The sequence below is a fragment of the Manacus candei genome, unplaced genomic scaffold (genome assembly GCF_025592945.1).
Source record: "Manacus candei isolate 608988 ecotype Guabito, Panama unplaced genomic scaffold, ASM2559294v1 h1tg000014l, whole genome shotgun sequence".
NCBI lineage: Eukaryota > Metazoa > Chordata > Aves > Passeriformes > Pipridae > Manacus > Manacus candei.
Genome location: NW_026138062.1, coordinates 51656751 through 51775479, shown reverse-complemented (window position 1 = coordinate 51775479; position 118729 = coordinate 51656751). Strand labels below are relative to the sequence as shown.

At 41.6% G+C, this 118729-nt stretch overlaps 2 protein-coding genes across 4 annotated transcripts; both read right to left on the bottom strand.

The window, feature by feature from the left end:
• Positions 1 to 31472: 31472 nt before the first annotated feature.
• LRRC32 (leucine rich repeat containing 32) lies at positions 31473 to 50292 on the bottom strand. Of its 3 annotated transcripts, none has more exons than XM_051779906.1 (3): positions 50171 to 50292; positions 40539 to 40614; positions 31473 to 36012 (listed from the first exon to the last, which is right to left on the bottom strand). In XM_051779906.1, exons 2-3 carry the CDS (start codon positions 40608 to 40610, stop codon positions 34072 to 34074), a joined length of 2013 nt encoding a protein of 670 aa, XP_051635866.1. In that variant the 5' UTR covers positions 40611 to 40614; positions 50171 to 50292; the 3' UTR covers positions 31473 to 34071. The 3 variants fall into 3 exon arrangements, with proteins under 3 accessions (XP_051635866.1, XP_051635867.1, XP_051635868.1); XM_051779907.1 differs by lacking the exon at positions 50171 to 50292 and adding an exon at positions 47977 to 48327; XM_051779908.1 differs by lacking the exon at positions 50171 to 50292 and adding an exon at positions 47701 to 47947.
• A 15040-nt stretch (positions 50293 to 65332) lies between these two features.
• On the bottom strand, positions 65333 to 108071 carry GUCY2F (guanylate cyclase 2F, retinal). Its single transcript, XM_051779369.1, is given in 20 exon segments — positions 65333 to 65472; positions 68328 to 68412; positions 74469 to 74560; positions 75605 to 75699; positions 77093 to 77191; positions 82035 to 82209; positions 82293 to 82485; positions 82779 to 82942; positions 85244 to 85392; positions 87214 to 87363; positions 88733 to 88889; positions 89812 to 89988; positions 90978 to 91058; positions 92347 to 92481; positions 92975 to 93071; positions 97423 to 97507; positions 102166 to 102520; positions 104282 to 104577; positions 106294 to 106793; positions 108019 to 108071. Coding segments are annotated over 20 exon segments (3165 nt in total). The 3' UTR covers positions 65333 to 65445.
• Between the last annotated feature and the right edge of the window lie 10658 nt (positions 108072 to 118729).

Sequence of the window (118729 nt, the reverse complement as noted above, 5' to 3'; positions counted from 1 at the left end):
ATTCAGAATGGCACTAAAGGAAACTCCTAATCGTAATCTGGATTTCTTACTGCAGGCACTAACATTAAGCAAGGAATGGTGTTGGCTAGTTGTCTGTCATTTTCACCAGTTGTCAGGACAAGAATATCTCTAAGGAAAGGAATCTGTTAACATTATTTCATTTGTTCACTCATCCCTCTGTCTGTCTGCTTTCCCCCCTGATCCCTGCTCCCCCCATTAAACAACTTGTAAGTCTGTTGGTGAATTTTTAGTAAATATGAGTAAGAAGAAGTTTCAGAATTATCAAGGTATAGAATCACAAAATAATTTAGACAGAATAGGACCTCCTGACATTATGTGGTCCAATGTCTCCTTCTAAGCAGTCATGTTTTGAATGTCTTCAGGAATGGAGAGTCCACAGTGTCTCTGGACACCTGCTCCCATGCTTAACCATCCATGCTGTGAAGATTTTTTCCCTTATATCAGAATTTCCCATATTATAACTTGTGTCCATTTTCTCTTGCCCTTTCACTGTGCAATCTTGGGAAGAATCTGTCTCTTTTTTCTCTATAATCCCACTTTACATTGTGGAAGACTAAAATTTTGTCCCCACAAACCTTTGTTTCTCTAGGCTGAATTAAATGAGACTGTCTTTTTCTGTAGGTTTGTTACAGTCTCTGAACATCCCAGTGACCTTCCACTGGACTCCCTCTGGTCCATCAACGCCTTTCTTGCACTGGAGAGCTAAATCTGGATGCAGAACTTCATCTGCTAAATAGAGGGGAAGAATCAATTTCCTTGATGTGTTGGCTAAAATATTGGTAATACTACCAAGGAAACTAAATAATCTATGGTAATTGGGCACTGCATTCACACTCTTAATAAGGAAATGGAAAAAAAAAAGCCAACCTGAAACAAAATAAGGTAGCCAATCAACAGCAATGTGTAACTGCAGCCTCAGGGATGTAACAGGCAATTTCACTTCCCATTTGTCTTCCTCAGCTAAACAGATGATGAATGGAAAGAGGAAGCTGAGTATAATGCAGGAATAATTAGGAACATGAAAGAGTGCTAGGGGTACTGAAAAAGATACTGGGCAATGCAGAGTGGGCCCAAAGTTATTTCAGCAGTAAGGGGTACGAGATGGAAATGAGGGATATATGGTAACATGGTGTACAAATAGATGTGTGCCTGTTGAAAGCCAGATTCTATCCATTTCACTTTTCATGATATAATACATTCCTGCAACTGTGTAGCTAATGATTCAGTCATATGGGAATTTTTTCCATCAGCATGGAGGCACTAAACTACTCATTCTTAACCAGCTTACGTACCCATCTTTCCCAAAAGCTTTCTGATGACCAAATTGGGACAGAAACAAAACTGCCCTGGATGCTGCTGGAGTGACAGTCTTTTCCAACTGCATTGGTAGTGAGAAATATTGCATAAAGCTTCCTGGAATGACCTGAGTTTATAGTGCCAATGCTTGAGTGGCAGGTGGTTGTTGTGCAAACAGGGCGGTCACATATCAAAGGAAGCTGCTTGCATTAGTTGTAATGATGTCAGAAGACAGTTAAGAATACATCATGGACCTGTTTGTATTTGCAGCTTTGAAGTGCCTCGACCCCATCTCTTGCTATAAACAGGTACGAAGTTACAGTCAAAAAGAAAGTAAAGAGGGAGAAGGAAACAGCAAGCAATTCCAGGGTCCTGGTACAAATTGCTCAGGAAGCTCACTTTTTATTTAAGTGCAGTGTGCTTTTAGCATGAACATAAGAGGGCTTTGTTGTTTGATAATGGAACAGAAAAAGATAAACAGACACAGAAAAGAAAAAGACAAAGCATTTGAAAAACTGAAATCTTAGAAGACATTATGTTCAGATCAATTGAAAAGTACACATTTCTCTGGGAAAAAAATCTATTGAACTCATTACTTTAGTGAAAATACTGATTTCAGGGGATCTCTTGGTATTGTAGCAATTTTTTGATAAAAACACATCACTACCGTGTCAGGGATAGCTCTTAAGATCCCAGTACAAGGGGAAAATTATTCCAGTTATCTTTTGTAGGAGGGAAAAAGAAGAAGCTTTCAATTGTATGATTAAGAAGCTAGGAGCTAGAGGGGATTAATCATCTAGAAGCATGAAGATTGGCATTTAACGTGGAGAGACAATGAACCTCACACTGAGCAGTGCTTACAAGAAAGACACACCAAAGGTACCTTAATCCTGGAAGTCATAAACAACTCATCTGTGGACCTTAAGGTGTTTCTGCTTTGTACTGGCATAAGGAGAGATGTGTCTGAATATCACAGTTTAGCTAAAAATTTAATGAAATGAGGAACAGTTAATTTTCTTTCAAATAAAGTTGAATTTGCCAATCCATTTTATCATATTAGATGCACCTGCCCTCTTCTTCTCTTTCCTTTGGGCACACACACTCGGCAAGGCAATGTGAAGTTTTTCAGCCAAAACTTATCCCACTCACTTTCTGTGAGCATTTCAGTGTTTATCACGTACACTGCTCTAACAACAGAGCTTTCCATGAGGTTGTGACTAATCCACATCCAATATCCCAATTAGGTTGTGTAGATCATCTCAAATATCCCTACACAATCCCAAAATGCCTAGTATAGCTGTATGTGCAGAATCTAGACACTTATTTTAGTCACAAATTAGAAAATAAAACCATCAAAGAATATCCATTTGAGGTGTAGAATTCTGCATAGCCTGAATGTGGAGTTGAGACGTTCGAATTCTTGGTCAATACTGATCTGAGTCATGCCTGTTTCCCTTTTTGTCAAAAGGAAGTTCAGTACAAATAGGAGCAGTTTTTAGCAGAGAAGCCTTGGACTTTCCAGATGAGTGAGTAACATATAATTACTTGTTTCTGTTCTATGGCTCCACTTCATATTTGCATAACACTGCATTGCAAGGACTGTGAGTACTTTCTAAGGCATGACTTCACCTGAGATGACGTGCAAACAATCCACCACACCCCACACACCACAATCCGTGTTCCATTGCCTGATGTCTTTATCTAACACAGGTAGATGTTTGAGCAGAGCCCCAGCTCTCGTTTCACTTAGGCAAACACCCTTAGCAACAGTTCCAGCCTAATTACTACCTGTGATTTTCTCAGAAATCGATATCTGAGATATGTTCCTGAAACACATTTATCAAATGCACTGTGAGAAAACATTTTGTTTTAAAAAGCCAACATATCTCTGAATAGTGTTGCGTATGTCTTGGAGTTTACATGTTTTGGATGAATTTGCCGACACAGACTTCTACTCTTCCAACGCATATCATTATCTGCAAGGTTTGCAAGTGAAAGTATTTCTTAGAATGTTTGGTGGCAACAGCAAGTTCATGGTGTGTTTGGTAGAGCATGCTATATCATTTCATGTTGAATGGATGGAATATTTTTCTGATATTACTCATTTTCTGTAATACTAAAGATCGGGTAATATTAAACATTGTAACACTGTTATATTGAGAACAGCAAGCCACACACTAATCAGTCCCTGAAAGGTCTTTGTTACAGATGGACTGACAGTAAATTGACTAGTATGCTGTCAACATCAACTTTAGTGAACATATTTTAGCCCATGATAAATTAAGAATTGCAACCTCATATGTCATGAAACACTTGAAATATCAACCATTTTTCTTTATCTATAAAGTGTAATATATACAGACATCCTTGAAAAAAAACTGCTGTGTCTGAATGATGAATATACGAGGGTGTAGACATAGCAAGGCAGGGCAAGGGAAAAAAAAGTTTAAAAAAGATTAGTAAAGATAATCAAAACTATCATCAGTCTTTCTTCAGAAACAACAGAAATAGGAAGTCTGCCAGAGAATCCACAGAGCCACGTAACAAGAAGAATAGAAGATGAGGTCAAGAAGAGTGCGGGAGCAGTGCAAACAATCAGTATTGTTACTTATTGTTTTAGTTAATCTAAGCAGTATTAAATATTACTGTATTTAAATTAACCACTTGATATAAAAATTTCATTTATCATAAAATAAAATGCCCAACAATCTATGGACAAGGCATTTTTTATGTAGCAATTATGTTGCTGACATTTTGAATTAGCTCAAAATCCTGAAAAAAATGCCATATTGATTCCACTCTGAGATTTGGTTGTTACAGACCTTTGCCATAAGAAACCATGAACATTTACTTCACCTTATCAAAAAGGACAAAAATATGTGTCAGTTAGCCATTTAAAGGGTAAAAATAATTTTTCCTTCAGCAGAAAAATTTTCTTGTTGTCACTATTTTTCTTGTTCCTTTATTCTTATTGTTCTGCTACTTTAGGGAGACATAGGCTGACTGACACCCTGGGCTTTAAAACAGTCAGAAAGTAACTGAGTTAAAATAAAGAAACATACTTGAGAACTTCCTTTTTGAAATGTTATCATCTCAAATTTTGAATTTTATTACAAAGAAAATAGAATCAGTTCACTTCAGATTCAGATTCTGAATAACCTCCCAGTCCCTGTGGCTAAAAGAGTTCATTTGGGTTTCATATCTTTTTGTTTTCTGATGACAGCAATACTCAAGCCTCCACACTAGCTCATTTAAAAACCTCCCATTTTACCCTTTTGTAAACATCCACACTCTGACAGTCAAAGCATTAGTTTGCAATCATAGGAAAGTGAGATTGATATCCCCAAAATATTGCTGCTTTTCCTTCTCTAAAACAATCCAATTTGGGGTCCCTCACTTCTAGAAAGTCATTGAGGTGCTGGAGAATGTCCAGAGAAGGACAACAAAGCTGGTGAAGGATCTAGAGGGTAAGATCTATGAGGAAGGGCTGAAAGAGCTGAGTTGTTTAGCCTGGAGAAAAGGAGGCTGAGGGGAGACCTTCTCACTCTCTACAGCTGCCTGAAAGGAGGTTATAGGAAGGTGGAAGTTGGCCTCTTGCAGGCAACAAGTGACATAACAAGAGGAAATGGCCTCAAGTTGTGCCACAGAAGATTCAGATTGGACATCAGGAGGAATTTCTTCATGGAAAAGGTTGTTAAACATTGGAATGAACTGCCCATGGAGGTGATGGAGTCACCATCCCTGGAGGTGTTCAAGAACTGACTTAACATGTCAGTTAGTGCCATGGTCTAGTTGATAAAGTGGTGATCAGTCAAAAGTTGGACTCGATAATCTCAGAGGTCTTTTCTAACCTTAATGATTGTATCATCCTTGTCAATATACATTTCACAAGATCAGCTCAGGTTGAAGCTGTAATTGGTCCATGAGACAGGAAAAAGTCCTACTGCTCACTCTATAGCATCAGCTAGAATTGAGTTGGAACAAGCACCTATGAGCAACTATTCCCCAGCTGCATGGTCCAATGAAACAGAAAGACAAGGGGACTCCTACATGCAGGTAGCCAGGCATCTTGGCCATGAAACTTCAAACCATAAACACTACAAAGACCAGATGATTTCATGGATAACCTGAGAACTAATTAACATAGTCTTATGTTCTGCCAGTTAGTTGTTCAGGAGAGTCGGTAGTTCAAAGACAGAAGAGATCTTGTATGGGGTGATGTGATTCCTCTTTGTATGTTAAGACCTCATTCTCTCTGCCTTTTGAACAATGCATGAGTAATAGCTCCAAGACAGGCCTCGCAACTCCAAGATTTCTATGTAGTTCAAAACATTTTTCAGGTGTGTTATTTCATCTGACAAAAGCTTATAGGCTTTCTTCCTGGTGATAGGAAACAACTGCCACGTGCAGCTTCAGGCCATGCACCTGCTGTGCTACCTACTGTAATTTTGCAAGGGGCAGCACTCAATGAACTAATCTATAAGCAACAGGATTCTGGAGAAGCCTTTAAGAGTGACTCAGTCAGCATAAACAAGCCTTTTGTATTCCTCCCCATTTTGTCTGAAGAGCCAGTTATTCTTCCAGTGACCAGGGTTCAAAGTCTCTGCAGATCAAATCACTTTGTGTGGTCATCTCTGTTTCCCACCAGTAAGATCACATGGCAGGTCATTCCTTTAAGGAATTTGCATTTTCTAAGAGAACCATTTTAGATGCTACAAAGCCCTGACAGTTGTTGATGTCATTTGGGATCATGGGAGTGCTCTGCGTGTCTGTGTAGATCTATGTGGTGTGTATGTCTATCTGTGGGGTGACTGTGCATGTGCCTACTGGGAATAACATGGTCAGTCTTGCTGCTGGTTGCATATAGGAACAAGGAGCTGCAGCATTTTCACCTCTATTGGGCTGACAAATTCAGCCCTCCCTAAGAATCCTTTGCACTCTGTCCTTTATAAGACACATTTAAGGACTCAAGTACAAGCAGAGGGCTATCTGCTATCTGATTAGGGAAGACATTTCAGTAGAAAGCATGTTGAAGACATGAACAGAGCTTAAAAGCATGTTACATTATTTGAGAACTACTTCTTGGCAAACTCGTTATTCAGGTCTTTTCCCAAGATGAAAAAAAAAAAATGAGCAGAAGCACCAGTGTCCCAGTCTCTCTCTATTCACAGTGAAAATCTTGGAAATTTATTAGCACTCCTAACTACTGAGTTCCTAAAAATAAGGCCATAATGCAAAAAAAGTCTGATAAATTAGCAAATAAATGCTTTGAAATATAGTTTGTGTTTAGCGTTCCTAGAGATCCTCACACGTAATGCGTGACTGAACATAGGGAGTCCTTACACTGAAAACCATGTATGTCTCTGGAAGCAGCATATTGCAAAGTAGGGGCTTTACATTTTTGTAGCTGAGAAACACCTCAGATCTGTTGCAGCAACAGCTAGAATAAGAGAATAAGTCTAGATGTGGCCCAAACCTACATTTTATTGTATGTATCTTTACTTTTAGCATATTTAATCTTATAAACAAGACCCAAACCCTTCACCTAGGTTAGTAATTGCTCTAATTTTCTGTGTGTCTGAATCTGACAGGAACAAATTATCTTTCTCTCAAAGCAGTGAATACAGTTTGATCAATGCTAAAAGCAAATGCTTTCTGGCAAAAATTTTAGCAAATTTGAATATCCTGAAAACTGGGCTATGTCACCTTCCAGTCTCCAGCCAGTCTTCTTTGGCACTGGTGCTACAGTACAAGGACTGTGTTTCTACATGCTCCTGTCAATGCCAGATGTATTTTCACTGTAATGCTGGATTACACTGCTGTGTTGCAGCCTTCTGACCCTTGTTCAGGCTCTGTAGGAGGTAATAAAAATGGCAGTTCCTGAGGGAACACAAGAACAAGTCCAGTCACATAGCTCAGGACTCTTCTGCACAGAAGGGAAGGAGGCCCTCCAACCACAGTCCAAAGCAGAGCTGGTTTGGAGATGATGCTGCAGCCATGAAATCTTCACCTGGCTCTCTCAGACCAGGCTGAACCACACTTAAAAGGTGTGCAGGACTAGTATTATTATGATCTGGGAATGATTACCCAGTAATTAATCAGCAATCATGCACAGCTCTTTAAAGGATGTCCCCAGCCATCCTGGGACTGTCAGGAATTGGGAGTGGTGGCCATGGGTGTGGTGCAAGATGCAAAGACAGGCTTAGCTTCCCTTGGCAGGCCATTTCACTGTGCCACCAAAACTAGGGCTCTGTCACTTAATCATCATCAACAAGAAAACAGACAACCTCTAGTTAGGGTCCCAACACAGAAGTGCCTACAGCTGAGATTTGTTGCTGGTCCTCACCTCCATTTGCAGCCCCTTCACAGCCCCACCAAACCGAGACAGACTTTTCTCTAATGCTTAACTATCACCATTGCCAGAGCCCAGCACAAAAATGGAGAGCACACAGCTAGGTTTATCACACACTATAGGCAAGGGCCAAAAAGTATTGCTGCCAGTCACCTTCATTTAGCAGACCGTATCAAAGCCCCACTAACACTGAGACTCTCATTATGCACCACTGGCTAGCCCTGGCTGGCACTAGTGCACAGTAACAAAATATAAACCCAGCAGATGTGCCTTTCACAGAGAAGTGACCTGCACTGAAAGGTGTTGCTGGCCAGGAACTTACATTGGCAGCCTATTTCCCAGTCCCACCCAAACCAGAGCTCTGTCTTTAACATCTAATCATCATAATCACCTGAGCCTGTTGAAAGGCTACAAAGGGAAGGTGAAGTACCTAATCATAACATGATACTCTCTAACTCACCCCAAGTGCAGATCCAAAACTGGAAATATCTGGTAAGTGCTCTGACACAAAATGTGACAGGACAAAAAGCTGTTGCTAGCCTTATCCTTCCCCATGTAGCCTTTTCACAGCGTATCCAGAAGGATATATGAACTTGCTCAGCCAGCTAAATGTACCATCATACTCTCTTACTCTATCAGAGATAGACCTCCAACAACGAAAACACTCATCAAGTGCTCCCACACAAAAGGTGACAGGACAGAAAACTTTCACAGACAGCTTTCTGCTGTAGGCTTTTAACAGCACCATCAGTATTGGGGCTATATGCTTGCCTTTCATGAAAGTTACCATGATATTCTCTCACAATAGCAAGATCTCAGTTCCAAAATTGAAAATGTCCAGTATCTATTCTGATGCAAAAGGAAATGGGACAAAAAACTGTTGCTGGTGTTCACTTTCCCCATAATCTTTCAATAAGTCCACCAGCAATGGGACTATGCATATGTCCAGCCAAGTAAATATACCATGACAAACTAATACCAAGCACAGCTCTGAAATTGAAAAGGTGCAGCAACTGTTTTCACACAAAAGGCAACAGAGAGCTGTTGCTTGACTCTATGTTCCCCCTGTTGCACATTTGCCTAGTCAACTAAATGTACCATCACACACTCTATCTACATCAAATATACTCAAAAATTGAAAATATTCAGTGACCGCTGCAAAACAATATGTGACAGATCAGAAATTTGCTGGCCTTTACCTTACTACTGTAACCTTTCTTTCCCTGTGCAGCCTGAAAACTGCAGCACCAGTACTGGGGCTATGTGCTTGCCTTCACAACTGAAGTGTACGATCACATTTTTTCGCTGTTTCACACAGCTGCAGGCTGAGATCACCTGAGATCTTAGTCTGTGTTGGTAGTGCAGTTTACCAAGATGCACACCCACAGCGCTGGTAGTGCAGTTTACAGGCTGCAATAAGAAAATGAAAGCCAGCAACAGCTTTCTTACCTGGAACCTTTTGTGTAGGAGCAATCGATGAATTTTTTCAGTTTGAAAGTTTGGTTGCTGGCTATTAAAAAAATAGGGTTTTAAGTGAGAAAGAAAAGTCATAGCCCCAGCGTTGCTGGTGTAGTTTATAGCCTGCATGAGGAAAGAAAGAGCAAGCAACAGCTTTCTAGCCTGGCACTTTTTGTGTGGGAGTAGGCACTGGACGTTTTCAATTTGAGAGTTGGAATCTGGCACGAGTAAATAATGTGATGGTACATTTATATGGAAAGGAAAGCACATAGCTCTAGTGTGCAATTGATCGGCTGCAAGGGAAATGTGAATGCCAGCAACAGCTTTCAATCCTGGCATCCTTTTGGTGGAAGCAGTTGATGGACATTTTCAGTTTTTAGCGGGGTTCCGTAGAAAGAATGTGATTGTAATGTTAGATGGGAAGGAAAATGCATAGCCTGGGTATTGGTGGGACAGTTTATAGGCTCCAATGAGAAAGTGAAGGGCAGCAACAACTTTGTGTCTTGGCACCTTTTGTGCAGGAGCAATGCCTGACACTTTCACTTTTTAAACTGAGCTCTGACTAGAGTAAAAGAATATGATAGTACATTTAAGGGGGAAGGAAGGAGCCCAGCCCCAGTGTTGGTGGATCAGTTTATAGGTGGTACAGGGAAAGAAAATGTGAGCAACAGCTTTCTGTACTGGCATCTTTTGTGCTGGAGCAGTCCCTAGATGTTTTCAATTTTTGAGCTGGAATGTGCTGAGAGTAAATAACACGATGGTACATTTAGGTGGGAAGGAAAGCACGTAGTCCTAGTGTTGGTAGAGCAGTTTATAGGCTGCAATGGAAAAGTGAAGGTCAGAACTGCTTTCTGTCTGGATATTTTCTGTGGGAGCAGTGTCAGATGTTTTCAGTTTTGAAGCTGCCCACGTGGTCGGAGAACATCAGGGTACATGTAGTTTGTTAGGCAAGTGCCTTGCCCCATCTAGTGGTTATGTTGAATGGCGACAAGGGTACGGTAAACCCCAGCAAGAACTTTCGGTCATGAAAGTCTCGTGGGAGTAGTCGCTGTACGTTTTGGAAGCTGCCGTAAGTAAAAAATGTGATGGCACATCTAGGTGGGAAGCAAACCACATATCGTCAGTGTTTGTGTTGCAAAGGCTTCAAGGGGAAAGTGAACACCAGTGACAGCTTTCAGGCTGGCTCGTTTTGTGTAGTTGCATTTTTTGAACATAATAGCAACAAAGGCAGTAGTGACACCAAGAACACCTGAGAAAGCCAGGGTTTCCATTTGTACCCCAGCAGCTACTATGCCAGCTAGGACATGACAGTCAGCTGCACAAGAAAGATGCCTGCTTCTGCGCTGTCATCTACTGAGTGTCCTAGGATGTCACCAAAGCTGCAGATCACTGATTTCTGCTCCTTCACAATAGCAACAGAGACACCAGTGACACCAAGATCACCCGCCAAAGCCAGGAGTTCCATTCCTATTCAAGCAGCTACCATGCTAGCTAGGACATCACAGGCAGCTGTAACAAGTAGGATGCCTGTTATGACAGGATTCTGCCCTCTCATTTATTCAGTTCCTATGACATCACCAAAACTGCAGATCTCTGCTTCCTGCTCCCATATAACAGCAACAGAGATGCCAGTTAAATCAGAAACATCTGCCAAATCTGGGATTTCCATTCATACCCAAGCAGCTACTACGCCAACTAAGACATAGGAGGCAGCTGTACAAGACTGTGGCCTGCTTCTGCCCTGCCATCTACCAAATCAACTATGACATCACCAAAACAGCAGATCCCTGTTTCCTGCTCCTGCATAATAGAAACAGAGCCACCAGTTAGACCACTAACACCTGCCAAAGCTGGGATTTTCGTTCATACCCAAGTGGCTACACTTCCGTCTGAACATCACTATTGGGGGTGGTCATGTGCAGGTCTAGGGGTTGAACTCAATGATCTGGGTCCCTTCCAACCCAGCATATTCTGTGATCCTGGGATTCTGTGAATCTGTCATCACTAGCAGCTGTACAAGCCAGGAGTCAGGTTCTGCCCTGTCTTCAGCTGCCTATGACATTACCAAATCATCAGTCACCAGTCAGATGGTGAGGCAAGCAGCGTCAGCAGTGACATCAGTGGTGCCTACAGTAATTTCTGGGATTTGAGCACTAGACTGAGCCGAGCAGGAGGTTTTCAGAGTCAGGGAAACCTGAGTAAGAGCCAAGAGACCTGCTAGGAACCAGCAGCTCTTGTGAACGAGGCTGACGTGGGGAAGGCATTGCCAAAGGCTACTGCAGGAAATATAAATGGCTTCAGGGAGTGGGACTGACCAGGAGCATTGCAAATGGGTTGGGTAAACAGGACTTGTTGCGTCAGCAGGGCATGGTGTGCCACTTTGCATGACAGTTTGCGAGAAAGGGTGTATAGGGAGGGCACAGTCACCCTACTGATCCAGAGCACAGTTGGTGTTCGTTGCCCTCTCAGGAGGAGCCCAGGTATGGGGCTTGACAGGAAGACGTGTCCTCAGCACTCACCAGAAAAGATACGATGACACAGACAGAGGTCATGCAAAAACATGCAGCCATCCAGTTCTCAGGCTGTAGGGAGTGCCAGAGCCTGGCAGTGGTATAGGATGGCAGTAGAGGTGACAACTGTGTTAGGTGTGACCAAGTGAGTTCAGGATCCTTGGGGTAATGAGGAGGGTGAGAAGCAAGCTCCCTTCCCTGGACTTCAGGAGAGCAAAGTTTGTTTTCTTCAAGCCAACCATGTCCTGGGCTGCATCAAAATCAGCATGGCCAGCAGATTTATGGAAGTGATTCTTCTCTTCTACTCCACTCTTGTGAGACCCCACTTGGAGTGTTGTGTCCAGCTCTGGGGCCCCCAACACAAGAAAGGCATTGACCTGCTGGAGAAAGTCCACAGGAGGCAACTAAGATGATCACAGGGCTTGAACTCCTCCCCTACAAAGATAGGCTGAGAGAGCTGGGGCTGTTCATCCTAGAGAAGAGAAGGCACCAGGGAGACCTTATAGCACCTTCCAGTATGTAAAAAGAAGGCTGAAAAGGGATTTTTCACAAGGGCAAATACTGATAGGAAAAGGGTGAATGATCTTAAGCTGAAGGTGAGTAGGTTGAGGTCAGATTACCTTCACCACCTACCCTAAAGCTTCCCACTGAAGCTATTTGGCAAATTATGCCAAAATTTGGGATAAGTTCAGAGATGAACAAAATAATTTGTCTGGTGCTTAAAATTATGGATAATATTAGTTTCCCCACTTCAGTTCTCCAGTGTTGCTGCTTCTTGAGAGAGATAGTGTTGAGATAGAAGAAAGATTTATCTTTTAAGGGTTTACAGGACCTTTCCCCAAACCTACAGCAAGATTAGTGCAGCTAAAATGGAAATACACTCCTCATCCTCTGTACAAGCCCTCCTATCACTTTCACCCCCGTGAAAAGTGGGTTTGAAGAAAGATGGTTCAGAGATTTGACAGCACATCTCTGCTGACCTTTACCAAAATGCTGCTTGCTGTTGAACTGCCACCACTGTGCCTGTTCCTGCCCTCAGTCTACCTCGGCTGTGCCATGAAATGGTTGTGTCAAAGTGGACTTGTGCTCTTGCAAAGTAAGATGTGCACAAGCCAAGTACCAGAACTAAGCTGAGTACCTGCAACTTCTTAACCACCCACCTGATTATATATAACTGTTTGCCTAAGGGCTTTCTTTTACTTTTTGACCCCCATGCTGATAATATTTGTACACATATTTATGTATACAAATGTCTGATGTCAATTAGCCCAGTCTGATAAATGAAGCATAGAACATACGTAAACGTTTGCAGGAAGGAAGTTTTGATCCTGTTTATATCTTCCATATCTCTAAAGGAAAATAATCTGTTGTCTGTAAATACAGTCTTTATGAAAATCCCTTCTTGTCAAGTAATTTTGCTATTGTCACATCATTGCTGCTGCTGTTGTGGCTCATGAGGACTGCCGGAGGACACTGTCTGAGGGCTTGAGCTAGCCAGTCCTAGGTAGAATTCATTCCACAACCTTTAAAGGTGGGTCAAAAATGTCCAGAGTGAGGAAGAAGAGTCCAGAGTTCTAACTTTTGTGACATTTGAATCAAAAGTCTTGCCCCTACAGACAGCAGAATGCTACCACTGGCATTTGGCTTTGAGCTTGTTAGATAAATATATATCAAGTTGCCAACTTGTAGGATAAAGTTAATATGTCATCAAATGTAGCAATGAGGTGGAATAGGAGTTATATTTCTTTGAAACTATGTCAGAGTGTAGATTGTTGTTCCTAGAAATGGTTGGCATTTGTAATTCAAAAGGTACCAGGTGCCTGAAACTGTGCAAGTGGTCACCCATTTTCAGATGAGACTGATCTATCCCATCCCTGCTCCTGTTGGAGAGGCCCATTTAGCATAATACTGTGAAGGACAAAGGCAGAAGTATGCTGTATTAACTCCTAATTTGGCATTTTGATGAATGGGTGGTCAGGGTTTTAACTCCTTTTTCATGCACACAGGAAGAAATCTTTGCCTTCTTTGAAGACTAATTCTATGAATTGCTTTGACTATTAGGTACTGCACTCATTTATCCTTTCAAATTCATTGTAACAATGTGGTAGAAGGTGATCTCCAGTTGATTTTTAAATTCATGCTACCTTGAAATTCAAATATATTTGCTTTCATCCCACTAGTTTTTAACTATTGCTTGTCAAAGCCAGACCATATCCTTACTTCTACAAATTTTCATTTTCATGGAGGGCATACATGAAATTTATCTTCTGATGCAGTTTGAAGAAGCCCACTCTGATTTATAATCACATAAGATTCTGGACAATGTGCAATTTTCAGTTCTATACTATCATCCTCAAACCTTCTGCCTACTCAGTGCTAATCATATGCTTGCTTAAACATCTGGTGTCTAGACAACCAGAAAGTGTACTGAAATATAAACTGTGATGTTGCTTTTCAGCTTCTCACTTGTTATCACTCAATAGCAGATATCAGAGAAATTTTACTTCTAATAAACATTGTATGCATTGCAATGGTTTCAGAGATGTATCTCCTTTACTAGAAAGTAGGAGATACCCAGTTATACCATCAACTCTGCAAATACTTGAGACTAAATTGCACACTAGATTGCATTCTATTTGAACCATATTGGTGGGATTTGCCAGAATAAATAGAGACATATGTGATGTTAATGTTTGTGTCTGAGCTCACTTTTTTGCCACTGGACAGAAAAAGGCACTTTTAGAGACTGATTGCAGAGGGCTGTGATCCAGCAATGGGTCTTTATTCCATATAATATTAAAGAGATGCAGGTTGAGAATCACACAGAATCACAGAATATGAGTGGGACCCACATGGATCATCGAGTCCAACCCTTAGGCCTGCATAGGATCATCCCAGGAGTCGCACCATGTGTTCAAGAGTATCGTCCAAACACTTCTGGAACTCTGTGAGGCTTGGTGCTGTGACCACTTCCCTGGGGAGTCCGTTTTGGCACCCAACCACCCTCTGGGTGAAGAACCCTTTTCTAATATCCAACCTAAACCTCCCCTGATGCAACTTCAGGCCATTCCCTCGGGTTCTGTCACTGGTCACCCCAGAGAAGAGATCAGTGCCTGTCCCTCTTCTTCCCCCCACAATGAAGTTTTAACTACGATGAGATCTCCCCTGTCTCCTCTTCTCCAGGCTGAACAGACCAAGTGACTTCAGCCACTCCTCATACTGCTTCCCCTCAATGCCCTTCGCCATCTCCATTGCCCTTCTTTGGATGCTCTCTAATAGCTTAATATCTTTCTTATGTTGTGGTGCCCAAAACTGCACAAAATATTCAAGGTGAAGCCGCTTCAGTGCAGAGCAGAGCGGGACAATCCTCTCTCTCGATTGGCTGGTGACACTTTGCTTGATGCCCCCCAAGGACAGGGTTGGCCCTCCTCGCTGCCAGGGCACTGCTGACTCATATTCAACTTGCTGTTGACCAGGACCCTCAGGTGACTTCTCACGGCACTGCTTTCCAGCTCCTCGTTCCTCAGTCTGTACGAACTTCAGGGTTGACCCAACCCAGGTGCAGAATCCGACACTTCTCCTTGTTGAACTTCACATGGTTGGTGATTGCCCAGTCCTCTAATTTGTCAAGGTCTCTCTGCAGGGCCTCCCTACCTTCAAGGGAGCTAACAGCTCCTCCCAGGGTCTGGAAGAAGTCACCTGAGTCCCCATTCAGTCTCCTAGGTTGGATCAGGCGCTCCTGGAACTTCCGCTGGAAGATTTTGTCTGAGCTGCTACTAATAAAAGGGAAAGACCAGGTGCTGTGTTGACTTCAGTAGAAAGGACACACAGTGATGGCTTAATCCCGCACTAACTGATGATTGGTTGGATCTGACACTTTATTTCACTTTGTGGAAAGTTATGTACCTGATTTAAACTGCTCTTCTACTATTGGCCATGGAGAGGGAAAAGAATCTGAAGAACACCCTTTCTGCCTGAAAATATGGAATATCATTTCTTGATGATGTGACTCTGCTGGAGGTGCCCCTGTCTCTCTCTCTTGGTTGTAGATCAACACCTCAAATTAGCTGCCCAGCTTTAAGCATGGTGGAGTGAGATGGGATTAATCTGACCATCATTAGACCAGGACTCAGAGCTCAGATCTGAAAAAAGATTTTAATAAGGTGTCCCTGAAGATCTTCAGATTACAGACCTAACTGCTGCAAGGTTGTTTTTCTTTTGTTGTGGTTTTTTTTTGTTTTGTTTTGTTTTGGTTTTGTTTTTTTGTTATTGTTTTTGTTGGTTTTTGGTTGTTTTTTTTTTTTTTTTTTTTTAAGTAGCCTCTACCAAAATAATGACTTCAAACACATTTCTGAAAAATGTGAGCCCATACAGCTTAGATGGAAGAGATTAGCTCTATATAAGAAAAATACCTGCCAGTGACAATCTGCGATCAGAGCTCCTTAATGATTATTTTGATTCAAAAGTGACATAAAAATTCCTGCATGGTGAAACCAAATGGGAAGAGCTAAATGATAGAATGTCATTAGTCTTCTCTCTTACCTGCTATTATTATTTTTCAATCAGGGTCTGATGGACAAAAAGCATGTCAAAAATTCAGCACTCCACTGCGATGACAATAGGAAGAGCTTTTCTGTCATTTGCAGTGGACATTAGGATATTTTCTCAACTCTCAGGATTATAGGTGCTGCTACTGTCATATCACAACTTTAATGGGCACTTAAAGGGACTACTTGGGTAAGCTGAATTAGAAAATCCTTTTGAATTTTGGTTACATCACTACCTATGCAAAGGGCATAAGAAAGTAAATATTGTGGAAAGGAATAAGAAGACAACCATTACGTAAATAAGGAAATTACTCAAGTGTCTAAAACAGGATTTCAGATGACCATTTGTTAAACATTACATTATTGCACAATTTTTATATATCATTAACAGTCTCTCTTTGTAATCTGCATATTTTTATAATATAAGATTCCTTTGCTGATAGTCCATTTTATTGTGCTTGGTGATATTTCTAATTACTAGTGTCAGTGCATCATTACTTTTGCTGGTATTGCACTCATTAATAATCTATGAAGTTTTTTCCTTTTTCATGTTTTGCCCAGCTCAACACATCATGAAACAGGCAACACTTTGCTGTAATGGGAAGTATAATTTTGACAACCAAAATAATTTTCCCAAAAACTGTTTTCTAATACTTTCACATTTTCTGCTGAAGCCCAAACATATGTTTGTAATATGTAATATGTTTGTCTCTCTTGGTATCAGAACACTGTCTATATGTTCCAGAAACTCTGAGACTGAATATATTCTCCAGTATTAATGGTGCAATGATCTATACTGTATCCTTTTAAGACTAACTGTTAGCACTTTACATGTCCTCAATTAGTTGTATTTAAGCTTGTATGAGTCTGAGATCTCCTTCATATCTCAGGTAATGCTTTAGAAGTAAATGAGATATTTCAGGCGTAAAATGTCACATCTTGAGAATGGAACACCGGAACTAGAATGCAATAAATCTGAATTCATTCAGGAAAATGTCAAAGACATATCTACTAGGAGTCAAAGCAGAACAAACATTTCCAAGTACAGATAATAAGTCAAAGAGAAATTATTATAAGGAACAATCAGTAAGGTTTTTGCATTGTTTATAAGAAAACAAATCCAAATACAATGTTTTGGGTATCTCCTATATAAAAGAATCACAAACCAATTTTGGAAGCACAGTTCAGTCTTTGAAATATGGATCAAAGTAGTCTGCACCAAGGAGGTGTTTCTCTGTTTATGTTACTTGAAGGCATCTGCTTTATACTTCATCGAGACTACTGCAAAATTGTTTTCAGCTATAAATTTAGAGTGACCTTTTTTTTTCCTCTCTCAGAAAATGGAAGATGTAAGTGTCATCTTGCTAGCAAACAAATAATTCCTTGGTCTGGCTAAGACTGTGTGTGCTACTCTGAAGGGTGACTGTCTCTCTCTAGAATAGAACTGGTGGAACTATGGTTGGTGAAAATTAATCCTATCATACACATTGCTGGTTCAATTGCCAAACTGGAAATTAAACAGGTAAGTTACATCAAATTGAAATGAAATTTTAAAGCCATTTTCTCTTGGGGTGTTTAAATAAAACAGTTGGGTTGAGCTGCAAAATTTGACATATTTAGATCAAAAATCAACAGAAACAAAGGCAAGGATTGTGTGTCATTCATGAAACACAAGATTAGGAACAGCTCTATGTCAATCCCAGGGAAAAAGAATATCCCTGGAATAGAGAACAATGATTCAAATTCCTTCAAGCCACTTTTAGTGAAGGGATCCCCATTTCGAAGTTTTGGGTGTGTACTCAGTGCTAAGTGCCATTCACTGTGCTGAGTTGGATGGAGGACCCAGGCAGCATCCCAACCTCTTCCCCGTCGGATAATCATGGTTAGGAGGTTCATGCATTTCATACCTCTGGAATGTAACTACAGCTCCAAGTTTTGCTTTATTTATTTGGTTTCTCCTTCAAAAAACTTTCCTTCAGGAGTCTTCTCCTTCTCCTGCTGTGCACAGCAGTCTGGGTTTATGCTTGGAGATGAGACATGAGCATTGAGATGCTGTGTCTGCTTTCCTGTACCATTCTTTGACACGGGATCTGAATCCCTGGACCAGGCAGCCCCATGACAGCACCTCCATCAGTAGCATCAGGGAAACTGTCACATGTGTCATCTACAGTCATCAGTGATATCATCAGCTTTATGCTGGTTCCCTATGGCTATTCATGCAAATTTTCATGTTGAGATTTGGTAGGACATACAGCCCAGGTGCAGTCATGATTTTGGGTCAGCCTGATGTGTGTTTTTAGAGAAAAAGGAAATAAGATCTCCTCAGCCTTGTTAGAGCTGACTGTCTGTACACTGAGGTTCCTCAAGTTTGCAATGGTGTGTGATCAAAGCTCCATTCCACTTCCTCTTGTCCCAACTGAGAAGGATAATGCACAATGACCTTTCCCTTGATTTTGTTGAATGACACATATGTGAAGCAACATAAGTGGTTCTGGGATCATGCTGACATGTAGGGTTGAGGTAAGTCAGTAGAGCTGATGACTGAGGCTGTTATTTCTCCTCATTTCCATGGTAACCTCTCACAAACTGATGATATTTTACCCATATGCAAATGGTCAACAAAGGCCATATGCAACACAATTGTATATGATGTCATGTTCAAAAACCTCCTATACAATACCACAATTGTCCCACTAAAAACTACCTTCTGCAGTTTGAGTTCAGGATGATAAGCTTTTGAAGTCTTTTGAAACTGTATTTTTCTATCTCACACGGAATGGGAGGTATCTACCTGTTTTCTCTGGTCCCCATAACAGCTTGTCAACACACTGGAAGGAAGGGATATCATCTAAAGGGACTGGACAGACTCACTGTGTGAGCCTCATGAAGTTCAACAGGGCCACATACGAGGTCTTGCACCTGGATTGGGCAATCCTAAGCACAAATACAGGCTGTGGAGAATGGATTGAGAGCAGCCCTGAGGAGAAGGACTTGGCTGCACTGATGAACAAGAAGCTTGATATGACCCAGCAGTGTGTGCTGGCAGCCCAGAAATCCAACTATGTCCTGAGCTACATCAAAAGCAGTGTGGCCAGAAGGTGGAGAGAGGGGATTCTGTCCCTCTACTCTGCTCTTGTGAAACCCTACCTGGAGTGCTGCATCCAGCTCTGGGGCCCCTAACATAAGAATGTCAACCTGCTGGAGCAATCCAGAGGATGGCATTAAAATGCTCAGAGTGCTGGAGCATCTCTGCTATGGAAACAGGCTGAGAGAGCTGGAAGAAGGAAAGGCTTTGGGGAGACCTTAGAGCCCCTTCCAGTACCTAAAGGGGCTACAAGAGAGCTGGAGAGGAATTTTGGACAAGGGCACAGAGTGATAGGACAAGGGGCTTCAAACTGACAGAGGGCAGGTTTAGACTAGATATTAGGAAGAAATTCTTCTCTATGAAGGTGGAGAGGCGCTGGCACAGGTTGCCCAGAGAAACTGTGGCTTCTCCATCCCTGGAAGTGTTCAAGTTGAGGTTGGATGGCGCTTTGAGCAACCTGGTATAGTGGAAGGTGTTGAAACTAGATGATCTTTAAGGTTCCTTTCAACCCAAACCATTCTATGATATATTTTCATGCCATATCAGCATGAATGGTTTAGGAGATCATAAGTACTGTGTGTATACAAGCACTGTTCTTCCCCTTTCTGCATGAACAGTGTCCTATTGTCTGGTTTTAATTTGTAGTTCCCTTTGTGCTCCTTTAGCTTCCTCAATGGGTTCTCAAATTTCCTGTCTAACTTGGCAGTGGTGCCCTGGCTGGACTCTTGCCACCCTCTGTTTGGATACACAACCAGAACCCCCAGTGGCCCTTTTATGGTTATCCCTTTAATTAACCTTATTGTGAAGAGCAGCTCTCCAACAAACAGAACCTTTTATACTGAGGATGTAAGGTAATTGTTAGTTATATGTATTGGTTAGTCTTTAGGGTATTTATTTCTCTAATGTTAATTCTAGATTTGTTTATTTCTACTAGGCTGGATAAAGCTGCCAGTTTTCAGAAATTGAAGCTCTGAAAAAAGTACAAGCAATGCAAACCATACAGGGATACAAGCAAGCAGCTGTGAGTCACAGCTTCTACATTCAGTTTCCACCTACACTGCTACACTCAATTAACTCCTCCAAGGCTCGTTTTCAATACTTTACAAGAGCCCACTAATTGTATAGGAGCATGGTGGTTTGGGCAACCTTAGAAGAAAGGGGCTTAGCTATTCAATCAGAGACCGTTAATTTAAATACTGTAAATCAGTGAATAATGGTAACTAGTTGGCTGTGATTTCCATTCTTACTTGGCTATGACAGCTACTTTTTCTCCTTCAGACCTCTGCCCTCCCATCAATACAACTTAAGTGAACTGTGATTCAAGCCAGAATTTATGAGAAAAATTAATAACACAGATCCTGCTCTTCAGTGAGAGCCACCCACCTGAACAGGGAGTGAGGACACAGCCAGAGGGAAGCTATGCCAGAAGGAAGGCTGTTTGTTTTACCTTGCAATCACTGCCAATGATTGGGTAGAGAAAAAATGGTGACAACAGAAAAGAAGTGAAAAAACTGTCCTGCCCTCTGTGTCCACATGCACCCCAATCTGCTCAGACTGTCTCTGCACTAGCTGGTGCTTTAGAAGTAGAGGATGAAAACCTAAAAGTACCCCAGGAAAAGGGGATCTACTACCTTGCATGACCTCTGCCTGCACCCTGGCTGTTTTTCTTACGCCCATTTGGGTATTTTCCAAGCCACCTCAATAGGGACAATTCTCCCATTATGAGAAAAATGTAATATTTGCCTTGTTAAATTGACTATCAGTTCTGCAGCTGATAATCAGGGAATGGCTTATCTGTTAATCATTCCAGTCAGGAGTGGGCAGCCAGAGACTCTGCATGAGTAACATTGATGGATCAGCCAAAAAAACCCTCCCATGGGCTCCTGTATGGCCCCTCTACACCTCTCCCAGCCTATCTCCCCTCTCCAGGACACAGTGAGCAAAGGGCTGTGATCTGCTCCCAGAGAGGGCTTAAGTCTGTCCCATCTACCTCTTTGGTTCACTGGAGTGTAACCATAATATTGCAGAGACAATGCAAAGCCTGGCAAGGTCTGGGCCACTCTTCCTCACTGGGAAGAAATGGACTGCACCCACTGCAGTCCTTAGGCTGCAAAACTAGCTCCATCCTTACTTGCTACTTCACAGGCACTAAACGCAGTTCTTTGGGGCATTTCTATGCTGCAAGTGCCACAGCTTTCTCCAGGACCCTAAAGGGAAATGAGCTGCTTGTGTTAACTAATCATGCATGATATATAGCAAGTACTCATACCCCACATCCTAGCTGCCCATTGGTCCGGCTACCCTGGATTTCTGATGTTAGCAACAGTCTTTGGACCATTCCCCAAATCAGATGTTGTGAGACATGCTAGTACATTGCACTGCCCTTTCATGGATAGCTTTCATTGGATAAGAGCAGCACTAAGCATCAGAGCAACCTATCCGACTGCTGAGTCATTGCTGCCAGCCCAAGTGGACCAAGGGATTGGATAGCAGCAGTTTTATTATCAGTCTTCATAATTTAATAAAGTGGAATACTGTAGGACAGCTACCTCACCTCCTGGATCTCCAACCTTTGATTTCACTTTGGGATTGTCGATGTAGAGAGACATGGTAGGGCGTGAGCCAACTTATCTGGGGCTGTGCCCACGAAAGCTCCTTGGTGGAAGCTGTGAGCTCAAGCACATGAATCTGTGGAGATCCCAAGCAGAGCTGGAATGAGGCCAACCAGCTGAGTGCTAGGGTGGAGGAAATATACGGCTGCCTGCACCCATCCATGTTGATGTACCCTTGTGGAGGTCAAGGATGGAGCTGCTGGTAAGGACTGTCCAATGCCTTTCCCCAGAAGCATTTTCCCTGTCACAGGACTTGTCTAGAGCAACTCTCCTCAAGGGTCTGTTTCCTTAATGGAGGAATGTACTCATAGCCTGATATAATGTTGAGTTATAAAGACATGATTTATGATACTTGTTACTGCAAGAAAGGAAAACAGTAGCACCAAGTAGCGCTGGTATGGGGAGAGCTTGATTTATTCCCTACCACTGTATCCAAAAGCACCCTAGAAAGGCAGCAAGTCTGCTGCTGAGATCCCTGGGCTCTCCTTCCCTGTCTTACCATGAGAAACTGCTCTTCAATGTTATCTAAGTGTTGCTAAATAACAGAAAGGTGATCCCTCTCACAACATCCTAGGGTCCAGATCCCTCTTGGGAGCCACACCCGGGTTTTCCTAATCCAAGGGAAGGAGGAAGGCAGCAATCTGGATTGAAGAACAATACAGGGAAGTCTCATTCAATGGAGCTTTGGCCAAGTAGCAGATTGTTGGTCTGGCTACTAACCTGAAAGCCTCAAGTTTAGCTTCTAACCCAGGGGGATCTGGAGAGATGGGGAATGGCTGTTGCAAGGAAATTCAGTAAAGATGCCTTGAGGTTAGTGCAGAGCCCCTGCTTTGTGCACAAATTAGTCCTTGGACAATGCAAAACGTATCTGGTTGCAAATATGGTGTGTGAGTTACCAACACACACTGCAGGAGGAGAACTGTGTGCAAGTAGATATTTACTGCATAAGGAAGCTCCAAATGGAGTCACCCTCTATAGTTACTCTGTGTGCTTGGATGCACTTATTTAGGTACTCCCATCTGTGAAAGGAGTCAGGCTGTGCTTGTCTTCAACCATTTTTGGTTGAGTTTAACTGGAAGATCTTCAGACATATTTTGATACACAGGTAACAGTGCAGTCCTGATCCCTGCAGGACTCTCTGCAGGACTGTAAAGTGGACAAGTTCTCACTTCAGGAATGAAAAAAAGTGTTCTTCTTTCCCTACTTAGGTTCAAAGAGTGTATTGATTTATAAATGAATTAAATTAAGGTTCTGATTAAAAATCTGGCTTAAACTTTCCAAATTTATAAGTGATCAATTACTGCTTTGAAGTCTTCTGCATGTGCTATGGATAACACACTAATGACATGTTGGATGAAAAAAATATTTTCAGCTCTTCTTGGTGATCCAGACCCCTTCATTGTAGAAATCAACATATATATAACATTTTTTTCCCCATGAAGATTTGATCTTCCACCTTTTCAATAGAACTACAGTGGGGTTTTTATGCCTATACTATGAGCAGTCAAGACTATACACCATTTTCCCTTAGTCTGCATCCTATTTTTGAGAATAGCTGCATTTTTTTCAAATTTCAGCCCCCAATTCATATTTTCCTTCAAACTTTGGAGCACAGACTTGACTGATATACTATAATATTTTGATGCATTGAAATGACTCTTTCTATTACAGCAGATTATTTTTCTAGTTAGTAATATTATTTCTAAAAATTTAAATGTTCTAGAAATAATAAACAAGCAAGAGAGGCCTTACGTCTTGATGAAATATGGGTGCCTAAATACCCTTGACATAATCTCCAGTACATTCAAACATGATACATTTCAAAAGCTTAGTTTGGGGTCAAACTTTGTTGAGGTTATGTCCTGTTTGGACAGACAGCTTGAAACAGATGGCAGGAATCCAGTGAAGAACAGAGGGAGGGGTCAATGGTCAGGATGGAGTAAACAGAACAGCTGGGGAAGAAAAAGCAAGAAATGCATTAAAAGAACGAATATTTTGTACAAAACCTCACTGGCTTTCACCCAGGTTATTCTCTGAGCATAGTCCAAAAAATTGCTGGATACATTGAACCTGCTGAGCATCACCTATTGTCATCACCAATCCCATAAATGTTGGTAGAGTAAAATGTCCGTAGAGCAAAAAGGTGAACACCAGTGGAGCTTGCCTTTGCTGGTGTGAATGAAACTATCCTGCCAAAGGGTTGCTTCCAAGCAGGAACCTGGTTATGCTGGTTTAATTGTTCTGTGACAACTTTTATTCATGGAACGTGAGGGATTCAGGCACTCAGGTTGATCCGAAAACCACTCGGGATAATTAGAGTCAACTCAGAAGTCCTGAATAATTAGCGTTTCAACATGTGTAAGTCCAAACTGATGGGAAAGCATCCACTCCCTTCCCCATGCATAAAGCCTCTTCAAGTGACTTTTGAAGTCACTCAAGAAGTGACTTTTCTGTGTTCTGTGGGTTCCAAATTGATCCAAACAGATATTTATATCTATGTCACCAGTGAGACTGTAAAAATCCACCCAACATTTGACTTATATTTTCTATGTGTTTCTTCCTTCTTCTCTGCTGATTCAGAATTTCCCTTTCTGTTTATATGCTTTAATTCTCCCCCTTCTACTGTGAAACAACTGTCATAACCTTTTTGCAAAGGTCCGATTTTTCACACCTTTCCCAGCTGCTGCTAGATCTACTCTCAATTCTCTCACAGTGTCTGGCTGGAAAACTTTGCTAGGTTTTGTAACCTCATTCTTGAGACCAGGGGTCTTGAGAAGCCCATCTGGGAGCTCTGCAAAGCAAGACAGAACAAGGTAGATAGGACCAGTTGCCACAGAGTTGTGTCCCAATAAATTACCTCTAGTCAGGATGTTATGTTAATGATACTCGAAATAGTCTTATTCTGTCCCATTTGTCAAGTAAAACATGAGGATGGTTTAAACTACTTCACAAGCAAGGAGAGGTGTAGAGAGCTGTGAGGGCTTGGCTGGTGAACAGATTGTAACTTGACCTCATTCATTTACAGCTGAGACATCTTCAAAAACAGCACTGGTTTAACCAGAAAAATAATTGCCATACCTTTCCAATGCAGATAACACATTGTGGCTTTATTTCTGAGTTGTAGGATGTCTGCAACAGTGCAGTGTAAAAGCAAGAGAGGTTTGGAGTTATGTATGGAAAACTTAGCTACATCTTAAGTATGTCTTTTAGGCCATTATTACTTGAATAAACCTTTTTTTATTATTATTTTTGGAGGAGGAAAGATAGGGAGATCTGCTCAATTTCATCCAAATACAGCAAGATATTTCCTTGAGATAAGACTTTATTCCCATAAAAACTCTTGCACAAGACCAAAATCCCAACAGGCAAGTTGTGAAATAAGAAGTGGGAAGAAAAAAACACCATTTGGTCAATGAGATGCTGAAAGCATTGCTCCACAGACAGCGGTAAGTGATTTGTTTAACCATGCATCACACAGGAACTCTGCTAGGAAACACCTGAGAATACTTTGTGTGGCTGAATCCAGAGGTCTGCTGAACAGTAGTAGGAAGTACACGATGCAAACCAAACGAAGTGAAACATTCTGTAGTGCACAAACGTGATATCATTGCACTGTTATTGCATCTACTTGGAAGCCTCCTCATGAGCAGTCTAAGGAAGCAGGAGGCTGGAAAAACAATTACACTGTGGGAAAAGAAGACAACATGGCATTGGATGTGCACAGGCAGAGTTGTGCAAAATTTTCCTTATTGAAAGCTGGTCTTGATTTCTGGTTTTGATTACTGTTTTAAGAGGGTAAGCTGACATTAGACTTTAGATATCAGATCTAACATATCAATCAGTTAAAGCAAAGCACTTGGTGCATCTGTTTCAAACTAAATCTGACTTCTTACCCAACAGTGAGTTTGACTGAATACCCACAAACCGGTGTTCAGTTGCCTTTGAGATACCCTGGGGTATGCAGCCTGGCCTCCAGCTGATAGCCAAGAATAGCTCTGTCCTGTAAAATGGTTTGGTCATTAGGCATGGAGTTATTATGGCAGCTCCATTTCCAGCTACACTTTCTACAGAGCTTTTCCAGCAGTGATGCTTTGGCAATGTTAACCCACTTAGATGTGGTACAGGGATGCTCAGCATTAGAGTCCTGTGGGGCTTACACAGACATAAATGGTTTTATGCTGTTTGTGGTATTTCTGAATATGCCAATGAGCAGACTGTGAAATTCATCGATAATTTCAACATTAAACATAGTCCTCTGCAGACTTTATGCACCAGATGGAAGAATCAGCAACTGAACAAGGACTATAAAGATTTATATTCTGGACTTAAATATCTGGAGTGGTAATTAAAGCACCCAAATCCTTCCCTGGGTCTTCACTTCACTGGGCATCTTTCTCTCTAAACAGGAGAGGAACTCGATTTCTTGGTGATAGGTCCGGTTCAGCAATGCAATAACTTGCCTGATGTCTGTGGTGAAACACCAGGGACTGATTAGAGGAAACATATGGTCATGAATCACATGTGTAAGGTAAAAAACATATGCTAAGGTCTGTTACAAAGAGCTTTTTCCAAGAGTAAACAACAATTAGTGAAGCTGAAAGTTTGTGACTCTTTAATTTACAACTCTTGCCAGAATTTTTTGTAGCAACATTTTAAAGTGAAAGACAGTGGGGTCATAAAACTTATAAATACAAAAAAAATCACAAATTACAATATAAGTACTCATGATGGAAGGAATTTTTAACAATAAGAAGCATTTTCAATGAAAATCTTACCTGATAGGTAAGATTTGAAAAGGTTACTACAATTGTTTTAATTTATGTTCTTCCTTTGTCCCAGAACTAATTGAAGTGAAAAATATTACAAGGTTTATATAGTTTCAACAGCCTAATATTTTGGTTTTACTTTGTTTTGGTTTATTTTGCTTTGTTTTGTTTTAGTGACGACTGGGAGGGATGTTATTTAGCATTGGCTGATTGAAATATTTCTTCATCTTCTCTAGAACAAAGATGGTAAAAGCAGACTGAATGTTGCAATGGTTACTTTTTTATTATTATTTTATTGATAATGTCCTTGCTGCAGTAGGAATATCTGAATTCAAGTTGAATCTCTGTCCTTACAAAGGACTCATTTCCCAAATACACATTTTCCAGAATTTTCATGGAAAATTTTGAAAAGAATAATTATATTTTGAGCTATAAAAAGAAAAAAAATTAAAAAGGAAAAAATACAGAAAAAGTATGTAAACTCAAACTTCCATAATCTGACTAGTTCTGCCCCCATATGACATCATCACCCACTTTTGCCATCTCTCTGGACACTTCCACCGTCAAATCTCTTCCACAGCTTCAGTACAGGCGGTAGACAGCATTTACAAGCTCAGTTTCTCTGCTACTCTATTCCTCACCTAAGTTCATGACCCATTTTTGTTTTGCAAATATTGGAGAATAATTCAAATTGTGAGGAGCATCTGAAGAGCTCCAGTGCAGCTCCCTGATCAAAGCAGGGTCAGCTTCAGTGTCAGAATTTCTCTGGGCCTTGCCCTGACGAGTTTTGAAAGTCTCTAAGGATTTTTCAGAGTTTGGCCTCCCTCATTATGAAGAATTTTTTCCATATGTTTAATGTGAACATCTGCAGTTGTAACTCTCAGGGGTTGTAAACTGTGCTCGAACTGAATACTCTCTCCTCCCGGGACGAGTTGATGCTGTCTTCCTTGTAACTGCCCATCCAGTATTGACAAAAGATTTTCCTCTAAGACTTCTTCTCCAGGCTGAATAAGCCTAGTTTTCTCCATCTCTTTCTCAGATATCAAATGCTCCATCCCCCTGATCATCTGAGTGGCCTCTGCTGGATTCAGTCCAGTTTGTCAGTCTCTCTATTGCACTGTGAGACCCAACAGCCTGACACACTAATCAGATGTGGTATTAGATGGACCAAATACAGGGGAGTAACAGCATTTCTTGACTTTCTAACTAAGCATTTGAAAATACAGCTCAGTATGTAGCTGTATTTCATTGTCACTAGGGCATGATGATGACTCATGGACAACTTGTCCATTCAGACCCTCAGATCATCTGCAAAGCTAATTTCCAGTCATCTTGTCCCTAGACTGGAGTGTCATATGAGCTTGTTCCATCCAAGGTGCAAGTCTTTGCTGAACATCATGAAGCTTCTCTGGTCTTGCCTCCAGGATCCTGGACTCCTTTCTCCCCTCCACTTTCTGGGAAAGTCGGGAACAGTAGAGAGGAATCTCCTCTGTAGTCACCTCCCAGAATGTTTCTTATAAAGTATACTGCTTATGAACTGGAAAATCATAGAATGACAGAATGTTTTGGGTCAGAATGGATCCTAAGATCACCTAGTTCCAACCCTCATACCATAGGCAGGGATGCCACCCACTAGATCAGATTCCTCAAAGCCCCATCCAACCTGGCTTCCATAGACGGGGCATCCTCAGCTTCTCAGCAAGCTGTGCCAGTGCCTCACCATCCTCACAGTTAAGAATTTGTTCCTAACATCTAAATCTACTCTCTTTTAGCTTAAAACTGTTCCCTCTTGTTCTGTCGTTATCTGACTGTTTTAAAAGCTGCTCTATTCTTTTATAAACCCCCTTTAAGTACTGAAAGGCATCAATGACATGTCTCCCAAACATGCGTCTTTGATGCAATGACCGCCAGAAATGGGCAGGAGGAGAAAATCTGTGGAACTATCTTGGCTTTGCAATGCAGCAGATCTGCCATGAACTATAGCTTAGGAGAAAAGTGATTCTCTCAGTGTTGCAGGCCTTTTCCCTTATATTTGCCAAAATTTTGTTTGGTATCATGTTGAGTCACCCTCTAAATGTCTTTGCTTCTGAAAGGATGTTGCACAGTCTGACAGACACTCCTCACAGAATTCTTCTGTGCTTATACAGTCTCTTTTTCCTCTTCAGATTTACCCCATTTCCTTGTTTACTTTATACTTCTGTTTGTCAGCCCTGTGAGCTGGTGTCCTCCTCTGTTTACATGCATCACATACTTGCAAGCAGCATGTTGCCTAACCAAGCTTTTCCCATCCCTCTTTTTTGAATGGTCTTCCATTTCCAGTTACACTTCTCAGTTACCCATCATGAAGACCTGAATTGTACTAAACCCCTCTTCTCTACTCCATTTTGCTTTCATCTTTCACTGCTTTTATCATCCTTCATTTCTACTTCTATATTATCTATCTCCTCGGCTCTCTTCTCACTTTTCAAGAGAGGAGGTGAAACTTCACAGATCTTCTCTAAACTCTTGGGGAGAGGTGGGAAAGTACCTACTACTGTCTGTTCCTCTGGAGTATTTTTAGCTTTTCAATTCTCAGAGTGAATTACACCAACGCTTTGTTTTCTCTTTTTCCCATCACTCACTCTGAGCACTCTGATGGCTCTCAAGTCCTCTCATCCCCCATTCCTCTTTTTTCTTGGCAAAATCTATTTGGACCCTCACTAACCCAGGATCTGTAAGACCAAAATCCGATCTGGCTGCATAGTTACAGCGCTCACAGGAAGCTGCAGACCCTACACCTAATTTTTGTTTGTTCCTTATGGCTAATTTTCCTTTGTCACTCAAATTATACCACAACAATAGTTGGGTGGGGGAGTGAGAGTGGAGAGATATTTAAGTTGGGTTAATATGGTCCTTCTGAGGGTAGACTACAGGGCTGAGGAGCTGTTGGTGGTAGCTTTGCTGTTTTTCAGCTCTTCAGATGCTCAAAACAACTCTGGAGGAGCAGAAGCTGTCATTAGAAAGCTGCAAGTGAAATAATTATATATACATCTGGACAAACAGCTTTTTTTCTGAGGCTTGTATAAGACATATCACAGAGCCTTGGTTTTGAGAGGAAATGGACCCAATTTTCTGGAAAATGAGACTTTTTTTCAGGGTTGGTGAGATGCAGGCTGCAAATTTAGACATCTGAAATCAATCACGGATCACTTTTGAAAATCTTGATCAAAATGATCACAGGGACAGGCATGAAATAGGAATCCACAGGCACCAGCAGCACAGGCTGTTTGTTATTACAGATGATCATTTAGCACAGGTTGTTCTAATTCAGGTCAAACAAAGCTAGTCCTGAAGTGATGTATTTCTTAGACTAGCCTGCGTGCATCTGTGCCTTTGCACATGTGTGCACAAACAGAATTGGTAATTGTTTATAGAAAATAATATGGCCAGAGGATACCTTGCTGTGCCAAGTGGGACCTGTTTTTCTTTCTCATGGAGATACAGGGGATTCAGGTTGTGATTTCAGTTTGTTTCTCCTCAGAAAAGTAAAGGAGTACTGAATGGCATGGAGAACAGATAGGAGCAGGAAAGCAAATGCTTTGAGCTCCCAAAATATTTGAAAGCCCTTGCTTGTGTTGCATACTAACCCACTGTGGGTAGTTCAGGGCTGAGCAGGGGACCTGCAGAGAGATCTGTAGCCAGAGGCTCTGATACTCTAGTATGGTATTGTCTTGGCTTCACAGGAAAAAAAAAACAATACCTCTGGAAACTGAGATTTGATTTTCCATGGGTGGTCAATATGAGTCCTGACTTGCTGAACTTTCAGGGCCTCTCTCTGTTTCTAGAATTTCTAGCATTTCTAGTTTTTCCAGTACTTAGCTCTTCCTGATCCCACTGCAGAGGATTGTTTTGGGGAAAAAAACACAGCAAACCATGATAGTAAATATTTGAGGGAGATCTAGTGCTGTTCAGTATGAAGAAAATAAGGTTTTGGGGAGACCTCATTGCAGCTTTCCAGTACCTGAGGGGGGCATATAAGAAGGAGGGAGAGAGACTTTTTATATGGGCAGATAATGACAGGACAAGCGGGAAGAGTTTTGAACTGAAAGAGTACATCATTTAGATTAGATGTTATGAAGAAATTCTTTACTCAGAGGGTGGTGAAACACTGGAACAGGTTGTCTGGAGAAGCTGTGGATGCCCTACCCTGGAAGAGTTCAAGGCCAAGTTGGAAGGGAATTTGAGCAACTTGATATAGTGGAAGGTGTCTCTGTCCATGGCACAAGTAGCTGGAACTAGATGATCTTTAAGGTCCCTTTCCATTCTCTAATTCCATGATTTTATTGTCCTGTCCTATGCAAACACCTGCAGAGAGGAAGGCATTTGTTGCATGCAGCAATTTAAAAAAAAATGCACTGGCTGCATAAATCCCAAACACTTTATTACATATCCCAGAATCCCAGAAGGATATCCTTGGTTTAGCAGTATGAGCTCTTTTTGCATCAACAGAGTCTGTTGCAAGGACTTTATGAAAAAGTAATGACTGAGGGTGTAAAATTTTTATTGCAGAACTACAGTCAAAACAGCCTACATTGTGCCTACTATCCTGGTTTTGGCTGGGATAGAGTTAATTTTTTTCTTCATTAAACCATTACACCAACCTATTAGGAAAATGGGGCTGACTGGCAGAAAGACGTGTAATGTGTGACTAAAGGCTGTGTTTGATGCAGGATCAGATACTTTGGTGTTTGGGCTTTTTGCAGACACAGTAACAAACGGAAAAGGCAAGACTGCGGCTGTCATCTGCATACCCCTATTCTGAGGATTAATACCATGTAGAGGTCACATTTCTACCCGTTTTTCCTCTCTATTTTATCCATATTTTCTTTCCCTTGTGCTCCTCACCCCATCCAAAATAATAGAATTAGATGGAGCAGGGTCATGTCACTTCTTGGTTTATTATGCTGCTAACAGAGAAACACAAACAAGCCGTGCTGCATTTTGCTCCTGAGACTTATTCTTAAGAAAACTGTTTCTGCTCCCAAGGAAGTCTAATTAGTCCCAGATGTTTAGTAATAACAAGCATTTCCTATTGGGAGACCCAAACAAAAGTAGTGTTAAAACCATTAATTAAATGGGTTTGGCTCTGTCATCGGATATTTAACTAATTCCAACTTGATGCTAATCAAGCTAACTGGCTCTCAGAAGGAGATATAAGTTTGCCATGCTCGACACAAAAGCTGTGAACTCAGTGTATGGCAAATCAGCCCACATTTGGGCACACAGCTCAGCTTGCCTTCACACACACACAAAGGAAAAGCTCATTAACTTCAACATCAGGCTTCCCTGCAGCCACTGCTTGTGCAAACATTTTCCTACAAGAATAAGGTCTTTAGCCAATGATTAGCATGGGCTTTTGTAGATGTTTTATCAGGCCCCACTGCTGCTGATTGTTTGTGCAAATTTGTAGAATCTCAGAATCACAGAATGATTTGGGTTGGAAGGCACTTTCAAGACCACCTAGTTCCAACCCCCTTGCCATGGGCAGGGACACCTTCCACGTCACTCAAAGCCCCATCCAACCTGCCCTTGAACACTTCCAGGGATAGGGCTGCCACAACTTCTCTGGAAAATCTGTTCCAAACTTTTGCCTACATCTTCAGTAGATCTTGTTCTCCACTGGTCATACTCTGAGATATGGAGCAGCTGCCCCTGCTCCAGGACCAGGAGGTAAAAGGTGAAGTCTGAATACCATAGAAAAATATAAAGGCTTTTCTTTTATTCTATGGAGCATTCCAAGCTGATGGTTTAATATATTCACAACCCTGTGCTTTTTATTAAGTTCAAAGATATTTTTTTATTGTACAAAATTCCACAGTGAAAATCACCAGCCAGTTTCTTACATAAATGCTTTAAAAAAGAATTATACACCTTTTTGTAGTGTGTTAATTTTGACATTCACTAGCTGGAAAAAATAGGTATGGAGCAGCAATTTGGCTCCGAGTTATTTACTTGGACAGGTTTCAGTTTGACCCCTATTACTCTTGTATGTTTTAATGTACATTTACCGGCATTAAAAGAAAACCTGACACAGTTCCTTTCAAAACCATTGAACCCTGTTAGCAGGTCAGTCTCCCCCTCTTGTTGAGCTTTTCTTAACTTCAAAATGGTTAATTTTCTGTCATGGTTTAGAACACAAGGTATGTCAGTGTCAACTTTTAGCAACAGAACACGTTAGCCACCTTAAACCCATCATAGAATGAGGATCTATGTAACTTTTCTTGCAACCCATCCTATCTCTTTAGGGAGAGACAGTGGACATCTGATCTGAATAATATCTCAGGACTAGGTTCCCTGTGTATCATTTCACAATGATATTTTTAAAGTATCTTTTTGTAGACTAAATCCTGTGACCTTTAAAAATAGATATATTATTCTTCTGCATTGAAATGCAACTGTATGTAGTGAATTCCCAACAGTTTTCCTCAGAAATAAAAAAATTTCAGTCCAATGATAGCTGGTTAAAATTCATCTCCAAGATTTTTCTTTTAAAAAAATGTTCACCCTGGAGATTAATTTCTTCACATTAAACCCAGTTAAATATGCATTGCACATGAGGGGTAAATTTCTCCTCTTTTAGTTGAGCTGTGGACCTGTGAGCTTCTGAGCAGATCTGGGTAATGTATAGTGCAGTTGTTTCTTGCTTGAGACTTCTACATCACTCATGGGTAATAAGTTCCAGGACTAATTGACCTCATATATTTCTCATGTCTTGCCCTTGTGACTGGAGCAACATCCTAACAAACATTTTCTAGATTTTCTAGATGGCAGCCACGAGCACAACAGACACGAACTGTAATTTCCTTTTTTTTTTTTTTTAGCTAAATTCTCATTGTTTTGGAACTCCTGGGAAATTTGCAACCAACTTCAAGGAGTGAAGATTGTGTTTTGACCCACTCTGGTATATTTTGGTATGATTTCAGTCTAAGAAGTCTTAGGACCTAACCACTTAGGAAAAACCAATGCTCAGACCAGACCAAATCAAAACATCTGATGGAGGCACATAACTTTGAGAAGCGGTTTCCTACGTGGCTGATGTAATCAATGAGCTCTGAGCTTAGTGGAAAGTCTCAGGTCTCAAGACCTTAGAGGGCTTTTTCTTTTGGTCTGGTTTAAATTACACATCCCTCAAAACAACAGCAGTGCTTTACACTGGTCTCCTCTACCACTGTATGAACTTGTTAAGCAGATCTGCATGTGAATGAAACAAGTGCAAAACATGGCAAATTCTCCTTCTGGTCCCTGGAACCCAGACCACTACAGGGGCACTTCAAAAACATCTTAAAATCCACAGTTAAAAATCAAAGATGAGAGTTTCACCCTTTATTTATACACACTGCCAGTGTAGCACCCGATTTCTTCAATTTTCAAGGCATTTTGTGTTTCTATGCTTTAAACTGATGGCTGAAGTTTTGCCTTCGGAAGCAAAAAAATGAACCTGCACCGATGATAATCACAGATAAAACCAACACAAATGTTAATATAATAAGGATGTTGATTTTCTTCAGATCCTCTTTTTCACAGTCTTCTGATCTGATGTTCCAAATGTACATTTCTTCCTGATACCCGAAGTTCTGAGTGTACTGGCACGTTAAATGCTCCACGTTGGAGATCTGGACATTTTTGTTCTGTATCATTGATGAAAGCCAGATGTTTCCACAGCAGTCAAGTGGGTTCCCAGTGAGATATAAGTTTTTAAGTGAATTTTCTAATGCTAAAATGTTGCTGTTCTGTAATGTACTGAACTTATTGTTCCGTAGGTCCAGAACTTCCAGTGGAGAGTCACTACCCCACTTAGGCAGCCAGTTCAACTGATTTTCAGAGAGGTTTAAATGTTTAAGGTGACTAAAACAAGGCAAGTCAATATTTAAATCCATCAAGCTATTGCCATGTAAATACAAATATTCCAGTGACTTTTCCAGTCCTGACAGTGCTTTAAGTTCTATTTTCAGTCCAGGGTTCATGGTGAGATCTAAGACAACTAGAGAAGTCTTGTAGAAGCTGTGTGCTGGTAGGGTGTTCAGCATGTTGTCAGCTAGGTACAAGTACTGAAGAGTAGGAGAATCAACAAATGATACACAACCACTTTCCTCTCCAGCAAGTCTTTGCTTAGCTAATCCGGAGTACATGCTGCAAAGGTTGATGTTGTTGCTTTGTAGATTAAGCAGTCTGAGTCTAGGAAGACTAGAGAAGATGTCAAATTGCAGAGTCTGAAGATGGTTATTCTGAATATAAAGCTCCTTCAGATTGGACAACACACCAGCATCAAGGAGAAGGTTCTGCAAAGCATTGTAGCTCAAGTCAAGGACAGTTAGGGACATTAATGCATTGTCACAAGTTACTAAAAATGCTTGGAGACAGTTTTTACTGAGATTAAGGGTGTGAAGGGACAACATTGATTCAAAGAATTTATCTGGAATGGATTTGATTTCATTATAACTTAAGTCTAAATATACAAGCTGGGATAAATAAGGAGAACTTATGTTTCTACTTTGCTTCTGATCAAGAAGACGGAAAGAACCATCTAGCCACTCATTTTCCATGTAATCCTTTTTATTATGAGGGGATTCAGCAGTGAGTTGGATTAAATTATTTGATAAATTCAGAGTTACCAGTTTATTTACCTGAGGAAAGACTGGGAAGTGAAGCAATTTGTTTTCACTCAGATCCAGACATCTTAAGCTATATTCATCATCTGACTTTGTGATGTGGAAGGTCTCAATGCTATTCCTGCTAAGGTCAAGTATCTCCAGCTGCCTGAGGTTGAAATCGGAGATGCAAGTAATTGAATTTGTGGAGAGATTGAGTTTGGAAAGGTTCACTAGAGTCTCAAAAGCACCTTCTTCTATTTCCATGATGATATTACTCTGAAGATCTATCTCCACAAGACTGGGAGATCCCTGAAACATCTTGTGTGATACCATTACAATACTGTTGTCTGCCAAGGAAAGATACTGCAGTGTTGGAGCTTGTTTAATGAAATACTCAGCCATCCCATTGTACAGACTGTTGTGCGACAAGTCCATTATTTCCACCTTGGGTAAAAGTCCAATTCCCTCTGTTCCATTCTGAGCAAGCTCATATAAGTGATTCTTGGCTAAATTTATTTCCAGCAAGCTCGTCATGTGTGCAAACACTCCAGGCGTGATGAAGCTTATCTGGTTAGAGCTTAAATCCAGACACTGGAGGGAAGTGTAAAATGATAATGGCATTTCAGGGATGCTTTGAATCAGATTTCCAGACAGATCTATTTTGTTTACATTTAGATGGAGCTCATGAGGGATTTGGTGGAGGTCTTTGTTGTGGCAAAATGCCTGTGAGTTTGCCTGCCAGAAAAAGAGAGAAGAGGGGCTGTCACACAACAAATGAAAAACATGGTTGCATTAAATACAAGGAAAATAACATTCAGCATCCAGGCAGATCTTTCTTCTGAAACACTGATCACACCACTTTCTCTGAGCACTCAGACAGCAAGAACAACAATCCTAACACTTCTTTGCAGCTAACAGCACTCATTTCATTTTAAAGACATTTCTGACTTACAACAGTAGCATTTTGTCTGCATGTGATACCTACTAAATGTTCTCCTTCTTGTACCTTTATCCTGGATTCATTTTAATAGTCCCAAGTGAAGAAGTTTTGCCCTTTTTTTCATTGCAATCAAGCACTATTTATTCATTTTAGTTCTGATGTTTAATTTTCTTACTTTTCTCACTGTATCGGATTTTTCGAACTCTACTTGAAATATTAAGTACTACTTAGAAGAGCTTCACTCTGTTGGCAGCATGGGTCCCAAAGCAAAGAAGTGGAAAAACATAAAAGGATGCTATAGCCTAAACCCTGTCTCCCCTTCATATTCACATCCTCAGATATTTGATCATATCTTCCTTTAGCCATGGCTTAGTTAAGCGATGCATCTTTAACCAAATCGGTCATTCAACAACTGAAGTATTTCTGATGAAAATCTCTAAACTCTTCTGCTTTTACTATCCATGTTTACCCTTTTCCTAAGGCTCCAGTTTCCTTCTTCTTGCATGGGGAGCACACCTTGTGAAACCAGCCATACAAGACACCCGTGATACAATATGGAAAAGACAAATTATGTAAAGCCAGCTTTTGAGAGGGAAAAAGCTGTGATGTGCAGTGAGGGTCACGTCTTTTCAGGCCAATTCTCAGCAGCAGATATATGAAAAAAACAAGCATCAAAGTCAAATTTATCTTCCAGATGCAAGTCTGTTTAATTGCAGCTAGGATTGAGTCTGTGCCCAGATCAAAGTTTAGAGTGTATGTTCATCAGCAAGATCAGAAACATGAACATGACCATCCTTGCATAAATGTCAAGCTATATTTTGTTATTAAGGAGAACATACAGCAGTGTGAGGAAGTGAAATGTGAAAGGCTTAAGCAGCATTTAATTCACTGGAGGAAAACTCTTGTTATGAATATATTTGCGTGTCTGGGGCATACAGTGTTCGTGAAAAGATCAGAAAAGAAAGAAGTAAAGAAAGAAATCTGTTGAATCTTAACTTCAGTGGAGAAGCAGAATCAGATTCCATGACACAATGCTTTTCAGACATTAAAGAAACATTTAAAGTAAAAAATATTAAACCTCTTCTGTTTCATGTGAACTTTGAGGTGAATTAAGTGGCAGATCTGTTTAGGAGAAGTGGGGCACTAGTCAATGTTTTGTGAATCTCTTTTGCATCATCTGAATTTTAGAGACCACACAAAAATATGCCAGAGAAGCGTTAAGTGCTTATTCAAACTCTAGATATATACAGACTGCTCCGATTCCTTCATGTGATATATCTTTTCCCAAAGATCCCAAGTAATTGACTATTGAACCCTGAACAACTTTCTTTTTTTCCCCTCCAAGTCACTTAAATCTCACCCAGATGAAAATATTAGGAAAAAAAGAAGGAAATCTTCTGGCTTCTCCCTGAAATTATTTCTTTACTGCAAAGTCCCCATAGAATTGCTCATTTTGAGCTAAAATATGCCCTGAGTTGGCTTAGCTCCAAGGCACAAGAAGGAAGCCTCTTCTTGTTTGGTTTGTTGAAGAGGGAGAAGCCAGAAGGATACAAAAATACAGAGTGAGAAAGCAGCAGGTGCTTCACAGCCTAAGGCAGATGCCAGGTTTCTTCCCACACTTTGAGCCAGATCTCAACAAGTGTTAAACCCCCTCCACTCCTTGTGGGCAATGAGCATCTTAGCAAAGTCCTGATCCAACTCCTGTTGATGCCAGTTGGCAGGTTTTCACTGAAGTTGATGGGTGAGTAGTCAGTCCCAGATCACCAAGTATCTTGCAGGATTTGGCCTTTAATTTGCATCCATGGAACCTTCCCAGTAATAAAAGAGACTGATCAAATCTGTACCTCCCACTGTCTGTTATTTGTTCTTACATTTCCCCTCCCATTATGTTTTTTAAAGTTTCATTCCTTTTCACTGACTATCTTCATCCTCACCAAATTTCTTATCTTTTGCACCATCTTTTTTCCCCTGAGGCTCAAACAGCATGAATGTCATTCTCATCAGCAGTAGAAAGAAAAATGAAGTACATCTCAGTGGATTGGAGCAAACAGCATCTGTTTGATGTATCTCTCCTCCTCTCACCTCTTAGCCCAATGGGTTGGCAGCCTGAGACTGGAAAAGTCTCAGGCTTTTTTTTCGTCATGTTCTGACTTCATCATCTTTGCCACTGCTGTCATCAGTTTATTCCACATCCATTGGCAAGAAGTACTGCAGGGTGAGGAGCACTTGACCCCTTCAGTGTCTGGTCCCATTCATGTGCTGGCAAAAAATGACCCAACAGTTCAAAAGCTGAGCATCATTTGGATTCTGACTCCAATTCTTCACTGCTCAGCACTGTGTGGAAGTTGTCATTCACCTTAGTAAGAGCCCTACAAAAAAGTGGCTGGATCCAAGCCTTCACTTGTGTTCTATGTTATCAACTTATGAACATGTGAACCAAAGAATTTGGGCCGGAGCCACTTGGCAATGACCTGCACTTGAATGTTGTCCATGACTGTTCTCAGAAGAACTCCCCAGCTACACAATCAAACCTTAGCAGTTTGCCCACGTACCCCACATCAGCTGACCTATAATAACCAGATATGCACATATTCTTGCATCACCTCAATGCAAGGTAAAATAGAATTCCCTAAAATCCTCTCCCTTCTATAAATTATTTCAAAGCTTATCCTTTGCCAGTTAACACGAAATAGCAGAAACATCTTTCTTTGGGAAGTGAACATGATCTAGTTGAAGCCTGTGGAAGGCAACATGAGTTAGGAAGAAGCTCCTGACATTTAAGCTATGCCTTGTTGTCTTGCAATAAGTAGATGTACCATAACTGGTACAATCAGTGCATGTCAGTCCTGTGGGGGGGTAGGAAGTGTTCAATTCCTCTTTTAGGACTCTAGTTCAATGACAGGAGCACCAGTTTCTGATTCATCCCTCTTCCAGGAGACTTGGGATGAAAGTTTCCATTTCTGAGTTTTTGCTATTCTCAAGTGTCATCACAGGGAAGGTATCAAGTAGAACAGTAAGGCTGTGACAAAAAATGATAATGCAGGACTTCAACGGACCATCAGTTAATCCAGTAGCTCCCTCTTTCTTTGTGTTTGGATTTACACCCACCTTCCATTGGACCAAACATCGTCTGAAGGAAGACAATCAGAAAGGACATTAGCAATGCTGAGCTGTTAATTTATATCAGATGAGCATCCCAGACCTTGACTGCAATGTGTTTTCTGTCAGAGCTAAATTTATCCCAGTTTAGCTGCACACAGCCCTGGATTGTTGGCTTGATGAAAGCAAAGGAGTGGCGGAAACAAGCATGTTTTTACTCCTCAGCAGTCAGCCTGGTCTGTGACCCATCAAGAAATGAGAGGGGATGAATCTGCTTGGGTTATTGCACATCTTGCCCAGCCTTCATATGACTATGATACATGGGACCCGAGCTGACATGTTGACAGTGGCTTCATCAGTCTTCCTTCTCCAGCCAATGAGCTGAGCTGCCCAGACACCTTCCCAAGATCTTTTTATATATACTAGGTCTTAATTCCTTTGGAATTCAGGAAATGCAGCAAAACATCAGGGTGGACAGGAATGGAATGAGTCCCATAAGGGAGTTGTGTACAGCTAGCAAATAATTTTTTTCCCTATTTTGGAAATTCTTGAGGATTTGTGCTGAACAGCTTCAATGTTCAGGAAAAAAAAGTTATTCTTAAATGGCCTGTTACAATCAGAAGCACTTTGATAGGGAAGGGAGAAAGTTCCACTTTGAATAACATTCATAGGACTGTTCCAGGTGCTCACAAAAATTCAAGGAACAAATTTTGTACTAGGTCAAGAGGCTTTGTCACTTCATTTCCCTCCAGCAGAAGTCAGGTACAACTTCCCTGGCAGCAATGCTGTGTCAGGACAGAGGAGGTCAGTCTCCCTGTTATTACAAAAGGGCTGGTATAGATGCATTTCACAGAAGATACTTTATTTAAAGCACAAAGAACATGGGTTTGATATAAAGGAGTTGATTTTAGGTCTAAGTTCTTTCTCTGTCTCAGTCACAGAATCCCTGTCTGGTCTTGGGGAAATCAGGTCAGATTTCTTTTAGCCAGCTCCCCCTTAGAGAAAAACAGAGATAGTCACCCTTCTGCCAACCTCACCCACTCCACCTCTCTTATGTGCTGTCCCTACAACAAGGACACAGCCCAAATCCCATCTCTGCCATCATGGAGAGTCTGGTCCTGGGGGATTCCCATTTTCAGAGATTATAGCTGTTTGTACAATGCCTGTAACAAGGCAGTCTCAGCCTCATTCAGGATTTCAAGGGGCCTGAGTAAAGCCTTACCATTTCACAGGATGTCCCTTCTGCGGTTCTTGTATTCACCACTGCCAGTAAGAAGATGATGTACAGTCTCATGGTTCTGCAGGTAAAATTAATTACTGTTAGATTTCAACTGGGACACAGTGGTCAACACATGTGAAAGCTGGCACCAGATCATCATCAAGTATGGAGATGGACAAGCAGTGCAATAAATCAACTCATCTCTGAGTTTAATGATTTACCTCTGTAGCCTTGCATTCCTTCGAGTCTGGTGGGAAAAGAGATTTATATGAGCACTTGAAAGGAAGGTCCAAGGCATTTAATGGGTTTGCCCCAGTGTGATTTCAACTGCTGCCTAGATGATACTCAGGCCACCCAATGAAGTCCAGATGCTCATGCTGGGCAGTGTGTCTGGCATCATGGAGAAGGACAACCACTCAGGACTGAGTTACCCACACTCTCCCCATAGAGGCAGCTCAGGTGCTTTCCACTAGGCTAAAGTTTTGGGGTTCTGAGTTTTGGGGTTTTTGAAGTTCTGAGTGAACAGGCAACTCTCAGAAACAACTACCATTGGGAACAGTTTCCACTTCTATCCACAACATTTTCTACTCATCTAGTCCCAGGGTGCCAAAGAGCTTTTACATGTTCATCCTTGTTGAGTTAGTACAAGCAGCTTAAAGAATGGACTGAAAACTTTTTGTCCAAATTTTAGTTTTCTAACATTTTTTACTAGTTTTTTACACATCTCAGGTCAGGACAGGCTTTTAAATGCACCTGAAAGGAGATCATAGAATAATTTGGGTTAGAAGGGACCTTTAAAGGTCATCTAGTCCAACCCCTCTGCCATGGGCAGGCACAGATGCCTTACAAAGAGACAAATATGAAATAGAATGCATTTGTGTGAATCAACAGATTCATCAGAGTTTAACTGTCTGGAAAACACTACAGGAAAGAGCATAGAAATAACTGCAAAAGGAGCAAAAAACCACTGGGAGGCCTGTCACTGGGCAATGGGAGAAAAATACAACCAAAGACAAAGGAAAGCATTCCTCCTCCAAACAGCTTGTTTCTAGACAGACACTAATGAGGTCTCTTGCTGTGGTCAGCACTGATGTGAGCTCAGGACATCACTTCTTTATGTCAGCCTGTCGCAAACATGCAGACTCTGCCTGTATTTGTACGGCTTCTTGCTGACAGATCTGAGCTGGTCTTGCCCACATGCAGAGCCAGTGAGACACACACCCTTTCACAACTGGAAGCCATGCAGCACTGCTTAGCTAGCACCGCTCTTAAGCTGTCCCAGGAACAAGCCTGGATCCGGCAAGCTCCAAACACACACCAATCCCATGTACATGAGCCAGAAAAGTCCTGCATCAACGGACTGTTACTCAGTGGCTTCTATCTGGAGAGCATCAGGAGGCTGGAAACAAAAGAGATAGGATCATTCCTGGCTGGTGTAAATCCCTCTGCTTAGTCACTTTTTGAGGGAAGCAGTGGATGGCCATGGTCTTTCACAGCAATGGCAGTTGCTGAACAGTACTGCCAACAGGTTCATGATGGGAACCTGCCCACTCCTCCTCTTCCCTGCCAGAGAATAGAGTTGTGTACTAGGAATAGAGAAAGTGGATAGGATTAGACCACAGCTACTCTATTTTCAGACCGTAAACTCCTTTCATTTCACAAGAACAACCAGTGATGGATGATAAACTGGGACCCCAAGGTGAAAGAATTTGGAGTTTGTCTTTGGTTGTCAGTAGTGTTATCAGAAGTGTGCTCCTCCACTCTAAAACAACACCAATGATGTAAATTCTTGACCTTTTAATTAATGTTTGCAAAATACACTGAAATCATCCTGTGGAAGGAGGAATTGCTGATGCCACTACTCATACTGTCTCTGTCTCCCCCCTCTGTTCCTCATTCCCCATGTTTAGAGGAGTGGATGCCTCCTAAAGAATAGAAAATTAGTTTTGTCATTAGAGTATTAGTTTGCTGGGATGGAGAGAAAAGACAAACATACCACTGCTTACAAGGCTTTACTAAGAGCCCTCAAACGGAAAAGCTTTCTGTTTAGATGCAGTGAATTAAGCTGAGGATATTACCCACAACAGGACACCACCCTGCTGGACAACATGTGACCCACACACTCTGCAATGTCTTCCCTTGTCACACCATCAGTAAAAAAAAAAATAAAAAAATCATCCCTTTGCTTCTTAAATAGTAAACCTGACACATTCGAGGATCTTAACATGCTTTGAAATTTTCTGCATTTCAAGTTTATAAAGCAACTGGGGAATTGATGTATTTAAACACAAAAATCTGATGTAATGGCTTGCTGTGTAAGACAGATCTGCAGTAAGCAAGGATGCTGTCTCTCAAGGTGTTTCTAAGGTGACTGTCACACCCTGAAGCACTAGGACATGGTGGTCTCTTCCAACATGAGACCACATGGACTCTGACCAGAGTAAGGTAAGCCACTCCTCATAGAGTCATTTAGGTTGGAAAAACCCTGTAAGATCATCAGGTCCGACCATTAACCCAGCATGGCCAAGACCCCCACTACACCATGTCCCCAAGTGCCACATCTACACATCTTTTAAGGCTATTTCCCCCTGAGCTGTCATGATACACCCCAAGATCCTTGAACATGAAGATTCCCTTCCCAGGGTTGTTTTCAGTTCTCTGTCCAGCTGAGGAGCTTTTCCTGATTAGCTTTTCTCCGGACAACATTTAAACCTTCCTCAGTAACACCTAGTGTGACACAGCACTGCGTCCCCCTCCTGTCTACCTTCTGGGCAGGTCTGAACAGCCCCCTGCCCTTCCCCCAGTGTGGAGTTCAGGGCTCACAGGGCCTGCATTACCCTGGTGTCAGAGAGCATCACCACTAAGCCCTGCCTGCTGGCACTGATGTCTGTAACCACAGCTTACAAAAACATTATGGGAGCAGCAGTAGCAACAGCTCAACCTAAAGGAGCTTTTACTGCTCTGAAGCTTTCTCAGACTTGAAGCAGCTTCTTGCTCAGTGTCACTTTGCTCCCACTGGCAGTTGTGATAAAAATCCCAGCATACCTGAGAGCAAGACTGAACTCTGAAACCTATTGAGTGTCACTGCTTTCCATCACAGTACTTCAAAATCACCCATCCCCAGCTGAAAAATATAAGTGGGATCAGTGAACATCATCCCCAAGGAGTCTTATTAAGTGTCAAACAATTTAATGTCTGGAAAAAGCATGGTACGCAAACCACGTCAGCATGTCCGCTTAACAAATGGAGGGCAAAGGCAGAGAAGAACATTCATTTGCCTCAAGACACATTTGAAACCATGGAATAACTAGGGTTTAATCCCAGTTTTCCCATTTCCCATTCCCGAACAATACTTGTCTCCATCCCTACTACAATAATAACCTTGAAACTACTTTATAGATGTTGCTTGCAGCTAATAACAGCAGCACGTTCCAAATTTCTCCCACAGGTAATTTTTGTTACTGCTTAGGCAATTAACACAGATGTCTTCCTGTGCCAAGGAGAGTTAAATACAAGAGAACACACAAAACACAAAACAAACTCCCCAGGGTCTGATCCTTTTCCACACAAGACTTTTAACTGCCAAGTTAGAACCCTCAGGGCTAAAAAGATGGAATATTTCACATTTACCTTGTTTCAAGGTTTTCTTGCATCCTCAAACACCACTTACTATCTCTTTAAAAACCATATCCGGATCTTCAAAATGGATTCAGTCCTGGCACCAATGGAATTGTTCTTCAGCTTCTCAGGATGCCAAGACACTCACTCATAAGTTCAGAACAGAGGCATTTTTAGTGAAATAACCTTAATTGGAACAGTGTCTGTTTTAATTATGCTGCTTGTCTTTCTCCACACTCCTCTCTGAATAGAGTTGCCTGCTGTGCAACATCCTGAAGCCCTTCCTTGGGACAGGAGTTGAGAAATGGGGAGATTTTTGCCAGAGGAACTGCCACGGCTGGGACATGGGTTTGGCAGGGGAATAAGTGACTTATTATTGCCACTGCCACTGTCTGTCTGCATGTATGAGGCACGGCAACATGTTTACTTTAGGGTTTTGTGTCTATGAGTTACATTCCTGGGGGCATTGTGGCCTCCTGAACCTAAATCTCTCTCTGCATCTTCAGGGAAACTACACTTGAGCATTAAAAGTTTAAAATTCATGGCTGATAAAGCCCAGAATTCAGAAACCTGTCCCGGACTAAAGAACTCTTTTTCTGTTCAGAGATGGGCTCTTAGCATCTTGTTTGCTTTGCAATGCACTCTGAAATGAGAGGCATAAATCATAGAATCATAAAATCACAGAATAGTTTGGGTTAAAAGATCATCTGGTTCCAACCCATCTGCCATGGACAGGGAGACCTTCCTCTAGACCAGGCTGCTGGTTTAGTTATGAAGATGTTATGAAAAAAACAACAGGTTAGGTCATGATTATGTGCAATGGACAGAAAAATCCTGTCCTCGTTAGAACAGCTGGGACCAGTTCATCACTGTGCGGATGTAACCCAAACTGTGTATTCTACACCCTCCATGTCATTTCCCAGAAACTGTTAACAATAGACCATTTGCAGCAGCTGCTCAGAGCACATCTGACCCCTCTGGCTACAAGCTGGGTGTTAAGAGGCCTGTGAGATAGGAGGATGTTCTTGTTCTCATACTCACGACTCACAGTCACTCATCGGGGAACTGCCTGCCCGGGGGGAGGTACTGGGCATTCCTGCCTGAACCTGAGGGTATATAATCTTGGGGTCTTGGGACTTCTGGTACCACTTATGAGATCCAGAGGAAGACCAGAACCTCGACTGGACTGCAACCATCACTCACACCAACAGGTTTTTCCTCTCCTTTTACTTTTGGACTCTAGGGATCATGTGGGGCTCAACACGGAGGCCAACAAACACCATTCTGTTTGTGCCCCAGGGCGCTGGGTTATACATCTGGGTTTTGTGGGCTAAAACCAATTGTTCATCTGAATAATTGTATTTATTATATTATTTTTACTAAATTGTAATTCTGACTTACAATCTCTTTTGAGTTGGGTTCATTTCTCCTACTGGTTTACCCTTAAACCGGCACAAATCCACATTAAGTTTTCAGGAGAACAGCCTGCCAGTGGGATTATCACAACCCCAGACTGGTTGTCCTTGACTGGGCTCTCATCAGACTAATTTTGATCACCTTCCCCCAAGTACTCTGTGTCTTGAGCTTCCCTAGATTGCAGATGGCTGCAGTGCTGTTTTTCACTTGATCCCTTTGGCATGCTTCCTGAAGTTAAGCTCTCTGTCTGCAATTCCCTTGGGATAAGCAGAAAACTCTTGTCAAAGTTGGGGACAGGCGTCCAGAGGTTTAAATTCCTTCTGGATGCTCTATGTTTAGACTTTGCCTTGTCAGCAGTGTGCAATAGCACTTAACATGCACAGACACTTTCACAAGAAAAACCACAATTATTTGAGGCCTTCAAGAGAAAAAAAAAAGAATTAAATGGGATATTTTTATTTGGAGTACTAATATGCCTGAAATGAAGAGCAGCGAGTAACTGGGATGATTGTAACTTCACATTTTCTACACATGGATGTTCAGAGAACTTTGGGAAGTTTGGATTTGCAGGGATAAAAATAGTAGAGGCTTTGTTGGTTGCACTTTTTAATAAGCCAGTTCTGTTCCTCAAGCTGTTTTACCGAGTGGCCAAGCAGCTGTGCCAGCTGAACTGTGAAGAAGAGCCTGGACAGAAACAAATGCCAAAGCAGGAGGGAAGGGCATGCACTGATTCTGCTGTTCAGGACTTTCCTTCATTAAAATCACAGCCTTAGAGGACACCAGCCGCACTGGGAAAAATCAGTGTTGTCCTTACCACCTTTGTCTGTTTCTAAAGGGGATCAGACAGAAACCAGTTTCAAAGACCCTGAAGCATTTGGCTGATTTCCAACTTTCACTATTTTTGTGCTTTGGGCTACCCAGCAGTTTACACCTTGAAGTGATGTTGAAATATTAGCATGGTATGGGCTTGGTAAGCCATATCTGCAAAGCAAGTGTCACCTTCAAACAGACTGGGTCATAGAATCACAGAATCCTAGAATGGCTTGAGTTGGAAGGGATCTTGAAGATCATCTAGTTCCAATCTCTCTGCCATTGGTAAGGACAACTTCCACTAGACCAGGCTGCTCAGAGCCGCAGCCAGCCAGTCTCGTCTCCATCTGGCAGAGTGGAGAATCAAGCTCTTTTGTGCACAGAATAGCTAGGCTCTCCCATTCCACTGATGTCAAAGGGTTTGCACCTGTGACTGTGTGAAATCAGGCCCTTCCTGATTTTTCAGTGGTCTCCTTAGCAGTCATTGCCTGCTTGGTTTCTGTCAATATCAGCTGAATTACATCCTATGCCACATGAAGCCAATGGCACCTCTTTAGACATATGTCTCCTCTCCTCCAAACCCTCTTCCCAGCGTGGCCCAGAGCAAGAAGGAAAAGCAAATCCCAGCCACTGACTCTCACCAGCTGGACTGTAATTTGCTGCAGCTTCCTAATGGTTTCAGAGAAACAAAAATATATCTTGATTATTGTGTCTTGAACCTCCAGAACTTTTAGGGTTTGTCCATCCATAACACTGCTGTTTTCTAAGGCACTGCTTCTGGGTTGAGTCAGAAACCCAGACTCAACCTGGGTCCTGTGTTGAGCCATATGAACCAAACTCTTCAGAGAAAAGTTTACATCAGTGTTGCGCTCCAGATTTTAAGCTATAAGCTGCCCAGAGTTGATACATTTCATTTAAGATTTTTAAAAAGCCTTTCGGTTTGTTATAACCTCGAATTTGCATCCAGAGAAAGAATCACACACTTTTCTCTAAGAGAAAGTATTTCAATGTACTGAGAATAATAAGATTTTTTGGCAAACAGTTTTTAAGGAGTAAAATACAACCAAGAAAAAGCATTGCATTAAAACACCCAGCACAAAACCCCATTCCACTGAATCAATATACCAGCTTTAGTAAAACACAATTAATTGGTTTTAAGTTACTCACAAGAAAAGGAAAAGAGTAAAAGAAGAAAACAGATTTAAAGGGTAAAGAAAGAGAGAAGAAAGAGAGAAGGAGACAGAGAAAAGGAAAAACGGTTGCCGACAGGATTCGATGATTTGCATGGTGCAGGTTGCAGGAGAAAAGAGAGAGCTCATACAGAGTCTCAGTTTAGTTTTCCCTCCCAGGCCTTCCAGTGCCTTCCAGTGTCTTCCAGGCCAGAGTAAGGAGTGCCAATCACAGGCTCCAGAGGCATGGGGTGTGTGTGTGGGTGTGTGTGTGTGGGCTACCAGGCAGGTCTGCCTTGACTGACAGCTCAGCTGCATGGCCTTCAGCCCTGCCATGTGCTTTCCATGGGCTCAGCCGTGTTGGCCACAGGCCTTCCAGCTCTGCCATGTGCTCCCAGCAGGCCTGATGTGCAGGCCTTACCACGTACCTGTGGGTCTAGGCCCAGTCCTTACACACACACACACAGAGTGAGTTGGTTCCGACTCATATCAATAATTCAGCGAGATTCGGATCCAGTATCTCACAATCAGTTAAGTAAAAAAACCAAGCTTTTGCCTCAGAAAGTGGGTCTGAACTGCAAGCGCAGAAGTAATATGAGTCTTGCTCCCTTTCAGCTGGAATAGCTCCCTGGTGATTGGTCCCACCAGGGAGCTGGAGACTTCTATATTAACCCTATTAAAAAAAGTAGATAGCTGATGTCATCCTCAGCCACAGCTTTTGAGAAGGAGGCACAGCTCCAGCTCTTGAGACCCTGCAACATCTCCAGGAGTTGCTTCTCCTAGTTCATTTTGCTTATGCCATTGCTTAGTGTCTCATGGGCAGATGCAGTCTCATACCTCTCTGACGTCAAGTCCACATGTCAAAATAAGCATTCTACATCTCTTGTGACCCCAGCATGTCTTTTCTCCTGTCTTTAGAAGCTGCTGTCTTCCTCCTTTCTCTCTCTGTCCTCTCTTCATCTACACCTGTACTACGTGTTTAGCCAACAGCATGTTCCCACTAAAAATTAACATTTTCAATTAATCAGACACACAGAGTTTAGCCAGATTCCTTATTTTATTACCATGTTTTAATACTCCTCTTTCCAGGAAAGAAAATTTAAATAAACCAGAATTGTATGAAGCCCACAGGCCTGGACACTTATTGAATGATGGGTTGGGTCAAGGGATAGTAGGAGATGGGAAAATGAAGACACATCAGCAAAAAGTGACATTTGCAGATTAAACTATCTGACCGTGAAATACTTTCCCTGTTGACCAAAGCTCTGGGGGAAACTCAAATTCAGGAACTAAAACAGAATAATTTCTTACCATCTTATCCTAGTGCAGAAAAAAAGAGAAAAATAGGTTTTTAATTCAGCATTTTTATTTTGATTGGCAGTTAAGTCAGTGTTTGGGAAAAGGTGTATTTAATTTATATGACCTGACAGGAGACAAAATGAGGTGAGGAAAATTATTTCTCAAAGATCTGGCTGCATGATACTGATACTCCCCATTGAAACCATCCATCGTTGTATTAGTAAAAAGTCAAACAACTATACGGTCAATGAGATGTAACCATCTGCTTTAAAAAGAGATGACTGGTTGTGAATTTTTGTTATTGAAAATGAAAGGATTTTAGCATTTTAGAGTAATAAGTTGATTTCAAAGTTGAAATGAGAACATCTTATTTGAAATAAAAAAAAAAAAAACCAAAACAAAAAACCCCCCCAAAAAAACACAAACAGATTTCCACTGTTGTGGAAAGTCAAACTTTTGATTCTATTTAAGGGAAACATATCTGCACTTTTATCAAAAATACAAGAGGCTTTGGCTTTAGAAATTTATCTGTGACTTTTATAAAATTAGGATTTTCTAAAACTTTACCAGTTCCAAGTATTATCTAAATGTTAATTGCCTTGATAACAGTCCAGATGCAGCAAAACCCTCTCAGTAAGTCATCGTTCACCCAAGGTGACATTCAAGCTGTCAGGATCTTAAGAGTAGCAAAATAATCCTGCCATCCCACACCTCTTGCCCCAACGGGGAGAGCTCAATGACAGTGCTGATAGTAAGAAGAGCAGATGAGCCAAACAGCCTTTTGGTCATTTTTCCCCAGGACCGTGTGATTTGCCCAAGGCTATATTAGGATTCAGTTTCAGAGAGATGGGCGAATGGCATTTAATCAGTGCACAATGCTGATCTCTGCAATACTCCTGGTTCACAGCACTACAATGCAGTGATACCATAAATAGACTGAAGTCCTGTGAAGAAAGAAAAAATGCCCAAACGTGTCCCCATCTTTCATTACTGTAAGCGCAGAGAAGAATAACAAACTCTGCATATGACAACTGTGTTGTTATAAACTAACCAGTGCCTCCTTAATATAAGGGATCTAACTCACTGCAGTGCAAGTCCCTTATGGATTAAATATACAGCTGTGTGGATAAAGCCATCTACACAGTGTGTTTAGCCAGTTCTTCAGACTATTCATAAACACAGAATATTTTGTTTATAGTGTAACTTCCTCATCTGTGTTAATTTTAAAGGCTGCAGCTCTAAGTCACTGGAGCCCTCATCTCTCCCACAGTCAAAAGCTCAACTTTCCACCACGCTCCCACGTTCACATGCATCTCCACGTACCTGTTCCGTGGTTCAAGGAGAATGAGGAGGAGGTTTCGCCTCTGCTTGCAGCCTTCTGCCTCCCAGGCTCTCCCAGGAGCTTTTCCAGAGTAAGCTGAGGAAGAGTTTCCTTAGGGGAGTCGTACCTCTATTGCATGCCAGCTGACTAAAATTCTGTGAGCTCTGAGAGAAGTTTGAAGTCACAGGGAAAAAAAATACTCCCCGCAGACTGGTCCTTGAATTCATTCCTTTGCAGTCATAATCTCTTATATATTCCCAGGCTCCCACGAGCATGTGAATACATACCTCCATAATTGTTTTAAAATGTGTGTGTCCTCTACTCTTTTCTTTATTTTCCATTTCGTTCATTCAATCTTGGCTTATTTCCTGCAGTTTCTCAGCTGGTAATTATGCTCCTCTCATATTGACATATGAAACAGTCTGTGAATACCACAAAAAATTCTATCTGCAGGCTTTGGGGACATGTGCTTGTCTCTGAAGTTATCTATGCCTTACTCCACAGCTGTCAGCCTGCAGATTCTCGGGAGGTGGGATAAATGAGGGACACTGAGCTAGCTGCAAACCCTAAACTCCAAGGCCATGCAGGATGGATTGTGTAGGAAAATGGTATATGGGAGGGAAGCTTCACAGTAGGGAAAACTCACATTTGGTGTCTCAACAGCTCAGGTGTGTCTCTGTGGCACAGCAGTAGGATGACCAAATGCACCCTTGGGGGAAAGGATAAATTCAGTTTAATACTTGAATGAGTAATAACATAAATGCCTTCTAGAAAAGTGAATGGGATGGATTTTTCTTTCTTTTCCTTGGATGTGAGACTCCCTTTTATTTCGGAAGAAATACGCTTGTGTAAATCAGTGGGGGACCTGTGCATTGCCTGTGTTGTCTTCTTCTGCTTAGATGTACCCTGATACCTGGGCAGGTGTACACTGGACTCTTCACATTAGTTTGCAGCAGAGCAAACTTCTAATGGAGTTTTGCCAGCTCCTCCATGGGTGTCTTAGGATCAAAATGAGTCTTGGCTTCAGCAGCCAGGACATGACCTCCCCTGGACCACGCCTCTAGGGAGCTCCCACAGGCACCAGGGACTAAAGCAAATCTCCCAGGGACCACTGCACACCTTCCACCTTCTTCCCCGGATGCGTGAGGAATATCTCCACTGACTGACCTCCACCTCCACCCTGAAGGAGAGGTTTGCCTTCAGCGTTGTGTGTTCTGCACACTTTGCACTGAGATCAATGACGGCCGAGGATTTTGGATGGACTAAAAAAAAAGAGAGTACTAACTCTCTTCTCCTGGACAGCACCAATTCTGTCCCGCTTTCCTGGATCTACTTGTTAAAATTAAACAAAAAGCCATGACCTTTAATACCATGTACGAGGCAGCTTTGTGGATTCTGCTAAACATGTGCTGGCTCCAGCCTTTATTTCTCTGCAATAGGTTACTGTTTGTTCTCTGTAGCACACCAGCTCCTGTCAGAGTTACTTCAAGTCTGCACCATTCTGGGAGATTCAAGATGAAAATGTCTACAGATGTGAAAGTTGTGGTTAGTTAAATATCACAATAAGTACATTTTGCATGTGTTATTGCAATAAGAATGTAACAAGGATAATCAATTGAATAGTAAAGAAGTAAAAAATAAAAATTTTAATACCACAATAGATATTGCCTGTGTACATCTATAGCATATTTTTTAAAGGCCAAATGCCTTAACAATAGTAAGTGAACAATTTCCTGTTGACTTGTCTTGGCAACAGAAGCCTATCTGGAGGAACTTGCCTGTGTACAGCAGTTCCAAATCCTTACTGATGACCTCAGAATAGCACTTTTACAGGACATAGCTGGTCCTCAGAATACAGGGCAATACCAATGAGCAATCATGTGTTACAAAAGCCACAACAAACCTGTGCCATGTGTAAACTAGGAGTCCACTATCACTCCATCGTGTGGCACTGTGCCTAGTGAATATGGCTGTGATGCTTGGTTTGGCATCAACTTGATATTGATGCGTTGATGTACGTCTCCTGCCCAAGACGAAACTCACCTCATAATTCAGTCAAGCTTATTTGGCTGGGACTGATAATGGGAGTTCACCAAAGCACAAGGAGATACTGTATCCCCTCCTCGTATGTAACCACATCAGGCCTACCTGATGGCCAACTTTATGACACAGCAGCCAAGCCTAGAGGATGGCTGTGTACCTGCTGCTTAGAGATATGGGTCCAATTGTATTTTCCAAGTGGTGCTAACAGGGAAATAGCCTGTCACAGAATGGATTGGAAGTCTCCCAATAATAAATTTCAGACTTATATGAAAGCAGAAGAAATTATTCACACAGATCCTGCTGTTGTTGGACCTCCACCTCTGGTGTGTGGGCTGTAGAAAGTTGGGTCAACCCAACTGGGTTGATACCCAGTCACACCTGAGTGCTGATACTTCTCCACTTCTCTCCCACTAAAGATATCTCTCCCAGGGAGTGATCCCCGGCCTAATCCACGCAGACCTTTCCCTTCTCTAGAGCAGGTTGGCTATGTCCGGTTGTGTAGCACTCAGATGTCTACCTCTGGATGGTGCCTGCACAGCTCTGAGATTGTTCTTTCAGTGTTAACTTTCTTTCAGAATGCCTCGAATAATGTGGGGACAGCATGCAAAAATGCTCTGGAACAGTATAGGAGGACTGTATGGAGCAGAAGCAACCAAACCTGAAGCAGGTCCTGAAGGAAATCCCAGCTTGAAGGGAACAGGCTGGTTTGGTGGGGATGGATGCCCATAAGAGAGCTAACCCTCATTGTGGTTGACTGTGGGGAAAGAGGTTATCTAACAGCATCAATGTACCCATGAAACAACCTGAGGACACTAGGAGGGACACCATACCCTGAAGACCTGTAGGATTGTGCCACCAGAACTGCTTACAAGCACCAATCCTGCAATAATTTCTGCTAGTACCTGCCATGCACAAATCCTAGATGTCTCCATACTAGGGCAGCAGGATGTGGCAACCAGCAAATCCCACTTCAAAAAAAAGGCCACAGGTCAATGCTGGTCATACAGTCAACCCTGGGCCACCTTCTCCCCTTCAAAGTCTCGTAAGATTCCTACTGTTCCACAGGAGAGAGAAACAGTCTTGGTTTGTGGGGCTGGCATTGAGACAAACGGAAGTGCATGAACAGAAAGCAAAATTCCCAGCTACTGAGATGCTCCAAGACATCCCTGCCAGTATAAGCATCATTATTTTGAACTGACGTTAGCCCAGTTACTTTTTTTAGAAATTACACTAAAAAAGAAAAGAAAAGGGGGAGGGGGGAAGGAAAGAAACCAACCAGGAAGAACTGGCAGTTTTTAAACACCTGCAAAAGATTAGAAGTTGATCGTGTGCTTACCTAATGATTAAAATAGGTTGTATCTTGTCAACAAGATGCCCATGTCTAATTATAAATGATATTTCCCCAGACTAAACAAAGTTTGATATTTATGCTCCGTTTCCTCCAGCTCTAATTACAGCCTGTTCTTTTAAAAAAATACATGAGGAAAAGAAGGACAAGAGCTTTGTTCTGGCCACTCTTTCTGTTCCTGCTGTTGTTGAGGGAATTTTGCTGCTGGGATTGTGATGATGCTTCGAGCTTTGGGATTTTGGCTTGCCTTGGGGTTGGTGCTGGTGGTGAGCAAAATGGTGAAGTTGTCCTGGTCACCAGGTCAATCATGATTCTTGTCCTATCTCAGCCTCATCATATGGTGCCTGCAGATCTCAGGAACTGTGACTTTAGTTGAACTCAGAGAAGTTGCAGCTCTTGGCATTTCCCCAGACTAGGTTTGACTCAGTCCCTTCTGTGCCAACCACAGCCTTCCTCAGGTCCACGCGGCCTTGGGCCATGAAATCATTGGCATTGCAAGATGCAGACAGTTCCACTTTAAACTGCAAAGGAGACATACCTTAGCTAACTCCAAATTAGCTAACAGTAACCCAAGTAGCTGGGAAATTCACCCAAAAAGCTGTGAAATTTACCCATGTCCAGTTCTTCTGGGACACTCCACACTTACCCGGCCTCATATAACCAGCTATGAGAAGTTAGCTGTGTCCATGTTACGATGCAGTGATTTGAAGGGTTGGCATAGTCCCGGCTCATCTTGTTACTCTTGGATCATAGGATCCCCAAGCACTGCTTCACACCTAGGCAGACAGTGCCAGAAAACTGAGCAAGAAAGTAAAATGCACATAATGATGTTCAAGACATTAATAGAATGCTTGAGGGATGCTGTACATCACTTGGAATGGCAGATATTGTGGAAACTTCTAGCTTAAGCAGGTACCACCAGGATATAGATGGGGTGACTTTGGTGATATGGATCTTCTGCAGAGTCTTCTGAGAGAATACAGAAGATAACAAAAATAAGTTGGGGAGAAAACAATGTCAGATGGGGAGGTTGCAGGGGCATATGGCAGTGAGGCAGTAAGAGAAAAAAAGAGAAGGAAAACGTGGGCAAAAATTCCAGATAAGTAAACTCAAATCACAGGGGCTTCAGAGAATCCCCTAATTTTTGGAGAATTGATATGGGGCAAATGGAATTTTTATTTGTATTATGGGGGGGAAAAACCTTATTTCCAGGGTTCTCTGGTTTTATTTTCCAACCCCTGTGGTCCTCAGACATACACCATTGCCCAGCGAGACTTTGAGGTATGGCTTGCAAGAAAAGTTGCCAGGTGAACATCTCAAGAAGACAGAAATAAGGGCAGAGACCTTCTGCCTTGCACTTGCCCTGCCTGTTGGTTGGAGGGAGCCTGCATCCTGCACAGACTTTTCAAGTGTCTTTGGACTTTTTCTGCCCTCCACTGCCGCTTCCAGGGATATCTTCTAGCCTCTGCTTTAAACACCCCAAAGCTTTATGAACAGGTTCAGGAAACTGTGCTGCATGTGACAAATCTGATTCATCTTGAAATGCAAACCAAGTGAGACTGATGTGGTTTCTCTTGCAAATATTTCCTATACCTCTGCAGTACCACTGCACTAGTAGGAGGATCTATGAATTAGGTGGTACCAGACAAGCTGCAAAATTGTTTACTCTGTCTTCTGTGACAGTGGGGTTAAAGATCATGTTTGTTTCTAAATCTTCTGCTTAATTTAAATTGTGAAATTTCATCCATTCTTCTTCCTTCTTTTTGTTTTCTTTTGAGTAGGAGAATGAAAAGGAAAGCTGGTCTATCCCCCCAGCACTTTCAGTCCCTGCTATTGAATCAGACCTTACAAAAATGACTTTAAGCTGTCAACCACCATTAAAATAATAAATTTTTCCCTTTTTTTGTCCCTTCTTTCCACCTCTTTACTGTGTTTCTTTTGGATATGTGGTGTTTTATTGCAGGGAAGCTATAGTGAAGGGATTACTGGCATCATATCTACAAGACCTTGAAGCTGATCATGATACAGGTAATCTCCAGGTCCTGCAGAAAAGGATTTCACTACAGTTAGAGTGGAGAGTGTGATCTATTCTGTCTTTTGCTCCTTCTATTATTTTTAGGCAAATGCTGAAAAAAAAAGAGAAGGTTGCATTCATAACCATAGGGAGAGAAGAACTGAGTTAGAAATGCTCTATTTTTGTCCTGTTCCTTAAACCCTTTGATCCTTCCCATAGCCCCTTGATTCACCACTATGTCATCACTTATTGAAATCATGGGGGTTTTTTATATCCCACAGCTGGATTCTGGGTTATTTCCAAAATGTCTTTGCTTCCTGCACAGTGTGTTGACTTTTCACGAATAATCTAACTCCTACCCCCAATGATGTATTTGGGAATTTTTTTTGCATGAAGGAAAAATATATAAATCCTTACTTAGTCCCTGAGCATGATCCTTGCTGTGCAAAAACATATATCATGGCAGTCCCTGTGTGCAGTACTTTAACTGGAAAATACTGGTGAAAGAGAAAGGTACCTGTACCATCTAACAACCCCTCTGAACCAAATAATGAAGCAGGGGATACATTGGGAGACATAGAGGAAGGTTGGAGTTATTTCAGTGGAGGCAGAAAGAAGATGTAATGCAACAACCTGAAGGAAACAACTCTGCTCATCTATCTCTTTGATTTTTCCAAACACTGAAAGTGTTATTTATTTGCTCCTGAACATCCCCTTCTAGATTTCAAAAGTGGAGTGTACTCAGAAAAAAACTTTGAAGCTAGTGCACAGGCTACACTTCCACTAGGAAGTTTAGTGCACTGGAATGGTGAAATATGGGGAACACAGAAGCACGGGTAATTATGCTCAAACATGTATCCCCTGCCCCCATCAAACACAAATAGAAGTAGTGAGGGTAGCAACACTGAAGAGCTGAGTAAACTCCTATGTCCTTTTTCTCATAAAAATTTCTAACCCCAGAATGATGTCATAGGTGAAAAAGACAACCTATCTCTGACCAAATAGAATCATAGAATCACAGAATATGCTGAGTTGGAAGGGACCCACAAGGATCATCAAGTCCAACCCTTAGCCCTGCACAGGACCATCCCCAAGAGTCACACCATGTGCCTGGAAGTATTGTCCCAACGCTTCTTGAACTCTGTCACACTTGGTGTTGTGACCACTTCCCTGGGGAGTCTGTTCCAGCACCCAACCACCCTCTGAGTGAAGAACATTTTTCTAATATCCAACATAAACCTCCCCTGACAACTTCAGGCCATTCCCTTGGGTCCTGTCTCTGGTCACCACAGAGAAGAAATCAGTGTCTATTCCTCCTCTTCCCCTCAAGAGGAAGTTGTGGGCTGCAATGAGGTCTCCCCTCAGTCTCCTCTTCTCCAGGCTGAACAGACCAAGTGACCTCAGCTGCTCCTTACAGCATCCCTTCAAGGCCCTTCATCATCTTTGTTGCCCTCCTTTGGACGCTTTCTAAGAGCTTAATGTCTATCTTATATTGCAGAGATCAAAACTGCCACAATATTCGAGGTGAGGCTGCATCAGTGCAGAATAGGATCCCTCAAACACATCCCTAGAAACATTCAAGACCAGGATGGACAGGGCTCTGAGCCACTAGATCCAGTTGCAGGTGTCCCTGCTCATTGCAGGAGGGGTGGATTAGATGACCTTGAATGGCCCTTTCTAACCCAAACTATTCTAAGATTCTATGATAAGAAAGTCATTGGAGATGGACAAAGAAAACGGTGGTGATACCTCTCTGGTCACTGAACAGTTTGCACATTGACGTGTGCAGTATCACACAGGACAATAGACTTTCGTATTCTTTGCCTGCCCTCTGGTGGTGAACGGTTGCTGAATAATTGTATGCATACCTATCTATTTATATATACACATACATATATGTACATATGTATTGGGTACATATGCAATGACTCATACAGCATAAAGTGCTTACATCTGAGTTGTACCTTGAATTTGAATGTTACAGATGTGAGCAGTAGTTAATTATTGTCATTGGCTGTAGCTGGTTTTTTTAAGGCTGAAGATTTTCCTGTGTTTGTTTTAAAATTTAGCTCAGTTGAAATATTTCAGAATGAAAATAAGAGAAGTATAGTGAAATATTTGTTCCAGCTTGAGAGACCAGTGAGGTCTTCTTGTGTCCTTTTCTTCTCTGTGAATAAACTGCTGAAACTGAGTGAGCTGTACAAAATCAAGGGCAAAATGTTTTTCCAGAACCAGTTCTTATAAAGAATATGGGACAGCATAAAGATAACTGCCACAGCATGGATATGCCTTTCCCTATGTAATGCCAGTCTGGGATAGCAGGAGGGCACAGAGAGAAAGGTGAAATCTTGGAGGATGTATACTCAGTCACACTTGGTGAGGTTTTTTTCAGTTCAGCAGAGATTCAGTATATTTCCACTCATTTTCCATCGTAGTTGCAAAGAGTACAGTGATTTGCCACGCAGCCCCTCACAGCTCCTAGAAATGAGTCCAGCACCTGGGCATGAGATAGTGAGGATACATGCATTCAACAATGCAACATTCAGGACTTATATAAATATAAGAGGCTGAACACAGTGTTCCAGCCTTTTCTCTTTGGATGACCTCTTGCACTGGGAAGGATAGCAAAGGTGATATTCATATTGATGAGCTTTGTCTATGTCCAGAGGGAAGTGAAACAGAGAAGCTTCTCATCAACATCTTAATTCACCACTCAGCACTTCCAAGTGAAACTACAGACTTAGCCTTTGGGAGAACAGCCTTTAGTCCTTGGAGCCCTTGAGATGTGCAAACCCTTCTATAGATTATTATCCTGATTACATATTTGCCTTTGAATTTGTCTTGAAGCTACGTGCAGGGATGAGCACACTGTGTCTCTGGACCCCTGTAGCATTAGGCAACATGGAGATGATGTCCACAGTCACAGGATCCACTCTTCCCCAAGCCTGTAGCGCTGCATGGGGTTGTTGCAACCCAAGTGCAGGACTTGGCACCTGACCTTGTTGAATCTCATACAACTGGTCTCAGCCAATTGATCCAACCTATTCGGATCCCTCTGTATGGCCTTCCTACCCTCCAGCAAATCAACACTTCTGTCCAACTTAATATTGTCTGTGAACTGACTGAGGGTGCCCTCGATCCCCTCATCCAGATCATCAATACAGATATTAAACAGAACTCACCCCAGTACTGAGCCCTGGGGAACCCCACCTGTGCCCAGCTGCCAACTGGATTCACCACCACTCTCTGGGCCTGGACATCCAGCCAATTTTTAACGCAATGGACATGCAGTTTTTCCAGGGAAATGGTGTCAAACGCTTCACTAAAGTCTGGATAGACAAGGAAAGGGTTGTTCCTCTCAATGCTTAGGGCCTCCTGTTATTCCAGATGTGGGGAATATTTTGGCCGAGATCTTGCAGGATATGAAACCTACTGTTCCACCACAGCTGGAGGATTACCCAACTGGGGAGATTCTTCACTCAGTTCCTTTCCACCTGCCCACCTTCTGGTGGCTGGTTCCTCTCCACACACACACCAGTGTTGGATAGCCTGTACCCATTCCAATATCAGCCACAAGGACAAAAGTACAACAGCAGGGGTAGAGAGGAGAAGGTTTTCAGGTTGATCCCTTCCCTCCACAGTGTGGGAAATGCAGACTGGACCCAAGCCTTGGACCCACCATAAGTATTAGGTCATATTTTCCTTTTGTTCTGACTGTGTTGCAGTCCTGACAGGTGCAGTGATCCTGAACAACCTTGATGACATCTCTCCATGAATAAACTTTGGCACCTTACTTGGATAACAACCTGTGGTTATTCCTTCTGGTTCTTTCTATGTGCTGATGGTGTTTGGGGAGCTAAGAGTTACAGATTTGGCAGCACAGGCAGTCACCTCCACAGGGAGCCCACACAAGTAGGTTAAACAAAAGTTTTATTTCAACACAGCGTTCTTGGTACACAGTGCCAAGATTTCACAGACAGCTCAAAACAAGGACTGGCAAAGAATGCTGTGCTCCTGTGATGCTTTCTTATTGCAAACAGCCCAGAGTCACAAAATGCATGTTCCAAGCCAAGTCTGACCTTCCTTTAAAGTCAGAATTGTTCAGAATAAGTTTTTAGCTTTGTCTGTTGAAGCAATAATGTACCAAAGCAGAGCTCACATGCAGGGAAATGTAAGCAATTTTTTATAGCACTAGACTATCAGTCCATGATTTAACACCTCTGGTACAACAACAGAAAAATATTTGATAAGCCATGGTTATTAAAGCAGCTAATTGCTGTACATCTGCCATCAGATATTATTCTGTGTTGTTCAGACAGTGCATTTCTTCCGGTGAGAAAAGACCTCAAGGCTGGAGTTTTAGCTGTAGAGTCTCTTTGCTGACTTCTCTTCCTGCCCACATTTTTCTGGTGAGTGTGGAGAAAGGTCAGTTGGTTTCCTGCAGGATTTCAATATTTTGAAATACTATTTCAGTTCCAGCATTTGAATGAAAAAATAAATAAAGGAGGAAATTGTATGTGGAGATTGGAGTTGAGACATCTGCCTCCAGGGTTGCTTTGGAATTGGTAACTGGAATAGCCCAGCAGATGGGCAGCTGAGGTGTCTGGGAAACAAACTGTCCGAGAACCAGACCATTTTCCACTTGAAAACTGCAGAACATTTGCAACTTGGTAAATTTTAACAATAGAAAAAACAGGCTTCAGCACTTAATAAATGCCTTCTGTTCAAGACCAACTGGAATTTCATACATTGTATTGTGGTTTCCATTTGGGCATCAGGCCTATGTGGATATAACATATTTCAGCATGGGTCCTTGGCCCTGAATCGATTTTTCCTGCTCTTCTCTGCCTATGTTAATGAACACGGTTCAGACATCTAGATTTATGAAAATGAGTGTATTTATTTTCAGCATCTGTTAGATTTTTAACTGTGCCTGATGTCTGTGCTATCAAGTCTGGCTTCTGGGCAGCCCCAAGTTAAGAACAGATCATGGCAAAAGTGGAATTTATTTCCTTTGAATAAAATAGTTGTACTGTGTCAATGAAAACAGGCAATAAAAGAGAACCAGGTGATAAAATTTTTCTTGATTTTCAAGTGATTCCAAACAGGTCCTGTGCAGAAAGGAGACTTCATTGCACCAAGCAATGATAAAGTAAAGTGGATCATGACTGATGTGGAGTCAGGAAACCAAGCAGAGAATCGCATGATCAGGATGCATTGTGCAAGAACTTTTGTGGGTGGTCCTCATACTCCCTCCACTGGGTCCTGTACTGTTTAACAGAATTTAGGGATGTTCAGGGAAGGAAGGAGAAGCATGGGATGCTAACATCTGCAAATAGCATGAAGTCAGGCTTGGGAAGGATTGTGAAAATCTGATGAATGAGGTAAAAGGTTGGTGAATGAAATTTAATACCAACATCTGTAAAGTAATGAGCATCAGAGGAAAAACATCAGGTGCTTCTTACACCGCAGAGAACATGGACCTGGTTTCGTCAGCTCAGGGAACTCTCTCCTGTGGTCATTGCAAGAAGGCTGGAGGAGTATCCTGGTGTGGGATGAATACAGAAAAGCTTTCCCTGTTCACTTGTTTCAGCAGTTGCTGGCCTAGGAGCACTGTGTGTTGCTGCTCACCCAGCAGCTTCAGAAGGCTGGAGGAGAGGAATGTGAACACCCAGGGTCTGGAAAAGATCCTTAATGCAATGGCTCTCAGTGCATTTTGGGAGGTCTGCTTCAACTCTATGTACTAATCCAACCTTCCTGTATATCAAACTCTCTGTATTCTACAGCTGACCTAGCAAGCCTATAGCTCTTCATCAGGTTGAGTTTTATCTGTAAGAGCTTTATCTAACACCATCATTTCACAGAGCTTGAGTTTGTGTATGAAGAGCTGCAGTTTCTCTGCCTTCTTCCACGTATTCTTTTATTTTGATCACTCTCTACAACTACCTAAAAGATGGCTGTATCCATGTGGGGATCAGCCTCTTCTCTCAGATAAAAAATGATAGGACAAGAGGAAACAGCCTCAGGTTGTACAAGAGAAGGTTTGGATAGACTGGATATTAGGAAAAATTTCTTCATTGAAAGGGTTGTCAAGCATTGGAACTGGGAAGTGGTGGAGTCTCCATCCTTGGAGGGATTTAGAAGACATACAGTAGTGGCACCTGGAGACATGGTTTAGTGGTGGACTTGGCAGTGCTGGGTTAATGGTAGGACTAGATGACCTCAGAGTCCTTTCCAACCTAAACAATTCTATAATTCCTTTATATGATTCAAACAATTATTTTTAACACAGATGAGGCTAGTGAGTACCACAGTGGGGCTTTCTGGCATACCTGAACGGGAAAGAAAGGATGTGTGGCTACACCAGTAGGTAATCCTTAGCACACCTTCATCAGTGATACATCCAGCTGATGACCACTGTGTGTGAGTGTATAGGTAAAGGGCGGTATAAGAATCTGCCTTGCCTGTGCATAGGCCCTTCCCAGACTATGTCCTTTGAATGGATAGAAAGGAGCAGGTTGATGTGATGTTTTCCATGCATTTATTTAACAGATTCTTTGCTGATGTGAGGACAGAATCATAGAATTGTCCTGGGATTACTCACCTTCAGCTCTATGCCTGCATTCACTTGGCTGTAATTTCATAACTCAGAGAAACACCTTCATATTTTCTAATAAGAAATGTGCTGTGGGGAGTGGTATCGCCCCCTCTTTGCATTAATATCCCCTGTCACAGGAAATTTTCCCAGACATTAGCCCTTGCAGCTGTTTGGACACCCATCCACATTGTGGCTGCTCCATATCTTCCTGGGGTTCTTCTACATCTCATACCTTCTCTCCCTGACTGTCCTGCCTCTGACTTGTGCATTTTGAGACCTGCCTCTAAATTACTGTATAATCAAGCAAATATGTGAACAGGGGGCTCCACAGGTGCCTTATCTGCACAGACAGCTGAAAAATAAGCCAAGAAGTCAGTTGAAGGTAAATATACAAACTAAAATGAGATTTTCAGGTGGAGGTATAGGTCTTCAAGGATCTTTATTGTCATATGTTATAAATTGACTGCTGAAAATACTGTATGAAATATGAACTGTATTCAGAGAGTGTTTATTGCATACAAATACACCTTCTACAGTTCTCAGTGGGTTTGCACAGCTGTATTAAAATTCACTCCATAACATCAGTGGTAAAACCTCCAGCAATCATGTGATGGATTCTTGCTGATAGTGGTTTCTACAGTGTGCACTTCACTACCCAAGAATCCACCAACTGTCTTGTCCACAGTCAGCTGAGAAGTCTCATGTGGAGTTACAAAAATTTACATTTGCTGCTTCCAGCCCACATCTTCCTCATTGCAACATCCAAACACTAGTTTTAGGAGCAAACTAACAAACTTAGAGGCTTATACAGTAATCGTAGTTAGTATTAGAAGAAATCTCATGAGTGAACCTAAATCTATCTAAACAGAATAATGTCAGAAAAATATAAATATGTTTTATGGGTTTCTAACAGTAGAGATGGTCACACTCAGGGATGAGTCCTTGGCCTCTTCCTGTTGAAATTAAGAGGGAAAAAAAAACCACACTGGCTTCAAAGAGAATTAAGAATTATCCTGGGATTACTAAAGTAATCAGTGAATAGAACTTTGCTTCTCTTCTACCCTTTCCCACAGATTTACTATCTTATTTTCTAAAATAAATTCAAAGAATGTTGTTTATTTTAGAAGACTACAGGCTGAAGGAAAAACCTGTGCAGAAGGATGGATTGAAATTGTCTTGTTTTCAATCGTCTTCAGATGGAAAATTCAGGTTGATTTAACCCACTGTGCTATGTAGCAGGACAGCACTGGTAAATGTTTTTTACATGTGAAAATAATGGAAAACACATGAATTATGGAGAAATTGTTTGATTTTAAACTCCCATTTGTACAAACCAACCCCAGTAATGTCCCTCCCTCAAACTGTATACTGAGGTATATTGTGTCAGAATTACCTGCCCCATGTCTCTTCCATAGGACTTTATTTCTGAATGAATTCTCGAACAGAGGGTGAGCAGAGGGCAGGAAGTGAAAGCTTTCCTAATCCTAATTTGTCAGCTCAAGTGTTGTATGAGCCTTTTAACAGATGTCATTCAAGGGCCAACTTCTCCCACCTGGAATATCTACTCTCATCATGAAATAAGCAAAACTTCTTTGACAAAACCAGGTGCCATAGAGTAAAATCTTATTATTAAATAGTATTAATGGATTTCTCTTCTGTTTTCGCTTTTCAGATGTTTGTACTCCAAACAGCTCCTACTTTGGCAGTGTACATTTTATACTTGATACAGTAAAGAAAACACTATGTTCCTCAGCTTTATGAAGCCTTGTTCCATAAAGATATTTGCAATATCCCAAGAATGTTTGTCAGGTGGTTGTTGACTCTTATTTATTATCTGAATGGTAAAAATCTGCTTAGATTGTTCTGATGGGAAGAGTGCAAACTGAGCTTGAGAAAGGTCTCAGTGTCTACAATGAGCACCTTCTGGTGGTAATATTCATGAATTAACATACCTGCTCTTCTCTTCAGCTTGAAGAAGAGAGAATAATAATTTCCAGAAGTTTATTAGAAGCCAGATGTTGAACAAGAATAAAAAAGCCAAAAGAAGAAGGGACCAACACCAAAATTATTTTACCTTGATGAAGTGTGCTCTGTGAGAAGTGCCTACAGGCCAAATGGTGACCCTTTACAGAAAGCCTTTTACCCACTCGGAGGCTTTCTTTATAGACAAGTGCCTTAGAGACCACTTGGAGACTGGGAAGGAAAAAGATTGATGGGTTTTACGCTTTGAACTGCTTTAGTGATGTACTCTTTGTTCCATCAGCCCCACTTTTTCAGGAAAAAAAGTGTATTTTGTTAGTATTACTCAGCTAATGGAACTGCATTTCAGTTTTGCAATATCTTGGCATTCTGTTTTCATCTTGCTTTGGGATGAAACGCATAAAATGTTTTAGATATCCTGTATATGTTCTTGCAATTGGATCTGGATTTACAAAGATGACATATTTTGACATTTTGAGCAGAATCTCATTTTGGCATTTGAAATAAATATTGATTCATACCAAACTGTTTCAACTCAAAACTGTCATTTCAGTTTGAAAATAGCATTAAATTGGCTTTTGCAGCTGAAATGTCAATTTAAAAGAGAATGTTTCAGCTTAAATTGACATACAGGAACAAAACATTTTGATTCAGAATTTCCACTTGTGGGAGAGTAAAAATATTTTTTTGTTGTTGGCCAAAACATTTTTTTCTCAATTGCAATGATTTTCATGAAACCAGAGTGTGCTACAGCAAGAGGAAAACAATTATTTAATGCAAAACAATTAAATCATTTTAGCACTTGGCATTATTGTTCAAATCCAGGCCCAAAAGCAGCCAGACTTGTTTGTCCTGCTACACAGACCTAGCTAAAGTATTCGAGTTCATCCTTGTGACAGTTGCTCATGAAGAGCTGTAATTACCATCATCATCACCATCACATTCCTCCCCAGTGGACCCCCCCTGAAAAAATGCACACATACAGCTCTGAGCTGGTTCCCAGTTTCACAAGAGAAGATGGTCAGGATTCATCTGCCTGTTCAGGTTCACCCTCTGCAAGAGCCAAGAGGCTTCATTAATTATACTGCTTTTGGGTGATTGGAAACTAAACGGAGAGTGAGCTCTGTTGGTTTGGCTTCGAGGTGTCCATCCCGATCTTACTAATTCTTTGCTGTGCTCTTCTCAAATTTCATCCTCTTCGAAACTTATATCAGACTCCTTCATGTTCCCCAGCTCTTTAAAGGTTGCTTTTGTTAGTGTTCTCTTTGTGTCCCTCAGGACAGATTTGAGTTTCCTAGTCAGTACACCTGGCCAGTTGTGGCTGTAAAACAGAAGGGGAGGGGAAGGGAGGGAAGGGGAGAGTTGAACTAAATGGCCTTGAAACACCCGTTCCAACCCAAAGCATTCTATGAATCTATGATGCTATGATCTTATCTGTTGGTCAACTGCACCTTGCTAGTCTATGGTTTGGCCAGCAACATGCAATTATTTGGGCATTTACTGTATTTCCTGAACAAGAAAGAATCTTGAAGGATCTCCTGTCGCTAAGCTGAGTTCACAGTACGAGAGATCAGAATAGAAGGAGAGTCAAATTCTTGAGGAACAAGGAAAAAAAAAAGGAGAAAAAATAACTTGAAAAATTGAACCTCTGTATTTTTGGGTAATCCCAGACTTTTGTCCATGCAGGATACCTATATGGTACCCGTATGCTTATATATCTAAAGGTCAGCAAAGAGCAATACAGAGCGTACTAAGATTCATACACCATGGATCCCTCTATAAAACACAACAGTTACCCATCACATTGGGGTGAAATCTCACCACTTAGAACTCCAAAATGAGTTCTGACTGACTTGCATGGACTTTAAGTCTCGTCTCCAAAGTGAGATCAATCCACAGATCCGAGGGAGTCTGACCTCTCTGTGGGACAGTTCTCTGTTGTGTCTTGAATTTAAAGAGAGAAATCCCTTTCTCCTTATCAGAAGTATTTTAAGATGCAATGGGTGGGATTCATCTGCCTGAGGATATTATCCAGCAGTGTTTGAGATGCCATTGTTTATCCTACGTGGTCTTCAGCTGCTGTTTCATCCACAGCCTTGCACAAGTGTCTCTACAAACATGGTGCTCTGGGCTGAATCCCACTCACGTGAGTGGGTTGGAAGGTACATGTTAAGGTCACAGATCCTACCACAGGACAAAGTATAAGAGCCACTAGTGATATAGTCAAGGGGTTTATCTTCTGGTAACTGGAGATGCACTCAGGTGTTCCTCATGCTTTGATGAACATTTTTACCAAGATCCATCCAGAACCATCACTTCTCTTTGAAATAAGGTGTCCACTAAAGACAGCAGAGTCCACAGCCACTCCTTCAAGGTTAAAGGACTTGATTCCTGAGCATGAAGAGCAGAGTCTTGACCTTCCTCTAGACTCCAGACCAGATGAATACTCCTAAATATAATTACTCCAAGATGGGGATTCCTATCCTATTGCAGCAAGAACCCTTCGGGACTGTCAGCTGTTTATGGTCCCAGACTAATAGGATCATACACTGAGTGAATGGACTATGGATCACTATATCTGAGATCTATGGAAAGTGTTCCTTTATTGCTGTCAAGGAAAAACAAGGTTACTGGTGGCATATTCCCTTTCACCATAAGCATTTAAAGTAGCTTAGCTGGAAACATCACTAAACCACCAAGCAGGCATGTTGAGGACTTAATTACCTCCATTGAAAGCTTCATGCACACAAGAAGGATTGAACTAGGACCGTTGAAAAGATCCAGGTATGAATGCCTTATTGATTTTTCAGCTATTTCCCATGGATTGAGCCAAGTTGGCTACTAAAGACCTTCTCTTCTCCATAATATACTACTAGTCAGCCTGTGGGTGATATAACTACTAAATATTTATGTATCAGTATATGTGCAGGTTTTGTCAAGCAGGGTTAACCCCAGTGAGAGATGCTCTTTGTCTTTGGCCTTGGAGGACTAGCTGGTACTCTTAGGTGTAAATCAGCAGGGTAGTCTTCTGTGCCTTGGAGCTTATATTTAGCAGCCTTATATTTAGTGCTTATTGCAGGTCTCTGCGGATTGGGCCCCATATTTAAATCCTTTATTTTATTTTATTTTTATTTTTTTAAGGAGGAATTTCTGCCCAGGTCCTTGATAAGGAGAACCTCAAAATTTAAAAATCTTTTAAGGGAGATAAACCAGCCCAGTAACACACACTGAATCTTTAAAAGTTGTGGTTGGGAAGGAGGAACACAGCCAAAAGTTATGAGAAAATTAGATGGAGCTTTAGTCTTCGTAGTCATCTATCAGCCTGATCAGCCTGTATCTTAGGGGTTTGTAACCATCCTGTATCTAGGTACTCTGGGCTTTCATCCACCTCTCTTTTTTTTAAGAAAGTGGAAATTAAATACACATTAGTTCAGAGGAACTGAGCAGAAGCATTATTGATGTTTTTACAGATACTATTAAGAAAATCTAATCATACAGCATTTTCAGGGGACACCATACATGTGCATGTGTGGGTGTGCAAGCTTACACGCCAGCCTTGCTCTGGTAATACCTCCTTGATCGGACACCTCAGGTCATGCTGTAATACTCCATGTAACTTCTGAATTTCACCCAAAACACCCTAAATCCATTATTTCTCGTACTCGTAGGTACCATAATGATTAATAACAGAGCTGCATCCTTTTTCATGTCATGAGATATGGGATTATACTAGGCAGGAGATATACATTACAGGAAAGCAACAATAGGTAATTTGGATTTTTTCCAGGTTTGAACAGTTTTATCACTGTGTTTACCATGTACTAGTCTCCTCCTGGCACAGTGCACATCAACATTCAATGGACTGCTAATACACTGCAGGTAAACACAGTAATACTGTATGCCTTTCAGGAATTAATATGATAGTAGAGCATAAATTCACTAAGAAATCACCCAACAAGGCTACTACTATCTTTAGACAGCTTTACTGCTTTTCTGAACACATTTTGAATGAGACACTTTAGAATAATAATACAACATATTAAAAAAAAATAGAAAGGAAGAAAAACAAATTAAAAAGGAAAAAAAAAGACACTAAAACCAGCAAAGCGCAGACACACAACATGCAAGCAGACACTAAGCAGAAGAGCTACATTGGAACTGTCCTACAGCTACTACCTCAGATCTAGGCCCTTTTGCCAAGGCTTTTTCAGCTTTCCTCCTTTTGAACTCTGCAATTTCTTCCGGGAGTAACCCATGAGCTCTATACCTGCAGTGAACAGGCAGGCCATTAGAGAAAGAACCAGTTCAGTTTCATCTGTAATAAAGAACAGACTGTAAGGTAGACCAAGTGAAAGGTAAGTGTCTTCTGGAGAGAAAAAGGAAAACAAATATTGGTCCTGGTCCTGGTTTTATTTATTCCCATTTTGTATCCTTTCAACTTGAATTACTGCAAAAAGTGAGGTCAGCTAATTAAATTTTAAGTTTTCAGAGGTCTCTTGGTACTCTTAGACACTTCTCCCAGGACAAGATGAATGACTTTGTTGATTGGGGAGCACAAATTATATGTCTATCATGGCTGTTTCAGAATCTATTAGACAAGATGAATCCTGGGAGAATGATTCCATTATTCCACTGATCCTTCCCCTCATTAATTAAAGGAAAGGAAAGAACAAAACTGCTGTGAAGACCTCACCTTTGGTTGGTTCAGTTCCTGTCTCAGTGCCTTTTGGTCTTCCAGAGGTGTTGCTTTCAGAAGCTCTCATCTCTCAAAAGTATGGGCACATTTCCTAATGGAAATCCTATTTAACTGTCCCTAGAGATAGCCAGCTGTCTCTGAAAGCTTACCACAAATTTAAAAGCCTTTCCTGAGGGAGATCAGAGTCAAGTTTCAGCTCTTTTGTCAGTTCTGTTCTACAAATGGAAATATCTAGTCAAGTTGTCCTCCCATTCCTTACCTAAATCCTCAGCTCTGGGAACATCCTTCTCCTTTTTAGAAACATTAATCCCTGTTTATAAACTTCCTCATGAGTGCTGGAGCATTTAGGGCTCTGTCCAAAGGACTGGGAAGCCAGAAGGATATAACCCTGATGGGCTCAATGAGGAATGACTTCTGGGAATCCACAATTCAGGTGGGATTTAGCTTCCTGCCATTTGTCTCTCTGCAACAGAGATATTTTCATCTGAGCCAAATATCTTGTGTTCCCTTCTCAGCCAGTGGAGGGAAGCTGACACTGCCAGAACACAGCAGGGGTTTATCCCAAAGTAGATATCCTTTGTGAGACAGAAGATCTGCACCTAGAAATGTCTATTTCCCTGCACTGACTCTTAAAAGACGTGCAAGATGACCAGATCAGATGGAGGTAAATAACATTTAATAAGAATAAATCTTGACTGTTGGAGGAAGAAGAGGAATCTTTGTGTCCAGACCCTTTTTGCAAGCAGTAGCAAAATTCAGCCACAGGGTGAGTGTGAGTGATTTGTTCCTTGAATCCACTTGGCAGGACTCACCCACAAAGGAGTGGAGGATGTTGCTGCCTGTGTCTGCACAATAGCGCAGCAGGTTGTGACCCACAGAAGGTGAAGACCTGATCAGGGTATTTAGGGATGAAGCACAGTACGAGATTGAGGTCCACCTCCAAACATTGCTCACACAAGTATCAAATAACTATGATAATGACTTGCCTTTCATCCACAGCTCAATAACAAAAAGAAAGATCCTGTGCAAACAGAACTTGCACATCTCCTGAACTCACTAATGTCTGAGCAACTGGAGAAGTCTGGTTCTGCACCCTCCACTCCATCCTCTGTCTTTTTTAAGACAGCTGTTATTTTTCCAAGGTCCTCTCTTCCTACCACCTTGTTTCCAAAGCCAGTAGGAGAAAATCTGTAAAGTCCTGACTTTGCTTCCTTTCTGAATACTGCATTTAGGGTTTCTTGCTATCAGCACCAATTCTCTAATATTCCTGTTAATTCTTCAGAAACCTCAGCTTGCTCAAAAAGAGCTTGTTTAAAAATAAAAGCTGAAGCAACTATATCACAAGTCAGACAGTCTTGTTCAAAGGGAGATGTCACCAGCTTTCATTCCCTCTCTCCCCTCAATCAGATTTCAGAGAAAACTCTTCTTTCTCACAATCATTATGCTACAGCCATGATCAAAATATTCCTTTTTCTTTATTTTACTGCCATATTAGGAGGTCAGAAATAATTTGAAAAGAAGGGATTGATTGTGAAGCAAAAAGCATGTGTCCTAAGATTTGGTGATCAAGTCTATGAGTATGAGCCAGAGGATGTTTGGATTTCCCCAGATAGCTCTTGTTATATGTTATATAAAGTTTATCTAGGAAATATTTTGATACTGTTTCATAAGTCCAGTTGTGGAAGGCAACAGAAGTTTTTTGCTGCTGTTTGCCTCACAAGCTCTTTTATTTCTGATTTAAAAGAGCATCAGATGAAAGACTTCAAATAGGAACCTGAATAGAAATCCTTTCTCCCGGGAAGGACACATCAGCAGCAACAGCAACAGCAGAGGTTCTCTACCAATCAACTCCCATCATACCATGGTGCATCAATACAGACAGAACAATGAGAACCTTGTGCTGAGTAGAAGAAAAAGCCATGTTTTCCTAATGGGTACCTTTTTCCTGACTCATAAAAAGGTGATTCTCATTTGGTGTTGGGAGATGGATTCTTTGAGCATCCTTCATTATTTCTCACCCATTTATCTTCAAACAAGGATCTCAGTGCTTCCTCCAGGGATGATCCTCATGTATGTGAGGATGAGAGAGCCCCCAGACTCACTCCTATCCATGCCTGCATCTTCAGTTTTCAGTGATGTCTCATGTCAGGCTGCACTCATTGCTGTGAATGGTGGTGGGTTGGATAACCTATTGACCCTTCTGGACTTAAGACCTACTGCATGATTTCATATGAGGTCAGGAATCTGGGTTCGATGTTAAAAATCAAAAACTCTCATATGTGATCTACCTGGGCACTGAGTTCATAGTTAAAAACCCTTGAGAGGATCAACAATCTGTATCTTTCTTTGCTGAATTGCGTTACTTTTCCCCCTCCAGTTAACTTTCCATAACTAATTTAGAATAGTCTTAGAAAGGGAAAGTTTCTGGATAAAACTACCTGTTGGGATAGAGGACTTCTGATGCTTTTGAACACTGTATTCAGTACCAAAGCAAAGGATTTCTGAACCAGGATGTTGAACTTGGAAATTCAGAAGGCTGAGAATGTCACTTATCTCCTTGGAACAGCAAATGAACATGATCCTGGTTCTTGGTTTCGTTTTGGCTTGCTTGTTTTTTGCTTGTTTTGTTCTTCTGAATGTCATTAGCCAATGAATTTTTCCTAGTGTTAGATATTTTTTCAGTGCTTTACAAACTGCATCTGTGAGTTAGTCCAGGTCAGGCTTATATCTGCTAGTTTTGCATAAGCTCATGTCTTTTCTGCTGTTTTGGACAAGAGGAGTGCTCCACCAGTGCTGCCAAGGCTCTGCCTGTCCCAGAGCATCGTCAGCTTCAAATATGCCATATTTATATACTCGCAATTTTGTGTTTTTATCATGTCTGCTCTTCAGCTACCTAACTAGTCTCCTGGTATAGCCTTCCTCTAAACCTATCTGACTGAAATCTCAAAAAATATCTATCCTACAGGTAGTCTGCTGCTCAACTGCTTAGCATGCTTCTTTTTGCTATCTCATAATTTTCTTACTCCTCTATGTCCAATCTGCCATTATTTCCTGTGGCAGTATCAGGTGTAGGTGTAGAAATTTGCCTTGAAGCAACAAAAATTCTAGAGAGCCAACAGAACTGTGTGCCCTGTTCTATGTTATGCAAAGTTAACCTAAAGCTCCCATGAAAAGCAGGTAAAACTGAGATTTGACCAGACCTATGAAGAGGTATTTATGGTTCAAAAAGGAACTTCAAAATTTCCATCCCTAGGATGTGACCCTTAAATCCACGGCCAACAGGTTTGCAATTCCATAGTATGGACATAAGATCAAGGACAATTTAGTAACCTTCATTAGCAGGAGACACCTCTTGGCATGGCCACCAAAACTGCCCACCTGTAGATGTTTAGGCCACCTAAGTCCCAAAATAAAGTGTGAGATAAAAGCAAGTGCTCATAGATCTAATGGTAAGGGAATACCTAAGTAGAAGAGGAGTGGCCTGAGGACAGGGAGAAAAGATGAGCAGAAAAAGAATTTATTCAACTCAAAAGTCCAGAAATTAAGAAATCCTTATGAAAGTATATGAGGCCGTGACTTGAAACCACCATATTTGCCAACAAGAGAGACACAACTTCATTTTTGTGCCAAAAATTGAACCATCAAGATAAGGCTGGAAAAGTAGGACATAATGTCTGACACCTATCTGATAACAGCCCAACTGATGCATGAGGCAGTTCTCTGAATATTTGCCTTGCTTGAACAAGTAGTTACTTATTTCTGTCATTTGACATTTGGTTCCTATGGAGTATAACTTTCATTATGACACTTCACTAGGACAAATTCTGTTTTGTATAACTTCACTTTTTCCTATGATTACTGTAACATTCATTCAACTGCTGCATGGTGATCTGTGGGGACAGAGATACTGCAAAAGAACAGTGAAGATCTGTGCCTTGGGACAAGAGCAGAAGACCACCTCCCTCTCTGCAGTGCTACAGGTGAACTCTACAGAGGTTACACACAGATGTTCAAGATCTTCTGATCCTGTGCACATGGGAACATTTTTTTACTTCTCTTATTTTGTGCCTGGACCTGATTCATTTTCTGCCGTTTAAAATCCACGTTTAGAAACAGCTCAGCCCTGCATAAATTTGACTTTGGTTAACATGACCAGAGGCCAGAATCTTTGAGAGTAATGAAAAGAATCTCAATAGTCAACAGAGGCTTAAATCATGACTTCAAGATAATAAAACCAGGATGAGAAGAATCTACTCTCAAAGTAAAAGTCTAAGTGCTTCCTTGGTTGCATGGTAAGCTAGCCCATCTTGCTAATATGGCAAAATTCCTCCAAGTTTCATATTTCCCGTGAATAATGCATTATTGGTACCAACACACATTATTCAATAGCTCACTTCTGTCAAGTATTAACAGTAAAATGCCTTCAAGGCCTACAAAATATTGTCTCTCAAAATTGCCTTTCAGTAAACTTCTATTTTCACCCTGACTGAAACCCAAACAATTTTAAAATGATGTCCCCAAGTACTGTAATACTGTAAGTTCCACCTTACTCCGAGAAAGCTCTGGGATGGCTCTGAGCACATGGACTGCCCTGTATGCAGCCTCCCAAGGCGACTATAGCGTGCAGAGAGAGATAAAAAAAGAAGTCTTCATTTTGCTAAGAGGAAATGAGGTAATACTTAGAACAAGATTGATCAGGAGAAGTCAGAGCCACATTAAAACAGACCTTGTTTGTTGTCAGACATCTATCTCTGAGGTAGTCACTGTAGGATCTCTTTACAGTCAACAAAAGAGGCACCTTGCAAGGGCAATTAATCTTCTAATACAGATGTCCAAGCAAGCCAATCAAATCAGACACCCTAGCTTATATTTCTCTTTATTGACTATAAAGGGAGTCAAAACTGACTGCTTTTAATGTAGGTGACTACGCTGTTCTTGTCAAGCAAATCTGACTTCTGTTTTTTATGTCCTGACCCCAACATCCTTTCCAGGCATACAGCAAGTAACAGTTGAACAGGGAGTACTCTGTTTGCAAAGTCAGGCATGGCAAAGCTAGAAAATGACTTAATGAATTCTGTGTGATCAATCTTTGCTCACCACCAGCTGTATGGAGGCAACATCATTAAGTCTTCAGTTACCTAACGGTGCCATAATTTGTAACACAAAATCTCTTTATTTTTATATTAGAGTGAAAAGGAAGAAATATATTTATATGTTGAATGAGGTTGGTGTCTTCTGCAGGAATTTTGATGGAGGGAGAGAAAAATCTGAGTGTCACCCATACACTGATGACAGCAGAGACCTAAAAGTGTCCGTACCTGTGTGTCTCCCATATGCACACAGAGTATGAAGGAGATTAAGGAAGCAACTCCCTGGTGCTCAGTCTCCAAGGGAGTATAGGGGAGAAGCAGCAAGCTTCCATGTCACTTGGGAACTGCCACTAAGGAGAGGAGTTGAAGAAACCACATAACTTCTCAGTCTCAGTACTATGCCTGAACATACAAGTCACCTAAGGAAAATGATAGAGACTTTGCAAACAGATAACATGGAAAGACAGATATTCAGCCCGCAAACTCCAAAAAGGACCTTATAATGAATGTATTGAACAGTGATGAAGTCACACTTACCCTGGCTTTATTTCAGGAGGTTTAGGTAAGGGCTTCAGAAAGCCTTTTTTCCCAACCAACCAATATGTGTCTTCTACTCCTTTACCCTAAAATAAAATAAAAAATCCAGATAAAGAGCAGCTTTCTGATTGCCCTCTGCTCAATATGTAATTTCCTCTGGATTTCTCTGGCTTCATATATCTCCAGAAACAGACCATGGTTGGAAATTTTGGGCTGTCCTTCCAAACAGCTCAGGGATTATTTGAATTTTATTATCCTAAAGCAGGATATTCATTATCCTTATTCAAACTGTCATTTACACATGACTCCTAGTGATCTGGGTCATTGAAACTACACAATTTAACAGAAATGGGAAACTACAGGATCTCTAATCACCTTATTTGGCAGCACTAGCATTATTAATTGAGAGATTTTACAACTCTTTCTGGACTGATTATCAGAACATAACTTCCTCTCCCACCACTGATGATTTAGTTTTTAAGGTATGATACATCTGGTGAACTGTAGGTATCTGTATCAGAGTCAATCACCCTTGACTGAAGAAGTGGAGGAAACATTCATCTTCACATAAACTGGACCCTGACAGTACGTCAGGTTAATAATTTTCTGAAGTGCCAATTTATCTCCACTAACTGTGTAAAGGTTTCTTTCCACTGACTAAACCTGGAATAATTACCTCCAATCTCCACTTGCAGACATATGAACTCAGATGAGATGAATCCACTTGTCACGAAAGATTGTTGAGGGCCTGAGGCCGTATTCAGAGCTTTAATTCTAGGTTTTTAAGGCAAATAAAGATTCTAAGTCTGTCTATTAACTATGTAAGGGTAGAAATGATGGTTGAATTATTTAGTACTTTCTTGTTTGGACACTGTGAGAAGTAGTAGCTTCTCTTAAGGTGGACTAAATAGAGTACTAAATAAATACTTATATCCAGCGCATACGGCTGATTGCTCAATCCCACAGTGCTTCAATAACCACCTCATGTACTGAAACAACTGGAAGGGACAATTTTGGAAGGATTTAGCAGAAGAGTGGTGGATGAAGGCCAAACAAGACCTTACTATGTAAATTCTCTAAACAAGAAGACTCCCTTGTGAAGTGCTTCGCACAGCCCCGGCCCTTCTTACCCTCAGTTCTGTTTTCCCTCTAGGTATGATTTCATAGCCTTCATTCAGACTCCGAAGTGTATCCACTGTACTTTGGCTGACATGAATTCTGTAAGCTGGGAACAGAAAGCAAACCAGCTGAATCACTGTGCTGCACACAGGCTGCAAATTCCCCACTGCTTCATACTGATGAGTAAAAGTGCTCCAAAGCATGCAGGTGTGTAGCTGGTGTAGCTGTGTGGTGCTCCTCTACATAGAGTTCAATGCTGACTGATGGATCCTTTCAGGCAGGGCTGTAACAAGCGCAGGGGCAGAGGAGATCCACACTGGGGGCTTCCTGCAGATGGATACCAAACACACTAACTGCAGAAGCCCAGTTCAACAAAGACAGTGATTTTCCAGTGACATTGTCAGCTGGATTGCTGTTTTATCTATTGCCACAGAATAACTAGGGAATGGGAAAAAAAACCCTGAAATAACTAACTGTCCTGCTCCAGACACCCAGCATAAATAGAAAGTTGGGATGAAGAGCAGAGAGATGGAGTTTGCAAGGGAACATAAAGAAAATGAGGCTATGCAACTAGATCTGTCTGGGCTTTCAGTAATTGATTCCACCCAGAGCTACCATTAAGTCTGTGAACAAAAAGGGCAAAGGTGGAGAACCTTACTGAATTCCCAACTCTCCCAACTTGTTTTACAGCCCTTGCTGGAACTCCCTGAAATTTGTTATTGTTATGCTGGTGTGAACAAGCCAGGCAATGTTTCTAAAACTTTTCTTTCAAAGAAAAGTTCAAAGATACTTTTCTTTTTTGTTTTTATTAAACTTTTATTTCAATTGTGTCAGTCAAATTCCCTTCCCCCTTGAATGATGGGGGATGAGCCGATTAATTTTTTTTTTGTATAATAATCTAAAAGAAGAACATCAATTGGAGTATGTAGAGGAAGACCTCATAGCTATGAGCTACATTTCCTGAGAGACTAACCTACAGTTTTCCTGTTGTTAGTTATGTATATGCATTTCTACTAATGTATAACAATGCTCTTGTATCTGCAGTGCTCCTGCTGCCTCCATCTCAGCGAGACTTTCTACAGCCAAGGGTATGATGGAAGCAATGTCCTTGTGTGCTTCAACCCTTGCTTTGTACTGGTCGTGACAGGTAAATGCATTATTTTACTGTGCAAGAACAGCTTTGAATTAAGGGTTCTCAACACTGACTGAAAGCAAGATGCAACCTATGTCAGAGAAAACTAGGGCAAGATTCATGTTGATTTTAGTTGATGGCATTCAAATTAGAGGACTGGAGATGGAAGGCAGGGTCTTGAAGGTAGAGTCGTAAAGGCTGACCTACAATTGCAAAGTTGATGCCCTGTCCTTCAGGCTGCTTTGAATTTTGTCATTTGACTTGCCCTTTTTCAGTTGCAATGCTTATAATTATGGATGTGCATTTCTTCATCTCTCTTGAGAAGTTAGTTCAGCCACCCACCCCAGGGACTGTCCCAAATACTCACGCAGGCCAGTGGACTCCATCCGTGACGCCGTGTTCACCGTGTCTCCAAAGAGGCAGTACCGTGGCATGGTCAGCCCCACCACGCCTGCCACACAAGGCCCTGAAAGACACATCATTTGTGTAACCCAGATGGTACTGCACAAATCTTGGGGCTCACTGACAAACAAATCTCATCCTCTCCTCTGATACCCAAAAAGCCACTTGTAAATACAGAAGAAAAGTTTTTAAAAGATCTCACTGATCTTAGTGCTTGCTATAAGCAATCAAGAATCAAGCACTGGTCTGGATTGCACACTGGTGTTTTATGCCTGAGAAAGGTCATGCGTGGTAGGACCTCAGTTTACCATCATCTGGGATAAGTTTGTCCAGAGTTCACGGAAACTCAAGGACTACCATAATCTCATTTTAAAAAGACCTTTTTCCATGTGAGAAGATGAAAGTTCAGATCCTGTGATATGCTCTGTATCACAATGAAACAGGATTAAAAATCAGCCTTGGAAGCCCAGAGCTGCTGGCAGCACTCTGGACCACCCTGTGCCCCCTCCTGGGAAAGGAAATCATCATTAGCTTGCCTTTCTAGCCAAAACCTGTTTTTTTTCTTTTATTTCATTCTTTGTACAAAATCCATTTCACTTCCAAAGTAGCTTCCAAAGAATCGATGCCAAGTTCTCATGGAGACGTATGTGTGCAGGATTCACAAGAACATGCACACACTGAGAGATGAAATGTGTGACAGACAAACACCGTAGACAATTGTCATCCACGGCACATGGCTTAGATAATGTTTAGACTGCACTCTGAAAGATAAGACGCTAAATTTCATCACCCACAATATAAAATATCAGGCCTGCAAAATAAAAGCAATGTAAGGAGATGTGGGGTTTCTTGCAAAGAAAGGACAGGAGGCACTGTATTTTCCATTAGATGCATTTATGAGATATGTCTTTGCCTTTTCAATGTCTTGATCCTTCTGAGTTAAGATTTAGTATAACTGTTATCTCGGAAATCTTTTGCCATGCAAGTTTACAAGAGATGGGAACATTGTACATCATCAGCAGTACCTGAAATGATGCTATAGATAAGGTTGTATGTTAAAGTGTGGGGGTTTTGCGGGTTAAATTATTTGTTTTTAAAACAGTAACAAATATAATTGTAGCCTAATTTAGAAGCGATCAGGTACTTGTTTTAGTACAATGTTACTTTACTGCGATTTTAGCCTTATTTACAAAAATTGATTCTTTCAGATACATCTTAAGGACAATGAAACTCCATAGCTGAAACCTACAGGAAACTTTGCAAGAACCCCTATTGTTGTAACCTCTGAAAAGTTGTTGCTGCACAAAGTTACCAGATTTTAATATACTTTATGAGGATGCAAACTGAGAGGTGAGACAGATTTTAACTCTTACCTGATGAAGCACTGCTAGATTAAATATCAAAAAAAAAAAAGAGACAGGAAGAATGGGTCATACCAAAAATGTTACAAGGATTTAAACAGCATATCTGGATCAAACACAGCATGCAGAGACTGATAGAAATCATAAAAACCTAATTTAAGGTTTGGGTTTTTTCAACCATCAACAAACTTTGGACAAGACGCTGTTCCTCAGAATACCTTCCAATTTAATTCCCATCCTTATTGGTACATTCTAATTTGTTTCAAGCTTTTCAGGAGAGGAGCTATATCCATCACAGGAAGTCTTTTCAGGTTTTAGTCTATAGGCACTTCTGTAGCATAACTGTAAGGGCACTGTTGAGACTTCTGGGTCAAGGACCTAACGCTTACCTAAGTGGTCTTTAATCTGTGCATACTAATGTGACATATACATAAAAAAGGGTCTTGTTGGAGACTTTTTAATTCACGCTTCAATAAGAGTTTTCCCTGAGAAAACACTTTCTCAGAAAGCATCACCTCTCTTTTTCTTGTGATGATGACATGACAGCAGCAGCCAGAAATCTCAGTAAGGAACAAAGCTCCTTCTGTAGTAGGTGTTGCAGGGACACAAAAAGATGGTTCCTGTCAAAAAAAACAGTCCTCACTGAAGAGGATTTGATTCCATCTTAAGAAGCACAAGTAAAGGGAGTCAAGCTTCTACTGCTGTCGGTGGAGACAGGTCATCTGGTCAACTGAGCTGTGAGAGCCTTTCTATTCCTGCACCTGAACAGTTCTCCAGGGTTCACTTATGTGTCCTCAAAAAGAATGCAGGCTCCCTAAAAACCCTGGAAATACCTCCATGTGGGTGCCTAAATTCAGGTTTCCTACTCAGTCAGTGCAATCATCTAGCCATTTCTGAGAACCTAGGAGAGGTCAGATTTTTAGGCTGAGGTACCTATGCAGGAAATTCCTAGTTCAAAACCAACCCTACGGCGTAAGCATTCCCAAAAGACTTCTCTGTGTTGAAAGCATCTAAGACTTAATTCACTCACTGCCTTCACTGCCTGGGTGTGTTCTCCCTTGTCTAGACAGCTTCAGTAAAAGGCTAGTAAAAATTTCCAGTGGTAAATCTCCCACAGTAACCAGTTTCAGAGGAAACCAGACACCCTGTGATGAGAATGTAATGGCCTAGTTATTTAATTACATAGGTTCACAGGTTTGCTTTGAAATGGCTCTTTGCCAGGGCTTGCAAGGATCAGTTAATGAGAGGTTCTGGCTAATACTCTGCAACAACCATCAGTGGTGCTGCAAAGTACAGGGCTGACTGCCAGAGAGCCTGACCGATAAACAAATATTCAGCCTCAGCGGAAAAGCTTGTCCTCTCACCACCACTCTCCCCAGCTGTCCAGCTCCAGCCCAGATATGGATGGCATGGAAACAGCTGAGTCAGCTGAGTTATCCTGGACATGCAGTGAAGTCAAGAGTGGAGAGACAAGATTCCAGGATTCATTTAAAGCAGGGGAGAAACTGCAGACCAAACCTTGGTCTTCTTGTCCACTTTGCATCACCCATGCATTGCCATAAGTGGACCATGGACATGGGCCAGGAGAAGTTTCCAGAGGTGCAGCTCTCCATTGGGGTTGAAAGGACATGGGCAGCCCATGCCCAAGTTGCATTTATTGCTTTTTCAAAGAGGTGATCATGAGCTTTTCTTGACACCACTTTCCAGAGAGCAGTTGAACTGCACAACTAGGGGTCACACCCATTCTCCATCCTTTCCAGTACAGTGAAAGTGTCAGCCAAACTCTCCTCTCCCCCAGGTGCCTCCTCAATGCTTTCATGATGCTGATGATTCCCTCTTCATGCTTCTTTTCTCAGGAGAAATAAGGTCTAAGGTTAATCAAACTCTGCTGTCAGCTCAGTGGCTCAGAGAGCTGGTTTGCTTTGGAACATGGATTTGTGGCTGCTCCCATGACAGTACGATGCTGCCAGATCTGTGCAAAACAAGATCTGATTCCTGCTTCTTTAGAAAGAAAACACCAACTCCTCCCCCTCTTCCTCTCACACCCAATACAACAATTCTTAGCAATTTTGCATTCCAGCTACCTAGAGTTCATAAAATCAAGAAAAAATATAACTACCCCCTGTACATATCACCTAGGGATAGATTTTTTGGCATACTGTATGGAAGACACATTGCAGACCTGCTGTCAACAGGCAGCAGCAGATGTTGCACATCAATTTCCTCTCTTCCCATGTTGAAAATGTGCTCCTTGTGCTCCAGAGACTCCTGTTCTGGGCAAGACAAGCCTGGGCCATAGTCTCACGTAATTTCTGATAGAGTATTAAATACACAGTGCTCCTGCAATCATTCCTTTAACACTTCAGACTTCTGTGAAAGGCCAGCTAAGGCTCCCAAACTTCAAAGAAAACAGCAGGGAGATGAGTTTTAAACAGATATCCCCAAAGGAAGATCTTGCAAGGTCTAGGAGATATGAAACATTAATCTTAACTCTGCTCAAGTCACAGGTCTGTTCTTTGGATATTCTGGGTGAGATACTTCCTTTCTTCTCCTTCTGCCTCCCAACATGTATAACAGAAACCAGAATACTGACATCTGTAAAATGCTTGCATGACACAGTTGCAAAAATGTCGACATTATCAGATAGGTAGGAGGATTAAACCTCCTGTAATATTGGGTGAGATTCCTGGGCAGTCTTTTTCATTGTTTGGCTTCCCACAATGGGCATTACCTGATACTCTAGAGGAAGAGGTGAGAAGTCTGGTAACAAACAGCTGGGAAAAATCTATTAGTGGATGACTACAAAGTGTATAAAATTATGAAGGTTCATATCTCTTGTAAAAATATTGATTCCATGATAATAGCAGATATATTTTCCTACATTTAAAAATCATATTTTTGCCTATGTAATGGCAGTCTTGGGTTTTTTGGGTTTTTTTTGGTTTATTTTGGAGTTTAATTATATTTTTAGATATATAAAAGAAAAGAACTTTCTCTTTTCTTTTAAACAAGCAACTTTTCTGTTAATTTACTAGATTACAACTTCTACATTAGAGATAATTTGTTTTCTTTATAACATAACTTTTTCTTAAGATCTGTATCATATTTTTCTTCCAGTATGTCCTACCTGTAATAAATATCACCAAATTTTTTATTCTTTCACTTTATATGCCAGTTTTTCTGTGCTTTTTAATTTCAGAATAGAGTAGACATCACTGGATGTCTTCGTATCCCACCACTGAAGATCCTATGGCACATCAAAGATCTATCTGTCCAATGAAACCCTTGTGACTAATAATCTGGATGCAATTCCTAACTGGGACAGAATACACAATTTCTCCCTGAAATGATACTTAGCCATTCTCCTCCACAAACCCTCTTTGGGTTTTGTGTTTCCATTTTAATGCCCCTGTTGATATGGAAGATTTTAACATGTCTTTTAAGAGTGTTTTCTGGGGGGCAGGAGCGAATAAAGCATTTGAAGCTGGAAATACAATTGTGAAGGAGTTCTTTGATGTTCAGGTGCAGGTGGGTGCTGCTGCTTACCTGTGTGCAGCCCAATTCGTATCCTGAGGGGAATGTCTGGCATATGCCTCATTTTGAATGTTCCTACTGAACTGAGGATGTCCAAGGACATGTTGGCTATCTCAGCCGCGTGCTTATTGCCGTTCCGTTTTGGTAGTCCTGAAGCAACCATGTAGGCATCACCAATTGTCTCCACCTAGCAAATACCATTACATTAAAAAAATAAATTAAAAAATTGGAAAAGATGGAAAGGAGACATAGAATAAAACTACTTCTCACCTTGTAAACATCATGATTTCCAAGAACAGCATCAAATAGTGTGTAAAGGTCATTCAGAAGGTCAACTACTTCAATGGGCTCACTGAGGGCTGAAATGGATGTGAAGCCCACGATGTCACTGAAGTAGATAGTCACCTGGTCAAAATACTCCGGTTCCACAGTGCCACCAGTCTTGAGGGCTTCTGCCACTGATCTGAAATAACACCAGCAAAGTTGGCAGGGCACAAACCCTTTTCTGCTGCATGCCCAAGAGCTCAGACTCTTTTGTCCTACATGTTCAGAGTATCTTTCACTAAATACAAAGTTCTATATGGCTGTAACAAGTACTGATTAAAGTTTCTTACTTTGATTGGAAGGTGCTGGCCAAAATTAGAGGTCAGCTGTACAGTGTTGCTCACTTCTGGGGAAGATTTTTATCCAGTCAAGCTATGGGTTATTTGGTTTGGTTTGGGTTTTCTTTATACCACCTAAAGTACCAGTACTTACGGGGGAAGCATTTGTGACAGTAGTTTTTCTGTCTTCTGTTTTTCAATTTCTAGCTCTTCGGTCCTCTCCCTGATTAAATCTTCCAGGTTGCTTGAGTATTGCTCAAGCATCCTGAGCATTGAGTCAATGATATTGGTCTTTTTCCCTTTGTTGATTGTTTTGAACTGGAAAATAAAACTGTAGAGTTATTTGTCCATCTTATTACACCACTGTATCACTCTGAGTTTGGAAAGGAATGAAAAGCAAACACTTATTTTCAAGGTTCAGTGCTAAGGACTGGCTTTATCAATGGGAAAAGTTCAACAATAAAGGAAAAAGGCAAATTAGAAGGTGAATTTGCATCAGTAGCTATGGAAGCTGCCCAGGAGTAGCATGTTGCTCATCTATGAACTTTCAGTGACAGTTCCCTTACATCACCTTACAGTAGTTGTCGACATCGTTGTTATGGAGTCTTATCAGGCTGCAGGTTTGCAACCCCATTTATCCCATGACCAATCTTTAGGGTGACTTGCAAATCTTTGCATTCAGAGGTACAAATTTCAGCGTATTAGGAACACTTACAGCCTGCTTACATGTTGCTGGACTTAAATCCAGCTTTACACTCTGGCATGTATGTGTACTACCACCTCCATTCTCTATTATTGTTGTGATTTCTCTTCCTGACCTGAAGTTGAATCTCTGGAACCTTTGGATAATTTGTGGCTTCTAGAGCTGCCTTAGATTCAACAGTGGAGTCACTGGGTCTAAAATTGTTCCCAGATTTATAGAACCAAAAGGTAAAAATTATGGATGTTTGTTTACTTGGTGTTAGACCAAGCAAATCAGTAGATCAGTAATTATTGGGTCAGAACCACCTTCTGGGGGAGCATGTGTGTTGGGGGAAGGGCTAGGCTAGGCCTGCAGGCACATGATCTGCAGGCCCATGGCAGGAAGGCACATGTAAGGCCTGTAGCCAACACGGCTGTGCCCATGAAGAGCACAGGGCAGGACCGAGACCCAAGTGGCTGGGCTGTCAACCAACAAGGCCTGCCTGGTAGCCTGCCCACACCACACCCCCTGGAGCCCCTGATTGGCTGCAGAACCCCTGCCTTTGGCTAGGAAGACACTCGAGTGGTCAGTGAACCAAAGGTCCTGCCTAGAGAGAGGGGCCACAGTAGATAAAGAGGCACGCATAAGGTCTCCATCTTGCCTGGTCTCCTTGAAGTTGTCAACATGTGATCTTCCAGTGGTAACTATATTTTTCTCTCTTTATTCTTTCTTCTCTTAATCTCTCTTCCTTTACTCTTTTCTTCCTCTTGTGGGTAACTTAAACACCTATTTTCTGTATTTCTCTTAAGTTGTGGGTATCTCATTTAACTTGTATAGGGTTTTGGGATTGCTGGGTGTAACAAAAGTTCTCTACTCTATAACAAGTCCTAGTAGCCTGTTGTAATACTTTTGTGAAGTTGCATGTAATCTCTGTAAACCCCTTTTTGCCAAAATGCCTATTTTCTCACCAAATTAAAAAAAAAAGTCTCTTAGAGAAAAGTGTGTAGTCTTTTCTCCGGACATGAACTCAAAGTGTCAAAGAACCAGAGTTGGTTGCAAGAATTCATATGGACAAAATCTCTTGAAGTCTAAAATCAAAGTGTGCACCCAGTAAAGCTAGACTGGGGTTTAACACTTGGTTTGAGGAAATGGCTTCAAGTTGTGTCAAGGAAGGTTTAGATTGGATATTAAGAAAACTCTTTTTTCCCATAAAGGGTTGTAAAGCATAGTGGCAAACTGCTCAGGGAAGTGGCGGAGTTACCGTCCCTGGAGTGTTCGAAAAACTTGTGGATGTGGCCCTTGAGGACGTGGTTTAGTGGCAAACATAGTGGTGGTGCTGGGTTGGCAGTTGGACTTGATGATATTGAAGATCTTTTCCAACCTTAAGAAATCTTTGATTCTATGACCTTATAAGGACATAGGAACTGCACTACTGGATCAGAAAGGGGACTTATTTTGCCAGTACCTGCCCATGAGACTGGCCAGTAACAGATGACTAAGAAAGCTTTTCAAACTGAGATCAAGTACAGTCATATTTCCCTGGGATGTTCTCCCATCCTCCACCAATCTGGAGTTGAGAGACCTCCTATGCCAAACATTGTATCGTTGTGTTTAACAATCTTTGGTAAATTTTCCTTTTCCTCACCTTTTAAACACTTTGGCAGATTAAAAAAAAAAAAAAAGGAAAAGATATAAATGTGCTATTAAAATTTACAAATCATTGATCTCCATGAGACAATCTGTGAAGGTACACTGCAGATGTGAAGACATCAAGCCCATGTCCAGGCTGCTTCACCACCTCAAGGTCAGGACAAGTCTAGGGCTCTTCCGCTTCTTCATTCTTTAATAACTCAGTTAAAGAAAAAAACCCAAAACAACAAAACACTTCCCTGCCAAGTACAAACAAAGGAATTACACCTACTGCTGTATTCACCAACCTTATGAAATATCTCCTCAAAGGTTGGACGTCGTTCAGGGGCTTCAGCCCAGCATTGCTTCATTACCTGGAGGCACGTCAGGGGGGCCACCTCAGGGGCTATGTTTGGGCGACACAGAGGAGGGGGCTTCTTCACTTTCTTTATAATTTCTGTGACAAAGAGAAGAATGGGAAGCATGTTGTGAGATGGAGGGTCTTGGTAGGGGCAAAAGACTTTTCACCTGTCCCTTGCTTGCTTCTTCAACCGTTACTGTTATTTCTCAGCACCCAATGTCTGTGCCAAATGAAGTTGGAGGTTTCTGCTTTACTCTGTCAGGAGTCTCTTGAAGGATTTAAAAGAGATTCATCTGCTTTCTTGTCCCTGGAGAACCAGGTTATGAGCAATAAAGTGGTTGGATGGGGGAAGAATGTGTGACAGATGGATGTGTGAGCCTGCAGGCGTGTGTTTAATGAAATTCCCTCTGACTCTCTCCACTAGGATTGGCAGTCTTCTAAAACAGCAGAGGTTTATGGCTGAGCCCAGACAGGAAGAATAGCAGCCTCTGACACTTCATGATTAGCTGGTAACCAGTATGTAGGAGGTTATGTGAATGGAAACAGTGGAAACAATATTAAGGGGGAGAGTTTGGGTTCAAAACATCTGGGAAATTATGCCCTATCTAGAGGTGAAATGAGACTAACACGGAACTGGGCTTGGGCTTTTAAGCCCTGAGAAGTCAGTCCCTAAAAAAAAATCCACCAAAGTTTTTTTATTGGGAAGTTTCATTTTGTGTAGTGCAGAGCAGTCAAATGGAGAGAAAACCACTCTCTCTGGCAGCAGCTCTGCATTTCCACAGCTGTTGCTGTGAGTATCCAAAGCTTTTCAGTGTTCACAGTTTACTTTAAGGCTCTTTGGTTCATCCCACCAGTCTCCACCAAATGAACTAATCGAAGCACCCAGCCCACATAAGTCGACAGGCAGCCAAGGCAAATGAAAGCCCCTTGAGGATTAAAACGCAATGAGTAGAGATCCATCATTTTATCAGGTTAGGAAATTGGACTGAACTGTGTTCATATTGCTGGAGATTCTGCAGGGGAACAAGAGCTAATTACATCATAGGCTATATCATAGGTCCAGCTCTGATTTGCAGGGTGGGATACATCATAATCATCATTGTCATTGCATTGTTGTAGCATCTTCAGACGCAACAAGGTCGAGGCCCTGTTTTTTCAGGCACTGAAGTGGCAGATACTGAATGGCCATACCCTATTTGGTGACCACCCAGCTTAAAACATGTTGAGAGCAGGTTGTCACTAAAATCAGCTCAATTTAGATTGTTCTCAGTCCCTCCCTGTTCAACTGCTTGTAACGTGACCCAGACTGCAGTGACTTTACTCTTTCCACGCATGCACAACATGGTTGCAACAATGAATTGTTCCCAAGGAGCTTATATCTCTGCTATTTCTGATAGAAGTCACCTTATATATAAGTAAAATGTTAATGACATATCTCTTCAAACTCTGTTGAAGAGAGAATCTCTTTAAATGGGGAAGAATTAAGGAAAAATAGATGGGCAGGTGGACAAAATAGGATGTTGGCAAGGGGTCCAGCTCAAAAACTTCAACCCCCATGATGCACATAAAAATGGGCTGTCAAATGGGAAGTTAAGGAGTGGGAAGCTATGGAAAATTCTACCATCAGATTTCAACCCATACTGCAAAAAGTCGGAGTTTGGACAGGGAACTGGAGGTGCTGCAGTGGCCTACTGAGGCCGACCCTGAAGCATCTTAAGGGGTACCCAGAGCCCCAAGGCTGTGATCAGAAATACAGTTTGATGTTTATTATGGATATTTTGTTGAAAACAAGCTTTCGTCACTGAGAAAAGTCATGAGATTGATACATTATTTCCATATTAATGTTTTAACCCAGGGGCTTGACCAGACTTTTTCTGAGTGCTCTGTCCAAAGCCTTAAAAATATACTGTTGCTTACCTTCAGCTGAGAGTTCTGATGTGCAGTATGGTGGACCCCGAGCAACCACTTCTTGTAGGATGATTGCAAAGCTGTAAATGTCCCCTTTGAATGTGCCTTTTCTGCGCATGTCTGGGTCCCTCAGTAACTCAGGAGCTGTCCAGAGCAATTCTAAAAAATTCCAGAGCGTCACGTTTCTTACACTTGAGCTCAGACTCTTGCAAAGTAAGTGCTTAAAGGAATACCTTATTTCAGTCATTTGAGGAAAGGTTGGAAAGTCCTTCATTACTTACTGGACCAAATCTTTTACTTCTTGTGATGTATTAGAAATATTAAACTTCCATCCTGATAAAAAAATTGAATTTTCCAGATTTCACTCTACATTTAAAAAAAAAAGGTTCAGTACCAACAAATTTTATCACGTAACACCAGCCTTGAACTTCAGTGTAAGAAGTCATCTCACCATTGCCAAAAGGTTTAACTATTTTTTTTTTATTATTATTATATATCCTTGAGACAAAATGTTGGCACTGAAGCCTGGATTTCTTGTTACTGTTGTTGCTCTTTTAAAAAGCAAACAATTAATACCATTATTTCTGTAGTACTTCTTAGATGAAAGTAGTTTCTACAAAAGCAGTTCGTGACAGTCTGAAGCACAATCAGTCTTTGTAATCCAACAGTTCAAGTGATGAAGAAGACAGCTGTAAAACATATCCAGCCTCATCAAGAAATTAATCTTGAAACTGTGCTATTGTTACCCTGGTAACTGTGCATTCTGAATAATGGGAATAATGAACATTTCAACTACTGCAAATATGTTTAACTTCTGTAAGGGAGGAGAAGGTCTTCTATCTGGTAACTGCCCTATCCGAGACACTGGAAATGCGTAGGCATCAAATCCCACAACAGAAGGATCAAAACACTACCTACTACTTGAAACCATGTTTCAAGAATAAATTGAGATATCAGAGGAATCCCAAAACAAGGGGCATGTGAAAGAAATCCTGTCAAAGTCTCCAGACCTGGTCCCATGAGATGTTCTTCCTAAGTGGTGGGATTCTCATGAGATAGCCTTTGGTAATTGGCATGTAGAGGACCTATTTCAAAGACATCTGCATCATTTTGTGTTTCAGATAGCTTCTTTTAACAAAAAGGCTCTTTGCATGTGGGTTAGTGTAAAACTTCAAATATAGGACTGGGTCTAAGTATGTGAAGCCAATTCTATTGGTCACAGAAATTCAGTACTGATAAGATTTCAGGGACAGTTAAATCCTTCTCCAATTGCAATAAGCTTACATTCTGTCACAACTTACAATAAAATCTATTTTCTTTACAATGACACTCTGTTATTCACATTTAGGAAGTCTGAAAAAAACTTAGCTTATCCTTTCGTATAACAATGACATACAGGAAACAAGATGTCATGAGATTGAGCATGTAAATCCTTACGTGGCCACTGGCCTGAAATTGTATTAGGACAAACATTTGTTAAATCAGTGGAAAAATATTTCTGAAAAGAATATTTCTTCATGTCACCTACCTTCTGGGGATGGCTGAATATAGGGGCATTTCTGTGCTTCTAAGAGCTCGTTATAACCATAGTCGGTGATCTTCAGCACAAACCGGCCATCCACAACACAGTTACGAGACTTGAGACGTCCATGGGCAAAATCTCGGTGATGCAAATATCTAATTCCCTATGAAACACAGAAAAAACCCAAGGCTGTTCCTTAGGATTTATATTATTAATCAGCATTCAGAGACACCAAGCCAGATTGTCACCTTAGATGGCATCGGATACAGCATTGACTTTATGTCAAATGCAGTCATGATCAAACCAATAAAGTACGAGGGAGGTTCAGAAATGGATTAGGAACATGAACTAGGTTGTCTGCACCCTCAACTAATATTGGAAAGGTCTGACAGTTTTAGGAACAGTCAGATGCCTCCCTCTGTAGCCTTAGGACTCGGTGCACTCGTAAGTTTCATTTTTAGGCAAGGGTAAGAAGGCGGGCACAAGTAGTACTCAATGGTTAGGCCAAAGGAAGCCATGAAGAGCTGGATGCCCTTATCCAGCTCCCTGCAGGAGGTTCAGAAGGTGGATCACAGGCTGCAAGAATTGTTCTGGCAGTCTACCCTCTGAACACTGTGTGTCCCAGATTAGTAGTTTTCCATTATGGGATGAAAACACGTGGGACATGATTGGAAGAATATGAACACTCTACTAAAGTGACCATATGTGCAGACATCCTGTGGCAGGGGATGGACACTGGTTCTATGGTGGATGCATTTCTGATTTGCAATAAGATAGGGCCTTTGAAAAGTATGAATTTGTCACAAAATTCTTTGTTCTAGGTGATCAGTTGCAGCCTGATGTGTAGTTTTAACCTCTTATCCTGATGTGTGGCTGTAGTCCTGTTACCCAAAATAGTTAATTTCTCTCAGATAGTAACAAAATAAGGGTAAGAGTTCTCCATTAAAGATGCTGTGTATCGGTATAATTGCATTCACATTGGTTTTCCCTGCATTACTATAAAAATCCCAAAGTTCTGGATCAAATAGCTCAGTCAATATAAAAGTCACATGCAGATCATGCCTCAGCAGGAGTAATGGACTTACTTTAATTAGATCCATCACAAGAGAGGACTTGAACATCCAGTCCAGTTTCATATCTTCATTTCTCAGCAAGTCCTCCAGGCTTCCTCGGGAGCAGTACTCTGTCACTATGGCAAAGATGCCACAGTCAGAGAAAAAGCCCAGGAACAGATTCACATTTTCATGACGCAGATCTTTCATCTGAAACAAGACAGTGAATCACAGCTAGTCCAAGTCAGCCAGATATCTACTTAGCAGCTTCTTGATATCATTAGATGTCCTTGTACTCCCAAACAACCTTACATACAAGGATGGGGAAGCAAACAACCTTTTTGGTGGTTATTTTTGGCTACTCAGTGCTCTTTTCAAGCTTTGCTTTCCTTTGTCTATCCATTAAGACAAAGAAAGAAAGATAGCAAAAGCAAACTGGACAGAAATTTGTTTTCTCTTTAGACAGGCCGGATTGAATCTTTCAATAGGCCAAAATGGCTTTGCTGGGGTAGATTGAGTTCAGCATGTGGCATCTCGCTCTGGGTCTGGTCTGATTTGGAAAGCAATTCCATACTTGAGGGTCCAAAGTTATCTGTCAACACTGCCTTTGGAGACATGACCTGGTAAATTTGTTGTATTTATATGCATTAAAATGCCACTGCTATGTTAGCGATAGCTGTCAAAAACTAATGGCCTTGGATTTGGAAAATAAATATATTTTCTTGTCATTTGGTAACAATAATAAGATTTAAGACTAAAAGTCAACTTCCAACAGGCATCTTGGATGGAGACACAAAGCAAATACCAGAGAAATGCAAAACTGTCTCTGTGTCACACTGTCAACATATAACACATGAAAGTGTCTACCAGTGCCTCACACCGCACAGGGATGAGCTCCCCAAACCACTCTGCCTTTGCAGGCAAGGTCATTTGGAGGATTCATCGTACATTTAGCATTGAAGTGGCAGGTCCTGGGTGAGGTTTTGCAAACTGCTGACTCTGATATATTGATCATTGGTAAGTTTGTCAGATGCAGTCATGCGTGGTCCATTCTACCAGGTTGGACAAGACTCATTGACAACCATGATGTGTGATTCAATAGATAAACAGGAGACAAGGAGAATAAGAACACCCTGAAGCTGCAAAAGTCCCCCCAGAGAAACCTTCCCTCCACACATCTCTTTATCTCCTGTTCCTACCTTCCTTAAGATGCTGGTGGAGCTTTGCCGCAGATTGTGAATCACTCCCGTCTCAAATTTTTTCAGCCACACCCAGTCTCCCTGTCCATAATCACAGAATCACAGAATGGGTAAGGGTGGAATAAACACTGATGGAAAATCTAGTCCAACCTCTGTGTTCAAGCAGGGTCATCCTAGATCACATGGCACAGGATTGTGTCCTGACAGTTCTCGAATATCTCCAGTGAGGGAGACTCCACAATCTCTCTGGACAACCTGCCCCAGTGCACAGTAACTCACAGAGTAAAGAAGTTCATAATCAGATGGACCTTCCTGTGCATCAGTTTTTACCCGTTGCTTCTCGTCCTATTGTTTGGCACCACCAAGAAGAGCCTGGCTTCATCCTCTTGGCACCCTCCCTTGAGATATTTGTACACACTGATGAAGTCCCCTCTCTGTTGTTGCTTCTCAAGGCTGAACAGGTTCAATTCCCTCAGCCTTTCCTCATAAGAGAGATGCTCCAGTCTCCTAATCACAGTACAGGTGGATGAATGATAGAGCAAGTCTCTGAGCAACAGCTAACATTGGGACCTAGGTATGAATTCCAGATCCTTCACTTTCAAAGTGGTTGAGGATTTTTAATGTTCTTGGCAGTAGATTATTTCTACACTGCACCTGAATAAGAATATCCACACAAATCCTCAAGAAAGGGGTGAGGCAGGGCTTTCACCCGGATCAGAACTTCATGCCTGGAAGGTGTATTAGTATCTGATAAACAATGATAAATTGATTAAAAAGGAAAGCAACTCTGGCCAGATCTTTTTCTGTTATTAATGATAGATCCAGTTTATTTTGCTCCTCTTCAGGTAAAGTTACTGTGCCATTTTTTCAAAAAGCTGTATTTTTGGGTAAGAACTGATGGACGGGGTGAAAATTCTTGGCCATTGCTTCTGCTTAAGGTCCATACAGTCCTAGTGGCACAAAGGGGAATTTGAGAGCCTTTATTTGTGTATTTGGATGCTGTCTTGTCAGAAAGTTCCTTATTAGAGATGTCACCAGCTAAAGACAGTCTTGTAAGAAAGGTTCTTCATGGTGCCTTTAGATGGTGACTTCTCTAACAGGGACCAGACCTGACAATGCATATGGATGTTGAATATCACCATCCCATATGACTCCAAGTGTCAGGGTGAGGATTGGGGTAGAGTATTCCAACCTTTACTTACCTTAAGCACTGGTAAGTCCATGCTTGGGAATAACTTATTTTCATGCTTAGAGTCTGTTCACAGAATTCCCGTTCTGGGACCTACAGTACTGTAACCAAAGATTTTCCCACTAGAGCAGTTCAGTGAACAGAAGCAGTGGGAGAAGGCTGCATGAGGTCTCTACCTACCTCATACAAAGCTACATTGGAGGTTTCGTGGGTGGCAACTGTGCTTTTCAAGGAAGAGGAGCGGGTTACAGATTTCAGGCTTCTGCAGTTGACTGCTATGCTGTTTGCATCAGTCAGACTGTCCAAGGTCAGCCTCTGGAAGGCAAGGAAAGCACGTGCAAGACAGCTACCACCTTTGGATATAGACTTCCACTCCAGCTCTGTCTTGGACCACAGATTTCTTGATAAGTAAATCATGGGATCATCCCCCAGGAGGTCACCAGCTCTGGGTAGGAGCCAGCACAGACCAGAAACGTTTTCCAATAGGTTTGAATGCAGACACTTTATTGTAGAGGATGATTTGTCTATATGGACATACACTATAGTACACCATCCAACCTCAACAACAAAGAATAAGCCCTGGCAGTTAGAATAAACACAATCAAGGATACTGTTTTACGTCATCATAAAAGCTCTGACATCTAATCTGAGACTCAAACCCACTCAACATATGGGAAATTTTCTGATATGCAGGGAAAAATGACATGGAGAAGTGAATACCTTCACAGAGCTTCATGGGTATGAAAATACCACACAGTAAACCTGTTCTAGTGTTCCACCAGATTACTTTCACGAGTAGAAGACTTACCTTTCTATGTAACTCTGGGTTGATGAAGATGAGGTCATCCAAGGTCACTATTATCTTGTTCGGACCCTTGAAAAGCTGATTGTTCAAGATACTCTGCCTGAAAGGTTTGGAGAGTCACAGTTATCATTTTTAGGTAGGCAACCAGTTTGCACCGCCTCTGAATTCCCCACATCTGGCTTCCCTGCAGTATTAGACCCCGCCTGCAGTACTGCTTCCAGCTCTGGGGACCCCTACATAAGAAGGTTGTGAACCTGTCAGAGCAGATTCAGAGAAGGCCACAGATGCTCAGAGGGCTGGAGCACCTTTCCTGGGGTGACAGGCTGAGAGAGTTGCAGTTGCTCAGCCCGGAGAAGAGAAGGCTCTGGGGAAACCTTAGAGCCCCTTCCAGTGCCGAAAGGGGATACAAGAGAGCTGGAGAGGAATTTTGGACAGGGTCATGGAGTGACAGGACAAGGGGAAATGGCTTCAAACTGAAAGAGGGCAGATTTAGATTAGAAATTAGGAAGAAATTCTTCACTGTGAAGGTGGGGAGGCACTGGCACAGGTTGCCCAGAGAAGCTGTGGCAGCACCATCCCTGGAAATGTTCAAAGCCAAGTTGGATGGGGCTTTGAGCAACCTGGTCTAGTGAAGGTGTCCTTGCCCATAGCAGAGGGGTTGGAACTACATGGTCTTTAAGGTACCACACCACATGGTGTGGCAATGGGGTTGGATACTGGTGAAACCAGGGGACAAATCACAATGCCTTGTCTTGGACTGAAATCCCCTGAATCAAGAGTTATCCATTTCACAGACTACAAAAGATACCATCTAAAATGGTGTGATCACAAATAGACAACTTGATTTAATCTGGTTACAAATATTAATTGGATATGTATGTAATGCATATTTTGTTTTGCTCAGTTTTATTTGTCATATCCCAAATCATCCTCCATTAGGACACAAAAATAGGTTTCATTAGTCCAATTGGCCTGGCTGGTGAGCAAACCACTCTCAGACACACTAGCCTTTCTTAGGAATCGATGCTGAATTGTGGGTAATTTATAAAAGCTGTCTGGACACAAGTTACTGTTGGAATATGCTGTCTGAGTATCAACATTGTAGTATTGTGTTGTATGAAGCACAGAGGAAGATATGCTCTTGTAATGATCACAAGCTTACACAGAGGGAAAAGCTATATGGGATGAGCAGTATGGCACATGTGACATCACACCTCATCATTTTAAACCCACTGTTTCAATGGACATCAAGGTCTAACACTGAGCACAAAGCAGACTATATCTATTAGACAGTCAAAAGCTCCCCAAGCAGGAGCAGAGAAGGGAAGGAAATGCTTCCCTATTGCCCTCAGTGTCACTTTCTTGTTTAAGGAACTTTGTTAACACTAAAGCAGATGTCAGCTCTGCACTCCCCTAAGACTTTTCTGACACTGAGATTAGCTCAGTTGGCTAGAGCATGGTGTTAATAATGCCAAGATTCCCACCTGGCCATTCAAGTGAGAGCTGGACTCTATGTTCCTTGCGGGTCCCTTTCAACTCAGAATATACTCTGGTATTGACTATTCTGTGATATTGATAAGATGGACCGTAGAATGTCTTTTGCTAACTCTACTATAGAAGAACTCCATTCCATAAAATACCCCCGCATCACCACAATTCATTTTTCCACTCCATGTACCATTTTGGGCGTTTTAGAAGAGCACAGAGAGTTTCCTGGAGCTCAGAGGGAGCCTTATCCGTGTAACCACAGGCTTTACCTGGGACGATGTTTTTATAATCTCTCTCTAACCACACTGTCCCAAGCCACCCAACTCATATTCATGCAAAAAACTCATAACTTATGTATCTTACACTGGTCCACCTGAAAAACCTTGCTTGATCAATCACATCCTTTCCCACAAGCATGGAGGAAAGCAACCCTCTGCCGAAAGCTAAGCATAGAGAGTAGAGTGACTCATTGGAGGTCATGCAGCAGATCCCTGGCAGAGCTAGGACCAGAGCTTTCACATTTAAACACAGACTATGGTGTGGTTTATATTTAGTTCTAGACATGCCCTTTCCTAATAAAAATTATTATCTGAGTCATGCTGGACTTTTTTCTTGCTGTGCAGATGGCCATACATCTTTACTCATGACTGAGCCTTCCCAATCATGGTACTTGTGGAAGAGCTTACAAATAGAGTAGGCAGAAAGATCGTCTTCTGTTTACTTAATTGTAGAAGCTGGTAGCCAGGGAATAGAGCTGGGTTTCAAAGTGTGGGTGGATGGAGGCAACCTCCTCAGTGCCTGCAATGCTATCAGAAGCAGTTGTGTGCTTGAAGTGGGGGAGCTGTTTGGGGTGTTGCTTGCTGGGTGGCCTTGTATCATCTGGGTTCAGAGGGATGATTCAGGACTGAAGAGAAAACATATATGGGAATTATTTGAGAGGTAAGGCTGGATGGAACAACCTAGGAACCCTGCTTTGCTGAACTCACTGCTGCTGAGTAAATGCCTTCTACTTTCAGTCTATTTACATTTTACTTTCAGTCATGTAGACACCAATAATCAGAGATAGACTACTCCAGAGGCCACAGTGTCCTTGCCAAACATCAATTCATAGCTCCTGGACTAAGCACTCCGTTCTGTCTGATTTCTACCCTGGGTATAGAGTGGGACACACACACACACACTTGGCACACAAGTGTGACCTATGCAATTATTGGAAACAGTTCCTTCCCCAGACGACTACTGCATTTGCTCCAAAGGTCTCATCCCCAGACCAATATTTATACAATGGGAATGATTAGGGATCTGAACTCCAGTTCAAAACAGAGAACAAATCAGCTTGATAATAAAGAGGCATCCTAAACAATTGGACCAAACCCTCTCTAGAGGTATTTTCTTTCTCTTTGGTACATGGAGAAAATACGGAGGGTCAGCCTTGCGTAGGAAACATGATTATATCGGGGAAGAATGATCTGGAGTAAGAAAAAGAGTTGGTCTCCACCCTCATGTTCTCATAGCAGATTCCTGTCTTTGGTTCATATGCCATCCTTTGCACTTCCGAAGTGATAATCATCCTGATGCTTCAGACCTATCATCCAGCTAATCCTTACAGCAACAGACTGCAATCTTCTACCAAGCCTGGACTGTGTTAAGAGTAAAATGGCTGCTCCTGAGACTGCAGAACCAACGCCTGCAGTGCTCAAGCCACTGTCACCTAGTAAAGTTGTATCGGGTTTGCATGGCAAGGTTTTGGTAGTTGGGGGCTATAGGGTGGCTTCTGTGAGAAGCTGCTAGAACCTTTCCCTTTGTAAGGAGGGGATTCTCCTTGATGGAACCAATGCCAGCTGGCTTCAACACGGACCTGCTGGTGGTCAAGGTCATCAGCAACAGTGGTAGCACCTCTGAGATAAGATATTTAAGAAGGAAAAAAATAACTGGGCAACTTCAGCCAGAGTGGAGTGAGAATATGTGAGAGAAATAGCCCTGCAGAAACCAAGATCAAGGAGGAAGGAGGGGGAGGAGGTGCACCAGGTGATGGAGCAGAGATTCCCCTGCAAGCTTGTGGTGATGACTTGGGTGAGACAAGTTGTATTCCTGCAGTTCATGGAGGTTCTGAGTGGAGCAGAGACCCATTTGCAATCCATGAGCAAGAGGATGCCCAAATAAGTCTGTGACCCCTTGAGAAACCTGCACTGGAGCAGACTCCTGGCAGTACCTTAGACCTGTGGAGAGAGGAGCACATGCTGGAGCAGGTTTGCTGGCTGCATTTGTGACCCCGTGGGGGACTTATGCTGGAGCAGCCTGTTCCTGAAGGACTGCTGGAAGAGTTCATGGAGAACTGTGGCCTGTAGAAAGAACTCCTAACATATATATTCACAGAGGACTGTCTCCTGTGGATGGTACCTCATGCTGGAGCAGGGGAAGGGTGTGAGGAGTTCTTCCCTTGAGGAGGAAGGAGCAGCAGAGACAACGTGTGAAAAACTGACCACAGTCCCCATTACCTGGCTGCTGTGCCACTGGTGGGGACAAAGTATAGAATTTAGGAGCAAAGTGAAGCCTTGAGAAGAAGGGAGAGGTGGAGAGAAGTTGATTTAAAGATTTGATTTTATTTCTCATTATCCTACTCTGATTCAACTGGTAATAAATTTAGTTTCCCCAAGTCAACTCCATTTTGGCCGTTGTGGTAATTGGTGAATGATCTCTCCCTGCCCTTATCTTGACCTATGAGTCTTTTGTTATATTTTCTCTTCCCTGTCCAGCTGAAGAAGGAAGAGATAGAGTGGATTTGGTGGATGCCTCCCATGTAGCCAGGGTCAACCCACTATAAATATGAAGTGATTTGTGGCTGGAGAGCAGAGAGCACAATCACACCTGCTTTGTGTGCATGGTCTAAACTTCTGGTTAAAGCATGAGCCCCCCCAGAAGTTAAAAATGGCACCAACTCAAATATGTGCTGCAAACCTCACCTGATGAGACAAGCCAGGCCCACAGCACACACCACCAGGGCAAATATCAGCATTACTCCCAACGTAATGACTTCAGGCTCAATCCCTGTGCAAAGGGGAGAAAAGAATCAGTGAATTAGAAAATCATTTTGATTTAGGCAGTAATATTAAAAACATCAGTATCAGACCATTAGATTACAAAGTCAAATATTCAGCCAGGAGAACACCAAAAGAAAATTTTTATGCAATGTTAACTTGTGAATACACAAATACTTACTGACTTTGTTTACACGAGACTGCAACTGCTCTAATTATTTATTTCCATGCCCTTTTTTTACCTAAACCAGACTTAGAGCCTTGGATCAGTGGAAAAATAGTTTTTCTTCAAGTAAACAATATTTTCACAGGAAAATACTAAGTTTTAGAGAAAGTTTCTGCAAAGTTCATAACTTTTTAATATTTGACCCTTTTCACTCCAGGAACTGAAATGCTGAAAAATCTTTATCATGTGGTACCAAACTTATGACCACTGTGAGTTACTGGCGCATCTGGGATTTTTCATTCTCTGCTTCAGATTTCTAATGCTGAAAAGAGCAGAGGAGGAGCAGAATGTTGATGTTCTACTCAACATTCCATGGACAGAAAGTACTGGAGACAGATACTTTGCTCATGAGTGTGTTTACTAGAGAGCTAAGGGAAGCCAACATGAGTGAATGAGCTGAATTCCAGGGGGAGCTGTTTGCTGTGTCTGCCTTTTCTGTCTTCTGATTTTCTATTTTATTCTGTTTGTATTCAGAGATCTATAAATGCAAACAAACATGGAGAAATTTGGGTTAATAAAAGGTTCATGACTTTCTGTCACACATGCACCTAAATCACAGGCCTATCTGCAACCTCTGAAACCTAGACCTTCCCAGTGAAAACTTAAGACATTTTTGAAAAGTGGTGTCCATTTCAGAAAAGACAGAGTATTTTAGCTGAAATTTTCCTGGCTCAGCGTAGATCCCCAGGCTTTGATTGACCCCACACATATGCAGGAACAGGTTGCCCATGGAAGCTGTGGCTGCCCCATCTGTGGAAGTGTTCAAGACCAGGCTCAGTGGGGCTTTGTGCAACCTGGTCTAGTGTGGGGTTGGACTAGATGACCTTGAAAGGTCCCTCCCAATCCAAACTATTTTATTATTCTAGTGAAAGATGTTCCTCTCCATAAAAGGTGAGGTTGGACTTGGTAATATTTGAAGATCTTTTCCAACACAAACCGTTCTGTGATTCTATGATGTTATGATTCTGTAAAAGAAGTCACTCTGTTTTCATGCTCCAGCCTGGATCTAGCCCTGGATACCTTCATCTGAGAAGAAATCTGTGCACTGTGGGGTGCATACTTCACACCCATTTCTCCACTTTGCAGACAGTGTGGATGCAGAGCAAGGTTTTACTTCACCACAGTGCAGTGGAGACACAGACACCTTTCTCCAGAAGATGCTCACCTTGAATACAGGAACAAACAAACCCACACCAAGCTGGCTTGCAGGACACATTTTGTTCTTCAAGCATGGACAAAGTCAGATTGTTGTGATCCTCATAAGAGTGGGTGACAGTAACCCAGTGTTCATTCCAGGCAGGCAAAGGAGCTGCCAAAATGTTCCCCTCCAGATGGAATGGTGTTAATGCAAAGCTAGAATACATCACATAAAGGTCTTGCACAATGCTACATGCATGGAGAAGGAAGGATTGGATCCACTCAGAGGCAGATTTGCAGGTAACCCAGTGCTCTGGGCTGTGGTCACCTGCTAAGAAACTTATTTTTAAAGAGAGAATGAGCTTTGAATAGCCCAGCCACAGTGCTGTGAGTTGGTTTTCTTGCTGGACAAAGCAGGGAATGCCTCCTGGACAAACAAGTCATGAAGGTTTAAAAGTCCCATCTCACATCCCTGCATGGCCTTCTAACATTTTCAGAGAGAATCTGTAACCCAGACCACAATGTGGTAAGAATAATTTGGAGTTTGGTAATGCTCTCTTCTGTATTTAATCAGGGTTTTTTTACTGATCCTGTCTCCTAAACTTCCTTAGGTAGCCCCCAGAGACTACTGTCTGAACAAATCTCCTTTGAGAAAGACTCCAAGAGAAGTTCTTCTGTTTGTTATCATCGCCTAGAATAACCTACAAGTGCTTGATCATTCTTTAGAGGACCCTTATGCAATGTGGTACTTGAAATGCAGTGCACAAAATCAAGGAGTACCAAAGGGTCTCTCTCTGATCATGTCCCTTGCTGAAGTAGAGGAACAGTTTCACATCATTACAGATGTGAAGACACTTAATCAGCTAAAAAACATCCAAAGTCCATCTAATTTTATTCACTGAAACAGGATTTGATGAGAATGAGAGCTAGTCAGAGCACAACATTCACTGCAGTGAACCATACACTGAAAGGACAAGAAAAGTAAAAAATAAACAGCCAGATAAACAAACCCTGAAGAATGAGAGATAGCAAAGGCACTACTGAACACCAGAGAGTTCATGTCAGTGATGAATGGGGCATTGCAGGGGCCATACAAAGCCCTGAGGTAGCTCAAACAGATCTTTATAATTAATTAGAAGTGAAAGCAAGGTTATCGTGAGCTCATGGGAAACAGCAAACTTATGGCATACTTGAGGGAACTTGTGGGATTGTGTTAAAGTCATTAGGGAATGTTTTAAGGGAACTGTGGGACTATGTGAAACTTCTTATGGGATCTTTAGATGGAAGGGTAAAAATGGGGAAAGGAACAGATAGGGTGAGTCAGGGATGGTCAAGTATGGGAGAGGATGGGAATGCTGGTTACACTTAACCATGTTGTGCCTTTTTTCCAGCCAAACCTTGCACCTGATCATCACAATCTGTCCTACCTTCTTCTTAACCCCTACTCCTTCTTTTTTTTTTTTTCTGGGTGAGTGCGCTGTCTGACTGCGCGTGATGTTTACAGACTTCACACTGATCAAACGAACAGGTAAGATGAGTCCTGGAGCCTGCAACCCATGAGAAATCACAAGTCTGAAGTCACCTCCTGCAGAGATCAAAGGGTTTTAGAGCTGGCTATTAGGGAATTTAGGTTGGGACCATCTACCAGAGGGTGCATTTGTAAGTCTGCAGGAGCTGGGGCTGTGAGATCTGGTAGCAAGCTTGGAGCCTAATTATGTGGTGCATGAGAACAGGATGGGACCATTTATGTTGTCCATGTCTCAGCAATTCTGGTTGTAGGTGTGGTGCCTCTAAAAACACTGTTCTCTTATATCTGTTACTCTTATCAGTGACTGGTTGTCTCTGCAGTGTGTATGTGTGCGTGTGTGTGTGTATGTCCACGTACTGGGAACAGCAACACAGCCCCACTCCAGGTGAACTTGGAGCTAGGAACCACAGCAGCCTGACAACTTCACATCAAATCCCCCTCCAACCCTAACTTCAAAAGCCAGAGTGAGTCCTGGATTTAATTTTAGTCATAAAATTCAGTCTCTGAAATATTAGTAATAATAATAAAGCACTGTTTCACTGACAAATGCCTAGAGCTTTATATTTTTGTAAAGGTGTGAACATGAAATCTGATCTCCCTGAAAATCAGTGGGATTTTTCCATAGACTGGAAGAGGATGCTAAATTGCTACATGGTTCCTAGTAGCAGTGCAAAATTAGATCTATGATAGTATTATATTTATCTCTTCTATAGCTTGCCAGCTGCTGTAAGATCAGTGTATCTCCAATTTTCAGAGTGACACTGATTTAAACCAGCTATGGCTGAGCCAAAGGGAATGTTTTTCTCAGCTACTGAATGAAGTATTCTGTAGATGTGGTTAATTTTGTCTGTTTCAGTCATATCCTGGAGCAGTAGGTGTAAATGCTTAATATTATAAGTAAATATGTCAAGAGGAGGCTAAGTATCCTACCCTGAGATTTTGGCTTCCCTGTGACTTTAAAACTGCACCACAGTTGCCTCAAATTAAAAACAGTAAGTAAAAACAGTGCCCAATCTTACCAATCTGGGAAGCAGAACAAATATCTTGGCCCCTAAGCCTTTGTTTACTACCTCTGTTGTCTACAGTGACTCAGACTATTTTGAGTAATAATTATCATTTTTTCTTGAAGAGGTGAGCTCTGATGTCCTTAATGCCACAACTGGATAAAAAAGCTGGGTTAACAGGAGAGGTGGTGAAAGCATCTGCTGTTGAGCAGCTCTCTAAGGCTGTCTTCCAGGCAAATCCTCTTAGTGCCCTATCCCTCAGAAGGACAGGGACATAGTGCTGGGTATATAATGGTTATTATTAAAATAGGCAGATGTTGACTGTTAGACCCAGAAAATCGCTTCAAGCACACCACAACAGTAGAGTGGCAACAACCTTATTGGTGCAGGGAAGTGATGGGATTAATGTCCCTGGAACTGCTCAAAAAATGTGTAGATGTGGTGTTTAGGGATATGGTAGTGGTGGCCTTGGAAATAATAGATTAATGGTTGGAATCAATGCTCTTAGAGGTCTTTTCCAGCTCTAATGATTCCATGATTCTATGACTAACAAGCAATAAAAGAGTCTTTTGGATCGGTGATGGTATCTCTGCATATAATTCCCATTACGAACAGGATGATGACTGGACATCTTTATATTAATTTCTTGAATTTAGACTTTTCTTGTTGGAGAGTTCTAATCTAAAGGGGTAACCACCTGGAGTGAGAGAAAAGATGAAAGAAATGACACTCAATGCCATTTGACACTTTTGTTGGTTTCTTTTCCCCCTTACCTTCAGTGCAGAGAACATCTGGATCAAACCAACAGCTGGAGTCTGGCTTGGGTGGAACTTCATTGGGAAAGTGGATGGCCTGGCCTAAGGACAACACGGAGTCTGAAGACATGTCCAGCATGTGGGTTGGGAAAAGCTGGTTCCCATGACCATCTGTGTCCAGTATCACATAGTTGCTGAGCCCCTTCCCACAGCTGTCTGTCTCTATCTGGTGAGTAAATCCAGGGAAACTGAAGTTTTTTGTGTGTTCAGCTATGTTAGCTCCGGAGGCTCTGCCTCCTTTCTTCCGGGCACTGTCTATAGCCATTGCCATGAAGTAAATAGCATCATAGATTGTTCCAAAGAGTGGAGAAACCTAAAAATACATGGAGAAATTGAAGTCAGGATAGACTGTTCCCAACCTCCAGTTTGAGGTTTATGACAAAATATTGCCCCACTGGCTAAGTTGTAAACTCAAGTACTGAGACAGCTGAGCATTAAGGCTCTGAGAGTAAAGGGTTTGAAGAATCTCAGGTCGAAGGTAGCTCTGGATAGACTCAATATATGCATGACTTTGAACACCTGTCTTTTCCTATGGTTGCTTCCCAAAATACAATTTCAAAATATTTTTAAAACCATGCAAAATTGCTTTAGGATGGTAAAATCCCAGACTCTGAGCCTGATGTTCAGCTGAAATTTATCACAACCTGCCTCAAAACACTACACTAAAACATCTTCTACAAATAGAAGTTCAAAGTCACAGACTCGCCTCCCTCCCTACCAAGACAGGAAAAGTGTCATTGCCTAAATAATTGGTCTTCTCTATCAGAAAATTACTTATTCCTAAAATGTTAAAATCCCAAAGCAGAGCCATGGCAAACTTGTTTTGTTGGGTAACAGAGCCTTTTCTCTTTGCATTGCTCCCTTCCATGGCAGACTTGATTTAGGAACCTTTAACAAAAATGGTGACTTTCGCAATCATGTGGACATTCACAACTGGTAGGTGAAGAGGGATTAGAGGCAAATACCTGTGAAAAAAATGAGGAGTGCCATTGGGAGCCACAGAATTTGACATTTGTGGTGGGATTTGTTGCTCAGATGTAGATATCTACAGCGAAGAACCCGACACTCTATATAGTTAACCTGGGCTCTCATTATATTGAAGGGAAAGAAATGAATGCTTTCAAGGCATGATTCATCTCCTTCTAAAGTAGACATCCATAAATCATGCCTTAAAAGTACTTGTAATTTTTTCAAAGGTCATAGGGAGATTTAAAGATCAGCTCAGCTGAATCCTGCATCTCTTCACCAGTATGAGATTCCCCAGTTCTTCTTGTAAATGTCTACAAGGTAGCAACTGATTTAGTTTTTAATAGGCTACTGGTGACATTTAGATAATTGTGCTGACAAACAGTAATTTTGACTATAGTGCTAAGAAGAACAAGGCAGCAAGAATCTTAAACATTTCCCTCTTAAACATCTTAAACATCCAGTATTTCGTTAGTCTGCCTCATCCCCTCAAGTTTTCAGGCATATGGACATCTTATTTTGGTTCCTTACAAACTCCATGGACTTTTTTCAATTTAGGAGACACCTTGAGTCTACTGCAGTTAGCACATAGCAAACCAAATCTCAGAAGCTCAGAGACAACTCCTTTCTCTTGGATTCCCAGTATGGTCCTGCAAATTGAAATGAGTTATATTGCCAGACATCCAGGAGAAATGATCTTTCCAAATGAATGCAGACCATACTCAAATTTCACCATATTTTTCTCAAAATGAAAGCATGCAGTCTGGGTTGACTCTCCCCTGTGCTTTCTCTATAACTATTGCTTCTGTAACTATTACTATCTGTAACGCTGCTGCTTCCTTTGAGAACACACGCAGGATCACTCTCAAGGAGAAAAGACAATGCAGAAAGAATCGTGTCTTGCCAATACCACCTCAGGAGTCCTTCTGCTGTGCCTTTTGCAACCGGACATGCCTATCTCATATTGGCTTTTTTAGCCACCAGCGCGCTTGTACCAAATGTGGGTAGAGCCCTTCCCAAATCTTCGTTTGCGAAGCCTAGCCATGGTTGCTTGTCTCATGTCTCTTGTTGACAGGTCCCAGAAAAGCCCAAGAGAAAGAATATTTACCTGTGTGGCTTCCAAATCCCTTATTATTTCACCACTTTCTTTAGCTTCCCTGAATGCATCATAGAAAGTCCTTTCTCCAGACTCCAGTGTGATAGTCAGCACAGCATCATATGCTTCCTGGAGCTTGCTGTCATTATCAAAGACATTGAATGAGTTGTTTTGGTAAGGAAGACTGTACAGTAAAGTGTCATATGGAACAAAGATGTATCTTCCATCTGCTAGTCCCATTTCCAGAGCTTTTGTAAGTAAGGTGGCCTGTTCCTCCCCTCCGATGAGAACAGAATGCATGCACAGGACTATAACTGGAACACAAGGACAGCAGAGAGTGTTGTTAATCTATGTGGGGTTTTCAACACAAAATAGCTCCCTCCCCTCCCAATAAAAGAGCTGTCTGAACTACTCTACTCCTGACTACTACAGGTCAGATTCCTATGTTATGTGTCAAGGAAGCTGGGAGCTACACCTGTTTTGTTCAGCCTTTGGAGGTCTGCAATATCTAGTAAAGAAGGTTGTGAGTAGTACATATTTCTGGAGCTGTAAAGAAGAAATTCTGACAGAAGTGAGGCATGGGTTAACGTGACAGGTAGTTATGGTCATTGTTGTCACTGAACATGAGACTTGAGCTTTCCCTCTGTGTGCCCTGAGCTGACAGACACCACACTGTTGCAAGCAATGTCCAACCTCCACCCATTCACCCTGTCACCAAATATACAGATTTTAGGTTGGACACTGTGTTGTGTTTAAACATCTGGTTCATGCTTGACTGTCACAAAGTCTGTCTTTGCCCGCAAAATGCCATGGAGCCAATGTCCCCATGTCTGGTGGGAGAATTGAAATACAGGTGTATCTGTTTAACAGGCTTTCCTGGGTGCTCACTGGCCCTTCAGGAAAGGAACCACTCCTGATATTTGATCCAAGATAGCATCTCAAGACTAAGTCAACGAGAGAAGAAAAATAGGGCAGTGGTGTAAAGGAAAGTTGCAAAGGAGACCTGATGGCTACTAAACCAGGAGAGAGCAGGATCCCTAGAGTAGCTGTGGTCTCTTTTTAGGAGAAAAAGTATCGTTGGAAAAGTAGAAGCTAAAATGAAAAAGAGTATTTTCAGGTTTCTGAATTACAGGAAAGAAACCTGTACTTCTTGACAGTGGTTCATCCCATACTGTAGCAAAGAGCTTAAGTTGGTCAAATGAATGATATTTGAAAAGGGACTGGTTCTCTCCATTTAATATGAAAGGAACCCATCATCTGTAACTCACATGGAGAGCTGTGATGGTGAGGAGATGAACCCACCCAAGGCAGATTTGGTCTCAAGCACAGATTTGAGTACTGATAAAACTTGAAGTTAGACAGCATTTTGCTACCCTTGTTATTCTTTGATGTAAAATCCAAAGTCAGCTAAAATGCATCCTCACTGGAGTCCCAATGATGACTGCAGATGTGTACATCCAGGATCAAAGCTCCATCACAGATTTCCTAAAGAGGCTCTGAACCAGAAAAACAGGACTTTTCCCCCCACCCATTTTCTCAACAGAGAGAAGATTGTTCTTTACTACAAGCTGTGCGTCCGCTGCTTTAGTAGACTGTTGTGTAACACTGAATTTCACTTCTGATATCTTCACTGAACACAGGCAACAAGGACACCATGTCAAAGGGTGAGATTTTTGATAATCCGGAATACAAATCATTATTAATATAAAACCTTCCTATAAACTACTCTTTACACAAGTCAAGCACAGACAACCCTCTACTAAGTATCATTTTTTTCAGATAAGCTGGAACTAATCTTTCATGTTGTAGGAGACTATTTTGCTCTATCTTCATCAAACACAAAATGTCCAGCGCTCTTGTATGTGAAGACCTGGCTCCATCAAGGTTAGAGGTAAAGTTCTTCTTGATTTAAACCACTTTAAATTTTCCATTCTCTAAACTATAACAATGCAGTACCACCCTAGAGAAAATCATAATAATTAAAAAAAAATAACAAAAAAGATAATGAGACTTAAAGCACTTACTTTTAACGTCATTAACTTCTTTAATCTTGTTCAAGGTGTCTTCAATGCCTTTTTCTCCTTTATGCACATATGTAACAATGCCTACAGGTAGCCCCTGGCTCCTGAGTGCAGTTGCTAACTCATTGGCTGTGTACATCCAAATATCCTCACTGGACGCAATGATTCCAACATGAGCCCAGTTAAAATATTTCATTACTGTAAACAAAATGTGGGTTGGAGAGGGCAGAGTCCTTGCAAATGCAGGGTAGTGGATGGTGGAATCCAGCTTATAATTGTTGCACATCCATGAGAAGATAGCTTTATTCCAGTTTGCCCCTAAATGTGTAGCCACCTCACAGAAGCCAGGGTTCAGAGGGCCTATGAAAGCTGAGGAAAGCTTTCTAAAGTCAATGAATCTAACCAGAGCTCTTGGTGCCTCACATTCTTCTTGCAGGATCACATAATCCAGCCTGTGGCCAAGATCTAGAGAAGGATCTTGGCTTATTCGTCCCACAGCTAACCTGGCAGCCACATGGGGAAAGGCTTTGGAAAAGAAGGGGTCACAGTTCCAGGGTCCGAGCAGTCCAATTTTAAAGAGAGAACAATGTGCTGGAGAGCAAAGTAGGATTATTCCAAACAGTGGCCACCAGAGAGCCCAGAAAAATGCCTTGAATGAATTTCCAGTGCTGAGGTGATGCAAGCTAATGTGCCTCGACAGCACCCAGAAGAAGCTGTTAGGGCACCGTAGGAGAAACGACATTGTATTACAGGTGGGTAGGTCTGCACCAAGTTCTTGAGGAAGCCAGGCAGTGCATTATCAGTGGCTGGAAGGAAAGTAGATTACTTTCGCCTTTCAACGTACGTATTTGTTCACTGCACGTAGATACGTCTGAGTTAGCACAAATTGCACAACCGTTCTCAAGGCACAAGTCTGTGAGAAGCCAAAACCATGCACAGACACGTGGACATGCACCACACAACCCACCTCATCATGCAGAGAAGTGTCCAACCAGTGCCAGATGTGCCATAACCCTTAAATGCGCACTTACATAAATATTTTAACATGCTTTGCAACATATTCTGACACCAGGCAGTGAAGAATGAGTCTGCTTTGTTTGCAGCAGTAAGCACAACTTGTGGATACACTGTGGGTTTGGTTCTCAAGAAAGATAATTTCAAAATCACACAAACACCCGTAGAAGAAAATAAAAAAGTGAAACACACTAAGCCATCAACTTTTGCCAAGAATCCACAGTGAGTTTTGAATATTAATTAGAGCCCATATGAAGACAAATACACACACATACACATACATAGACCCTTATATTCATATACTTAGGGATACATATGTACATGAATTTGATTTTAAAACTTCCTGAAAAAGTTTTTCAAGAACAACCCATAGCAGAGACTCTTAAACCTGGTAAAATGAAAGGTGGATAAACAGGTGATCAGAAAATGAGGGAAAAGTAGGATTATTATTTGAATTTGGATAAAGAACTGCTATATAACTATCAGTTTAAAAACTTTGTGTATGCTCTTGGCTTAAAATACTCCTTGTTGAATATGAGGAGCCATAGAGGGGTTTTTTGGAATAGCCATCTAACCCTTCGCAGCCAGGCACAGAAATAGCAAAGCCACAACAGGCTCCCCAGCTCTCTGCAGTGTCACCCCATGGCTTAAAAAACTTTGCTGATTCCAGTAAGTTTGTGCTCTAAAAATAGCAAGCCCCTTACATCAGCTTACCTGTTCAATACTGGAAAAGTACTTGTATCCTGAATCCCCAGCCGCTGAGACATGCAATACAGAGCACTGCAATGCAGTGTGTGCTGTAAATGCACTTGCAGGTCCTCTAGCCTGATGGAGGGAGACCTCCAGAAGGAGCCACCCACTAGCAGAGCAGTTTCTCAGCAGTGGCTGTCCTTGGGTGTGGATACCATCACAAGGATAGGTGATGCACAGTCAGCTTCCCCTGCTTTGATGCCCACTTCCATCAACTTCTTGTGTGCATGGGCCATTCCAGCTGGGTGGGTGCTCTGGGACCCTCTGTGCCTTGTCAAAAGCTTCCTAGGTCACTTTTGGTGAGGGCCATCCTCCTCTTGAGGGCTTCACAGCTTGGGGCATAACGTCCCAAGACCTTGGTTCCTTGATGAAGATCTTGCAAAGGTCCAAGGATGCCTCACGCTGAACTGTCTCAGTGCAGAGACAGACTCCTATCTAACTCACTAACTGTAGGGATAGCACCTTAAATCTCTACCTTCGGATTAGTGGGATTTAGCTCCTGGGATCTGCCCCTGCAGAACAGCTCCTTAAGTCTCTGCAGCTCAGGAGAGATGGCTCCTCTTCTGCCTTATAAGCAGTTGAGATAAGAGTTATTTTAGGTTTGGGGTAAGTAGAATATTTGATTTTTGGCTTTACCATTCTGCTGATGTGTTATGTTTTCCTTTTTCCTGTTTTTTCCTTTGTACCCATCATGACACACACTTGCATCAAAGCCTTCTTGGGTGTTGGACTAGGTGACCTGTAAAGGTTTCTTCCAATACAAACTAATCTATGATTCTAAGATTCTTGGTTATTTCTCTGGGTTCTCTAGATTCCTCCCTAGAGCTGAGCCCTCCAATGAACCACTCCCAGACACCCTGGAAATAAAACTGTCATCCTGCAAAGACCTCAAATGTCTCCATGCCTGTCCTAGCTAGGAAGCCCCTTGCAATAATTTAACTGAGGTCAGAGGACCAGCGCTTGTGGTCTAGAGGGAACAATTTGTGATTTAACCTTCTAGCAGTATTAACTTCAAGTACATCATATAAATTATACACGTCATTGGTGTGTGTTCAAGAGCAGTTCTTCATAACTAACGATGGAGGGAAGCCCCAAAGACTTCAGCTCTCTCTGTTAATTTCATCGGTTTCCTCCCATTCACTCATTTCCTTGCACAGGCCCAGATCCAGGAAGGTTCCTGGACATGTGCTTCATTGAGGACTGTTACAGCTCAAGACAGTCATCAGGGACTATCAAATAGCTTCTTCTTTGGAAAGTGCCTAAAACACACTCTAATGTCAAGCCTAAACTCAGAACACTGCTTTGTATTCTACTAGTGCATTATGGTTTGTCACCAGGTTTTACTCAAAAAATTAAATAAAGATTTTTCAATTAGGAGTCTTTTTTTTTTTTTTATTATTTGAACCTGAAAGTTTGATTTATCCATATACAGATATACCTATATCTCTATCCATATACCATATGCTCACTGCTATCTCATTTCTTTCAGTATAAACACTGGGCCACTTCAGATCAGCAGTCTCAAAGTTTCCTGGAGTAGCTGCAAAACTCCAGTGACTCACTTCTAGGGCATCTTTATAGCATTAAAACCTAATCTGTTGAAAAATATGTGGTCAGGCATACAGCAATGGAAGATTAAGAAATTGGTGGTCTATTCATTAGTGTAATTAACTCTGCCCTTAACAATTCATACATTTCCATAGCCAAGTGGGTGGAAAACTTTCAGTCTCCCTTTTCTTCTGCTTCTTGTTTGCCAGTGAATGAAAAGACCCTCCTGCCATCAAGTAATAACTGTGGCGGTAATAATAATCCTCCGTCCTCCACAGGAAAAGCTGGTTATCCCAAATGGCTCTGCCAAATCTCTCCTTTGCTCAGGGTACCCAGGACAGGGGATGACACTCGTCCTTCTGCAAAACAAGTCCTGGTAGTCCTCTCAGGTCCTGGCACTGCCTGATTGGTTCACTAATAAAAAAGCAAGGTAAATCAAGCAGCTGAGACAAAAAAAACCCCAAAAGTTATTTAGGTTATCCATCTGGCTGAAATTAACACTGAAGTTTAAAACCTTGCCTATGTGTCCAAAACCTTGTTTTTTCCCCCCACGTCTACAGCTCATCATTATTGCAACAACCACACTACAGAGGAAAGATTTCTCTGCAATACTGCATTACTTGCATACCAACAGAAGAATTCCCAGCACTCTTCATACTCACTGAAGTGAATACCATAAGATTTCCCAAGAGACAGTTAAGCCACAGCTGTATCTCTTTGCTTTTAATTTTTAGAGCAGGAGAGGGTGCTCTAATCTCTCCGTCTGACCTCCCACATCAGCCTCCCAGCCAAGCAGCCTCCCAGGAGCTGCTGCTCCTCTAAGCTCGTTCAGCATCCTGGAAATAAAATATGTTTTGTAATGAATTATACCAGAGGGTACCACTGAATAAAGCTGATTTCTCTGGAAAAGCTCTGCTGTCAGCAGAGAGAGACAGGGAAAAGGCTTGACTCCTGTTCTGCTCTCCCTGCAGAAAAGTCTCGTATCTCCATTGATTATAGAAAAAAAAATTGAGAGAGTACAGCATGGAAATGCTCACATTAGCCTTTCTGCACATCCTCCAAGCCTTAATTAAAAGCTCCAGCCTTGGAAGATCTACCATGTTCTTTTGTCTATTATTCCAACTGTTAATTATCCTCAACATTAAAAATACCCACTTAGCTTTTAGTGTGTCTGGCTTCAGCTTCCTGCAACTGGTTCTCACTCTACCTTTGCCTTAGAAACAAAACCCAGGAAGTACAAAAAATATCACCTCCCTGTAGACTATTTGCACACCATAATTAGCTCACATCCTAGTCATATCCTGAGCAAAATAAATAAACAGCTCATTAAGACTTTTGCCATAGAGGATGCTTTCAGCATTCCATCCTTGCAATGCTCTTTCAACATTCATTTTTAATTTTCTTTCTTTTTGCTAAATTAAAAGCAGTATCCATTAGTAAGCCTCACTCCTTAATGCTGAATATAGGAGCGATGACATCTTTTATCATCTATTTGATTTTTCTCCACTTTAATTCTATAGCTTGGATGAACACTGCAGAAACACAGTTTTTAAGCCCTTCTCCGCTCTCCTTAATGCAAACATCTGCTTTGAAAGTGTGGTATGATTTCTTTGTCCCCAGATTTTACAAACCCATATGGTTTAGTGGGTGTTTCTAAAATATTTCCATTTAATGAGAGATCCAGACCAATTTGCAAGTTATATAAATAATGATTTTTCTGTTTCTTCAAGGTAATGTGATAGAGGTTTTGAACAGCACTGGGAAAAAAAATCACATCCCAGAGGCTCTACTACAAAACACTACCAAAGAAGGGTCCTCATCTACTATTTTATGTCAAAATAGCAATTAATCTTCTTTTAAATTTTATTATGATGTAGACACAATCACTATGTAACACTAATTTTCTCTTTCAGTATCAACTTTCAGCGGGATGTCAACTTGTAGGTATCTAGGGAGACAGCATCACCACTTGAGTTTACATGCCAGACCTGTGACTCGATCACAAAAATTATGTTAAGTCAGACTGACACAATTTATTATCACTCCAGCCTCACTGCCTGGCATTAGTCAACCTTTATCCTTTCATTTTTTAGAAGTTCCTCTCCATTTTGTCCTTTCCGTGCCTTTGATTTGTTTGATGTCAACCCAACCTGACCTCACCTTCTTGACCCTGCAGCACAGGAAGAATTTGATATCCCATGGTTTTGATGGTACTGGGTTTTTTTAGGAAGGAGTGTTCTGCTGTGCCATATTGTCCTGTTTTCAGGTTACAGTCAAGCATTTGGAACGTCTTTTTCTCCAGATTATCTGGTTTGCTTCAGAGCGGCAACAGGTCATCCCTGAGGAGTCCTGTAGAGTCAAGTTCCAGTGGGTCCATTTCTTTCCCAACATGGCTAGATTTATTTGATTTTCTTGGAAACTGATGTCGTAGCCTGTGAGATCTGAAGTCTCTAGCACTGGCATTAGTGGAATATATGATGTTGCAAGTAGTTGGGATAGTCAATATTAGAGCTGGCAGGAAACAGTCTCATAACACCAGATGAGATATTTATACACATATTTATTTAGGCATCAAAACCTGAGTATTTAGCTTCATAGCCTCATCTCCAGGAGCTCATTATACAGCAATACATAGAGAAACACTCCTCTTCCAGGGGATGTTTCCAAACCTCTTAGAATCCAGCTGTGATTCAACCTAAGAAGTGGCTACTGCTCATTCTTTTTTTTTTTTTCACATGAGGCTTAGCAAAGCTGGACTTTTAATGAGCAAGTTAAAGCCAGGTACTAAAGGAGATGGAAACTGAAAAAGCCCTTGCCCAATGTGTTTAAATGCTTTTTTCTTCAAATATGTCAAATTCAAAAAAACTTCAGACGTGTCTGAATCAATGTCTGGATCAACCGTAGAAATTACCAGGTGTCTTATCTGGGAATAAAGATATCAAGCAGGTCTGTCTCATAGGCAGGGAACCTAAAAGCAGTTGAGTGTTTGATATATGCTTTGCAAAACTGGCCAGCATGAAGAAGCCTCGAAATCAGCCACAGCAGCTCAGTGTCATGCTTTCACCCCAGCCAGCAACCAGTACCTGACAACCACTCGCTCACTCCCCTAGCAGCAGGATCAGGGAGAAAACTGAAAGGGTAAAAGCTAGAAAACTCATGGGTTAAGATGAAGACAGTTTAATAGGGAAAGCAAAAAGTGCGCACACAAGCAAAGAAAAACAAGGAATTAATTCATTGCTTTCTATGGGCAGGCAAGTGTTCAGCTATATCCAGGAGAGGAGGGCTCCATCATGTGTAATGGCCACTTGGGAAGACAAATGCAATCACTCCGAATGTCCTTCCCATTCCTTCTTCTTCCTCCCACTTTATATACTGAGCATGATGTCATATGGTCTGGAATTTCCCTTTGGTCAGTTTGGGTCACCTGTCCCAGCTGTGTTTCCTCCCAGTCTCCCATGCACCTCCAACTTCCTAGTCATTGTGGCAGTACGAAAAGCAGAAAAGGCTTTGGCTGTGTGCAAGTACTGCTCAGCAATAACAGAAGCATCACTATATTATCAACCCTGTGTTCAGCACAGATCCAAAACACAGGCCCCCACTATCCACTGTGGAAAATCCCCAGCCAAAACCAGTACAGTCAGTGACAATTACAATTTCACTGATGGTCTTAACAGAAAACCTGAGGGGAACAGCAAACCCAACCAGCACTTGTAGAATTCAGGAAGCTTGTCGTTCCTTGGGTATTTAAAAAATAAACAACTTAAACACATTGCAGCCAAAAAAAGAAAAACAAAACCCCCACAAAAAACCCACCAAAAAAAACAGAAAGAAAAAAGAAATAATCACTGTAAATCTTGTAGACCATGATCTCTGGCAGAGAATGATGGGTTTTGGCCAACCCTGCACACAGTGAATGGTAACAAGACTTCCAAATGCGTCAATGGACTTATGAATGGCTGACGTTTTGCATGATGTCTTACCCTGTGCTATGTTGCAAACTTTCCAGTAACCACATAACCTCACTGGTTCATCAGATCCTGCCAGATATAACTGGCATTTATCCCTAAAATAAAGCTTGAGTATGACACCAAGTTGCATTTCCTTTAGACCAAGGTTTTACAAACCCCATGGAGGAAATTACACTGGAATATCTTCTGTCCCAGTAGGTCTTTGCTAGCTTCTGGCATCTTTGGTAGCTTGAAGAAAATATCCAGTTTTACAGTCTTATCTAAGTATCTGAGTTTCAAATGTCTACTAGAGAGACTTAAACTTGGATACTGAACCACAGCACAGGCCACTTAGTTGTGGTCTTGTATCTTCCTCCAGCTTTAATCTTGTCTATCAGAAAATTTGTTTCCTTTCATGAGAATACCCAAATATCTAGTCATTATTTGGTGGTAGAGCAGAATAATTTAAATGTTTAGAAACTGAGAACACAAAAGTTTAGCTGTCTACACTAGGCTGCATGGGGAATGCATGTACTAGACCTAAAGCTTTATATTCTTTTTAGTTTGGGATGAAACAAGACCGAAGAGGTGTGTTGCTTCTGTTGCAACTGGAGGCATCTATCATGTAGAACTTAGGCCAGCATTTTTAAGACAAGGTCTCTGCATGATCTGCCAGATGTTACACAGAAGATTATACAGGAGCAGAGAAAGAGACTCCACACATGTCCATTCAGTGCTAAATCTCTTCTCTGTCAGTATCTCGGCTTCCCAGCACCAAAAATCTCCTGCTTAAGAGCTCTTCTGCTGCAACAGACACTTTATAATTTTTCCTGCAAAATGTGCAGTAATCTCTTATATTCCCATTTTCTAAGGTCACTTCATCCATAATTAGGAGTTACAGAAAATTAATAAATCAATGAATTAACTAATTAATTAATATACAGTATGAGCTAGGTATGAACTTTCCTGGGTAGATGGAAGGTCTTAGCAGGTAGCCTCCAGCAACCTGATGGCTTCATCTCTTCTGCTTCAGTTACATTTGTAGGTAGATAGAGAGATATAGATATAGAAGATACAGATATAGATATAGATATAGATCTTCCATTCATAGAGTCATAGAATCACAGAATGGTTTGGGTTGGAAGGGACCTTAAAGATCATCTCATTCCAACCCCTCTGCCATGGGCAGGAACACCTTCTACTAGACCAGATTGTTCAGAGCCCCATCCAACCTGGCCTTGAACACTTCCAGGGAAGGGGCATACACAGCTTTTCAGTGCAACCTGTTCCAGTGCCTCACTGCGCTCACAGGGAAGAATTTCTTCCTAATCTATAAACGTAGCTCACCCTGCCCTCTGTCAGTTTGAAGACATTTCCCTCTGTCCTATCATTCCATGCCCTTCTCAAAAGTACCTCTCCATGTCCCTTGTAGCCTCTGTAGTACTGGAACATGCTCTGAAGTCTCCACAGAGCCTTCTCTGAGGTAAACAGCCCCAACTCTTTCAGCTTGTCTTCATGAGAGAGGTGCTCCAGCCCTTTGATGATCTTTGTGGCCCTCCCCTGGACCCAGTCCAACAGGTCTACATCCTTCTTGTATGTGTATATATATATATATAAAAATATATAAATATATATACATATATATAAATATACATATAAAAAGAACACACACATATATATAAAACATATACATGTGTATATATAAGTATATATATATATATATATCCTCTGGCAGTGGTGTCTGGCAACAGGTTTGCATTGCGTTGTGGCAGGAGAGTCACTGCCTTTCTGCAGCCTGGCTGTGTTGACTCCCTGCAAAGCCCTCTCCCATGAAAAGCCCATGGTCTGTCCCAGCCTTCCCTCTAATCCCCTTCGCATCTACAGGGTTGGACCAGTGCCTGCTCAATTTATTGGAATTTAACTGGCCCTATTTCAGACTGACGGAAAATCTAATCTGTAGGAATTTCTACTAGCATTATTTAAAACTGTATTTAAAGCCTTTCTGAAGATCCTCACTCTCTGAAGGAAATATTTCCATAGTTTCCAGAGCCTGAACAAAACTTAATGAGGGTCAATGTACCTAGTTTCTGAGCACACCTACATTTTAGTGCCTATTAATTGTCATTTATAAAGACAACCCTTGACATGACTGTTTCCAGGGGACATTCAAATCACACAAATGGTTGCAGATGGTTATTTTGTAGTGCCGCTCCAATTCAGTTGACCCAGCTAGAGTAACACATCTGTTAAACACATGCTTTAGCTCTTCAGAAAAGACCAGAGATAACAGAGTAAAACACACTCCAATGCCACTTTTTCTTTGCCTTCTGGGGTTGTAGAAGCAATCGGTCCTAACTTCCCCCCAAACAGCAATACCTGCAGTTCAACTAACCACAGACAGGAGAATAAAAATAAAATAATCAATTGCTCTTATCTATCTTCATTCCAACAGTGTGATTTTTTTAATGGAATTATAATTTAATGAAGATGTTGAAAGAAGCAAGACAAAGGATAAATCCCAGTGTAAATATTGCCATATTTCAAATGTGCTGCCTGCAGGAGTCCCAAACAAGCCCTCAAGTATTAATCCCTTCATCTGAAACAGGCACATCCAGGCTAACACCTCACTAAGTCCCCATTAGCTGCTGCTGCACAGCATGGTATGCTATAGCAGGGCAAGTGCAGAATGCCCTCAAAGAGAAGGAGAGAAAAACAGATCAAAACTGTTGGTCAAAATAAGCACTGACCCAGAAGACAGACAGACATTTTTAAATATCAGCAGCCTGCTGCGTCCTGGTATAGCTTTTCAGGGTGTCCATCACGAAGGGTACCTTCCAAAGCAGTGAGACAAATAAACAGCATGTTCTCCTTGGAAATGAAAAACCTTCAGAGAAATTTAACTTTAAGCCAGGACATTAACAGTTGGGGATCAGCATGGCATTGCTGCATTTCATGGAGCAATTTATTTCAGCCAGGATGAAGAGAGGAAGAGTCCCAAGAGCTGCAGCTCATCTACTCTGGTACCCATTTAAGGGAATTGATAATATCTTTGTCTCTTTGGATGTGAAAGTGTCTCTGCTCATTAAAATTCCCTAATGACCTACATATCCTAAGCTGATAATGATAAGCCTCTCACGCTGACGGTGTGTTGCTCTGTTACCTCCAGTGCTGCTGTGCATGGGTGGCAGACACAGGACACCTGTCACTGCTGAGATCTCTGCAAGCCAGCATTGAAATCTTGAATACTCAGAGCTACGAGAGAAAAAGAGAAACATCCGAGTCCGGAGAAACAGGGAACCACCAGGTTTGCCCAGTAGCATGGAGGTCTGCAGGCATCTATAGAGAGAACTGCAGGGAGAGAGGCGGGTCAGAAAAGCCCCATCCTAAACTGTCTGTGGCTCTGATGGGCTGTTTCTGATTTTCCATGGTTCCAGCTTCATTAGCCTTTGCTTCCCATCAGAGACCAAGAGATTTCATATGGATTTCAGCTCAGACTTCACCTCTGGTCAGGGAAGTTCTCATTTGGTCTTTCAAACCAGTGTCAGAGTCTTTGTGAGGCTTGCAATGCTCAAAAGTGGGCAAAACAGAACAGTCTGGTGAGAAACCACTTCCCCAGGTTCTAGGACTGCCTTCTTCTCTGGTGGATTTAGAAGGAGCAAGGCACTGGGGAGGGCAGCATGCCTTTTCCTACTAGCACTGCCAGCATCGTGCTGTGAAATAGGGACATAGCTGTTGTCTCCTTTCTTCTACCGCTTTACCTTCTGCAGCTTTCTCTAAAGCAGACCATGTAGTCTTACACAATAAGACACTGGAACCCGGATTACCTTTTCCTGCATTTTAAAGAGCGCAAAACACTTCCAAGCCTGCTCCTGGATCAGCATTATTCTGAGTGACTGAAATACTGAGTGGATAATGCAACAGATGCAGCAAAGAGCTGCCACTTCTGCTTCTTCTCTAAGACTGTAGACATATGTGCAAGCCATGTTTTACCCCATATTGAGTAATTTAGATGGGGATCTGCCAAATGATTTCATATCTGGCTGACTGGCAGGAAGGATGTCAAGAAGCAGTGTAAATACGCCATTAGAATTCCATCTGGATAATATACACGTTCTGACATATATTATAACATATATAATATCTACATAATACATAATAATAATATATATATGATGTAAATGTTTAATTGGTATTCAGCTGATGGAGTGAAGATGTTCATCCACAGCAGTATCAAACTCTGGTTTCTGGTCCTATCTCAATCTCTGAGCATTATCCTCTGACTGAAATCCAAGGAGGAGTTCAAGGGAGGAACTTCCATAGAGTAAAGCATGTAAGCATACTACAGTGAATTATTTAAGGATATGCTTAACTGTAAGTAGCAGTATTTTGCTGATAGAGCTCGGCTCCATGTATTGGATGTGGGCTGGAAAAGGCTCTATCTGTCTTTCTCGGGGTTTCTGGTGGCTATTTACCAAGTAACAAGCTACAGGCAAGAGGAAATAAACTCAATTTGCACTAGAGCAGCTTTAGACTTTATGTTAGGAAAAAATTCTTCACTGAAAGAGTTGTCAAGCACTGGAAAAGGCTGCTTAGGGAAGGGGTGGAGTCATCATCTCTGGAAGTGTTCAAATGCAGGTAGTTGTGGCACTTGGGAACATGGTGGACTTGGCAGTGACAGGTTAATGGTTGGAATTGATGCTCTTCGAGGACTTTTCCAATTCCGTGATTCTCTTCTAGTTTCTGAAAGCTCCTGTACCATAAGATGCAGATGGGTATGTGGGTGCAATGTGAACAGAATAAATTGCATGTTCTTCAGCAAGGCAGGTCCAAAAAGGTGGAGGGTACTCTAGGAGGTGGAACAACTTGTTTCAGGCTATCATACTTTGTCACAGACTTTTTCTAAGACCATAGGCAAATCATTTCACTCACCCAGCAAAGATAAGTGTGGCTGTCATCCTTGTGCAAACCATGATATATCAATTAACAGGCTCTTCCTCTCATTCATCATCTGTGTTTCTCTTTCCTTTCTGTGTTCACATTCTCACAACCATGGGCAGAAACACACCTACCTGAAGTTTTCTGGTCCAGCTGCCATTCTCAGCTGCTGGCTGCTTTGCCAAAACCCCAATGCGAGCAAAGTTAGAGCAAAACCAGCATGTCTGTGCCTTGCTGCAAGCTGT

Coding starts and splice junctions, on each gene's coding strand:
- LRRC32 (XM_051779906.1), bottom strand. CDS start 40,610: ATGAGACTGTACATCATCTTCTTACTGGCAGTGGTGAATACAAGAACC. Junction 36,013..40,538: donor AAGGGACATCCTGTGAAATG/GTAAGGCTTTAC, acceptor TTTTTCTGGCAG/GCAAACTCACAGGCATTTTG.